This window comes from Pithys albifrons, chromosome 4 (assembly GCF_047495875.1).
Source record: "Pithys albifrons albifrons isolate INPA30051 chromosome 4, PitAlb_v1, whole genome shotgun sequence".
In the NCBI taxonomy this organism is placed as follows: Eukaryota; Metazoa; Chordata; class Aves; order Passeriformes; family Thamnophilidae; genus Pithys; species Pithys albifrons.
In genome coordinates this window covers 60,116,231-60,260,409 of record NC_092461.1, presented here as the reverse complement: position 1 = coordinate 60,260,409, position 144,179 = coordinate 60,116,231, and the positions used below count along the sequence as shown (strand labels likewise).

At 37.6% G+C, this 144,179-nt stretch overlaps 1 protein-coding gene across 2 annotated transcripts; it reads left to right on the top strand.

Moving 5' to 3' along the window:
• The first annotated feature begins 53,351 nt into the window (after positions 1-53,351).
• On the top strand, positions 53,352-116,439 carry HNF4G (hepatocyte nuclear factor 4 gamma). 2 transcript variants are annotated; one of them, XM_071554323.1, is made up of 10 exons: positions 53,352-53,565; positions 96,620-96,788; positions 99,119-99,213; positions 102,639-102,745; positions 106,967-107,122; positions 109,160-109,247; positions 111,296-111,448; positions 111,630-111,866; positions 112,339-112,461; positions 112,851-116,439. In XM_071554323.1, exons 2-10 carry the CDS (start codon positions 96,643-96,645, stop codon positions 112,967-112,969), a joined length of 1,224 nt encoding a protein of 407 aa, XP_071410424.1. In that variant the 5' UTR covers positions 53,352-53,565; positions 96,620-96,642; the 3' UTR covers positions 112,970-116,439. The 2 variants fall into 2 exon arrangements, with proteins under 2 accessions (XP_071410424.1, XP_071410423.1); XM_071554322.1 differs by lacking the exon at positions 53,352-53,565 and adding an exon at positions 93,533-93,703.
• Positions 116,440-144,179: the final 27,740 nt, after the last annotated feature.

The following is a 144,179-nucleotide window of genomic DNA, read 5'->3' as shown; positions in this document are numbered from 1 at the left end:
ATATGTATACATATAACTGTAAACAGACCAGAGCAAACTACTTCCCCAGCACCAAAGGTAAAACAAAACAAAAGGGAACAACCCACAAAAATGGTAGATTCCTCCTGGATCAGTTATATTTATGGTCAAGGTCAATGTCACACCTTGGCTGGCTGTGAAGTGAATTCTGTCTTTCCCCAGTGAGGCAGAGATAAAGGATGAAATCACCTGGACGCTCTCTCTTTCTCTCTCTTTGTCCTCTGTTCCAAACAAAGAAGAAAAGCTGGGGGTGGAGGAAAATGGTAATAATTCCCAGGAATCTTCTTGCAGTCCAAATCAGTTCCCAGGAAGAGAGGGGGAAAAGATCTGCAGTGTCCTGAAAGCAGCTGCGTCTCTCCCTTCTTATTTCTCTCTCTGAAGCTCAGGGTGCGCAGAGATGGAGAGGGAAAAGCAAAGAGCAGAACCAGCTAAAAAGAGCTCACTAGCAAGCAGTGGTTCTTTCTTTCTGCTGCTGCCCAAAGAAAATTCCCCCAAAAGTCAAACCAGCACACAGGAAACAAAGAAAAAAACAAAGTTCTCCCCACCCCCAGGTGTTGGGGTTCTGTTTTCTCACCCCACCTAAGGATTAAGCTTGAATCTAAAAGTCATCAGCTATCTTTTGTCTTCACTCCTGAGACTCCAAACCTAAGCCATTTGTGTTGGTATGGTGAGAAAAATTCTCTCAAGGGGCTCCTCCCAAACACCACCTTCCTGTGTTTGAAGCTTTAACAGTCTAAAGAAATTATGGGAAAACTGTTGACCTAAACAATATATATATCCCATTTAGCTTAAAATCCTCCTCAGATACTTGACTGTGGCTGATGCAAATAAATTATGACTCTTTGGTTTTACCAGGCTGCAGTACGTTTATACAGTGAAATGTATCTGTAGGTGTAAATCTGGGAGCTTTAGTGACAGGTGCATTACATTCAGGATTTCACTATATTGAAAAGTTTAATAGTACCAGCCTTTAATAAGTTTCAAATATTGAAAAAAAATTATTCTAACTACTCTAACCTGTTTTCTTCCCATTAAGTCTTGTCTAAGGAGTCAACTACTTGGCATTTTCTGACACAACTTACTGGTTGAATAGCATTTGGTGAAATTGATTAAGTATGGATTATGGATGAAATCATAAATACACCCAGTGAATTTTCAGGGTGTTTTGCCTTTGAGTTGAAGAGAATAGAACCCATAAGCTTTAATTTAGTTACCTGATGGAAGTAATTTAATGATGCTCTTAAAAATACAGAAGGGCTGATTCTGTTCTCAGTGATTATTACATATTCACTGAATCTCATGGAAGTACTGCATCATATAAGCTGGAAAAGGGGAGACCAGAACCAGCTCTACTTGATAAGAGCCACCAGAGTACAGATGACCTCTTTAGAAAATTAGGTTTGGAGAAAGTTGTTTACATATCATTATTGTTTGTAGATCTACATCTTTATGCAATGAACTCCACAATTCCAGTAGCATTCCCAATATGTTATTCAGAACACTATATAAGCTCATTAAGCAGCTCCTGTTCAGACAGGGCATTATTAAGCAGACCTTGCTGGCAGCGTACGTTGAGGCTGTGAAGCCTGTGGTACTACTGGGCATGCTGAGGAAGAAAAGGGGATTTATATGACCATTGTACCTCTGAATCAAATCTGTGTGGATATATGTCATAGCTTGTGAGGGCTTCTTAATACATTCAGTAATTTCAGCCAATTTTATAAAAGGACAGAATTGTCAAAACCACTAAATTCAAATAAGTCTTCTGAAAATTAAAAGATCTTAGGGCTTCCTCCTGCCTCTCCCCAAGGGAGATGATGGTATACTTCTGCCCTGCTGGAGCCTGCCTGGGAAATTAAACATGGCCAACACCACACAGGCTGGTCAGCAAAATGTTGCCAGGAGGCAAGCAGCTTGGTGAGGAGAGGTGGAGGCAGAGTGCAGAGTCTGAGGAACCTTTGGGAGTAGAGATGAAGCAGACTGAAGTTGGCTGCAGGGGAAAGATCCGTAGTGCTTTTTGCTTGTACCTACAGGTTTTATAAGGCCTGTTCATTTCTGGAGAAAGTCTTTCTGTTTGTAACTTCAGATATCAATCTTTTGCACCACACAAGGGAGAAAAAAATGAGTTTGATCCACGTTGTAAGGTTTGCACATTAAGAAATGCAAGTGGTGAAATTGTCAGGGCCTAGCACAGTCAATTGCTATTGGTTTAATGGAGAAATGACTACTGTAAAGATATAGGATTAGATGGGAAACTTGGGGAAGATACCTTGCTCCCACTCTAACTGGAAAATATCCATGGATTTAAATGTCTTAGATTTATGTCTTTCACAGAAAAGCTTCAGATGTTGAAATATTTACTATACTATATTAAGTTCAGTACTCAAACAGCTTATGTTAAATGATAAGAGTTTTACTGAGAAATGGATCATATCAGCATTTGCTAAGAAAAGGATCTCTGTAACAAGACAGTCTTTTAGGGTTGATCAAATGTACTGCATCCATGCTGGCTTAAGGTAATGAGATCAAGTACTTACAGAAGTGCTTTTCAAATACAAAATGCCATATAAAGTTTGGGGGTGATTTATTCTTTTAAAATGAAAATATACTTTTAGGAGAAAAATAACTACTAGCAGTAAAGGTGATAAAAATTATTTCTAACTTTTGGAAGGATATAAAAGAAATAACTTGGAGAATGTGTTTTTGAGCTAACAAAAAAGCCCCATTTTATAAGAAATAATGAGGAATAAAGTGAAAGATTTTGATACTAAATAAGAGCCCTTCCTAAGCTCTTTTCCATTCCACATTGTGATTGGGGCAGATTCACTAAAATTGTGGTAGGAAAAAACTGAAGAAAATATTTCTTTTTCAGTTTGTCAATGCTGAAAATGTTTACACTTACATTTTTAGCAGTTTGAACAATGTTAATAGCATCTGACTCTGAATGAATTTACAGATTTGTAGAACATATTTTTATAACCAAATGATCTGTTTGAATGACACCCAGTTTACAAATGCTACTCTCCTCTTCCATTTTTTTCCCATGGTAAATTTAGCATTCTAATGAAAAAGTTACAGCTGTCACTGAAGTGGAAAGGGACAATTAAAAATAAGTGTGTTGTTCTTTTGATGATTTCTCTTTTGTTATTGGTGTCTTTAGAAGTGCATGAGGTGACTCACCTTCTCCCGCCTTCTTTTGACTAACCTTTGTGATATCTTTTAAAACACCAAAGAAGCAAAGGTATTGCTTTGTTCATGTACAATACCAAGTTAGCACTCACTGAGATCAGCTGAAAAACTGAGTATTGTATCTACTGAGACAGACCATCTCGCAGATTTTTCTGTGAGGTACAGATATGTACAGAGATGATACAAAGATGTATCAAGGTCAATCCTGGAGTAGTAACTCAACATACTGTGCTGGGATATCTTACTACTGAAAGCACTTTTGGATTATACAAAAAATAGCAGTTCTGAAGGTCCTCATATCACTCCAAACACCCTAATACTTTTCTTCCTAGCTAAAATAATTTTTAAATCCATTATTACCCTCTACTAATGAATCTCCTGGTGCAAAGTGGAGGAAAACTGCTATAATTTGTTCAGACAAGCAGATTGAAGGCTAGATCCGGAAGCTGTTCTTCTACAGATAGGGAACAGCCCAGACTCTGTTCTAATTTCAACCAAATATACTGGGGGTCAGCAACTGTTGTTCTAAGGTTTTGTAATTGATGGAGATTTCTTGGAGGGGATGTCTGTGAATATTTTGCATATTAAATTTCCTTTTTGCTCTTTTTGAACCACTGACTTGGATCTTTGGCTGAAGGTATTGGAGTGAATACATAGACTAGCAATGATACTCAGTGATCTGTGAAAATAAAGATTTCTGATGGTATGGAGATTCTTTACTTTCTTTCTATTTTCTCTGTGCCACCTGATAAATCCTGTGAATATCTGTTTCAAGTTGCAATTAACCAATACTCAGTTGGAATCCTGCCGTGTTCTGTGCATTTTTCTCCCAGAAAAACACTCTGGCCATTGTGCAAAGGGCACTGCCATCCAAATATGTAATATCTCTGCAGACAGTCCATGACAAAATGAATTTAAGTTATACTTCAACTGAAGAATAAACAGTCTGGATTTTCTTTTAGCAACCTGTTTCCTAAAACTGAAAAGCACTTTCTGAAGCAGAATTTTTAATTTTTTCTTTTTTTTACAAAAGCTGTAGAAACAGTCCCTCATATGTTTCTACAAATATTTGAATCTTCAGGTTATTCTGTTTTGACTCCTTTTCTAACCTTATGGTGCTTGCTCCTCAGCAGTACCCAAATATGTGGGTTTGTTGGTAGTAATGCTGACCAAAACAGGTCACTGACAGTACACAGGCATGGGTACTGCTGAGTCTGATATATGGAGAGTGTGTTAAAAAAAATAATTCTGATGCGCTGACTTTCAAAACTAATTGGCTCACATGGTACAAATCAACTGCACACAAGTGCTTTGCTTCCACTGAGGCTCCCAACTGATATGCAGAAATGTTTAATAGATCTAATAGTTCTTGCTCCCAATTTTAGGTACAGAGAACATTTGAAATCTTGGTCACACTTTTTCATATTTATATTTAGCAATGAAAGTCACCTCTTTAAGAGTAGGTCAGTTATTTACATTCCTGAATAGTTATTTAGGTTCCTGACTTCCTTTAAATGTGACACCTTGCAGCCTTTTTACTTAGTCAGAATTTACCTGGCAAAATATAAAGCACTATTCAGGAATTTAGAGTAAAGACTACTCAGAATATTTGAGTGAGTGTTCTATGAGGGACAATAAAAAATTTAAAAATTAAAAAAAAAGAAAATTATTGTGCTAGGTCTATGAAAAAGTGACAATGCAGTTCTTAGGCAGTAATATAATGCTGTTTTTTGGCATCAGGCTTTTTCTACTGATATTTATATCAAATGGACATAAATCCCTGTGGTTCTGTAGCTCTAACAGCATTTTTACCCAGTCTCTTCAGGTTCACTCTGTCTCAGACACATGACTCATAACTTCTGGCATGTTGAAATCTACCCAAGTGCCTTCCAAGAGCTTTGGTCTCCTTCCATAGAGTGATTCCACAGGAATGGGTGTTCCTCTCCCCCATCCTTAACCACATTTGAAGACATCTTTACATAACTTTATTCAAAATCTGAAAAAGAAGCTCGGATTGTTCCTGGGCTACTTGTAGGAGCATATTTGATCTTTTCATCTCTATATTTAACTTAAATATTTGTACAGCAAAAAATAAATCCTGAGTATTTTTACTCTGTTTTCTGGAAATTTGGAATAGTACGTTTACATTTTCCTTGATTTTTCTTTGCTTTTTCTTATGACTTGAAGTGGCTGGGACTATTCCATCTGGCTCTACTGCTTGGTTGGAAACAACCAGCTAGTGGCTGGTCACAAGTGGTATTCCCTGGGGCTCAGTATTGGGGCCAGTCCTGTTTAACACCTTTATTAGTGATCTGGGCAAGGGGATCAAGGGCACCCTCAGTCAGTTCACAGATCACACTAGGTTGGGCAGGTGTGTTGATCTGCTGGTGGGCAGAAAGGCTCTAAAGAGGGATCTGCATGGGTTGGATCCATGGGCTGAGGTCATTTATGTGAGGTTCAACAAGGCCAAGTGCTGGGTCCTGCACTTGAGTCACAACATCCCCATGTACTGCCACAGGCTGGGGATGAGTGGCTGGGAAGCTGCCCCACAGAAAAGGATCTGGAGGAGTTGGTTGACAGGAGGCTGAACACGAGCCAGCAGTGTGCCCAGGTAGCCAACAAGGTGAATGACATCCTGGCTGGGATCAGGAATAGTGTGGCCAGCAGGACCAGGCCAGTGATCATCCTGGTGAGGCTGCACCTCAAATCCTGTGTTCAACTTTTGGCCCCTCACTACAAGAAAGACAGGGAGGCACTGGAGCATCTCTAGAGAGGTCAAGGGAGCTGGTGAGGGATCTGGAGCACAAGTTTTATAAAAAGCAGTTGAGGAAGCTTGGGTTGTTCAGCAGTCTGGAGAAAAAGAGGCTCAGGGAAGGTTTAGACTGGACATTAGGGAAAAGTTCTTCATGGAAACATTGGAACAGGCTCCCCAGGGAAGTGGTAGAGTCACCAAACCTGGATGTATTTAAAAGATGTGTAGATGTGGCACTTAGGGACATAGTTTAGTGTGGGTTAAGTGGTGCTGGTTTAACGGATGGACTTGATGATCTTGAAGGTCTTTTCCAATCTAACCATTTCCATGACTGTATGATTCTAAAATATTTTCAGAAAAATGTGAAATTGTGTTTTTGTAACAAGATTCAGGAAAAAAAATTAAGTCGGGGGGCTTTTTTGTACACTTCATGAAAACTTGCCAGTGTCAATTTTCCTGAAAGGATGCCTTCAGTGTAGCTTTAGAATATTTTAGAGATAATGTATTTCACTAAAGGGCTCCCCTTTTTCATTCTATTCCAGAACAAAATTTGAAAACTCAAAGACTGTGCAGAAAACTGAAAATCCAATTTTCACCTAACTCTGTAAGAGAGGAAACGCAAGAAGACTCCTCACATGCAGTTTTAATGCCTTTTCTTTTTCCATGTTTTTGGTTTTTAATGTAATTGATTAATGAAACCCAGAAATAATTTCTCTTATTTTCTGCATGGTAAAATCAAGAAACAGAAGAGTACAGAATTTGCATTAAGGAGCTCACCAGTGCAGGATAATTCATATTTGGGATGCTCTGTGTTCTCTTAAGATCTGTAGTTCTGAGGCCTTTTCAAAAGGCTGACCTGAATTACTAACTCCAACTTTAACAGCAAGGGAGAAATAGTGGGTCTTTTGAAGTTAATAGCCAAACTTTCAAGGTTTTCAAGGGAGCTAGCTTTTCATCACAAATCTATCCAATGTAATAAAATCTAGATCATTTAATCCCCAGTCCTGGAATTTAAGCACTGGACTTCCTTTTTACACTTACCACTGATAGTTCAGAATTGTAAAGAGAATATTTTCCCCCTATTGATGTAACATCTCAGGAACTGGCAAAACTAGGTGGTCCTACCACCCCTAAGAGAATTAAAAATTTTTAATGAAAATTGGAGCATAGATGAATGAGTTAACAGCAGGGTTCAATTTTAATGACAGCAACAAGGAATTCTGTAATTAAGCACATTAAGGCAGAACAACCTCTTTGAATTTCAGAACATCTCTAGTTCATGCTCTAACATCCGTTTTTCTTACACTGCTTTAATCTGTGTCCTCCCTTCAGGCATCTTACACTAAGGGCTTGACAGACTCCTAGCTCACAGTAGCTGGCATCCTTTTAATTGACAAGGGAGACCACTGTGGAAAGAGATTGGGAAAAGCATTCTCTCTTCCCTCAGGGTCTAAATGCTCTGCTTTTGCAGAACTCCTGCAGGACCTGCTAGCTACAAACTCGACCTGAAAAGATAGGTTTTGCAGAATACAAGGAAAGAGCCCACCTGAACTTCTCATATGCTCTAGACACTTTTACTTTGGACTTCTTCCCAGTGTCCCAAGGGGCAGAGGTTTGGTATTTTATTAATCATGTTTGTTATTTTAGCAGAAAGTAAAATAATTCTGTTTTCACAAAACAATTAAGCATAAGCTTATGCCCCACTGAAAGCACATTTAAATGAGAGTTTATCAAAAACTTCTTGTGCATATGGTTATGAGATGTAAGAACACATACATATTTTTAGCTGCATCAGGCCCATTGAATGTGCCTTTGAGAAACATAAACATCATATAGAAAAGTGTTTGTATTGCTCATAAGCAATAAGAAAATATTTCATGCCCCATTATATTAAATGTATTCACAAATTTGTCATGCAGTTGTGCTGGCTTTCTTTGACTAACTTCTACCTTATGCATAAAAACTGTTTAGGTTGTATGTTTCTGAGTTAGGAACTTTACCTTCTTGTTAGTATTTAATGCATCTGGTGCCGTGTAAGTAAGAGCAGTGATTTTAATCACTTGTTCTGACATTTGTAGGATCTCAGTTATTTGACTTGGTTTGCTGTCTATGATTTATCATTCTTGATTGTATTCAGCTTGTTGAATAGCCATTACCTCATGACCTGCTCAGATTAACAAAATGGATGTTTTCCAAAGCAGATCCTTTGACATCTGTTGTCAATGTGCTACATTTCTTGTGATCTGTTCTCATAACCGATATTCATGGTTAGGTGCCACTGATTGAAACATAATACATGGCATTCAAGAAACACTGAACTCCAACTTGTCAGGACTATTGTAATGATGGTAGAATGATTGTTATTAAAGCTAAAATTGTATTTCCACTTTTGCAGCCGGTGTCCCTGGTTTTATTATTTGAGTCTTCCACAGAACAAAAATGGATTATTGAGATGATTTTTTCCCCTCCTCCCCTCCTCCCCCCCCAAAAAAAAATCCCCAACAAACAAAACCAATGCTTTAGTTACATTAATTTATTCTTTCTTCACCAGCTTCTGCGGACAGAATTCTAGACCAACTAATGTGGTCAAAAAAGTGAACTGATAAAGATGTAAGATATATGTTGAGCCTTGTTATTAACAGACTTTTGAAAATAGAAGACTTACTGAGATTTTTAAAGCCATTAATGGCAATGATATTCCTCATTATTGGCTCAACTCTGTATCCTATTTGCTAATTATTTTAAATTCCAATACCTCTCTCAATCCAGCGTGGGCACTGAGCTCATTACAGATAAAAAATATAAACCAGATAAACTTCTGAAACAGCAGTAACTATTACTACTTACAATCATTGCCCTTGTTTATCTTCCTCACTGTACCTGTGGGTTTCGTTTGCTGAAAATAAAAAAGCAGATCATGTGTTCAAAAACTTTACCTTTTTATCAGGTACTATATTCAATTTGGAATTGAAAGCCTTAGGCTTAATATTGGAGAAAAATACACAGACTGTAGTGACAAAAAGAAATAAATATTGCAAATCACTTTCAAGATGAGATGCACCTACCAAAGAAGAACCTCCTCAAAGGGAAGTGATTTCCTCGGCAGCTTATTCCAGAACTCTTAACCCAGACCCTGCAGTGTACAGCACTCGCCTGACACACTGTCCCCAGCAGAGGACTCCCCAGCATCAAGAGAAGCTCGGCACTGCATCGCCCCCCACCCCTCCATCTGCCACCAGTACAATATTTGTTTCCTCAACCTGCAGGAAGCTGAATACATAGATAAACCACACTGTTTTGCACACCTCTATTTTGAAGGGCTGTCCAGGTAACGTTGCCTGGTGTTGTGAGAGTCCCTAATTATTTTTTTGCTCAGAAACCACATGCAAACTAGTTGGCCCTTGCTGTCTCTTGTCATCTGACGTTACAAAGCAATCTACACTGTCTGGGAGCTTCAGAACACATACTGACAAAAGAAGTAGTTTCCCTGGTAACAAGCACCATATGAAAGCTCTCAGAACATATCCTCCCCAGGAGTTAATTTGTTTCAGATGGGAAAGGTGATTACTTATAAGAAAAAAGGGGAAACAGCTGAGCTATTTAAAGATGAAATAGTAAAAAGTAAGCAGTGTTATTTGTTCCACTTCCACTGTTTTCATTTATATGCACATGACATATATGTTTATATATATGTATAGAAATATATACATTTCTATATGAACTATCATTACGTAAGTGCTAATACAAGTGTGTAATGGAATTGGCAGTAAAGAACTTCTCTGAGGTCTTCATTACAGCACAAAAAGTGAAAAATCATTTCTCAAATGTAAATTTGAATATTTCACAAAGATACAAAGGATCCAAAAAGATGAAAACACTACAGGACACATGAATACAGGCCTAGCCAAAAGATTAGTATATGCAATATAATGGGATTGTCAAAAGTAAAGAAATAAAAAGCAGAATAAATAGTGGCAAAAATCACAATAACATTCACAAAAACCGCTGCATATGCCAATATAAGGTTCACATGCAGACAACTCTTTTAGGAAAAGTAAACTCTTTACACTAACATAACTGGAAGTATTATTGATCTAATAGTCTTCCAAATGTGGAGAGTGGGTTACTAATGATTTATGACTCACTAGACTTTTCAAACAAATGCTATATGACTGTGATTGAAAGAGAAAAATGCCTGTGCATTCATGAGCTGGAGTGCAAATGGTGTCCACAACTGGGCACGGCAGAGGCAAGGAATGTTGGGCAAGTCATGTTGTTAAGTGTGATCAGTGCAATGAAGGCTTGGAGTGGTTGCTGATTCAAGAGTAGATATTAACTGCTTATTTATTTTATCCACAGAGATTGTTTGTCATAACATTCAGTGAATAAGGATTCCTCTATGTTTCCATTTCTTCGGAAAAAAAAATAATTAAATGAAAGGCCAAGACATTAGTGGGAAATTAATCAAATATCTTCAACATGGGAACTATGACTACCTAGATTATTGAAACCAAAAGGGTTTCTTTGTTGGAACTTCAGAGCTTTTCATCAGCTTTGGGTTTTATGCAGAATTTGTTCTTTTTGGTTGTTTTTGTAATTGTTCTTTTGAAGGTTTTTTTGGTTGTTTGTTCATTTGGCATTTTTTTTTGTTTCCAGGTTGGTTGACTTTTTGGTTTGTTTTTTACAGAATTGCCTTGGCCTTTACAGAACACTAAAACTGCTAAAGCTGAGGTAGGGAAAATTATGAAGGTCTTGATCTCTATATGTTTGTCAGAACTGCAGTTATTTATCTGCCTTTTTTCAAAGAGAATACAGCAGTAGCGATTCCTTCATAAATTTAAGTATTTTTCTTTTTGTTGTTAGTTCTTAACAGCTTTTAGTTCATTCAAGTTTTCATAGACAGTGTAATTTTTTATTATATTTATCTAATGTAGGTATGAATATTATTAATACCTGTCTGAGAAATGTTACAAATAAGTAGTTAATAATAATAATGGATATATTTCAAACCATTTTACTAGGAAAAAGAAAAGAAAAAGACATTAGAATGTCTTTTTAACTTCTCTGTTCCTGAAAGAAAATACATGAGTTAACTGCTCCTACAATTTAGCTATATATTTAAAATGTATGAAGGAATTCCTATAAATTGTACTTTCTGCAGTGTGCCACACCTCAAATTGTCTAGAAACCTGAGCTGAGCTCTGGCAGGAGTTTGTGGTTTTCTTGCTGGAAAGTTCTGCTTTTCAGTGAGTATGCGTATTCCAGAATTTCCTCTTGCTCTCGAAGTGTTTCTGGTTAGGAATCAAGATACTCCTTTAGTTTTTAAGAGATGTGACTGACTTGGAGCAAAACTTTGAGGAATGTCTAGAGTGCCTTCTCTCAATTTTTTAAAAGTGATTTAGGCACACCAGCTAGAGACAGAAAGATTCACTGAAAGATTTCAAAGTGTCTAAGAAGCTAAATCCTCTTATTTCATGGACTCATACTCAGGATGAACTGTTCTATAATCTCTCCTAGATCCCAAAGCGAGTGATCGGATGTCATGGTTTAGGAATGATATTCCTCAATTTAGTGCTTTTACTGAAACACTCCAAACCATGCACCACTCGCTCACTCTCTCCTCTTCCTCCTCCTCCCCCTAAAGTGGGATGGAGAGGAGAATTGGAGGCACAGAACACAAAGATCACAAGTTGAGATGAGAACAACTTACTGGAAACAGCAATGAAATAAGAAATGGACTGTAACAGCAACAATATTAATAACAGAGTCTATAAGAGAGATGAGCAATCCACATGCAAGTGTTGACCATACAGAGCTCAGCAATACCCGATGGCTCATGACACAACACCATCAGAAGGGACTCCTTTCTCCATCCCTCCTGCCCCCTGCCTGTAATAGGTGGTATAGAATAACCGACAGGTCCTATCTATGCCACTCCTGGCTACTGCAGAACTTAACGGTGTCCTGGCAGGAACCAGAACATGAGATGTCTTAACCATTCCCATCAGCTTTTCTGTAAAATTCTATCTGCTCACACACTGGTGATGTCTCAACTACTTGTGACTGGGTTTGCTTTTATAAGAACCACTGGAGATAACTGAAAGTTTAAAATATTTTTTTACTTTTTTGCTTTATCTTTTTTTGCCTTCTTTTTAAACCACACTGCCCATAACACTATAGTACAAGCATTTACAAAGCGTATTGACTAATAAACACAAAACAAGAAACTTGAATTTTGTCTCCTTCTCAGAGTCTTTCTTACTACTAAAAGTCCTTGGATTCTCTAGGGAAGATAAAATCTCCCACATGTTTATCTTGCCACTTCGAATCTTTGCCACTACTAAGAGTCTGAGGGCTGAGGAGCCCAATCTCCTTCAAGGAAGAAAAAATCACTTACACTGTCATTTTTACTGCTGTGCTTTCTGTTTCTGAAGGGCTGCCCTCTTATAGAAATGACCTCTCTCTCCTAAAATAATTTGCAACACATTTTTCATTTCTGTTCTTTGCCTGGCACTTTCCATTCCATAGCTACCTTCTCTCTCTCACTTATTACTTTGGGACAAAGGGTCATTAAAAGTCAATGATGCAATTAGTAGCAACCTCGTACCTCTGCCACTTAACACTGATGAACACTCTCCTGTCTTCTTTGAGCTTTTATTTTTTCTGCAAAGTGGAGGTTCTAAAATATAGATAACAGCATAAAGGGAGATGCCAAATTAAAAAAAGTAAAAATTAAAAATAAGTACTGACTCCCAATATTAGTACAGAAATACCTTTTGCTCTCACACTACATATTAATTATTATAATTGTTTTGAGGATTTATTCTGTCCTAAATAGGTATCTTTGGGGATTTTCATATCATCCAAAAAGAACTGATATATAATATGGAATGAAAAAGTTTATTCATACTTTGATATAAAGTAATGAAACCTCAGAGTGAAGAAAATCCTCTATGTTAATATCTAAGCATAACCTTTTTTGTTTCCCCAAAATCGATTCAAGATGCACTTTATCCTGTTTTTCCAAGGGGCAGAAAGAGAATATATGCCATTAGAATAGCTGTTGATACCATAAAGCCATTGAATAAAGAACATAATTTCAAACTAAACAGTGGAATCCTGTCACAAACTAAACACTCCATCTGGTGCCGTTTAACTGAAATAACTTCTTCAAGGCAACACTCCCATGAAACATACAAACTTCAAACAACGTTATTTTACTACAAATGTGGGCTATAAAACTTGATAGAAAAAAAGAAAACCATAAAGTCTTCAAGTTCCCTCTTAGCCTGAGCTAGAATCCAGATCTTCCTGAATTAAGTCACTTTCAACATGTTGCAACAGACGATTGAGGGTCCCAGTAGATCTAAGTTTTATTTTCATAATTTATTCTCAGCCTGGCCGGGAACAAAGTAGCCACCTCCACATTTTGGGAAAGAAAACTTTCTTTACTGGAATAAAGGTCTGCCTCTTCAATGGGATGTTTGGCGAGAGACCAGGAAAAAATAATATCTGATTTCCCTTACACTTGACTTCCTTTTCTATTTTTTTATTTTCAAGCTTTAGTAAGAACTCTCTTCCTCCTTCAAATCCTCTAGTGCAGCTATAATTGCTCTGTTAGCTCCTTTTTGATCCTCTCACATACCAAATATATATCTGCTTTACAAATATTGTATTTTTAATGACACCAAAACCTGTGAGTTTTGGAAGCAATTTTCTTTTTGCTTCAGCTTCCCAGTTTACTAGAATCGTAAATTCTTTTACTCCCAGGAAGATTATTATGCCAACATCATAAACATTAATTTTATTTTCCATCATAACAATGAGTTTTCTTTCACAAGACTTCAAACATTCATTAAAAGCCTCTCTTCAGTATATAACTGTTGTCCCTACAATATCTTTTCCTTGAGTATTTTTCTGTTCTAACTATGTATCAATGCAGTGGACCTTCTCTTCCCACTAACCAAATTTAACCTCACCACAGCCAGCATGATATTCCTTTCATAGTAGACTCCCACATATTCACTAGTATTACAAAGAAATGTCTTTCGATTGCCACAATTAACTCAGCCTTCATAAACTAAACATGAGTGCTGTTTCTAATCTAACCTGAAAGAAAGCGCTAGAGATTTTTGGTGCTAGTTCATAACTGTAAAAATTATGCTGTGCAAATTTGTTTTTACACTAGTCTGAGCAAAAATGAGAAATGCTTAACTACTCAGATATCAAAGTCACACCTTAAGAACAGGGGATCTCTGTAGACTTCAACAGAACACTACAACATACTGCTATCTACAATGAATTTCCCCTGACACAGATCATCTGCCTAATTTCCCTCTGAAATACGAACTACATAAAATACTAATGGAAATTCTCTGGCTTAGGAGACTAAACTAGGGAATTAATGGTCTGCTTGGAGCTTGAAGGAAGCCATGTTTTACCTGAAAGTGGACTGGGGAGAGTGGACTGAAGAGGAAGAATTTACGTACTGTGCTGGAAAACTCTATGCTTTGAACCTGAATGAGAACAAAAAGCTACAACCTTCACAGTGGTCTGTTATCCATGACATTAAAGTTAGGATGATCAACAGAAATGCATCTATTGAATACAGTACAGACCAGCACGAAAACTTAACCAACAACAGCAGCAAATTAAAAAAAAAAACTTTTGAGGAAGTTGCAACAAACTGAATCCCATATAACCTATAACAGAGAAGAGCAAATTTGTTATTAGGCAACTCCATGGTGCTACAGGGGAATTATATATAATAAAAAACTAATAGAAATTTTAGTAGTGGTGACGTACCAGAGACAATTTTAAAATGCTTATAACTGTATTTTAAATTCCATAGTACTTGTAGGGATATATCTAAGGTTTTAACAGAATGAGATGCTGACGGAAGCTCTCAAGGGTTCCTCGAAGCAACTTGTTAAAATTCTGTCACCAAATTGAAGGGAAATTGAGATTAATTTTACAGCCTCTAATGCAATTCCTACTTTCTCTGGACAGAAAAAAACATCCTCACTACAAATTATTGGTCCCCAGTAGTCATGAAAACAACTAACAAAGAGTAATTTATTTTGCTTTTGGAATGCACAGCACTAGTCCCAATTACATTATCTAAAATGTCTTGGGGATAATATAACCGAGGCACCTACAAGGTCTTCATGTATACCCTCATTCAATTACATGAACTGAAGCTTATGCCATTGTGTCACTAGAATGCATATGTTTTTCCTTCCTTGGTTGAAGGAAGGTTTGTGGGGTTTGTTTATTTGTTTATTTTTAAAAGGTAAACATATCGGTAGATTTTCTGGTCTAGCTTTCTTCTTGAAGTATGAGGACAATACTTTAACAGAACCTATATGAGAAAGTGTATGTTGGTGCCTGATGGCCATAGTTTGAAAAGAACTAATGCATTACTGCATTATCCCCTGGATGTATCTGAATATGAACTGTTTTGCAGACGATCCTATAGACTTTGTGATTCACTTTGAAACAACTTTAGGCTTTCATTCCATTTTACTCTGCATGCTATAGTCTTTTACCTATACAGAAGGAGCTCTTGTGTGAAAATCTAGACTCCATCCCTGTAAACACCCAGGCACTTAAGCAGTTGAATAGTCTCATTGCCTTCTGGTGGACCACATATATTTGAAGTGAAGCATTCTCATTTGCATTTGTAAGAAAGCAGTTTAATGAAAGTATTATGGATAATGTGGATTAGCATTATAAATTAATTTATGTTCCAGCATAAGAGGCAGGGGTATGAAATTAGAACTTAAAATTTGCTTGCTGTTTTTATTCAGTAGCCATATGGTCCTAGATATTGACAGACCTCATACGTGGTTCTAAACCTTAGAGACCACTGCATCTTTTGCAGGTTATGCCAATATGCAAACACTAGTAGATAAATCCTATTTTCCCAACACAAGTTTTCTGTATCTTTTGTTTTGAGCTAAGGCAAAGTGTGAACATTCAAAAAATGTTTAAAGCATAAGCAAGATAGAATAGCTTAGAGGAAAACACTAGTATGCCAAGATCAATGAAATAACTTTAATAGATGATATTCTAGTAACAAAATCATAGATCTTAAATATTTTCTCTTAGCATAAAACTTAAGAAGTGTACTATAAGTTACTCATCGCCCAATGTTTATATTTTTAAGTTGCCCTGCAACACTGTGAGAAATTTAACAGGACAGTATACCAGCTGAAAATAAATATTCACCTTGAAACTGTAGAAATCTATGTGTCCTTAGCCACTGAAGCTGTTTTGGTAAAATTAGGTAATCAAACCCCAAAATATTTATTCACCTAAGGCATGGCATTCCTGAGGTATTTCCTAATATAGTACTAGTTTTCCTTTTTTTTAACAGGCAAAGGACACAATTTATTTACAACAGAGGCAAGACAATGTGTTTGAGTAAATAATATTAAACTATGGTTTTTCTCTGTAAGAAATATACAGACATGTTTCACACAGAATTTCAACTGTGAATTATTCCAAAACTCACAGTTTTTGACAGGAGTCTGTAATTTGATTTGGTTATTTTTCACAAAGATCTAGTAAATATTCAGATTTCTCTGCTGTACCACCTTGAACATCAATAACAATCTGGCTTTTGGCTTTAATAGCAGCAAATCAATGACATGTTAGAGCTTATACAAATGAACATACGGTAGCTGAGAAAACAGGAGCTTAGTCTGAATACTCTGTCAGCCTGAATGCTGTCTTCTTACCTGTCTACTTTCTAACTAATAATAAAACCGACAGCACATTTTTGAAGAACTGTTACTTTTAGGTTGAGTAAAAACATGAATGATTTTACTTCAAAAGGCAAATGAATGAAAATAATAAAATATCTTAATCAGGGTTATTCCTTTGTTACTCCACCATAAAGACTGAGCACTTTAAACTGATAATATTGTGGTACTAGCACTGCCTGATACATATATAACATACAAGCATAGTAAAATTATTTCATTTTTCCAATTAAATGGAACAATTGTATGCAAAACAGGAGTTTCCAAAGCCTGAATCTGTTTATGCCCATTAAAATCAGTAAGAACTCTGTAATAGTTAGATTTAATTGCAAAAATGCTATACACTTTTGACTATTCCACTTTTAGTTCTGCAAATATTTCAATTGCACAGCTGGTGAATTGTATTAAATACTCTAGCCATGCTTCAAAGCATTGGCATCATTCTCTCCAAAATTAATCTATAGGAGGGAAAGAAAGTATTGGAACTTCTGTTCAATTACAGTTTCAACTGATAACGCTGTGGCATACATTGCCACAATATATCTCTGTTTCTCCTCATTTAAAGAAGGCAAAACTATGTGCAGAGTTCAGATGTTCACCATATGTAAAAAACCTTCAAGGTAAAGGATGTAGGGCAGTGGTCAGTCCTAAAGAGAGCACAGTGTGTAAATATCACTTGCACAGATCAAAAGTTTCAATTTTACAGATTAAAGTAGCTATGACAACAGAAACACAAGACTGGGTTTTGTCCCAATTTCCCATAAGCGTCAAAATCCTCATATGAAACACTATACTCGTGAAGCCATATTTCTGACAGTCAGAGAATCTTTGTAATTAGCTGTCATATTACAAGTCATAAATACAACTGATGCACATGATCTTTTCTTCCATAATTTTCAATTTTACCTTTCACCAACATCTTCGTATGCCTTCACATTTTCTTACATAAGAGGCAAAAAGCTTAATTCTTTTAAGAAAACTGCACATTTGCAAACAGTGAAATGTCAGACCTATATAGATGGTTTTAACAGCAGTTAATAAACATTATTATATATTTGGTACAAGCTACAGATAAGTGCAGTGTTCTAACAAGCATTTATGAGCTGGCATCTGTGGTCAAATCAAGAAGTGTTGTTTATGGCATGAGATGTATGGCTTAAGCATCCTGTCTCCAGACACAGAAGTAAACTCTTGGTGAACTGGTGCCTCAGAGCTAACAAATGACAAAATACCCATCTCAAACCCCAACTGACAATCAGAAAAATGAAAATCGACTAACCAAAGGAAGATTCTACAACTATTTTAGCATCCCGCAGTTTCAAACTCTTTGAAAGCATATGGACATTTTAAATACATGCATGTATGTATACACCTATGCAAAATATGGAAAGTCAGGCTGTGATGTTCATACAACAAATACAGCAAAGCTGTTATGACTCCTTTGATGTTGCTTAGCTCAGAAAACATGACTGTTTCATCCTAATATAACTGAGATAATTTCTTTATTGAGAATTTAAGCTGTCCTGCAGTGGAAGTTGTCCAAGAACTAGACAGTAGCCTCTAAAACTGGGCTTGCAATTCATAGCCTCTAAAACTGGAATTGCATGGATGAACTGTAGAATTTTAGCATTAATGCCACTCTCCATTACATTTGAAATTTATGTCTCCATTCAATAGAAATATATTCTTATAATTAGTCCTTGGACAAATCACAGTTCTGACAAAAGAATCAAGAGAGCAAAGGTGATCTGCTTTGGACATGAAATTTGGCAAAATGCTCTTAAGATCACCCCTAGGAAGATGTGTGGTGACATTATTCCATGCAGCCCCAAGCGACCACTGAGAAATTTGTTATTTTCACTTTAGGCTATCCTCTTTTTTTCTGGAGATTGAATTTTAAAGATGGAAACATTATACTTTAAGTTTAAGGACAAAGGTTCAACCTGAACATCCAGTTTCCCTGTGGGTTTCAGTGAAATAGTATTTGTGATCTTGTGCCTAAAAACTAATTGAATGCAACACAGCAGGCAGTGGGTAACACAATACTGACATTCAAAAACAATTAAAGTGGCCCCAGCTTTATTAATAACTAGGGAATATTCTGTTTTCTAAAACAGATGCTTTAGTTATACCACAGAAATTTACTATAAAGCCATTATTATAGAATCAAGGCCTATGGTTCATCATGGTGCAAATTATTGATCATTTCCTTAATTTAATTTACTTTATTTGACCATTCACCCCTAGTCTTTCAGAAGATATATTAATTATTTAAGCCTGAGATATATGATAATAGCTAATTACTCATTAATACAAGTCACTGAAATAGATTTTTTGATGGGAAGAGTAATTTTATCCCAAATACCAAGATGAGAAAAGAATTTATACTAAATAAAGTCATAGGTCTTTAAATATTTGGAGGCACATGATTCGACAGACCAGTGAAACTTTATGTAATGGAAATCCATAAGAATAAATAAACAAAGTAAGAAAAAATTTCCTTCCATTTTTTTAAATATTGCTTAAGCAAGGTTGTGGTTGGAAGCTGGAATTCCTGGCATGTTTCCCCAGATACATTCTGCAAAAATATATTCTTACTTCATTAAAAGAACATTTCACTCACTACCATATCCACAATTACATTCTATCCTGCTGTCATGCTTCTTTGGATAGTTGGTATTTTCAAGAAACAATCAAAATATTTTGGAAGGTTTGCTAGCACTTAATTTAAAATGTACCTCAGTCTGTGCAGACCTTTTATTTGCACAAAACCTATATTACTCTCCTCAGTGGTTCTCTTCCTTGTCTTTTTTGTCTTTCACATCAAGCATGAACTTCTGTCTTTGGCCTTAAACTGGTCCTTTGTCATCCCATTGTAGCCTTGTCTGAGCTTCTGGGCTACCTTTTCACAGTTTCTGTGTACCTGTTTGTCCTGGAATCAGTCCCACGTATTATTTATGTTAAAATAATTTTTAATTAACTTTTTCTGTCCACTAATGCTAACTAATTTCAACAAAGCCATTGTCTCCTCAAACAAAAACACAGCAACATTTTGGAGTGGTTTTGTCTGATCTCCATATTTAGACTGTAAAATCCTCATGGCAGGAGTTATGTCTCCATCTCTTCCTGATTCTGTAAAGCAGCACAATGTTGGCACCTAACAAATAATTTGTAAAAAGAATAATAAGCTGTGTTTTGCCAGGCATGATCTAATGGTGTCCTTTCTAAGATTATGGGGCAAGTATCAAGGACAAAAGGTACTTTTTTTCTTAAATGAGCATGGTTTCTCAGAAATATTCACACTTAGATGGTAAAAAAATGTCACCTTTTTATTTCTTCACTTAACCATACTTCTTTTTCAGACCAAAGCTGTTTAAACAATACAGCTGACCTGATTCTCACCTCAGATAACTGGCAAAAGAGGCACTTTCAAAGCTCGGACTTCAAAGTGTTCCAGAAAATTCTCACATGGATTGCTGCTCAACATTTATAGGTAAATTAGACCATTGAGAAGAACACAAATGAGCTCTAATCACAGGGAATTAATAACTTACAGTTAAAATAATGATAATTAAATAATTATAATAATAGTAAAAATTCTTCCTCCTTGATTCTTTAGGCTTTGCACCCTTGGATTGCCTGAGACCATTCAAGATAATAAAGTTAAGTACATTCATACGTATTTGGAAAACTTAGGACTAATTTTATGTTCTGTTTTACAGCACATGGTGGGTTTTTTTTCAGTGTTGAGATGTCTTTTTCCTTCACAGAACCCAAACTCTCTATGTTTACATAAATGTTAAAAAAGTATTTATTATTTTCTCTCAGTATTGATGTGTGATATAATGCAAACCTTTAAACGTCTGTCCTGAAAAATATTCCATGTATCAATGCTGGAATCACATAATACCTGAGAAAATGCTTATCAAGTGTTCTTCCTTTACTTTTGAGAGTGATGCTTTGCTGGTTTCCTCTGCCTCTCCACAGCACTCAGAAATCTGCCACACAAGCAAATATCACCCTGTCCTGCCAGCCAGAGAATCCACACCGTGGGGTATGTGCTGGGAACATTGTACGAGAACAGTTGATAGAAGTGGTTATACAGTGGACAGCAAAAGCAGAGAAAAACTCCAATGCCACTTTGGCCAAGGATTTTGTCAGCCTTCAAATCAGTTGAATCTTTTGTACTATTTCTAGGCAGCTAATGACAGCATTGATACATTGGTATGTTCATTAATACACAACAGCACATAAATCAGTATTAGGTAAATACTTTCAGAATAAAGACATGGGGACTGTCAAGATGAATAACAGTTTTACTCTTGCCTTTTAAAAATTGCTAGGTCAGTGAAATATCATGTTAAAAATCCCATTCTAAATATTTTATATTCTTGCTTCAGAAGATAGTAATAATAATCATAGAAAGCCTAGAGCTACCAACCACCAATATTATCTCAGCTATGCAGCTAGTTTCATAATGATGGATTTAATAAAACCAAGTCTGTCAGAAGAATTTATAAGGAAAGCATTGGCCAGACATATGTTTTCAGGTAACTCTTCTCATCCACATACAAACTGTTCCTTCATCATGAAAGGATATTTTATACAGCTAGCTATTTGTATATATTTTAGCTTGCATACATATGTATGTATGTGTATATATATTACAAATTTTAAACATAACCTGAGAAACACTTTTTCCAATTGAGGAAGGTACATATTTCATACCAGAAGCTGTAAAGTATTAAATAAAACACTCAAATAAGTGAGCCTTGGCTCACTTACAAATATGTGAAGGATGCGCTTGATCTTGGAACTTTTGAAAAGTTTACTGAAGGCAATAAAAAAATCTTCCATTCATTTTTCAGTGTGCTTTTTGCAAGGCTTTCTACCACTCAAGTATGTTGATCTTAGAATCATAATGAAATAATTATGGTGCTAAGCATAGTTTGGATTTTGTTCTGATTCAATCCCTGAGATGTGAAGAAATGAGGACAGACAATTATTTAGAATGGTTAATGAACATTGTTCAACTGTGATTTTTTTCTATTTATATCCAGAATTGTATATTTCTACTTATAAACTCTCACAATAAATTCCAGTGTCAGGATATGATCATTAATAATAAGTTCATCCAATGGATTTTGGATTGAGCCCAAAAGCCAAATCAGTAGCTGAAGCAGTCATACATACGCAACAGATCTTTTTTCTAGTTATCAGTGATCTCACACATCAGCTGAAATTCTTACTAATGCTAATTATACTAATATGCTGAATACCCATCTAGAAAGCACCCATGTTACAATGGCTTACTTGAATATTTACTTGGACCTTTACCTGTTTCAGAGATTACAGGGTTGCACATAAGCTTTCTTCTGACTGAGCTCTTCAAGGGCAAATGGAACAAAAGGAGCCAGCATTACAACTGGAAAGAACAGCAAGTGTTCATGGCTGGTATTTATAAAGAAAATAAGCAAGCAGACAAAACTGTAGGGTACTGCTCCCTGCTGCTCCTGGCCCTGGTCACTTGGGCTCCTATGTAGAAGGCTCTGAAGATCCCTTTATGCTGGACAGAAAAATAAATTATGCAAAAATTCCTGAGTGTCCTTTGTGAAGGTTGTGTTGGCTGGTTTCTCTGGTTCACCAAACTACCGATTAGCCTCTGACAACCAACTCAAGAAGCCAAAGCGGGGGTGAGGGGTAGAATTATTTGGGCTGTCATGCACAGACTGAATCAATCAGCCTTCTGACCTGTCTGTCCTCAAATCATATAAACATCTTTAAAACTGAAGGTATAGTGTCCTCTGCCTGAAGACTTTTAAAAGAAGTCAGGGTTTACAAAGAGTAACAGAGTGAGCTTCCAGATGGAAGTATTTAATTTTTGCAAGCATTGTTAATTTCAATGGGAATCTTATATAAGTGGAGCTAGATCAGGCCTTGAAGTATGCACAAATAACATAATAAGAAATGACAGCAGAAAATGAATGTAGACAGCAGAAAGAAAAGACTACAGAAAAAGAAAAGTGGAGAAAGCTATGGTAGGAAGAGCATAATTTGAGAAGCACAGTTTTTCAAAAACTTATATTCAATAAAAACAGATTAAAAATGGACAAAAGACTGTTAAACATGAGTTTTGATAGGTGATCTGATGTTGTGGGAGGTTGAGTGACTCCCAAAGGGAAAATGACCTCTCATTAGTAGGAGGCAACACAAGCTGAGGGAAAAGAATGAGAGGGCTAAGGGCTAGACAACAGAACACAAATCACACAAAAAAAAAAGAAAAAAAAAGAAAAAAAAGAAAAAAAAAGGGACTAACAGAAAGAAGGGATGAAAGCATGACTGTGATGGGTTGAACTCTGGGTACGACAGGCTGCTTCCCAAGGGGGGAAGCTTGGCATGCAATGCAGTGAAAATAAATTATAGGAAAGTGATTTGCATAAAAGGAACAGGCAAATACATACATGAAGATAAAAGGGAAATGTTAGAGAGACTTTATTTAGAAATCTAGTGATTCAATATGTATCTCAAAATTTTACACACAGTATGCATTTTTTTCTCAGGTATTTAGGAGGGCAGATGTTTCTACACAAACTGTTTGTCACAAAATTAGTTCCTGTCAAAATATTTTTCTCTGTGTTCTTTAAGTAGAGGGTTTATTCATGCTTTAAAATATGAAAATAAAAATGAAGGTAGTGTAAGCAAGAGGAATTTCAGGAATTACTAGATATCTCCAAAACTGAAAGATCTTATGAAGACTATAGTTTGAAAAGTAATAAATCCAGAAAGCAGCAACTATTTTGTAACCTTAAAAATGAATGAAAAATTCTCTAATTACGGTGAATTGTTTTTCTAAAGAAAGCCTTCCTTTAAAAGAACAAGCAAATCAAAAAATCAAGTCCCTCATTTGTGTCTTTATAAATGTAAGGAAAATATGAGTTCCTCATATGTTCCTCATGAGTTAGGCTTTAAGAATATTATATGCAATAATAATTCACCTTATTAATTTGAAATTACTTTTATAGTTCAGGTAAGTCCACTGTTTGTTTGCAATTTTAAAAATAGGAACATGCTTCATCATGATTGGAATATAACTTACAGTCACCTGTCTCAGTTTAAAAGAAAACCCAGATGTCTATCAAGGAAAGTGAGGAAACCTTCTGGACTAGGAAGTGGGGCACCTCTCCCCAAAAAACACCACAACATTTGAAATTTACTACAAATATATATATATACACATAACCAAAAGAAAAATAAAACCTAAAACAGACAGAAGAAACAACACCATAACCAAAACTTTCAAACAAATCAAGTCCTCTCTCTGCCCTTTCAGCGCAGTTGTAGTTACAGAGGGCAGGAGGCAATGCCACACCTCTGGGAGGCAGGGGCTGTGATGACCCATGGGCTCCGGTGAAGCAAATAGAGGGTAGAGAGAGGTGCTGGTTCTGAAAACTTACGTGGGAATGGCCAGTCACAGGGGATGGGCTGAAACCTTTCCCATGGGCAGCGTATAGAGATCCTCTCACTGTCATCTCTCTGAATGCATAGGGGGTGGTTAGCAACAGGTCTGCAGATAGTGTCAGCCCTCAAGGAGTCTGTAATGAAACCAGGCAGCAGCAACTGTCCTCTCTGAAGAACGACACAGGGTGTGTAGAGTGAGGGACCAAACCAGGGAAGCTCCCCCCAGGTGTTTTTACCAGCCCAGCAAACGCTGGCCGGCACAATATAGCAGCTGGAGGAGACAAGCATGGCAAAAACCTCTCCCCTCACCTACCCAGCCATCACATTGGAACGCAAAGCTATTAGCCATCCTCTTGTTTAGCCTTTGGCTCTGGGAGGAGGTAGTGGGGAGCTGGGCTTCAACAAGACATCTGTCCTGGTCTCCAACTCCCAAAACATGATGTTGGTAAGGGACAGAAAAAAACATTGCATGAAAGATTTTGAAACTCTAACATCATTGAGGCGAAAAGTTATCCTGCCATGGACTTTTCCCTTCTGTAAACTAAAGCTAGATTATTTTGGTGTCCTTCCATCTCTGCTACTCAATTTGCAAGTTCCTTGATGAAGGGAGTTTATCTTGTTATTTGTCTTTGCAGTGCCAAGCAGAATGAGAATTTAGCCTCACCTAGAGCTTCTAAAATAAAATAAAAATTATAGAATAGAAAAGTCATGAAGATGATATTCAAAGCTGTCCACAAATGCTGTATTCAATAGAGCTGTGAGTGGCAAATATTGACTTAGTGTATTCCAGATAAATCAGAATAAACCCATTGTGCTGTGCAACATTAGGATCAAAAAACCCAACAACAAACCCATAGTAAGACATAAGGATCCATTCTTTTCTTCACTGGCATAGTCTGGAATCATTCCTAATCCTAAATTGTAAGCTTATTATTGTCATATTTTAGATGTTAGCCACATCAGTGTATTTTCAATATAATTATGAATTGTGATACTGGTATTTTAACATGCAGTATATCTATATAATTGCATTCTATACCTCAGAGCTCACTTTTCAACTTCTAAGTTGAACTACAACCTCTATGGTATTGTTTATAAGAAAATTTCATATGTTTTGAGGACTTTTCACCTGGATTACTTAATGTTTTCCAAACAAGAATTTCCCAAATGTTACCAAGAGACTTCTTAGTGAAAAAACACAAGACATAAAGAAAATACATTTACCTGGTTATTTGGGAGTTTTGGTTGTTTGGTTGGGGGTTTTTGTTGTCGTTTTTTGGGGTTTGGGTTTTTTTAAAGATCTCATAATACAGAGAAAAATAATTTCTGACAAAATATTGCCACTGTACCACACAACCATCTGTGAGGTCATAGATGTCAGCATCCTTTTGTACTAAAAGTAACATTTGAACTCAAATAAACAACAACTTATTCTGAGGAACCTATTGATAAATCAACTGAGCTATACAAATAACTTTATATAGAGATGGCAGTAAAAAAGTGCAATGACAAAGAAATACCTAATAGTTTATAGAACTTGTCTTCTTCATCTTGCTACAGTCCTTGATATTATTTTCCTGTGAAGGACAAATACAAAGATAAAACCAGGGTCATAATATAAGAAATGTATATTAATTTATAATGTACTGCTTAATGGTTTCAGTTGATGGTAACAGCAGGGCTTAGAGACTTGGGAATTATTATCAAAAGGGGTTGGCTTTTTCACTGAATATATGCATGAATAAGCACTGGTACAAAGCTGAAGAAAAATCTGGAAGTGTCTGATCTCAGGTTACTAGAGTTCTTGTCTTTAAAGACTTACTTGACCTTATGACAGCATGTCAGCAAATTAGATTTAGGTAATGCTGTTCCCAAGAGCTCTAATTATGGTTCCTATGTATATTCTGCAATTCATTAAAAAAACATGTATTATAACAGCCTTAGAGTATACTAATTTGCATGCACATCAAAATATAATCTGTACAACCAGAATCTGCAGAATGGATTTAATTTTTCTGAAGCATTTAGATATTTCATAAATACAACTATTATTCATTGTTGACATGCATTTGTTGAGCTGTCTGAGCAAGGATAATTTACATTTGTTTTTCGAAGTGGCCAGCACAGATAACTGGTCTGCTCAAGAACATCTAGTAATATGAAATATAATTCTTTAAAGAAAATAACGGAATAGATTGCCCTGGGTGTGACATCTATGGAGGACAATGAGAATACAGTAATGAGAATGGCTTATGCTTGCTATTCCTCATTCACACTGAAAACTTGTCATAAAAATGGATTACCTGCAGTTCTGTACTGTTTGCAATTCCCGTCTTGTGGTAATAAGACATTAGAAGTTTAATGTTTGATATATCCTGTGAAATACAATAGCATACATGTACATATGTGAAGATATCAAAATATCTGTTATCTCAACTTCTTACCTTTTACTGTGTATATGCCAGGCTGACAAATCAGCATCACTTGTGATGCTGCCTACTGCTTTCAGGTTTCTGGGGATAACAATACATGCTTGCAAGGGCCACAGATATCTTTCTGGACAAATTACAAAATCCCCATTGAAGGGGATAAACATCTTGGTTGGCTGACAATCCCCAGACCTGGGATTACCTAGCTGATGGTGGTGGTGTGTTGTTGCATTAGTGGCCTAGGTGCACTTCACTTTCATTAACTCAGAGGACAACCTGCAAGCTTCTGAGCGTTTCTTGTAATGAGTAATGTAATGTAATGTAAGTTCCTGGAGTCCAGTGACACAAGCAAACCCACACCAACTTGTCAAAATGAACTTTGTATTCAGCTAACTTACTACTGAGAGTTCATTATTCAGGACTGAACCCAATCAAACCATGGAACTTGAGGTACGAACCAAACACATTCAAGAGAGATGCTGCATGATTACATCCCAGCTGCACATTATTACAACTTAACTTACACAGAATTAGACTTGATTGGTTATACCTTAAACAGATACTACAAAGCTGATGGAAAGGAATGAAGAATTGAGGAGCAAAGCCATCTCCATCTTTTTCTCTCTCTCAGTGTACATTACCAGGGTTTGCAAGTCAGGATGCTATGGCTTGTCTCACCATTAGTGTATTCCCTATGGATGCTCTAGTAAAGACACTTCTGTTCAGGGACAGACACTGCATTTACTTGAAAGGCTATTGAATTAACATTAGTAAGAGCAAGACAGCCCATAGCCATTACCACATATATCGTGTATTTTCAAAATGCCTTATAGTTACTGAGTTTCTGAGCTCCTCTGTTCAAATGTAACTTGCCTACACAACCTAAAACTTTAAAAGAAAGAAAAAAGTAAGAAAAAGTTACATTAGAGTAAGGCCAAAAGGAGTAAAACCAAAAGCAGCTTTTCTGTGGCAGTTAAACAAAAGCAGTGAGAATTTATGTTAACATTAGAAAAGGTGCCACAACATTATCCTATAGAACCACTGCCCTAATATAGGAGTGCGTGTAATCCTTCTAAAAATGTCATTAGAAGGGAATTTGTCACTCTAAACTGCAGTTACATTTACAGTAGAATATTTGTATAAGCTGTTTGCTGAAATACGTCTGATTCCTCAGTAGAGAGAGGAAAAGCAAGAAGCTCTAGCCTGTATATTTACCGTGGCACACACTCAAGATAAGCCTTAAAATTACTTCTTGGTGTCCAAACAGTGTGGTTTCCCCATCAAAAGGTTATTTGTTATAAAGGAGCTTTATTTGGCAAAACATTGAGAACATTCACTTTTTAATTAGAGCAGCAAACTTCTGAGGCCACAGTTATGGCATTTTAAAATGCTTCTTTTCCTGATTATAAAAGAAACAAGTGCGGCAGAACCTATTTCATCCCCTGGGAATTCCTTATAGGTCAGTTACACTTTGAAAAATAAACCAGAAACTGTAACACTGAGTACACTTTCCTAACATCTTGAGGACTTTTTTAAAATGTGTGGAGCTTAGCTTCTGATGGTATTTTCTTTGTTTCCTCTTATAGTGCTAGAAATCTTAAAAATGTGTTTCATTAATTTACTTCTCTATATATTCATACCCTTATTTTTACCTCTATTTTTTGTGTGTATTTGCATTTAATTATTAGTTCAGTGCAAGTGGGTCAAATGTTAGTTTAAGTGTCTTTTTTTCTCTATCTTTGAAGAAATGGGACCTTGGGTTTTACTGAATATTTTAATAATTCTTGCTGCTTCTAACAGGATATTCTGCTTAGTGATTGCAAGTCTTTAGGTAAAACTAGTTCAGATCTAGTTGATTGACCATGAAAATTGTATTCAAACCTGTTCAAAATAATGTGGGATCAAATGATATAGTCAACATTTTTTAAAAACTACCAGATTAAACTAGATTTGTTCTTTCTAAGAAAAAAAAATGAGGTGTGACAACCTTCAGTTTTTAGACACAACAAATTACATTCCACTTGTCATTTCACATGATAAGAGTAAGTCTGTTAATTAAAACAACCACAGAGAATCTGCAGCACTTTTGAAAGAGTGTAAGGTCAAAACTGTCTTTATGGATCAGTATTTTTGTGTGAAGGTCGAGGGACACATTACCCACCCCAGAGTCCCCTGTAGCTTGAGAGTTTGCTCTCTCAGAGGGGGATTAGATGCTGCGGTGGTTGTCCAGACGGAGTTTATTTTCAGATATCGAGGGTAATAGAAGTTTTGCTTTAAACATCCCTGTGATAGTGTAACACTTTGCAAGTCACGCAGGTGAGGATCCTTTGTAATGTTTCAATGTTTGATTGGCTTATCTATCTAAAACCTGCCATAGATCTCTGCAGGCTGGGAGGCTAGGGAGGATTTGTTTGCCTGGAAACAATGTGGCAAAGAGCTAGAGGGACTTCATATGAGACTAAAGAATCTTTTCTGGAATAAAATACAGTTAAACTACCAAAAGTCTGTTTTGTTTTGCAGTATGAAAAAAAAAGTGTATGAAGTTGCTTGAAATTAATTTTGGGTAGCACGAACGAAATGTAAAGACAAAATCCTATGAAAAACCTGCCACAATAATGTTCTAGACTAACTGAAGTAGAAATAAATTTTAAGGAGCTTTTTAAAAGGAATAGATTTATTGTTTCCTATGGAATTGTCCATCATGCCTAAGCAGTTTGAATTATCAAACTAAAAGTGAGATTTGAAAGACACATAAAAACATCTATTTGAGAAGAGAGAATAGAATTAATCATGGCAGTTTGCAAAGGAATAAATGCAAAAGACTAATGAAAGGGAAAAAGATATCTAAGCACTCTTCAGCTGATCAAAGTTTTAAGGTTCCTTTATCAAGAAAGATGTGTAATTGAGTTCTTCATCAAACATTAAAAATGGAAATACCACTTTTTAGGTCTGTATTGGAGTATGTTGAGTAGCATGTTCACTGTGAACATGTTCCAGCAGTACTACAAAAACTAGAAAAAAATAATCAGTACTATTGATCAGCTGAATGGAAATTATGTTAACTAGGACCCTTCAGCCAGAGAAAGACAGCTGAGGAAGGCTGTGATAGAGGTCCACAAAAATGAATGATGTCTAAATCTTTTACAGGCAAAAAGGAAGCAACATGCAAACAAATTATTTTGAAAACAAAAGAAAATGCCTGGATTAAAAACAACAACAACAAAACAACAAACCATGGAACAGAGTACCACAAATGCTATGGAGTCCAAAGTTTTAAAAGACTTCAAAGATGGACCAAATTATTTCTACAAAGGATATGTCCATTAGTAACTAGTAAGTGATAGTCTATGGCCAGCCCACCCTCTTTGACAGTGATATGACAACAGCGAAGCAAATTTTATAATAAAAAATGCAGAGATTATCCCCTCCAGTATCTTTCCCACTCCCTTTCTTCAAATCTATTATTATAAGGATTCTGACATTTTCAGAACTGTTCTAAACTGCCACGACTTTCTGTAAAGTCTTTCCTCTCCGCAACAGGACTTGCAGTCTCCACTTGAGGCAGTTAGTCCTTTTCCTTCTGGTGAGCTGACACACTGGCATATTATTCTTTCTCAATTCTCACTCCTGGTCAACAGAAAAATATTTCATTTGCCCTGTGACAGAGCTTTTTTGCCTATTAATTTGCTTTGACAACAACAGCATATGGCATGTTAGGGAAAGAATGACCTAGGGGAAGAGAATCTTGCTGTCAGATGGACCTAGTAGCATTCATTCAACAAGGACATTAACAGGAAGATGAAGCAAGGCCCCTGGCAACATTGCATGACTGGAGTATGACAAACAATGGGCACAAGCTGAATCCAGAAAGCCACAGACAAGGCAGAAGAGAAAAAAATCAACACCCTGTGGACAGTCAAGATATGAAGCAGAATGCCAAGTGAGGTTGTGCAGTCTCCATCTCTGGGTTTTTTCAAGACTCAAATGGTTAAAGCTCTGATCTGATGTCACAACTGATCCCACTTTGAGCTAGACTGGATTAGAGATCTCCTGAGTTTCCTTACAAACTGAATTTTCTAGGATCCTATATTTGGCACTATCATGAATTTGATCCACACATATAATCCATAACAATTAATGTAATCAAGACAGAAGCCACACAAGATTTAAAGCCAGCACACAATTTGAGTATGCGGAGTTTACTGCTTGTTGAGCATACTTCACAACAAGTAGGTGGCCCAGGGAAGTTTTCAGTTGTAGACGGTTTCCAAGATGGAAAAAATAAAGGATGGAAAAAATAAACAATTGGGGAAGAAATGGCAAAACTAGTAAGCAAGAGATAGTGTGATGCTACTGCAGTCTTTTTCCTCCAGTGCTCTTCTTACTCTGAAGGACGGCCTCACTGTGGCTTAGTTATGGATGTTTTAGCCTGTGAATGACTGATGAGGAAGTTCTGAAACCCTGGAGATCTCAAAGGAAGAATGCATATATCTGAAGATACAGGGGAAAAAATGTAGAATTTGTTTATTCTGGTATAAATAGTCTTTAATTTGGCATAATTCATAATTTATAAATATAAATTCAGTAAAAATAATTAATTCAGTTTCCTGCTGAATGTCATAGCAGAAAGGCCTAGGGGAGCATATTTCAAGAAGGAAGTGTTATGAAAAACTTACTTCCTAGAAAACATTATGGTGGGATTGAGTCAATAAAACAAGTGTATGATGCAGGGTCTCTTCAGTCCATCTGTCAGTAGGCCATGAGTTTCTCAGTCTTGGTCACAGCACCTTCTATGATACAAAAACTTTCTATGCAATCTTTTAAATCTCTTGGGGAATGTAAAGGGATTTTGTGTCAAACTTTTCTCAATAGGTAAGACAGTGGAAATTGTCACTTAAAACAGCTTGTATGTTCTATGAAGGTCCTGTTAGGACACTGACAACTCAGCGTTGTCTATGAGAGACAGCTCATCTGTGAAGGTAAAAGAGCTACTTTGACATAGCAAATTCCTTGTAAGCAATGGAAGAAAGTCTGCATCAGTGTTTTCTGTTACAGAGAGGATACATGATCATGATCTATGTACTGAGGATAGTGGTACTCATCACTCTTAGTAAAAACTGTTTTTCTTAAAGAGTATTATTTGTTCCCCAAGCAGCTTAATCTACAAAACTATGAATATTCTATAAGGCCCTTGAACCAAGTATGTTCAAACACTCCAGTGTGTGTTATTACAGGAAATGGATATTTTAAAAGCTCTCATCCCTAAACCCTTTGTCTCTGACTACTTTTTCCCACACTACATCTCAGTGTGTCATATCAGTTATGCTCACAGAATTGTTCATGAGGCTGCTTTGTGAAGTGGATCAAGAAAATTATTTAGATTAAAAATCATGCTCCAAAACCCAGGGTTATTTTAGTCTGACAGGAGGGAGATGGAAATTTTATTGCAAATGTTTGAATAACTGGTAAATTGCACACCAATATTCCTTTCCAGTGCTGCTTTGTTCCTTATTTTACATCTATATATTTCCTACTAGAAATGACTGGGTATGAGCTTACATTGATATATGGTTACAATCTGTTGGGCCTTAGTTTGCAACAGACACTGCTAAAAAAGTTGATATTTTGATCTTGGGAAAAGCTGGAATTTCTAGGTTTTAAATGCCTGTAGCTGACAAAATTCATAATCTCTAAAATGTATCAAGATAGACTTCTATATTTTTAAGCTGAATACCACAAACAGCAATAGACCATAAAATGATCAATTATAATATTAAATAATAAACAGAGGAATATAATCTGGATGTAGAGATTTTACATATTGACATGATAAAATATAACTCCCTACATAGAAGAAAAAAAGATTTTTTTTATTGTACATGGTATTTTACAGTCTTTCAATGTATGAAAGATGACAGCATATTGTCATTCAATGTTTATAGTAATTAGCTGGTAACATGCAAATCAAACCAAATAGTTGTCTGACCAGGTCTTCCAGGGTACTTCTCTGGGACAACAGTGCACACCATGGTGTACAGAATCAGATGACTCTGGACAGTGCAGCCAGAAAATCTTATTTACTTCTGAGATTTTAATGCCCACAGTTAGTAATCAATAAAGCAAAGCTAACAGTATAGTAAGGTCTCAGAGGTAGTTTGAGAGATAACTTGATAAAGCCTGAGTATTTAACTGGGAAAACCAACTCAAATTATATCTCAAACATTTCCAAATACCAAGAATTACATTAATTCATATGAGAGTTTGGACACACTTAAGAAAAAAGAAGTTTCCCAACATTTTTACTAATATGATAGTTATAGCTGGATCCTATCACGTTGTATAATCACATGAGTAAGGGTCTGCCACACTACTTTGTTCAAACCCGTCACCATCAGTTCAGGCAACACTAAGGCACGTGATTTTTCTTAATTAAGTAAAACTTGATTTCCTCAGAATTGTTTACCATTTAATATCATCTTTTTACAAAGTCCCACATACAAACACAAAAAGCAGTGGGAAAGTATACATATTTTCCCATATCAGCTTGCACTGGAAGAATATTTAAAAAAATGGGTTGGATTTCTTAAGTAAAAGACTTATTTGCCTTCACACAGCAGTGTGGAACTCTTACCTTTCTATTTTTTATATGGAAGGTGATGTTTGTTTAGTTATATCTCAGTTTTTAACTTATACCATCTTTGAATTTTCAATGGGCACCATCATTAATGAAGTAGTATGATGTTTATTAGCAGTACCTATAAAATTTTTTGTGCGTCCGATGATTTTCAGCTATATCTTTATGACATAGTTAATTAATAATAGTGGAACATTCTCAGAGTCTTTCAGCTAAGACAGGATGATAAATCTGCCACAATGCATTCTGAAGGGGAATTTGGAACATATGGTGAGATACTAAAAAAGTAAGTGAAAAAAGAGAAAGTTGTGAGATGTCAGTGACCACAAAAACGTTGATTTCAGAAAACTCAGCTGGGATAGAAGGCTTTCATTTCAGGATGAGTAATACTACCAGCAAGTGCTACATGCACTATAGAATAGTGAAACAATAAATTGCAAGCACAGGAAATCTGCCCAAGTAATCCATTTCATAGAATTAAATATGATAGTGCTTATAACCTGTGACCTCCATGAAGAGAGCACCTGCAAGACATTCCATGGGGAATCAATGGCTACAACACCGTGAGTTTATTAAACCACCCTACCACAATGTCAGTGACTTGAAAAGCCACCATTGTACAAAAAACATGGAGATATCACTCATGATGAAGAAAAAGTATATTCATGGGTCTCTCCAGAATAATAATACCTGGCTATTTTGATGCCAACCAAGGAACATTTTAGGTTAGCACCTGGAAATTTTGCTATAATTTTAGTTTATGTTGTGTGCTGCTCTACACACAATCTGTTTACTACAAGACTCTATTCAACAATTTACTACAAAGTCAGCACGAAAAGCTGGCATTTGTGTTGATTTACACAGTCTGATTACTAGTTAAGCAGAAAATGTATATTGAGAACATTTTAGAAATACCACCCAAACCCATTATTTTGACTCCTATTTCTCCTGAAGGCTTGTGTTAGGCTTTGGTTATTCCTGTGGATCACCAGAAAGAGGAATCTGATCCAAATAGGAACTTTCTGGTAAAGATGGTAGGAAGACATTGCAGAGATCACTGACTCTGCAAAGTCAGCATAACCGTCCACCTATTGATTCTGCAAATCAAGAAACTCACAAGCTACTGCAAGTAAGTCCAAATCCTATAAATATCAGGAACATGAAGGTTCTAATAAATAAATCCAGTCAAAATCAAGACTATAAACAACTTACTAATACATGTCAAACTGTCAAACACTCTTTGTATTTTCTGACCCAATTCCAGTATAGGAGATAAAACAAGGGCTTGCTGATATTACCCTACAGAAGTCTACTGGACATGCTGGTGCCTTTCCAAAGGTCCTTAAGAACTTTGGAACAAAAGGAAGGATCTGGCAAATTTCTTTACAAATACTTATCTCTCTGGCAAGCTATCCAAAAAATATATAGTTGGAAAATTTATGACACTGGAAGCAAGCAAGCAGTTAATTCTACCCTCTAGAAGTCACTATATTTGACTATATAGTGCCTGTCATAGCTTGTTAGAGGGCTTCCTCCTCAATCAACATAAACTGCTCTTGGAAACAGCTGTCCTAGTAGACCAATCAGAGATCAGATTTAGTAACAATAGGTCTGGTGAGGTTCTAGCCTAGTCCACTTTTACTGAATATAGCTACTGAAATAAATTTAAGCACAGTTGCCTCAGTTACGTTCAATTGTCAAGTTTTGCAGAGAGGAATGTCTGGCAGTTAAGCTTATTTCTGTGTTATCAAACATCCTTAACTTCTCCACAACTCTTAGACTGTTGGATACTATGCTCAGTCATAGAAAATCTGCATGCTTAATCAAATTTCTGAATGAAGGATTTCCCCAAAAGCCACTGCCTTTTAATCCTCAACACTCAACCTACAGGATCCTACAAGGTTAGGTCTGCTAATGACTTTGCACTTGGAATCAAGTTTGGTGTCTGCTCTGAGATTAGAACACATTTCACTATGATCCTCAGAGCATGAGAATGTATCTATCCTAACAGACAAATTAAACCAGAGACAGATCAGCCCTGAAAAGAAATAACATTGATCAGTTCACATTTCCATGAAAAATTCTCTTCCCCTCCAGGAATAGGGTGGATGCATTTACTCTACCTTTTGGGAATGGCTTATGTCCCAGTACCCACCTGGCAAGAATATTCAGGTATTTTTCTGTTAGCTGACAGTCAAAGCCCTAGCTGGGAAAGGCTAAAGTGTACCAATGAGTTTGCTAAAAATTAAACAGCAAGGACAGCTGTGATCCAGTGCTGAACTCCATTCTTCAGTCCTGTTTCATTCCATGGCATAAATGTAGGCTTAAAGACCAACTTCATAGTTTGGCAAACATAATTTCAGCTTTCTCCCAGACAGGCAGAAAATCATAGACAGTTAAAAAAGGTAGAAATTGGTAGGCAGTCATAAAACCCCTCAAAATGCCTTTCAGGAAAACAAATTAAATTCCTGAATCAGAGAATAATTCATCTTGGAAGGGACTTCAGGAGACCATGTAGGCTAGCCTCCTGATGTAAGCAGGGTCAACATGGAACAGGGACCAGGTTAAGGTTGCCTGCTGAAGTGTGCTGGAATCTGACTGAAAGCTGCTCACAGCTGCCAAATGCATTTTGAGAACAAGCAAAATACAAGAGCCCAGACCTACCTATGAGAAAGTAATGGGAACTACCTGGGGTAGCACTGTAGATGCCCTGAAGATTTTAAAACAGGATTTGTCCTGTCTACAACAGAGAACTGCTCATCTGTTTGATATAAGAGCCCTCATACATAGTTGATCCCCCCTGAAATAAATAGCTCTTTGAGAGTAATAAGCAGTGCATTAAACTCAAATCCAATTCCTTGGCTTTCAATACTATTGAGCGTTCTGCCATCCAAATATTAAACATGAAGCAGCTGCACTATAAGACTGCCAGAAATTTCTGGTCCATAAAGATCTGCCATTCCAGGCTAACATAAATGAGCAACAAGTGATCTGCCTAAAATCCAGAAAATTGTTTTAAATATGTATCTCAAATCTTTGGGTGGAACCTAAAGATCTCACATATAGGTATCCAGTAGTATCCTAAGTAAGAAATTCAATGCCAGAAATTACCTTACTTCCCAATAAAAATCTATCTAAACTAATTTGCAGCCAAAGAAGCCACAAAATGTGCATGCATCTTCTGCATAAGCAACGATATTCTTTTGAAGACAATTTCAGAGAATTTAACAATTGTCATTTTTAAACAGTTCTGGATTGTGCAGAGATGTAGGGAATATCAAAGAAATTCAATAGGTTCCAGAATCTACTGTAGGTTTTCAATGAATAAATAGTGCTGTTGTTTTTCTTAATGCCCACTGTAAGAGAGAAAGGGGATGTCAATACATAATTCTATAGATAACATTTTATAACTTATCGTGTATTTCCAAATTATATACAATGCTTTTCTACTAATTTCTGCATTTAATTTCAGTGGACAATGGCTCTACTGTTTTCATAAAGGTTCTCCCTTAATCTGAAATGAACAAAAAACATATGATGGAAAATTTCTATAATTTCTATCAGAGATAATGAAAGCATGGATTGAATAAAAAATGATGTGTAAGAACTTTATTAAACCTGTGGAAGTCAAAGGCCCTGTCAAAAAACTAAAAACAGAAGGGCTAGTGTTCTAGTGTTTTTACTACGAATCCAGGAACCCCATTGTCTTTTTGATGAAAGAATACTGTAATATTTCTACAGAAATGTGAGAAGGATGATGATTTCCATCAAATCCTTTGCAATGATTCAAGCATTACAAACAAACTGAAGAATTTATGGTTGGTGGAAAAAAGACATGCATTGTAAAAAGGATAAAGCAAACCTCGTTACAGAGTTATGTGTGAGGATGCTGAACTCTTTTGTTTAATGTAATGTTTTTCCTCGAAGATGCCTATGCTTTGGGAAAGCAAATTTTCCACAGTATTCAGATCTTCTTATAGACTCATGGCTATATAATGCCTCTTAATTTAGGGATTAGGGCTTGTGAACATTCACCCATACCATGCAGCAATCTTCCTTCATGAAAATAAGCTATGTTACAAAACTGGAATGTACACTGAAATGTTACTTTGGAATTGTTATCAGAGAGTATTTTTTTCTTCATAAAAAGGTATTTTTAAAAATTACTCCATCTCATATAGAACACAGTGTGTAGTTACCAGGTACACTACACAGTTGCGTATTTCTGACCTTGATGCAATCAGTTTAACATGGGCTAAATTTTCCTCAGTAATTTCCTTATGCGATATTATTTACAGTCATCAAGAACACCACAGGGGCTTTTTTGTAACTGTTTAACATGGCAAGAAGAAAAAGGCCAGATGGCCATCTAGTGCTCACTGTGAGAAAGGCAAGTGATCAAAACACTTTGACAGTGATTTGGCATATCTTTTTTTAACAGTGGAAACATTTTCAGTCAGGGCACACACTATTTCTGCAAAACTGAAACCTAAAATTCTGCCTGCAACATTGAAACTATAGTAAACAGGCTCGTTTTCCTGCTTTGACTATATCCTTGTGCCTAGACTTTCACAGCATGCTCAGCAGTATTGAGCTGCTAGAATTTTCAGACGCTCTCAGGTTCTGCATGAATGCATTCATTTTGGTAGCTGTCACGTGTCTAAGTCCATTTGGTTATGTAAATAATAATACCAGTTGATATTCTGATACCCCAAATTACTATTCACAGAATCTTGGAATGATTTGGGTTAGAAGGGACTTTAAAGACCATGTAGTTCTGATCCCAATACCAAGGGCAGGGATGCCTTCTGCTAGACTAGCTTCCCTAGGAATCCTCTTCCTCACCACCCTTACTACAGTAAAGAATTTATTTCTCATATCTAATGTAAACCTACTGTTCCTTTCAGCTTAAAGCCATTCTCCCTTGTCCTAACACTGCATGTACCTGTAAAAAGTCCCTCTTCATCTTTCTTGTAGGCTCCCTCTGGGTATTGGAAAAGGCAAATAAAGATTTCTTGCCTTCTCAGGTGCACAGGCTCTCTGAAGCCTGTGACTACATCCAGGTTGCTTTGGGGGGGTGGGGATGGGATGCCAAGCAGCCATGCAGATCTCTGGCATGCAAATGCAACAGACGCACCCCGGAATGTGGGGTCCAAGAACGTGCTGCAAATCTCAGGTTTAGTCTTGCTCTGAGAACAGATTCATAGCCACAGCACAAAAAGATAAAGATGTAATAGGATTCCTCAGCTGCAATGTGACCTGGTGCTGAACCAGAGCAAGTATTTACAGAAGATCTGTAAGTCAAAGCATGCATTATATCTGTTAGTACGTGTCAGGGTGGAGTTATGACAAACAATTGTTACAATTATATGGTAATGTTTGCCTGTACATTCTATAATGTATTCAGTGCAAAAAATTCACATTACATCACAAACAGTAAGTTTGTTTCCCTTGAAGGCAAGAGGAATCTTACTATTGACTTTAGCAACATTAAATTTGTTATTAACTCATTTGTGCTCATACATATTTATCATACTAGTTGTCCTTCACAGAAATGCAGAAATTATCATAGGTTCATAGAATCTGTTAAGTAGGAAGAGAACTCTGGAGGTCATCTCTTTCCACTCCCATGACCAGCTGAAAAGAAAAGTTGTTCTGACACCAGAGTACTGACAACGTAACTCAGAAACTCAGGGTGAATGTCTTTTGCAAAATGACAATATTTTTAATACACTTTCTACTTTAGCATGCTCTGCCTGCTAGGATGAAAACAATGGTACTGTACTGACCAAAATCCTTCAGGAAAATTGACAACCCTTCCTGGGAATAGAAATTTTTCATGAAAACTATTTCTACTGAATCTGAAGATACAACAGACACTGCTAAACATCTCATCAGTACATGTTCATTAGGAATGACCCTTTTGTACATAGTGAATTTTAATTAACACTACCTTTGTCCCTGCAGGGGGTACTGCCAGTGACAGCTGAGTTCACTAGCTTGCTGCCACTGGGTAAACACCATGGTGTCTGCCAATGAGATGAATCTCTTCTGCACTCACACATGTGGGTTCTTGTCCTACCTCTGCCTCATTTGCTAATTATGGCAACCAAGAATTATGTCATAAAGCTTTATTTGAAGATACTTCCAGCATAAAGGAAGAAATTAAGTGACATTATAGCTAATGAGGGACCACCTGAGCCCTATAGCAATTTCTACAGGCATTTGGGATCTGGTGGGTTATTCAAGAATGTAGAAGAAATATCTGAGGTGATTTAATTCATTAAATAATTCCCTAGGTTCTCACTAAGTACTACACAAGCACAGGTCAAAGTGTTCCTTTTTCCAGTGTACAATTAATGAGATGGCACACTGAGGAGTGGTTGGATTTAAATGCCAGAAGAGAAGCCACATATACAAATGTCCTGAGGGAAGCCCAGATGGGCATTCCATGGGAAAAACATCAGTGCAACCTGGCACTACAGCACTTTCCAATCTAGATAACTGCATGTAGCCCAGATGACTATGACAAAAGGCAAATCTTTTAAAAACTATCACTATCTCAGGAGTTCATCAAAACACATCCTTCAACACATTTAGTGAGAGATACATCTAAGTCCCTGCAACATTTAAAAAAATTCCATCCTACTATCCTCCAAATCTTTACTCCTGTCACATTTCAAAAGACCCAATTCAGTCCAAAGACAGATGAAAAGAACAGTTCACTGTAAAGAAAATAGTGGATTTTAGTATGATAGGAATACTACAAGGACTTATGACTATGTATAGTATATTCAATATACTCTCTAGCTTTTGTCACTTCAATGTCTAGATAAGGGATTTTGCAGAAAGCATAGATAGCACTGTACTTCATTCCAGAGCAACCTCTCAGGTTTCCTTCCAATAAAGCCATAGGAAAAGAGGTAGGGCTGTTGACACTTGTCTTACTCAGACCCCTTAGTATAAACATAGTCCAAGGGCCTAAACCTGCTCCTGCTAAATACTGCATGAGTTGCACCTATTTTTTCAGAACAGATTGAAATGAGAGACAAAAAACTCCTTGCTTTCCCCATAAAAAATAGAGGACAGTGTTCATGGTAAAACTCTTTGCTTGGGGCAGAAAGCAGAAGACAAACTTTGCTGGTTGCAACTACATCCCAGACTAATGGAGGACAAAAGGTGAATTTGTTTTGTGCAGTCCTCTGTGGTCCTATGACCGTATGGCCACATCTCATATGTATTGTCAGTCAAGCTCATGCCAGCTGCCAATCCTATGTGTGTCCATATTCCTAAAGTTAAAAGGCAACACAATGAAGACATCTCTGTACCAACACCCTAAAGTGCCTTGCTGCTGCTGCTATCTTTTTACCTGCACATGTCAAGGGCAAACTCCTGGTGTTCCTCATGGTCACACTGCAAGTGGCGCACAGAGAATGATGACAAGAGAAGAAAGCTGTTTTGTATTTTTCCTCACTGCACTAGAGTGTGCATATATGAAACCAAGTACAGAAGAAGGTAAGTTCTCATTCAGACAAGAACCCCTCCAATACACGAGATAGCTATGGTAGATGCAGCTCTGGTTCTCATATTTTCCTCCTTTGCACTTTGATGATAATAGTTCCATGTGAATGTAGAAATACGGGAGTACACCTTTAAAGACATCCACCAGAGACAGGGGCCATTTTAGTTGCTCTTCAAGATGTTCCACTGAAGCTACATTCAAGGAATGCAAAACCCTTCAATTATTAAAGGGTGAATCCTGGCATGGTCTTCAGCTTCATATCTGACTCCCTGCCCTACTCCTAGTGTATCAGAACAATTCATAACCTCTGTATGCTTGTTTGTACTCTACACACTGCTCTGAGATAGAAAATCATTTGCATATTTTCTTAGAATGGTTTGGGTTGGAAGTTGCCTTAAAGATCATGGATAGGTTCCATTAGACCAGGCTGCTGAAAGCCACATCCAATGCTGGCCTGGAACACTTTCAGGGCATTTTCCTGTAGACAGGAGAGAGAGAGAGGCACAGAGACACTTCTCTCTTTGGTCAAGACCCATGGCAGAGGGGACAAATGAAAATCTTTGCAGTCATGAGGCCCAGAGTACCAATCAATATCTTTCAGTCCTCTGGCAAATACACATAGACTTTTTTAGTACTATAGTATGGTGTGAAATCAATGTATGAAAATATGCTTGTGAGAGTAAGGATATTATCTTCTACGTGTCTGTTTGATTATTATTCTTCATTTTCCCCAGTAAGCATAAAGCTTTCAAAATCTTACTACAAGCTTGACAGAAGATTATGACATTGCATTTAACTTCGTAGTTGTTTCAAAGATTCCTTGATGCATTTTGAACTGTTATTAGATGCCATTTTTCAAATGAAGCAGCTTAGGGAATACAGGACCAACACTTCCGTGTCTGTGGTGGCCACCTACATTTGTAAGTGGCCACCTACATTCTATATGTGGTTGCTCGTTGAAAATGAATGGGAACTCCAACCCTCCTTGTTAACTGACAGCAACTGCATCAGAAACTACCCTTACAAACTGACATCTAACTTGTGATGCTTCAATGAAATGAGTGAAAGAATAAGTACCAGACTCCATCTTTATCCTTCTGGGACAGAGTTGTATCGCTAGATAATTTGTGGACTTACATACTACCCATAGTCAATGACCAAATAAGGAACTTCACTTTACAGGATTGTCAATCTATTACCTTTCAGGAGCACTAAATTCACTTAAAAATTAACTTTAGCAGAAAAGGATGCTATTCCTTTTACTGAGGTCACTGAAAGGGTAAGATCATTCTCAGTGATGCTAATGTGAAGGTACAGGAGTGACATGAGTTAATTGCACAGTTACTACTCTATTATTGATTTATACTCTCCTGACATTTACAGAGGAATAAAACAGTTTACATTTTACACAGTCTTACAAAATACAAACCACATAAACTAATGTAGAGAGCTGGAATTTAAATTGTTAAAATTATTACATGCATAGCAATGAAACTGACAAAAGGTGTAATTTCTCTCTCTTTCCTTCCATTAAAACTGTATTTAGGGATTTTGAATTAAAGCAGGGAAAAGGAATTCATCTAATGAAAGAGTCTACACTCCTAATAGCTATGTGCATAAACAAATATTCTGCCTCTGTGACTAGCACAACTGTTGTAAGTAAGGCCCACAAGAGGGTTGCATAAATGTATTTCAGCTATATATTTTACATATATCCAAGTGTCAAAAATAAGATGGAACATGAATAAAACTGAAATGGTGCAAATTTACCTGTTTGAACCCTGGCAGTAACTCTAATGCTTATAAATCTTTCTTTTCCCTTGAAAGAGCTTCTTTTGCCAGCTTATTCTGTCTGGTAATTCAGACTGGTAACTCAGTCCAGTCACTTTTGTCCATTTACAAGTCAGGATAAGAGACTTTTTGAAAGCAATTCTTTTTAAGAAGCTTCATTGAGTATTTTTTTCAGTCACAGAATCACAGAATATGCCAAGTTAGAAGTGTGAGATATTGGGTGTAGCAATGCATTCACAATCACCATATCATTGCAGAATTTGTTCAGCACACAGCATCACGAGGCTACAAGAAACCCACACTCGCAAATGGGTTCAAATGTCACTGGATTATTTTATTACTGAATCAGAATCAACCGGCTTGTGCGTGTGCTGAGGGAGGGGTCACGTCTGAGCCCACATAGCTAAGCTTACAGCCTCCTGACAGCCTACTGGGGCCTCATGGAAGCCTTGGAAAGGCTGTCAATCAAAAGGGCAACCTGGTATCCCACCCACACCACACCCCCTGGAGCCCCTGATTGGCTGCACCGCCCCTCACTCTGGCCGCGAGGGTGCTGAGCGATCATTCTAATCTCTTTCATTACTCTTTTCCTCTCTTAATCTCTTTCTTTATTCTTTCCTTTATTCTGCCCTTAATCTCTTTTAGGTAAATTAAAACCAATGGCTTGTGTTTTACTGAGTTGTGAGTTAGCATGTGCTGGGTACTTTAGTGAAATATTTTGCCTTGGTTGTATGTTACCCCTTTTAACTTTTGCCAAAATGTAAATTAAAAGAAATCTATTGGGAAACATGTGTAGCATATTGTCTTTATGTGACCTCAAGGTGTTGTAGTTTGGGATTATTATGTAAATTCTCTCCCCTGCCACTAACTGCCCATGCCAGCAGTTAACAAAAGAAGCAGTTAACTACTGATCACTTGGATGGGGACAGGTTTGTCTCTTGTTTTTTGGGGACATCTTTTTTTCTTAGCTCCGTGGAAGGCAGGAGCGGTGGCTGCCGAGGAGAGAAGTGGCTCTGCTGGCACTGCTGGGGCTTCTGGCTGAGCTGCTGCTTTTTTCTCCTCGCCATGACTGTTTCTCCCGGTTCCTGCATCTGGGATCCCGGCCTCTGTTGCAGTCTGACCACCGCCTGCACTGACCACCGCCTGCACCGTCACAGCCTGCCCGCCCCGGCTGGGGCAGTGACCCGGGAGAGAGAGGTTTGCAGCTGCTTTTGCAGGACACGTGGTGGTTCCCCACTTTCAGCTTGGTTTTTCCTTCATCTGGGACAAGAGACACAGAGTTCATCTGAGAGCTCACCACTCGTCTGTCTCGCTGGAGGGGGACTGGGAACTACTGGGAACTCACTCCGCAGCCAGCTGGACTGTGACATTTGACACTGCTTAAGTATAACTTTTCCTCCTGGAGGAAAACCTGCTGGGTTTTGTTGTTGTTTCTTTTTTTCTTTCTCTTGTGGTGTTGGGGAAGTGGTTTGCACTAGTCTGTTTATATATAGCAGTTAAGAACAGTTATCCTTCTTCTATTAAAATTCCTTTTTTTCTTAAATTTGATAAAGAGTGACGTGATTATTGTGGAGAAGGCCCCCTCCCCCGCTTGTGGGTAAACATTTTGGTTTCTTTCCCCTCAAACCAAGACACAAGGTATTAAGAACCGAAGGCTTTGCAAAAATTGTATTTTAGAGCTTTAAATATAAATAAAATGCTTGGGTGCCATGTGGTTTGATCCGGGGTCTCGCCAGAAGAGACCCATAAGGATCATTGAATTCAAATCCTGGCACTGCACAGGACCATCCAGTCATAAGGATCATCTCAGTTCCAGGTTTCTGAATAGCCTTCCCTGTTTATACAAGACTGTATGATGAATGGTTATCAGGAAGAGATGTTTCCATATAGAAGAAAGTCTGTAATTCGCTTCACAGTACACATTTCCAGCTCCAACACTATAACAGAAGATGAATCTGGTGCACACCAATAGTTCAGATGCAACACAGGCTCTAGTTCCAGTGCACAGAGTTCATATCAAGCACCTGAAAAATATGTCTTAGGTCTACTTACATACATGCTCTGTATTCTGAATTCCTGTGCTAGACCTGTGGAGCATGCTGCTTCAGTTTAGGGAGTCTGAGGCCTCTTTCCTGTATTATGTGAGTCTGGCCTTTTCCCCAGAACTTCTATTTGTCCCAGCACGAGGAATATTTATTCCACCAGGTACATGAATAAGTAAATGGAACGCAGAGCCTAGAAATTTGGCAAAATATCACACTGAGAAAGCAGAGGAAGTAGTCCATCCAAACAAGTGCATGAATATACATAGATCATCCCTCAAAGACAAATCAGCTCTTCCATGATGAAAGCAGCTGTTTCCCAAGGACTTCTTCCTCGGAGAATCCAACGTATTCCACCCTGGGGAGAGAATTTCCTTTCCATGTACTCTTTCCCAGCATGCTTATTTTGGTTTACATCTTTTATATTAAAGAGGCAAACCAATAATTCTTAAAACAGCTTTTTTGTAATGAGTTTGATGCATTTAATTTCTTCTAACCAATACGTCATCTCAACTTAAATGACCTTTTTGGTTCCTTTCTCATGGAAAGATGGATACTCTCAAATTCACTCATGTTAGCATGCTATCAAACTACACATATAAAGTTTCTAGAAAAAGAAATCTGAGTATTTCACTGAAACATCCTACTGTCAGGCAGGCAAAAACATGCACTGATCTTTCCCATTCCTTGAATGAAAAGGCCTGGTTGTACAAATCGGTATAAGAAAATACACTGTAAGTTAACAGTATTAATTTATATAGTGTGATACAATTTATGGACTGTGGGTTTTTTTATGGTGACCCCAACATAATTCCTGGGACTTGTGATTAAATTTTACAAATTATTTAATAAATATATTGTCTCTTAGCAACCTTAAGTGATGTTTGGTTTTACACTTTCTTTACTGAGCTTTTAGTTTTATGCAAAATGTTTAAATAGTGACAACCTGAAGTTCATCATCTAGAATGTAAGAATGGTCATTCTGCAATTAAGCTTTAGGTTAGACTTAAGGAAGGCTACATTGTGTCACACAAGTCACTCTGAAAATGTAAATGTGGAGGTTTAGATCTATAGCTATGGTAAATAGCAACGCTAGAACAAACAATAAAATGCCATTCTCCATTTTTATTTCCTTAGAAATAAAAATTGACTTATTAACATAAATATGAACATGTGTGCTGAATGTTTCTGAGCTCTGTACAGAATATGAGGAATATGCACAAATCACATCTCTACCTGGGCTCCTCATAGCTTTGGTAGTTATACAAGAATATAAAAGGCAGAGGTACTTATGAAAGGGCCTGCTCCTTCTGCATCTAGTAACTTCAGAACTTGAAGATAGACAGAGGTTCTCCCTTTCAGGGATGACTAAAATTATAGAATGGTTTGGGTTGGAATGAACCCTTAAGATCTTCTAGTTCTTAATACCTTAAACGTCTTCAACACTGTAGTTAACCCAGAATACAGCCACTCACCTTCTACTGCAAGCTGCCAGCCCTCCTTTAATTGGTATTTTGAGCAATATATCTCCCCTCAGATCTCCTATCACAACTGCATGTCCAGTACTGTTAGAATGATCTAACAGGAAACAAGTTGACATAATTTTTAAGTTTAAGCTGGATCATTTTGACATGGTTGGTAGAAGAACTGAGGAACTAGCAGCTTTCAGCTAGAGGGTAGACAACCTAGGAAGAAGTGCTCAGAGCAAGGGTGGGACTGGCTGGGCCCTCCAGCACTCAGCTGGTTCAGGCCCTTCAGCCTCAGCTTCTGGGCCTTTCATCTGCCCTAGAGACCTGAGCCATGTGTTTCTGAGACAATTGTGTTGAATTGGTTGAAGTGTAACCAGTTCAATGAAATGAACAGGGAGGAGCTGGCTGGCTCTTCCTAAAGCAGTGGTTTTCTGCTGGTAATCTGTGAATCATAGAATCATAGAATCGATTGGGTTGGAAAAGACCTCCAAGATCATCGAGTCCAACCCTTGGTCGAACTCCAGTCCATTTACTAGATCATGTCACTCAGTGCCATGTCCAATCCCAGTTTAAAAACCTCCAGGGATGGTGAATCCACCACGTCTCTGGGCAGCCCATTCCAATGCCTGATTACTCTCTCTGGAAAGAATTTTTTTCTGATCTCCAACTTAAATTTCCCCTGGCAGAGCTTGAGCCTGTGCCCCATTGTTCTATTGCTGAGTGCCTGGAGAAGAGACCAATCCCCACTTGGCTATACCTTCAGGTAGTTCTAGACAGTGATGAGGTCACCTCTAAGCCTTCTCTTCTCCAGACTAAACAACCCCAACTCCCTCAGCCTCTCCCCATAGCACTTATGCTCCAGTCCCTTCACCAGCCTTGTTGCTCTTCTCTGGACCTGCTCCAGCACCTCAATATCTTTCCTGAACAGAGGGGCCCAGAACTGACCACAGTACTCAAGGTGTGTCCTCACCAATGCAGAGTACAGGGGAAGGATCACTTCCCTGGTCCTGCTGGCCATGCTATTTTTGATACAGGACAGGATCCCATTGGCCTTCTTGGCCACCTGGGCACACTGTTGGCTCACGCTGAGCTTGCTGTCAATTAGTACCCCCAGATCCCTTTCTGCCTGGCTGCTCTCCAACCACTCTGTTCCCAGCCTGTAGTGCTGCATGGGGTTGTTGTGGCCAAAGTACAGGACCCGGCACTTGGCCTTATTGAACTTCATCCCATTGGAATCAGCCCATCTTTCAAGTCTATCCCTCCACAGAGCCCTCCTGCCTTCCAGCAGGTTGACACTCCAACATGGTGTCATCAGCAAATTTGCTGATGATGGTCTCAATCCCCTCATCTAAATCATCAATAAAGATGTTAAACAGGACTGGACCCAACACTGACCCCTGGGGTACACCACTAGTGACCAGCCGCCAGCTGGATGCAGCCCCATTCACCAGGACTCTCTGGGCCCAGCCTTCCAGCCAGCTCATTGTAGTTTGTGTGGATTGAAGAGAACACGAAGGCTGACTAAGAAAACAAAATTACAAGTATTGCCATAAGTCTGTAACTCCACTGAAGAATAAAGGCGGTGATCTGTAAAGAAGATAAGTTTAAAAAAAATTTAAACAATTTAACACCCAAAGTGAGTTCCAAAGCTATTCTGTAATTATTTAAATTCAGTGCCAACCACAATCCATTCTGGAATGCTATAAAATTATCTTGTAAACTAACATTAAGGCAAAGTTGAACTGTCTCACCTTTCTGCATCTATGTAAGCATAAAAATAGCCCAGACAGACCACTTTGTTCTAATCATCAAATAATGACAGACAATGAAACAAATCCTTAGAAAGTTGATCTGCTATGACCAGTGCATTTAGATATGGTATGCCGAAGGACTTAAAGTAACTATGAAATATTTTTCCTCTCATCTTTTGTTTGTGTGTGCATCTCTTTGCTGTATTTTGGGAAGAAAAGAAGCTAATCACCATTTGCACAGAACACATCATGAATATAACCTGGGTTAAGCAACAAGATCAAAACTGTATCTCCAAATATGCAGTTACTGTCTTCATTTGGAGAATCATTTTCATTTTATTTGGTCTCATTACATCAGTGTAGCATTTGTGCTTCCAAGCCTTTATTCTTGCTTTAGCCTGGCAGGACTTTAAAATCACAAAAACAAACCTGGTGAACATGATTTGTGCTTGCACATACTCACTATAGTTGTGTCAAGGAAAATGTCCTAGACGATGATGGGCTCTCCACCCTCTGTTAGCAGGACCAGAGGATGTGCTTTATTCCGCGGAAGGAATTGCTAGAATCACTGACATGAATCAGGTGGAACAAACAGGACGGAGCCCCTGGCTCTTATACCCTTATTTAGCAATCTATTTGTGGGGTGAAAGGGTCAAGAGGAGGGGGAGGAGGTGGGAAACGTGGAGGTGAACGAAGCATTGAGGCAGAGGGAAAGCTTTCGGCTGCCGATCGTTTCCCTTGCCCCTGTGGTACGTGGGTCGCCTCGCGTGTGACACTCGCGACACGCCGGCAGGATTTCGCTTATTTTCTCACTTAAAGGCAGCCGCTGCCGGCGGGGCCCGGGGTCGTAGCTCCTCCCTTGCTCCCGCTGCGGGCCCCCTGCGGCTGTGCTGCGGCGCGGGCTGCCCGTGGCCGGCGGGGGCGCCGCTAGGTGGCACGGCTGGGTCTCGCACGGCGCCCGCCGCCCGTTCCACCTGCGGCGCTGCTGGCCCGGCCCGGCCCGACGCACCCCGTCGCCCTCGCACCGCCGCAGCACCCCCGCCCCATCAGGCAGAGGCGAGCGGCGGGAACCCCCCTCGCCTCCCTCCTCTCCTCGCTGCTAATGAGGGGAACGGCCCGGGGAGGGGGGACGCAAATCATCTTAAAAGAGAGGCAGAAAATGACCGCGAGCACCCGCCACGAGGCAGGTTTTGTTTGGCCGCTCTGGCAGTAAACTCATGTAATCTGCAGCCATTAGCATAATCTTCAAAGATCTTTAGGGGGATAATCTTTAAAGTGCCTGGGGTGCTCGCTCGTGAGACTCTTAAATAGGATATCGTCGGAGGCCCGGCGATACCCTTTGAGGTGTCTTTCATGGGATTCGAGGGGTTCCGCACCGCGTTCTGCTGCGGCGGACAATAACGCGATCTCCGCCTGGACGGGGTCAGGAGAGCACTGCGGTGCTGAACGCTCAAACCTGCTCTCTGGTGGGCTTTGAATTTACGAGCGAGAAAGGCATATATTTTCTCTCGAAGTTTACTTTGCGTCAAGGGTAATTATCTCACTTATATTTGAACTCTTCGGGGGACTCGAATGAGTTTCCAAGCATTCGATTCCCCTGCCTTAAATCTATAGCTCTTTTGTGTGAACCTCCAGTGCTCTGGAAATGAACAACCCAACCCGCGGTTTGCAGAAATGTTCATTGCAGTGAAGGGCGTGTTCGGAGAACACAAACAGCACCCACAGATAGTTGCCAAGGGCACCTAATACATCTTTGCATTACACCTTGAACCAGCCTACCCATATCTCCGAGTTTTTATTGCACGGATCATAAATGATTGTAAAGTCTGCAAATCTTTTATGAAACCCTGGCAATTAATAGTTTAGCCAGGGAAGCTCTAAAGGAAACAGTATCTAATGCAGCCCTTGAAATCTGTTCATAACCGCGTGGTGCCGGCGTAATCTGACGATTCAGAGTTTTTAAGAGGTTTACAGATTTTCTTTTTCTTAACAATGCACTTTCATTCTGGTTTTCGACGCAACAGAACGCAGAAACCTTAGTCAGTACCAGAATTTCTGGTGGCCTCTGATTACGGGGAGGGGGAAATGGCTTTGTAGAAGTCGGCTTAAACGTCCGATGCCAGAACCTGTAAAATTAGGCTGCGTTTCCCATTTATAGTTTCAGGTAACCACATAAAACTATCTGTTTCTTTAAACCGGTTTCGTCCTGATCGTTTCCTGTATTGCGCTTTTAAAGGCAGGAGCACCCAGTGACCCTAAGTGACTATAGTTGCTGGCAGCCGTTTAGATGGTTTTTGAAGGCATGTTGGGGTCCTTTATCAATTATTCGTGATAACAAAGGACGGGTGCTTGCCTTTAGATGGGAAAGTTTTTCAAGGGAAGCTCCTGCTAGGAGAGAAGTGCCCAGTTCCCCCATAAATGATTTACGAAGGATGGATCAGTAACAGGGAAAAAGCACCCAGGGGAGGGAGAGAGGGCACACAAACAGTTGCTTCACCCGCAGGTTAATGATACTGGAATGAAGCGACCGGAGTCCGGGCGAATTGCCGAGATGGGCGGCCGCCCGCTTCCGATCCCAGCCCCTGCCCCGCACAGGCAGCTCCTCCAGCTCCCCTTGTTTTCTCCCCAAATAAACTGCCTGACGAGGGGTTGACAAACACTGTTGGGAGTAGATCGGGAAGGGCAGACCCTGGCAGATGTTGCCCTGCGGGAGCGTGCCGCGCTGCCCCGCCCGGGGCGCGCGTCGCTGGCCCCGCTGGGACGAGGGGGCTGAGCCGGCGGCCGCACTCGGAGGGCAGCAGCCCAGCAGGTGTCTGCGACCACAGCCAGAGGCAGCCAAGTGATTAGAGGGGCTTCTCCAAATTGGCATAGAGACTATACTGTCTGGGACTTTCCCCTTGAGGTCAACGCCTGGAAATATTCGTTATCTCCGCTGTAAAAGGCGACGTAGGTTCCTCCCTCTCTGCCCTCGGCACTGTCTCCCGACCCTGCTGCACGGAGTGTAGTCAGGGAGAGATGTGGCGAGCAAAAGGGGCATCTCCTGCCTCTGATGGCCCAGCTGGGGCTTTCAGAGATCCCAGGCAGAGAGTCCCGACACTGATCTACTTGTCTTAGTGCTCCAACCTCAACAGAATGGGGGAGAATGGGAGGTGGCGGGAGCTCCCCCATCCTTGAGGGAAGTGAGAAGGGCTCCCGGCCACGGGCAGCGGGGCAGCTTACAGCTACTGCGGCTCTTTAGGCGGTCTCATGATTTCATCGTGGAGGTGACATGTGAAAATGCTGCTTCAGAGGTAGCACTGGCGACGAGGTGACCGTCAAGGGACTCTGTGCTGTCCCCCACTCTTCCTCAAAAACGTTGATAATTAAAAGAGGCAACCACTTCATAAAAAAAAAAAACCAACAAAAAACCCCACATTTAAGGAGATGAAGTCGAAATGAAACCCACTAGTTACATTAAGGTTAAATCAAACGTGGCCTTATATGATGAGAATACGCGCGAATATTCCCCTCACAGGAAAAAAAAATCCATTTACTCTTCTGCAAGCTATTTACTTTCGGCACGAAGCAGTCCTTTTCCCGCAGAAAGAATAATAATAACGTTTGTATACGCTGAAGGTATTGGTCCTGACGCCCTCTCCATCAAAACTACCGGCATCCAGATGCAAGTGTAGAAATACAGTTGCTACAGATGACCACATGGCTTTAAGGTGTTAACCTCATTCTAATTAAAACAGCGAAGAAACTCCGACAGATCCTCGTTATTCGTCCAAGAACACTGGTTATTACCACACGGCATATGGCCGAGAGATTCATAGAAGAGAGGTAAAAAACAACTCTCACCATAAGTGACAGTCACTTTTTAAGCCGGCTATTTGTGCCTGCGGATTGCTCCGAGGCGCGCTGGAGCCAGCAGCAGTAACGTTTATTTCATTGTCAGTGCTGCCCTTGCCTGCAGTATTTTATCTGCGGCAGGAGCTGGCCAAGAACACCTCAGGAACGTCTTCCTCGGCCACTTTTATTGGCCTTTTAAAAACCGCCTTTAAAATTACACCGGAGGGCTTTGGATGTATTTACACGTTCCTTGTGGCTATCTGGGCAATTATTTCCAGTTATTATTAATGTTTTGTAATATGGGGGGAAGGGGGGGGGATTGTCAAGCCAAATTCTCTTTGTTCCCTCCAAGGGAAAATAGCCCTTAGAAACTGGATCCAGAGTTTTCACGGGCAAACTCTGGAAATGAGGAATTGGCCATCTTAACGAGATCCAACAGCATGGCAAGGTACTACCGGTAAGAAAGTGGAGGAAACCCGCTGATCTCCTCGCTGGGGAAACCAATCAATCACCGGCCGTTTCAGAGACTGAAGGAAGAGAACATTTTTCATATTTTTTTCAATCTCCTTCCTGTGTAGACCCCGCGCAGTCCCTCTTCTGTGAAAGCGTCGTTAAATCACTGACACGGGAGTGCGAGTACGGGAGTTAGGCGCGTTCACTCACCCACGGCGAGATAGTCCCTTCTTACGGGGACTTTGGGCACTGTTATATGGGAACTTCTGCCAAATATCCTGCCTTCGTGCTGCTGAGGAGGACCTGACCACCCCACCCCCCCGATAATATTTTTAGTGACAAGACACAGGCTTCAGTGCCTTGAATTATTTCCTTTCTTGCTGATGCCTCCGTGGATGGGAGCTTGGGGTGATATTATAGGCAAGGTGTTAATTATTGTTTCGAGTCTGTGAATGATCTATGCCTGAAAACAATGGAAATTATTATTTTATAAACACTTCCTTGTGTCACAACCTTCCTGGCGCTAAGAGGCCGGCGAAGTGTCTAGAGTAGCGAACGCAGAGTTTGCAGTGGATCCCCATGCTCGGCCCCGTTTTTTTCCATGGTTAGGCACCGAACTGACAAGGGAGGGGGGGGGCTTCTTTTCCCCCGTCACAGTTTCAGTGGAGCAAAGAGAGAGACACCGGCAGGGGAACACCTGAGGCTTGGGCGCCCGCAAATTTGTGACTACCGAGCACGGCGGGGAGCTGAGGAGGGCGGGCGGGGGGTGCAGGGCCAGCCCTGCGGACAGGGCGGGCTCGCCGTTCGCTGGAACCCGGCGGGGCGCCTGGGCTCGCCTCCCGGGACAGAGCAGGGCGGTCCGGGGGTACATTCCCGCCCTTGGCACAGAGGCAGCCGCAGTCCGGCGGGCACAGCCGGCGGAGCGGGGCACCGGCTGCTCCCCGTTCCGGCGGCGCTGCCGCGGAGGCAGCCGGGGGCCCCAGGCCCGGGGGCCAAGCCCGGCCGCAGCGCCACACCTCCCGCCGGCCGCTCCTGGCAGGGCCGGGCCGGGCCGGGCCGGGCCGTGCGGGGAGCGCCGGGCCCTCCCGCCGGCGGGGCGCGGGCTGCGCAGGGCCAGTGGCTGGCGGCGGCGGCGGCTTTCAGTTTTCATTGAGAGGTTGGTTACTGTTTAACGTCCACACCCACGGTTCAGTTTGTTTAGTAAATCGATCTGATGGTGAGGCTGCTGCCTGTCGCCATTGAGCAAAGTTAATTCCCCCACACACATACTCTCTCTCCTCCTCCTTTCCCGCTTCAGCATATGGTGAGGACGGTGTCACCGCACCAAACAAGTCGCGCAGCCCAGCGCCGGGACGCCCGCGGGGACCGGGGGGTGCGGGGGAGGCCGGAGGCGCGGGGGATGCCCCCGCCCTGAGCCGCGACCGCGCCGCCGGAGGCCAAGGGACGGGGTGGCCCCGCCGGTAAGTGCCCGGGGGCCGCGGCCGCCCAGTGACAGCCCCCGCTCCCGCCGCGCCGAGGGGCCGACGTGCCCGGCGGGCAGAGCTGTCAGCCAGGCGGACAGCAAGCAGTTTGGGGGGATTTTATTTTGTAACTTCCTTTTTATTATTATTTTTTAAAATTCGCCTGGTCACGTGTCCCTGTTGTCAGCGCCCGGGGCGTTGCGGGGAAAGGTACCGCACTGGGCGCAGCCCGGGCCCTGGGGCGGGGTATGCGTGCGTGTCCGTGTGTCCGTGTGTGCGTGTCCGTGTGTCCGTGTCCGTGTCCCGGCTCAGCCCAGCGCCATCCCCGTTCCCTTGCCCCGCCACCGGCCGCGTGGCTGCCTGGCGCTGTGCTGGCATTTGTGATCAGCAGCAGCCGAAGTGACGGCTTTGCACCAGGTTTAGGAACATTTTCGAAAGACTTTTTCGGTTTTGCCTCTCTTACTCTCCGCCCCTGCCCTTATGGTCACCTGTGCAGCAGATGGGCTTGTTTTTGTAGGGCTGTGCTTGTAGCTACACTTGGCCAGTGCTGGACAGCTTGGTAAAGAATCTCAAAAATACTTAAAGGAAAAATAATTAAAAGAGAAAAATTCAAACATGAAACAAACAAAGCAATCCAAAGGTGAGTTTTGAAGGCGGATCCAGCTTTTACACTGCTGCAGGTGCATTGTTTACAGCGTGCTTACAGGGTACCTGTGATGAAAGCCAGCTTTCAGCTGTCGCACCTGTGAGTTGAACATCTGTTCCTGTACACTGAAATGGGAGATAGAGTCAAACGTTTTGAAAAGTAGACAGTAGGCTGCAATGATACCAATATTTTAAAGCAGGTTTTCACATTTTCATCAGTGAATCCTATTCCATAGTAAATTATGTCTACATTCAGTTGGACCTTCCTTTGTGTAGACTTTTTCTTGTACAATGCTCCACATGCTTTGATTTACTGTGATTTCTCATCCATATTACAAAGACAGTGGAGTAATTTACAGTAGCATCTTTTAGTTGGTGTTGACTTCATTAAAACTGAGTTAGAGTAACACTATGCTACACAGCTTTCAAAAACCTTGAGTATGGTGTGCTGAAGAAGACTATAAAGTGCTATGTCATTTCCCATATTCCTTAAGAAGTCCTTACATCTTATATAGGAGACATATTAAACATTTTTATATATCTGCTGGTGGTTTACAGATATGAACACTATTTTGGCAATTGCATTGTTTCCCTCTTTCCTTGTTATAAGGAGAAAAGAGACAAAATGATGAGTGGTACCATAATTCATACTTACCATTATCTTTCTGCCTCTCTTACTGAAGGTCACCAAGCTGTCTCATTTCATACATATATTTTAAAAATAATTAAAATCAGAGTCAGGATACTGTTATCTTGTTCATTGAATTACCTTTGATTTTAGCAGCTAACACTTTTGGACTAATTTTACCAAATACAAAACTTTGTGTTTCCTTAACACAAAGCATAACTGTCTCTGCAATTTATCTCAGATAACAAGAGGAATAGCTCTACTGCAAAAATCTTGTATTTAGTAGTAGTAGTGTAAAACTAGAGCAATGCAGAAGTCCAGTGTGCATTGGAAAAAGCTTTGGGTTGCTTGGAGCTAGCACTGCCCTCTATCCTGCCTCCTCCCACCATGGAAGGATCCATGAGGTACAGTGAGAACAAAGGGTTTCCTATGGCCCAACTATAATGGCCACTTCCTTGGATGGCCAATTCCTTGGATGGCCAAGGGATGTTTGCTGCTAATTTGTGCATATAATGAAGCAATCTCTGGGCCAATTCTCTAACAGAAGTGTTGTATCAAGATATGGCCTAGTAATGCTTGCCCAAGTTTGAATACCTGAATCAAATCCTGTTTGCTTCTGCTGAGTTTACCAAAAAACCTACAGTAGTGCGTGAATAGAACTCAGTCTTGTGCTTGACATGGTTCCTGTTTCAAACTTTGCAGCCAAATTCGTATCGTGTGTATGGACTCAATACTACAAGAGTTGGCCTGTCTGTTAAGCCTTTGGCGGAAAAACGGAGTCTAGCACACCATCGGTGTTATCTGCAAATCTGCATCATGTACATCAGTTTCCACTGGCTACAAAAAACAAAATTACTTTAAACAATATATATTCTTCTTAGTAAGTCATTAGTGAAAAGAGACTTCCTGAAAAAATTCAAAACTAATAGTAAAGTGTTAACCCATGTGATAGAAAAAAACATGAGTTTTGTTTTTGCTTTATATGGGAATTAAGTTGATTATAACAAACAAATTTATCACTAGTTTAAGACAACATCATTGGTATAGGGGGGTTCTGAGCTGAACAGACTGTGCTTTTGCATCTCTTAAGTAGCAGGGACAATGTACTCCATGTATTAATTGATAAGCGGACTCTTTCAATGCAGTAATCTCTCTACCTGACTTCTCAGTGATTTCAAAGAGCCATCTCTTGCTTGTGAGCTTTGAAATATTTTCTGATTTATTTGTTTTAGTGTTTTTTCACTTAATGTAAGTTTTTTTGCTCTTCAGAAGTCTTCCATTTCTGTGTTTGAAAATTAATATTAAGCCTGAAAAGTAGTTTGATTTACCTATGCTGTGTCAGGTAGATAGGAGGTATGTCATATTAGGTAGCTGCATTATTCTCCTAATGTACATTGGTCACGTAGACTACTTTAGAATATAAACAAACCTTTTATTTCTGTGGTAAAGAGTTACCTTTTGTATGTGGTAATATATTCTGTAATAAAATTTAATTTCTCAATGAAAGTATCGCTGCAACATAAAAGAACGTAAGGTTGAGGGAAGGCAGGACTCAGGTTTTAATGTATCTTAATGAATGATGCATTATATATCATGATGAGAAAATACGAAAAATACATTTCTAACAGATTAAGACGTTTGAAGGTCTTGCAACAGCTTTGATTGAATCAAATATTTTTCATTTCAAAGTCTCAATTTTAAAACAGCACACCCTAAAAATCAGGTGAATGCTTCGTGTAATGTCAGAACTGAGATCTATCAAACTGAAAGACTCCAACAACATTTTCAAACCTTTCTCAATTGTCAATTTAAGTTAATTGAAAATGAAAGGTCTTGCTATCAGGATTGCACCATTTAAATAGAAGCCTGCTGCTTTCATTTTGTAGAAGGGCAATCTCCTTCCACATACGTGTTTTTAAAAGGTTCATTCATAATTCCCCCTTCACACTTCTATTGGAAATGACAGAATTCATTATTTTGAGTTCTTGAACTATTTTTCTGCAACTTGGGTGATGAATTGTATGAGATCTAGTTCATAACGTGGCACAGCAACCCACAAGATTTAAAATTCTCAAGGCTCGATTTGTCTCTTTCTGGCACTTGGCTGGCCCAGGCGAGGGAAGCTTCCATGTACATCTTCTGCCTCTTATAGAGCAGGAGGTTGGGATTTTTTTATTTAATACTGATCAAGAAAAAAAACTCACACCCTTGCTCAGTAATTCACTAGAGGTATCCAGGCAACAAGGACATACATTACAGTCAGCAGTATACAAGGTGCTGTGAGAATTTTCCTTGCCTCCAGTTTATCTGGGAATCCAACCACAACAAACCTATACAAACAGCACTGTATCCACTGTCTATTCCTAACATATAGTTTGCCTATAGACTTCTGGGGTTTTTGTTTATATTTAGGTCTCTGATGGAAAAGGATTTCTTGATGTGTATCTGTTCTTGCCCAAATACAGGAATTTGGCTCAGGTGGGAGAGCAGGACAGAGCCTCCATGAAATGACAAATACGACTCATCTTGCAATTGATGGTGCATCTGTGGCCATGCTGCAGTGACAATCCCCTTTTTGAGAGCCATTTTTGTATGAGGTTGCTAGGCTACACCAGCCTAGGTTGTACTTGCCTGAGAGAGTAGCGATGTCCACCAGCTATTTGCTGACCGAAATAGACCTCACTGGCACAAAGTTAGTGATTAAATTCCCCTTTTTCTTTGTTAAATAAAACATTTTTTCATTAACTGCTGACATGTATCCCACACTGGGCACTGAGTGGGACCAGTTCACACTCTCAGAGCTGGTCCAGATGCTTGAAGATTTCTCACTGTAGTGACCATTTTGCATTATGTATCCTGGGCACTTGTTTTGCCTCCCACAGCTATATTCTTTCTTCTTTTCTTTTCTTTTCTTTTCTTTTCTTTTCTTTTCTTTTCTTTTCTTTTCTTTTCTTTTCTTTTCTTTTCTTTTCTTTTCTTTTCTTTTCTTTTCTTTTCTTTTCTCTTTTTTCTTTTCTTTTTTCTTTTCTTTTTCCTTTTCTTTTTTCTTTCCTTTTTCTTTTCTTTTTTCTTTTTTCTTCCTTCTTTCTCTTTTTTCTTTTTTCCTTCTTCCTTCTCTCCTTCCTTCCTTCCGCACTTCCTTCCTTCCTTCCTTTCCTTCCTTCCTTCCTTCCTTCCTTCCTTCCTTTCTTTCTTTCTTTCTTTCTTTCTTTCTTTCTTTCTTTCTTTCTTTCTTTCTTTCTTTCTTTCTTTCTTTCTTTCTTTCTTTCTTTCTTTCTTTCTTTCTTTCTTTCTCTCTTTCTTTCTTTCTCTCTTTCTTTCTTTCTCTCTTTCTCTCTTTCTCTCTTTCTCTCTTTCTCTCTTTCTCTCTTTCTTTCTTTCTCTCTTGCCTTCCTTCCTTCCTTCCTTCCTTCCTTCCTTCCTTCCTTCCTTCCTTCCTTCCTTCCTTCCTTCCTTCCTTCCTTCCTTCCTTCCTTCCTTCCTTCCTTCCTTCCTTCCTTCCTTCCTTCCTTCCGCACTTCCTTCCTTCCGCACTTCCTTCCTTCCTTCCTTCCTTCCGCACTTCCTTCCTTCCTTCCTTCCGCACTTCCTTCCTTCCGCACTTCCTTCCTTCCGCACTTCCTTCCTTCCTTCCTTCCGCACTTCCTTCCGCACTTCCTTCCTTCCTTCCGCACTTCCTTCCTTCCTTCCGCACTTCCTTCCTTCCTTCCGCACTTCCTTCCGCACTTCCTTCCGCACTTCCTTCCGCACTTCCTTCCTTCCGCACTTCCTTTTTTCCTTCCGCACTTCCTTCCTTCCGCACTTCCTTCCGCACTTCCACACTTCCTTCCTTCCTTCCTTCCTTCCTTCCTTCCTTCCTTCCTTCCTTCCTTCCTTCCTTCCTTCCTTCCTTCCTTCCTTCCTTCCTTCCTTCCTTCCTTCCTTCCTTCCTTCCTTCCTTCCTTCCTTCCTTCCTTCCTTCCTTCCTTCCTTCCTTCCTTCCTTCCTTCCTTCCTTCCTTCTCTTTTCTTATTGATATCATTATTTCAGAATCACATCCCAAAGTGTCTTGCAGACAGTGTGTTTTATGCCCTTCAGGGTAATAATATTTATTCCTTTTGCAAGGAAATGCCAGACTGACATTACATTAGCTGACGAAATTGCCTCAGTAAAGGTCTGGGCACTACTCAGAGAAGTGAGATGGTGACCATGCTGTGATTGCACATTGATACGCGCTCCCTATTCTTTCTTGACTCCTAACAGCTGTAGTCAGGTGTTAGCTTGTACCTCCTATTGTACTTCCAAGGGTAAGATTATGATTTTGAAAATAGAGAGGATCGTTTTCACCAAATTTCCAAATACTTCACATGATTATTACTGCCTATTCCCAAATACTAAATAAGTTGAAAACAGTCTTTTCCACTGGACTGTTTGGTAGCTGCACAGTGACCCTATTAGGTGGGATAGACATCCTGTACATTGGCTGCATAGGGAGTTTCTTGTGGTTTCTGGCCCTTTGATGATGAAGGAGAAAGCAATGTACAGCTTTTAGTGCTGGTTCTGGTTTCGGTGGTAGACACTATCTACATAAGAGGTACGTATTATCCTTATTTATTGTTATTCTTGCCTTTTGTGAGACCAGTGATATTCCTGATTCTAGTGTACAAATTGAAAGCATTTCCAAAAGACTTATGTTTTTAAAGAAGCTGTGATGTCCTCCGAGCCTCTTGTGTTTATTCATGTTTTACAGTGCGTTACCCTGTATTATTGCTTTTAACTTTCTTTTTTGTCTTTTTATCTATCTGAGCTTCAGTGACTCATTTCGTATTAACATTGAACATGCAATTTTAACAAGGGATTTAGAGAGACTTAGAGATAATGCTTTTTGATTTACTTCAGTTTTGAAGGGCCAGAACTTGTCCCAATGAAGTTTAAGGTAGGACTTTAGATTTGATCATAGTAATATGAGTAACTTTGGTGATGATTGTAAGAGGGAAAAAGTGCAATGAAAATCACTCAGTTTTTATACAAGATTTATCTTGCTATGATTAATTTCAAAACCTTCTAGATAAATTATGGGAATACAAACTAGTCCCTTTAAGAGTTTGGTGATGACACTCAAGCTTGCGTAGTTCATTATATCAAAGACAAAACACTATCTGCAAAAATAAAAATAAATAAAAGGAAGTTTCCACTGGAAATTCCCTAAAGAGCAAAAAAGTAGCCTCAGGATTAGCGGAAAGAATTTTTAGTTGTAAAAATTCAAAATTCCAAAATTCATTAACCTCATTGCAGGTGTATTAGACTTAGGCTGTGAGTAGGTTTTGTTTCTTTGTTGGTTATGGCTTTTTTAAGATAAAGTGAGGCAAGATGAAAAGAACTTACCTCGAATAAAACGTTCTTTACAGTGTCTGTATGTCCTTAGCTGCTGTTGCATAGTATGAAGAGTAAGACGTAAGTAAATTAACCGAAACCCCTGTGCCCAGGAATTTACAATCTGTACTACATTTAAAAATGTGGATGCGTTCTGTACTGCAGGGAACACAAATCTGGTTTGAGCTTTTGGATTAATTTAAGGTCCATCCAAGTGACATTTTTCAGGCTTCATTCAGATGCCCTTGTTTGCATGAAAGTAAGAGCTGAGAAGAAACAAATTCCTTGATGCAGGCTGATGCATTTTGCTTCTTTTTTTAAGACTCGGCTGAAACAACCAAGGCAATGTAAGGCATTAGCATTGCTTGCTTCTCCACTTAGGCTCCCAGCTGTCCTAAAGGTCATTGTCCCCATAACAAAGATGCCAGAATTAATACATATGCTTGGCTTCAGTTTAGATGATTGCGTAAATGGTCAAATACAGGGATGGAGGTATTGACCAAGTGGATGTTGAACTTCGTGACTGAGACCTCTGCTGTCCCTGTTGAATAGTCAGTCAACAAAGTCAGTAATTTCTTTTGCTAAAAAGAGTAAGCTGACTAGTAAGTATATAATGGTAGAAGTATTTGCCTACTTAAAAATTTGTGGAGGGCAACTCGTTTCTTGCATTTAAATCTTGTTGATTAGAGGTAAATAGAAGAACAAGCAACTCCACTAATGTAATCTTTCCAGTAGCAAGTCTACAAAGATATTTTTAATAATGGAGCAAAACTTGGAAACTTTCAATTAATAGGCATACATTTCAAGGGCAAGGAAATGATAAGCAGTTTGCAGGCTCTGGAGGAGAGAGGGATTCAAATCTTTACAAAAATTTTTCCGTGAGGTTTGTTAGAACTTAATAGTGGAGTTTTTTGTCTTATTTTAATTCAATAGGTCAGATAATTTATTTCCCAAGATGAATTTGAAACTGAAAGAGGGTAGAAAATGAAAGACATTTTCAATGGTATTTTTCAAAACTCTGTGGTATCAGAGAGCGTAAAGGACTATTCTGAAATTAAGATACATGTATGAACTGCAAAACCTTCACTGTCCGAAAATGAGCACAGCTTTGAATGGCCTGAAGAAAATATCCGTGAGATTGCAGCAAACTTTGTAACCCTTTATGGTCGGTCTTCTTAGGCATCTAGTAGCTTTGACTTTGTGAGTTAGATCTCTTGCTTTCTATAAAAGGACGAAAAGCAGCATTGTGAGCAGTTCAAGCAAACAAAGTGCTTGTTAAGCCTCAGCCATATAGTGAAGGTCATGAAGGAAAAACTCTCTTGGTACGTAAGTATTTTATTAGCTGGACAAAGTAACATAGTTAAAAAGTTGTAGGGAAGCTGCTGTTTGGAATTTAACTGCTTATCAAACACAGAAAGACAGCATGCTCTCAAGAAGTTCCTATGAAAGCAGCTTCTTTGCATTTTCAGGTAATTTTTCGTGGTCAAGGTAATAGATTATTTTTTCAGTTTAAGTGCTCTGCTCTACCCCAGACCAGTACAACTGGAAGCAGAAACTTTGAGGAACCCTGGCATCAACCCACAAATAGTTTAGAAATCTGAAGCATGTATGGTGTGGTCCACTTTTTCCCAAAGGAGACATCTGCCCATCACAAGTGCAGCTTGTAATCCTGGAAAATCAAAGACACACACTTGCTCTTAGCTAGGTAGAATTCAATATATCCTGTAATCCTTGATAAGTCAAGGTTTTTTTCAGCTATGAAGGAAAATCTGTGGCTTGCTAGGGGCTCCTGTTTGCAGGAATCCCTTTATTTTAGCTGCTATGCTTTCCATATACAGTTTGGAACCGGTCTGCCAAAGAAGATGAACATCCTCATCTTTCCTTATTTCTCTGTTTCCTGATACTAATGCCACTGAATTCAGACTTCTACATCATTTTTAGTTGGGCCCAATGTTGGCTTTTGAGGTGACCCTGACCCTAGAGTTGGTGTGGTTGTAGTACAACTATAAGAGGAGCTTGTGTATGTGCAAGGTTATCTTACTGGGAATGCTGGGAGCTGCTTACAGTATATCTCTTTAAATTTTTAGATACCGTATTTGGAGATACATAGATTTGGTGTATCTGCAAATCATACAAGTCTGCAAGTTGCTTGCCTTCTTGCCCTGAAACAAAACATGTAGTGCTCTTATTAGTATGTGACATAGTTATGTTCCTGTTGAAAATCAATAACCTTCCCATAAAGCAAGTCTTACATCCTTTCTTAAATTCATTTAAAATCATTTTGTATGCCTCATTAGCCTTGTAATTTAAGAAAGAATAAAAGAAAAAGAAAACAAACCAGCCACCTAATATTAAACAGTGTATGTAATTTAATTTTTCCTACCAAAGGGGATGTTTATAACACTAAATATATCTTCTAGTCTATAAATACCTGTGTATATAGTTGAGCAGAGCAGTGGTTCTCAAACTGTGCTCCATCAGACGTTTAATGATAATACACAGTGTGCCGTAGGTAGTATTAAGCCGCTGTTACTTTTCTTCGTACTTTCATCTGCTAGGTTGCTTTCATAGAAACTAAATGTACCAGATTAAATTAATTATTAAAATCTGTGTAACCACCCATTAGAAAGTGGATGGTAATGTTGTGGATGAATACAGAAATTGTTTTAAAGACAGCCTCTACACTTGTGCACAGTTGATATTTACAGCAAAAGGTATTAAGTTTCTGAAAGACACTGTATGATATAGAAGAATATTGTTGACTTCTATATAAAACTTCCAGTAAGTGTGTTCAAAGTTCTTTGAGCAGATTATGATGCAAGAAAGACTCAGTAGCTTTTTTGCATAGTTGGCAACCTTTAATAATACTGAATCTTTGAAATTCCTTGTAGTAACCCCTTCAAAATGCACCAAATGAAATCAATGGGATGTGGTTGATGATGACCTACAGAAAAAACCACCAAAGATAGGCATTGTTTGAGTAAAAAAAAATATGGAATGTCATTTGTAATGAATGTGTGAAAAAAGATTCACTGTTTGTAAGTAGAGTGAGGCCTACTTTATTGAGTGGTATTATGTGCAGCAATACCAAACTAGATGCAGCTGTAATAGACATAGTTGTAAAAAGAAAATGCAAAACATTTAACAGCTGCTTTATTAAACAATTCTTACTTTTTATAAAATAGATATAATTTATATATTTATATTTAAGGCAGTTAAATGCCTCCCTGACATCTGATCCCGTCAGATCTCGGAAGCTAAGCAGGGTCAGCCCCGGATTAGTGCTTGGATGGGAGACCTCCTGGGAAATGCCGGATGCTGTAGGTTCTAGTCCTGAGGACTTCACTGGCACTGTCCAAGCTTGCTCGGCCGTGGCAGATGAACCTCAGGACTGAAACGGTGGGGCCAGTTCTGCGCACGCTGAGCCTCACCTAAAATCCACTGCACAGGCTAGAAGGGCACACCCACGTGGGGACAGCCCTTCCAAAATCTTCATTCGCGAAGCTGAGCCACACACACACATATATTTATATTTATTTCCAACATGCAGTCAGTGTTTAGGAATTTTGAATTAAGTAAAGTCTTTGCATATTTAAATTTATCTTTTAAGAATGTAGCTTATTGGTGGACAGTCACAGCATAAGAAAATGTGGCATACCATGTTCCTCTTGAATTACTATAGACCCTTACAAGCAAATTCTTCGGAGAGAGAGGTGGTTAATCTTGAAGGAAATTTATTTTTATTGTTCTGATTCTTGGATGAGGAGAAGAAACATCATTCTCTGTGTCAAGGGCATGGATTACAGGCTGTACATCTGTAGTACTGGAGAGCTTGGCTTTAGGGCAGAAAGAGGTGTAGCTGAATTGAAAACAGATGAAAGTCAAGACAAGGAATTCAGTAAAGATATGTACAGGATGTATTTCCAAAGGCTCTGTTCTCCCATCTCTGGTGTGGAAGGAATTAAGTCAAGTGACCGGCCTCCAGCACCTGGAGTTGCTGTGGCCAGGAAGATCACAGTTTGGACATCAGTCATAGCAACAGCTGAAGATGGTTGGACTTGTAGGTGGAAATAACTGAAAAGGGACAAGATCTGCAAAACTTTCCATTGCTAGGTCTGGCATTCTATACTATATGCACTCTTAAAAAATCACATCAGAGTAAACCTGTTAAGAAAGAGGTACTACCCTGAAAAGTCACAGAGAAATGCAGCCTAACTTTTGAAAAGCTCAAGCTGAAGAAGTGAAAAATAGCTTAATTAGTAACGTTTTCTATTTGCAGCTGAATAAAGAATTCTAAATACAACCTTTCAGTGAAATTAGTAACGTTTTTAATTTGCAATTGAATAAAGAATTCTGAATCTAACCTTTCAATGAAATAAAACTATTTTGGTAGTCACAGAGATTTTAGGAACATCGGCATCAATATGCTGAATATTAGTATGTTACCGCTATTGTGTGGCATGTATGAGTACTTGCATCAGTTTTGCTCACTCTATTGTGAACTTCTGTGCTGACCAGACTTCAGTTAACTGAGTTACACCGATTTAAAAATCACTGTGATAGAAAGTAGAATGAATTCCATCATTTTCATTAGACATACTTTCATTCTGTGAAATTAGTTTTTTAATTCAGTGCTAACTCCCTTTTCCTGTTGTTCCATTAAGGCAATTTTACGGGCTTGTCTAGCTTATACCTCAGCAATGGAACAGTATGGATACAGACCATTGCTTGTTTTTTATTGCAAAAATTACTTATATCCACCATTATATGACAAAGTATTTTCTAACTGTAGAGAACGTTAATTGATTCTTTGCTCAGTCCTGTTAACTTTTAACTTACAGGTTCACATACAGCAGCTTAATTTCACCATGTATAAATATCTGCTACATAAGTGCTTTATTTTTGGTATTTTCCAGATATTTGTTCAAAGGAAAAGCTTCATAATCCAGTCCTATGAGTTACAGCTTACTTGGGGAAGCTTTAGCAGGTGGTACTCGATACAAAGCTATTAAAAGTCATATCATCAGAAGATAAAAAATGCATAGAGAGCTGGAGACAGAAATGGCAAAGCTTTGAACAGGCAGTATAAAAAATGTAATGTGTCCTAAATTTTGAAACAAAAATAAATTTGTTCTTCTGTAAGAGTTCTTTCAGCTGTGAGATTCTATGCAGAGATATAGACGGTTTCAGTATAGACGACGTAAACATAAAGTCTTTTCTTGCTTTTCTGGTCACTTGAGCTGATAAATGGCTGAGAGAAAACTCAGATGAGCACAAAGGATTTCTAGGTGTTGCTATTACAGAAAATAATTACTATTTACAGTAATCATAGTTTAGCAATAGTAATTCCACTAGATTTGTGACAGTCTGTGTCCCCACTTATTTGAACGGTAAAATTTCAGCTGTTTGTATTTCATTGGAAATCTCTTAAGGTCACGAGGTGTTTTTCAGCCAAATCAATGATTAGCATTGACACTCCAAGGTGCCTGAAAGGAGGTCTTGTTTCTATTAACATTTTCTCATTTGGTAATAAAAGAGGTGATAGCACCTTCCCGTAGTTCGGGTTTACTTGATGAAGCAAAATAACTTGCAGACCTTGTGAGAAGGAGACCTGTTTGATTGGTTGAGGTCCACTTTCTCATTTGTGATTTTCTCTTTTTCATTTTGTTTGAGATTGAATTTGAGAGAGAGCTTTGTTCCGGACGGTAGTTTATGGCAGTGGGCTGAAAAGATGAGATTTCACTGAATCATAGAACGAATACACAAAGAGAAAATATGTGAAAATTGAAATGGCAAGGTAGAGTAGTTTGGTTGTTGAGGTAGATAAAAATAACTGGGTTCTCAGGGAAATGAGGTGGGAATTTTTTTCTGAACTAGATTTAGTTTGAACAAGAACAGTTGAGATGGAAAATCTAGACACTATAAAAACTTCATAGGAAAAAAAAATCATCCTACTTTTCTTGTAACTTTGTCTTGAAGTATCTGTTGTGGTGTGGTCCCAAAGAAAGCAAACCACAGTCTATGTTTTGTCAATATAATGTTAAAAGACTAATAAATAGATTTGATTAGTGTGGATTTATTTTTGCTTTATTTACTATAATCAGGAATATCTGTGTGTTCTGCCAGTTGTGGGTTTTTTTGGTTTTGTTTTTTTTAAATCTATAATAATAGTGTATTTACTTCCTTTAGAATCACTGGGGCAAGTTGTGACTGATCTAAGATGTGAAATACACCTTTATGAACAGAAGAATAAAGCCAGCTTGATGCAATCATGCTGCAGCATGACAGAGATGTGCTGCTTTCAGCTGAAAAAACCAAAAGTGCTAGCAGGGCTCTTCAGTTTCCAAAAAACTACCCCTCCTGTCTCATGTGGCTGGAAGAGAGATAATTATTTTTGCCTTTGATTAATAAGAAGTTAATTTCAGTAAAGCTTTCTTTAACTGTTTTACAAAGACTCAGGGAGAAAGCAGCCAACAATAGCCTTGGTGTCACACAGGGGAGTTTGCTGCACCCTTAGGGAATGCAGCGCTTTGTAGTGAGTGGAACAAGCCAGGGCTAAGGCCCCAAGGAGGACAATGTTTCCAACTTTTTTCTGTTGTCACTTTTAGTACCTGAATAAAAAATCCATTACAGTCAAATCTCATTAACTTTGAACTTGCAAGGACTGTAATCAGTTTGTCAGGTTTTGCCAGTTTGCTTCGGTTTTCTGCAGAAATGTGGGTTTTCATACTTGTTTGTTTGCTTTTCGATTTCTGTTTAACTTCCACTAGATCCCCATGCAGTATTGCTGACACCCACCCTGGGAAATTTTTTTTCACTCTACCAGAATTCTTTTTCTGGTACAAAATAGCCACATTATCATCCTAGCGCTTTAAGCTACCAATTACTTCACCAGTGAGGAATGCTTAACGTAATGTGACTGCACCGAGCACCTTCTTCTCCTGCATGAGCAAATGGTGATGCTTTACACTATAGTTTCACTTGTCTGTTTTGCTGCTTCATAAAGTCTCATGCTGTGTGCTGCCTTAATTTAGAAGTATCTATGGAGCTATGCAAAAATGTATGATGGGAAAGTTTAAAACCCGGTAATTTTATTTGCTGACTTCTAATTTACCCTACATCTGAGGTTCAGAGCAGACCCCAGACTGATGTGCACCACTGCTATGTTTTTCATATATTACTGACCTCACAAGACTGAATGCCATTTGCTACCATAATAAAAAGGTAGCCTTTGATCTGAGATCTCTAGTGCTTGCTAAAGTATTATCAGGAAAGTTAATATTTCTACTGCAGACGTAGCTTACACAGCCTCTTCCCTTCTTTATTTTCCAAAATAAATCAAATTGGACTCATTTTCCACAGTTGGAATTTTCTGGCAAAACTGTGTTAGATTTTGAAAAACAGTTGACTTGATCCACTTTCTTGCCAGGGTGACAATTTGCAAAGGAGGGAAAACTTGTAACTTTTTGAAATTATTTTAATTTGTAGTTTTTGGAAATATTTGGCACTGCTTTTTTTATTTGTGTAACATTTATTAGCTTTGAATCTTTTGAAAGTGCCAGTGCCTCTCTTTTGGGAAAGTTTATAGCTGGATGTTTGTGTGTTAAGTAAATGTATAAGAGGAGGCTAATGCATACATTTGGCAGACAGTAAAGTGTAAGCAAGACCAACAATGTCTGATGTCTCTATAATAAATAGACCAAACATGGAAAAATAATGCAAACCCAGTTTTTTTTATTTGCTGATGACATTTTACCAATCTTGGCCTCCTACACTTCTTGCTCGCACCCGCTGAGGTGGTTTTTATTTGATGTTTATACCTGGCCCAAAGGAACTTAGCTGGAAGTGACACTGAGTTCTCTGTGGATAGCTGGTTATTTGTTAAACAACCAAGTGGGACTGCCAAGTTCTCTCCCTAAAAAATATGAAGTTAATTAGTCTCCACAGTTACAACAACAGGGTGATTAGGCATACTTGATATGAGTGAGAAGAGTGATTGTCATAAGAGATAGATAGGTTGACTAGGGTAATACTTTCCTTAAATTCACATACTCATTGCTGAGCAGTATAAACACCATAATTACAAACAGCTCTAATACCTTCCCTAAGTCTTCTGCCCTTGGGAGAACACTACTGCAGTTCAGGTTGCACTGAGAAGCCTGAACGTAACTGCCATGGTACTTTCAAAGACAGCAGATGGGATCATTGGGAGGTTCTGGTGAAGAACCATGACATTCATGGTAAAGCTACTCTTGGTTTCATCCCAGATAGTAGGGATATATTTCAGTAGGATTTTCACATTTTAGTAGGGTTGAAAATGTGGTGATCATTGTCCAATAATGGAGGAGGATGCAGCCCTTGCCCACAAAAAATTTCATGAATGTTTTCAACTGACTTAAGAAATTGTTTTCTACGGTTAGCTGGTCTTCATTCTTATCAAAACTGTGGGGCTTTCCAATGTCAGGACACTTGGTGGGTGGGTATTTCTCAGAAGAATAGAGGACTTATCAGTGTTTGCTTAGGATCTATTACATTCTCAGCCATAAAAGTAGCTATGCTGTCTATAGCACTCATAAATCTTCAGCTAGTCAAGGCTACTGTCTTTCGTAATGCCAGTTTTTGTTTTAAAAAATGAACATAAACAATTTTCATTTAAAATGAGCATGAAGTAACTATAATCTCTAAACACCTGACTTCTTCATCGGTTTTTTTGAAAAGTGGTACAATTTTGCAAAATTGTCCAAATTGTATATCAGCCCTGCCACTAAAATCTCTTCAGTCTTACAAGTCAAAGCGTATTCTCAGGCACATTCTCACCAGAGGGCACTGTTACACATGCTCTTAGAGATCATTTTCTCCTGGTGAAAATTATGACTGGTCTTGGAAAAATCGGTGTGTTGGTGTTAGATTTTGATGCACACTTTTCATAGGGGATCTGTTGCTAATAAGGTAGTTTGAACTGTTTTAATCGCTTTATCTAGTTAAGCTACATTTTTTTCTGTTGAGAAGTGGCCATTTCTACCAAAGATGACATTTCTGTAGAGGGCCCATCTTTATGTGTGTGAATTACTCCTTCTAATTTATTAAAAACTGATTCTAAACAGCCCTGAATCTTTAGATTTCCACTGAAGCAGGAGCAGAAGGGCAAAGACATTTATCTTGTTCTTGTGGGTTTTTGTTTACTAGATTGGACAGCTAATATGAAGTAAAACCAGTAATTTAGCTTCAGATAATGATTATATCTTTTATTAATTAAAAGCATATAGTCAGGCAATATGATTACATAAATAATCTCTGCATCTCCACAGCTACATAAATTTGTGTTTTCTATTAGGTGAATAAAGACAGTTGAGAAAATAATGGTAAAGTTTATGCTTCAGACTATGTTTTACTGTGGAAATAGGCTTGTTTTGCCAGTTCTCTTAAAAGAATCTTATTCCAATGTCTTTTCTTCCTGATTATGTTAATGTCAATTCTTATTTATATTTTTAATAGTAAAAAGTGTTTCAAGTTCCCTACTATCTGTTTGGGTCTTTACATGAGTATTTTTACTTCACTTTCTATTAGTATTTTCCAAACTGTCCCTAAACACCAAAAGTTAATAATATCCATGTATACAAACGGACCTTTCACAGCAAATGGGTACTATGGATTGTGCATCTATTATTTGTGAACTTCCGTGGCTGTTTGATCACAGAGTGGATTTTTTTATTTTAATTGAGTCCATTATCACTGGTCTGTTCGGCAGTGGCTGCAGAGATCATTGGCTGGGGGGGCATTCAGGGCGACCAGCAGTAAAGGTTTCCTGTGGTGGCATTGCAACCATCTGCACCATGGGAGGAGATGGGGAACCAGGATGCTTTTTGCTCTTCTTTAAACATTTTTTGTCTCAGCTGTTCAACTTTTCCCCAGTAAGTTCTTGCAGTTAGTTCTGGTAAATTTGGTATTACTTTCACACTGTTCACAAGTAGGAAGGTATTTGAAGGTAGTATTATTTCAACTGTCTTGTTACGATTCATATTTATTGCTGATCTGTGTCACTAGTTGGTGTGTGTCACCCTGCAGCAAGAGTGCAAACTGCATAAGCTTGCAGCTCTTCAAGGAATCACTAGGTTACAGGGATAATAATATGTTATTTACAGAGGTGTGCCTCACTGGATGTCCTTGTGGTGTGTGCTCCTTGTGTCCTGGTCTCTGGTTGTCTTGTCTTGAGAGAGCAAGCAAATACCACAGCTCGTCTCCTGCCAGCAGGGTTAATGAGGAGGAATCAAGGGTGCTGGTGCCCCTTCAGACCTTGTCCCAATGCACTATGTAGCAAAGCTTTGGTATGTCACATTCAGGACCTTTCAGTGCCTTCTGGTTGGGATTTTAGACATTGTCACAGTATAGTTATGTTCCAAGAAGCCTTTGGCAAATTTCTTCAAAAAGGCATGTGTTCTTCAAAAAGCTGTCATGGGTTAATATGGAAGATTTTTCCTGGATTAATGATTGTTTAATAGAAAACAAAGGGCAGGGCTAGATTACTTTTAAGGTTAGCTTCATAATGAAAGAAAATTGATAGCAAAGTCACACATAGACTTGTTCAGAAAAACAGATATTCAAGGGACTTGTGTTATTCAATATATCCATCAGGACTTACTGAAAGGTGTTGATTCATGAGGTTGCAGAGTTTGTAGTTAGTGCAGACCTACTGCCATGGGGTACATCTAATACGTGTCTACATCTTAAGTATTGCATGTGGACTTGGTAACCCACTTAAAAAATTGAAAGAGAGCAGCTTGCAAAGGTACCCAATACACCTAATTTTAGTGTTGATCAAGAGGGCAACCATCCTAATGATACTGGACAGGTTTTTTTAACTGTTTCACTAGCTTTGGGTAAGGAGCAGGATACTAACAAGCACCAACACTTGAGTTCTTTTCTCCACAAACTCCGCACTGGAAATCCTAATAAATCAAATGCGTTAAAACGGTCTAACAACACTGAGTTTACTGGAGTTCTAAGCATGCCTCTTTCTCTTCTATTAAGTGTTTTGTAATTTCTGCTGATTTTTCTGCAAGCCCTTTTGATTATACTTGGTGCAGCCTTGATGCAGCACACTTAAATTGCTGTATCAGTGAGATTTGCTAAAATAAGTCACACATGAATTGTAAGCCATTATCTATCATTAACTCATCTAGAATTTCATGGCGAAGTGAGTGCAATGTATAATGTGCTTTCTCAATTGCTCCTGTCTGTGTTGTCTTAGTATATCAGAATATGGCTGATAGTAGAGTCACGTGCCGTTTAGATACACGGAAAGCAGTTTGTGGGGAAAAATGGTTTTAATTAGTAGTTGCTAATATTTTAAATTGTTTCAGTTATTTCAATTAATTTAGATGTATTTAGATTAAGATTTATAATGCGTTTATTTTAGACTTGTTAGCTGCATATGGTGCCCATGAAATTCATATCCATGGAGCAGAAACAAAAAAACAGAAAAACAAACTTGGCGTCTTTTTTTTTTTCAGGATATGTCTATTACAAAAAAGCCTTTTCAGGTTATTTAGTTGATGGTTTACTTTCCAGAACTTTGTTTTGTAAAAGATATTTCATTTTCACCTGAAATTCAGCCCTAAGAATTGCCTGCTGGCATTCATTATTACCTTAATCATTTGCAGTTAATTGCCAACTGATGAGCTGAAGACAAAACCCCCTCAATTCTAGCAAATACAGACTCTTCTCATTGTCATACTCTAGGGAACACTTAGATGTGGGGTCAGATTTTCATGCATCAAAAGGTGGAATTAGATGTCTAGTGAAGTACATTCTACTGATCTCAAGTGGTGCCTGCCATGTCATCTTGTCTACCAGCAAAAAGGAAGTGTGATCAAAACCATCATAAATACTTGTGGTTGCTAGTTCTCTTTCCTTTTGAGCATGGTGATACAGTGAATACTGTTGCTGTTTGTGTGTGCAAGAAGAAATCATCTTTGGTTTGGAGAAGTCACTATACAGAATAACTGGTCTTATTCAGCGTCTTCTAAATACCAGTGATCCTGTTCTTTCTTGGCTCTTTTTCAGTTGAGAATATTTTTCAGAATGCTAGTTCCCAAGAGGGCCAGCCATTATCAAGAGCCATGGGTTCTCTAACAGTGCATGTTTTCATTTTAAGGTATATGAATACTTCTGAAAAATCTCTGCATCTCTTTTCTGTGGGGATGATTGATCTTCTGCTGATTTTTGTTTTCTTGATACTTCTCATTTCAGTTTGTTCACTGGTATTTTGTCAAGAAGATGAGCTGTAAGCACGTTTATGATCTCTTTGCTCACCACTTTCAGTGTTTAGAACTGGTGGGAATAGAATATTCTCTGTGAAAAGAACATTGGCAGAATTGTATATCTTCTGTTTGCTTCATCTCCTTTCCTGGAGACTAGACACCGCTTTGCTCAATGTTTTCTATGCCATGTCTTCCAATAATTAATAAATTGTTTCCACTAAAAAAATGGAGGCCTATGAATATTTTTGTGACATAAAACAATTTCATAGTTTCCCTTTAATGGCATAAAACAACTGAAAAATACTTTCCCGGTCAACTAAAATTTGATTCTTTTTTATCAGACTTGCAATCCATCCATCATCTGAAGATCATCCTCAGACTCATGTGAGCCTCTATTTCTGGATTTATGTTTATTTTCAGGTTCAAATGTGTCTTTTCTAGTTCTACTTCTAACTACAAGTTCTAGATAGCTTTATTTATTGGCTTGTTTGAAAGAAGTATCCTAAACGATACACACTTCTTAAGACTAAAAGGAATAGTTTCCTTTATCCTTTAGTTCTACCTGGGAGGTAGTGCATGTGGCTATTTGAGATGCACTGCTGCTTTGTAATATTTTGCATGCTTTGTATGTGGATTTGGTTACTGAGTGGTATACTTTATGACTACATTCGGTTAAATATTGGAAGTTTATTGTGTGATCATATTTGTTTAGCTTAAATGTAGGTATGTTGGAAAATCAGGAACAATGGCTTGGAAAAGCACCGGCCTACTGACATTTCTCATAGATTTAATACCACTTGCTTTTACATACTTCTGATGAGCTATGGTTTCAACAATGAACTTGTCAGAGTGAGGGGTAAAAGTCTGTGCTCATTAACTCAGGAAAATAAAGACCTAATAAGATTGAAAGGGGTAAGGAGGACTGACATGAAAGGGTAACAAAATGAAAAATTTCAGGGACTTGAGTGACTTGTAGGTGAGACATGATTAACCTTATCCAGAAGTTGTAAAAATGTTGGTTGATTGATCATTCTGCTTCTCACTGGTCACAAGTTCTTGAAGAGAAAAGAGATGAGTCTTGCCGGCTGGCTGAGCAAGTGGAAGGCACTGTTATGCAACTCTGGACCTAAAATTCTCTTCAGTAGAGAAGAAGTAAAGAATTGGCAGAAATGGATGTAAATATGAAGCTGGGTACAGTGTTGCATCTTACTATTGTTAAAGATAGAAAAAAAATTAATTTGCCAAAGCTTTAATGGACTTTTAATAATTAAAATTAACAATTTTTCATATTGCATAAGCTAATATTTTCTTCGTCTTGAGAAGTAGCTTGTTCCCTCTTTTTTTTTTTTCATTTTTCTATGTCATTGTTTTTAGATACTTTTTCAGAAAGTTTCTATACATTAAGCAAATTTTTTACTTAGTCTAGTAGTTATCTTCTTGTCAGGTTTCTCTGTTGATGTTACTCTAATGACTAAAGAATTAGTATGGTGAATGTTTACAAAATTCTGTTAAGTTTTCTTAGAAATTTTATACTTAAGCCTGCTATATTCATATAAATGCATATGTTTTAACTTCTTAAATTACCAGCATATTTCCCTAAAGAGAATGGGATTACATTTAAACAGAACTCTATTGTAAGATTATCCCTAAGCCAATCTGCCTAACCTCTTTCTAGCTCTCTATATATACAAAACCAAACTATATATACTTGTAGAAATAGAATTGCAATATAAATCTGAAGACATTAATTTTTCTATATCTTTTGTTAATTAATCCTTTAATCCAGATAATTTGATATTTATTTTCATTCTGGAAACTAAAATTGTAACTATTAATGTGACTATATTTGCTTATCGAAGACCTCAGTGCCAACTTTTGCTATTAAGATTAGGTAAAGTACATGTTGGCTACATTTTAACTATGAGTTCTTACAATAGTTCAAACTTGTAAGTAAACAAGCCATAGTATATATAGGCAGTGTAATTTTTTTTAAAAGGTCATCAGTGTAAGTCAGCTACAAATCACTTTTTTTTGTTGCCAGTCATCTTGTTGCTACTATTATTTATGTTATGAAAGTTCTATTTAAATACATTAAAAATACTTTCATTTTTTATTGTTTGATAATTCAGACCCCGTTATTGACACTGTTTTCTGATTTATTTTTAGCTTTTTTATTCAGAAATGTCTTCTAAATTTAGGGAGGCATTAAGTTGACAAAAAGCTGCATATGTTTTTTCAACCCTCTTCCAATAGCCTGACACTTTGTCAAGAGTGTAAAATTATGTATCAGAGAGTAAAATATGGATTAAACAAGACTCAATCATCCTGAAAGGGACACTGCTTTGTTTTGTTTTTTTCCTTATTATTTTCTTTTTTTTTCCTGCCATGTGTCCATGTTTTGTTTTCCCTTGCTTTTAAGCAAAATGATGTGATTTATCAAAGTGTTTTACTTTGGATCCTAGCTCACTGAAATTATTTGACACATAGCTCTTTTTTATTGTGGTTTTATTTCAGCAAGTCATTTTTCTGCATAGTAACGTACTGTTTGGAGACTTGAAAATTCAAATGAAAAGGGGAATTTTAACCCCAGAGTACTTTTTGACCAACTTTTCTATGTAGAGCGGGCTATTTGTAGAACATTGCCGAGCTATATACATTTTCTTTATATTCTATGCACTTGTGCAAACACAACCTGTTGTGTGTTTTACTTACAATATTACGTGTTATGTGGGTCTAATCACTTACCTGTTCTGAGTAGTTGTTTAGGACTGGGCTTCCACATTTGTGCAGCTTGTTCCAATTTGAAAGGTGACAGATTTCCAAAGCTCATAGTAGAGAAACAAACCACTGCTGAAATCTGTAGTAAAAACAATGTGTCTGATAAAAGGCTAACCAAAAGAATCAATACCTCTAGAAATGTCTGGAGAAGATGGAGAGAGCAAGAGAGGAACACACAATGCAACAGACGTATCAGACTGCAGGGAAATGTGATTTAACACCACCACTCCCCACCCCACAATTACTTCTAAGAAAAATCCAAGCCTTGTTTTTAGCTAAAAGAAAGAGATTCGAAGACCAGTCCTGTTCAAATTGTCACAAGAAATAAATAACTGCACTCAAAGGCATTTTTAAAATATCTGTTATGAAAGTTTTAAAGAACAAAAAATAAAATATGCTGGCATTTTAGTTCAATGTAACAAGAAGTCCAACAGTGACCTCTTTTAAGTTCAGAAGTAGTATTATTTTTGAACTTGAGAGATTATGCTCTGAAAGAATTTATCCAATTTCTACAGTAGTCTAAAGATATGTTGGCTTCATGATATATATATGTTATGCTCAAGTGTTTTTATATGTAGAGAATTAATTGAACAAAATTATGAAATCAAAGAGAAGGGATTGACTGAAAAGGAGCATTGGGAAGGAAAAACTGCAACTCTTATGTGGTACAGGCTTGAGGTGGAAGTAAAGTGAGTCTGCAGACATTTTACATGACATAAAGAGGCAACCCTAAAAAAAAGTAAAATGTATTAGTTTTCACAAATAGGAAAAAAGACCCCAAACAATCAATCAGGCATGGTCAAAAGGGGAAACTAGAAATATCCAAAGTGGAAGTAAGTTTCTGTCTTTTGGCTGTGACTGTAATTGGGACTGTGACCAATCGGTAGATTGTCACTGGGCCCCAGATTTTTTTAGTAGGTTGTTATAGGCCATTTTTAGATCAGAATGGGGTCTTCTGAAGGATAACCACATGTCCTTCATCCCTTTTGGAATAATTAGGCAAAATTTTACTTTTCTGTTTTATTCACAAGTTAGTGTAGATTTTTTGAGTGCCCCCTTATGGGAATGATGTTTCTTAAAGCTTATTAGAAAATAATCTAAATAGTTAAGACAGGGGAAACTCTAACTATGACTCTTTAAAATGAAAATATGTAGCATTTTAAAGGAATTGATTTTAAGTCAACATAGAAATTATTATAAAACTAGTCACAGTGTGCTGTAGTTAGTACCACTTTAATTTGACTGATTGTTAAGCAGTTTGAGGAAAGTCCAATTTGCTGTCAGATTCACAAGTATATAGTTAGATTTTATACCTTTCTTACCTCTAGCACATGTCTACAGTCTAATAACAAGAGTCACCAAACACAATTTGATGTTTGCAGCTATTTTGGACAGGGTACTCAGTCTAAGGCACATATTAGCGTGTTTTAACACAACCTCAGTGCAGCTATGCAGATTTTTCATTGCATCTAACTCACATCCAAGTAGATTTGGGCCGAATTTTCAAGGCTTACTGTTTTTGTTTTGGTTTGGTTTATTTTTTTTCCATAAGACTGATTTGTCTTACTGAAAGGTTTGTTGTTTTTTTTTCTGGCACATTTTGTGTGAAGCGGGCTTTAAAACATTGGGCATAAGTCTGAGAGTAATGATAGCTATGGATTTGATGCAGAGGAGAATTAGTAGTAGCTCCCAGTATCAGTGGGTGCGAAGGTCTCTGTTATTAAGGACCTCAACTAAATAAACATGCTGGGACATGATTGCTTTATTGCTTTTTACTCATTATATGTAATTTTATTGCCATACTAATGACTTTAGAATTAGGTGTGTAAGGGAGTTCTGAAAACATAGGTCTAAAAGAGGAATATAGAAAACTGTGTGCTTCCCATAAAGATTGCAACTTCTCCTCATCATGGATGATGAAGAGACTAATTTACTTTGCATAGGTAAGTGAGAGTAGGGAGAAAGGACTTACAGAACACATCCATTTCTAGGCTTCATCCTCACTTTAGTACCCCTGATAATATCTTTGTGCCTTTACAGTGGCTCCAGTGGGAGAGGCTGTGTCATTTCAAGTAGTGTTTTTTCCTCTACTCTTAGCCAAATGATGGTATGTTTCTAATCCAGCACCAATACATGAAAATATGCAGATGAGAATTAATTTTATATAGGTTTAACTATTGAATAAAATACTCTAGTTTCTGGTATTTCCGGAATCAGTGTGGCATACAGGTGTAACAGTATCACTTCTGAGGACAGAAAGTACTGATGGGCTAATAATTTTACTGCTTCCTATTTTGCATGCACTGCAGTTCACAAGATCAATAAAGAATATAGTACCTCAGCAGACTTACAGTTTAGACTGTAAGAATCTCTGCTCTTGAATAAAGTCCTGTTGTATCTAAATAAAGGGAGCTAGTTTCATGCCTGGTTTAGAAGTGTTTTTTTGTGTTCTCAGTTTCTTTCAAGGGAAAGAACAATGTATGATCCACAAGGTATCTGGTAATGTAAAAAGCAAAGCAAAGAATGCTGTCTTGGCTGAAGCAGGTCGATATTTTTGAAATAAAACCCCTAAAAATTACATGCTTTTATTTGGATCTTAATAGCATGAAGTTATATTTGGAATGCAGAAAATAAATTCTTTCTAAACTTTATGAATGACCCATGTGTGTTTTATTTGTATTTAAGAGTTGCTCTTAAATGTACAGTCTACAAATATATAAGAATATATAGTATTAATAGGTAATGCTGAAATAAATACATATAAACCAATAAATAGATAGTGACTGCCTTGATAAAGTTTATCGTTTTGAAGTGCATTTCACTCAAGACAAGTCAGTGAAACTGCAAGTGTTGTAAAGTTCTCACGGTTACTACAAAATGTCCCTTTGTTTCTTTCATGCTTTCATCCTTTTTGAAACTCTCTACACATAGTCAATTTAAAATTGTTTTTCTTTCAGGATTTTCTACTACAAATCCCATTTTACTATGTAGTTTACTCAGTACCTAAACATTAGTCATCCAAAGAGCAGGGGATTTTTTATTCATATGCTTCTATGTCAACAGAACTGCAGTTTTAAAAACTATTTTGTCTCCTATATGTATTCCTACTAGATAGTATTTCAAGACATTGCGTAAATTGTATGCTTTTTTAACCTACAAGTGAAAGAAAGTCTGGTATCAACGTTGTCTGATGACTTAAGCATTTTCTTTAATCTTCAGAAATACCTTTTTACTTTGAGTGAAAACTCTGTATTCTCAACCTTTAAAATCCAAATAAGAATTATGTTTAGGAGCACAGTTGGTTTGCACTGCAGGTAGCTTAGCATTTACTTTACTAGCTGCAGGTATTACCTAGAGATGAGGATGGAAACACAGCTTAGGAAATCAGCCTTTCCTCGTCTGTGTATGGAGAACTGAAGATTCTGTGTTCCTGTTGTTTTCTGAGTATAGTTAAAGTTTTGCTGCATGCTTCACTAATCTCCTTGCTTGCTAAAGACTGTATCATTGGCTGTTCTATTTCAACATGCCAGTCACTCAGAAATTGATGACTGTTTGAAGATGCATCAGTTGTAAAGATCATGTGCTTCTGAAAGCTGCATAAATATCTGTGCAATCGGAGAAGGTGCTGATAGGTAGGTGGAAAGTATACACACACCAAAAGTTTTTGCTAGATGAAATTATTTTCTCCACCCAAGGCTGTGTGTGCTCCTCATGAGGCAGTTGTTCCCTGATCATATCTTATTACCAGTTCAGATTTTCCAATATCTTTCAGGGAAAAGTTGAGCAGAAGACCTGTGAACCACTAGTTGCTTCTTTCCTTTTATAATTGGTATGCTTTAATCAGCTAATAAAGGACTTTGCAACTCCTGCATCTTGAAGACCGTGTTCTTGAAAGGTGATGTTTTTTTTCAACTGCTTTCACTAGACTTTGAATAGTCAGATATTCTTCAGTTCTGGACCTTAAATATACATGACTTCAAAAATTATTTTCCCCTTTCCATTTTTAAGTGTAAACTACCTTGAGCATTTTCCTCTGTCCCCCAGCGAACTCCATGGTTCTTGTTCTTTCCTACACAGCAGCAACTCAAATGTTTTGAATTCAGTCCCACACAGTTCATCACAATGATCTTTTGCACATTTTTCATGTTTAATAACACTACTTTTGCTCAATTTGTGCAAACATCCTTTGGACTTGTTACAATTTGATTTTCTGTCAAGAATAGGTCCAAAGAAAAGAAAATGATGGGCAGAGGAAATGATGCTGGTGTATATCTTATTTGCAATTCTAATAACAGCTTTGTGAATTTGAACACATTAGTAAAGAGCACTTCACTCAAGTGCACATTACTGCAGAACTTGATAAACATGCCTAAGAATAATGCTGTTCCAATCTGGGCAAATTAGATGGATAACATAATTTGCACTAGTTGTTGATTATGCATCAGCTGCAATCAGCATAATTCTGTTAATTGCTTATCACACTGAGGTTAACTTTCTCTCATTTAGATTTATTTAATTTGTAATTAGAATAATACACTTGATATTATCCACTGACCACTTTAAAAAATAGTCATGAGGCAAATGTTCAGCAGCATAAGACAAGAGGAGATCTCCTGGGCCACCAACTTGGCTGACATCACTGACCCATATAGTACTGTTTCATAAATTTCTCTCCATGTCTTAAAACCAGTTAGGTTCCTTGCCTCTGCTACCCAAATGGAGGAGGCTTGTTTCAGTGCCATAACCCTGACATATTTAGAAGCTTTCCACTTGCCAGCCTCAAATTTATACCTTTGTTCTTACAGTAGCGTTGTTTTATTTTCTAAATTATTGTCCCCCCATGTAGCTTACAGTGCATGGTTTATTTGTAGACTAAACTCCCTCTCTCTCTTCCTTGAGATGGGTAAACCAACTTCTTTCAGTCTCCTTCAGAAAGATCTACATTCTCGTGCCCTGAACATGGCTGGCAGGCTATTAGTGCTCCTAATTCCAGCTGTAATGGCAACTTTTAACTCCCCTCCTTGTGCAGATGGAAGCAGAAATGCCATTCACTGTCAGATGAATGACAGATAGGAAGTGTAGATGAGTTCTACTGGCTCTAGGAAATGTGTCCAGAAGTACTGATGGAAGTGACTGGCTGGCTTCATATTCTGGCTAAATTAACAGATATGTCAGTGTTTTAATTAAAACTGAGACAGCTAAGTCAATCTTTTCAAACCAAGACCATCATGGTAATTTAATTTATATATCTACACCTAAAAATAGGCAATGCTGTACTAATGTAGCCTGGGCAGGCTAGAAAGGTGTTATGATTCTTAGAAAAAAAATTGAGTTGAGAATTGTGACCCTGGGGGAGAGCTGGAGAACAACCCTGTACTGGGGAGGGAATTAGAGCACTGACTGGGGAAAAGCTCTGCTACAAAGAACCAAAGGGTTATGGTAGACAGCAGGCAGAGCATGAGCCAGCAATGAATCCCAGAAGCAGAGAGCTAACAGCATCCTGGCCTGTATTAGTAGGACTGAGGGAAATTATTATTTCATTTTACTCAGCATTTGTTAGATGGCATCTAAAATGTTGCATCCAGTTTTGTCCTCTCCCTGTTCATCCACACCCTTCTTTCTTTGAGGAAATAAATGAATCAAATGTAGAACGTTCACTGGAGGGCTACCAGAATGGTCAGGACCTGGAGTCCTGCTCAGTTGAGGAGAAGCTAATGGACCAGAGTTGTTTCAGCCTGGAGATGGCTTTGGTGGAGGAACCCCCACAACAAGCTGTGGTACCTCAAGGCTACTTGTGAAAGTATGGGCTATCACTGTGGTACATGTAAGAGTACAGGAGACTATGAATGTAAGTTAAAACAAAAGAATTTCAGACTGGATGAAGAGAAAAATTCCTACTCTGAGGACCAGGGTAGACCAGGTCCAGTGGAGGAACAGAGTCCCTAGAGAGGTTAGACAGTCTCTGTGCTTCAAAATATTTCAAGATATGACTGGTTAAAGCCCTTAGCAACCCAGTGTGACCTGCATTGAGGACAAAGTGAAACTTAATGATCTCCGTAGATCCCTGAATAAAGAATTAAGAGTGTATTCAGGGTTCCTCATGCCCATAGTGGTATTTCAGTTACTCCTTTTAAACTAATTACGGGATGTTACACAAATGCCCTGTCTTACAGTTTACTCCTGTTTCTCTCTTTTCTTGACTGAGTTTTGTATTCAAATCCCCTTCAGAAAATGACATCAGGAGTAATATTTTGTATTTATGTTTTCTTTTCCTTTTTCCTTTTTATTTCTTTTTCCGTTTTTTTCCTTCTTCTTTCCAAAATAATATAGCACAGCAATCTGCTAAAATATTATATTAGTCATTTTAGTACTCTTTGGTCTTGGAAATTAGCAAAGAACCCAGTGTCCCTTTTCACCTTTGAGTCTTCTCTTTGTTTTTATCTTCTAAATAAAGAAAAGTGACTTAACTTGTATAAAATAAAACTGCTTGCAGCAAAGACTGCATGTCTTTTTAGTATTCAATGATTCTGAACACTTTTGGGGTCCAAAGTAATTATTTCTGCCACACTGCCTAGGAGTGGTTGGATTTCAGATTTTTTTTTAACTGTTGCTTCCAAGATAAGTAGACAACAATGCTGTAGTATTGCTTCTTTTTTTTTATTATTCCAAGAACACTCTGCAGATCAAATGAAACAAGTCACATCAGTCTTCAATTGGAAAAGATTTGTCATGTTTCCTATCCCTAACATTTATTATATTAAAAAAAAGGTGTAACAAAGAAGATTCAGTGTTCAAGTTGTACTTGCAGGCAAACACACGTTTTAGTAAGAACTCACATCTTTATTAGACCTTTACTTCAAACAGACAACACTGATACTCAGTTTGGTTCAGCTGTTGTGTTGATCCTCAGTATAGCAGTCAGTCACTACAACTAATTGACTCTACACCTTACATCATCTTGAAAAGAAAATCAAGTTACCCCCATTTTTCCACTCATCTGCATATTCTGAAAGTTTTCAGTGGCTTATTTGTTGTATGTGTAATAAAACTAACATAAATGTTTAGAATACACCCAACAGTGACCTTTCTATCACCTCAGTGAAGTCATCTCTGTTTCCTTGCACACCATTACCTCTGACTCATCCTTCCTCATTCCTAAACAAATTGTTCTTTTTGATTAGGATATTCTTTTCTACTGCTTTTTTACAGTTGAAAGACTTAAATTTTCACAGAAAGTTACTTCTACCATTATCACAAATCATATAGAGGCATTTAAATACTGATGTGTTTTAAATGCTGATGTATTTACAGAACTCACTCATCAAAAGTGGACTGTCACCTTAGATATTTTCTCACCTGTTTAATTAAAGCAATGTTATCTGAAAGATTTAATAATTTTAGGTGCTGTCAGGGCATCTAATCAGTAGCGAATACAGTTCATAGCTGCTTTCTCTCCTTAATCTGATGTCAAGATGTGTATCTTTATTGCATTGTTTTAAAAAAACCACCAAAACTTTGGAGTGCAACAACTTTTATGTGTCTTCCGGCATAAATTTAACGGATCTGTTGTAATTTCTTTTTATCGACATGGAATGCAGCTTTGATAAGACAGCTTAGCTGTAAGTGTAAAGCTGTTCCTGTGTCTGTGTCTATGCTGTGTGGTAAGTGCATCACAGTTCTGGCCCAGAAGATGCACCTGAATAGTGACCCAGCAAGGTGGGGAAGTGACCTGTGGCTTACACATACCCTGTATTTCTGGTTGTGCAGGCCAGAGGAGGTGGTATCAGCTAGGAAATGAGCCTGTGTGCTTGATGCACCTTCTAAAGGAAATTATTCTAGAGTCCTGTCCTCTGGTCACAGGGATCTTGGGTGTATTTTCACAAACCAGGGCAGCAGGCAAGACCATGCAGGACAACTGTGCCACACTTAGATATGGTAACTTTGTCATTTTCTAGTATGAAGAATATTCTTCATGTAGTTTATTTTTGATTTATATTACATATATCTCCATTTTTTTACAAATGCAGTGATACCTGAATCTGATTCTGTTAATCTTCACTTGGTATAGAGTGTCTGTTCATGATTTCACATGTGGCCATTTTGGTTAATGTGGCTGACTCTCTTGAAGCTCACGTCCTCTGAAATGTATTTTAAGTTGCTAAAAATGTTCATTATTGAACTAGAGGATAAAAATATTTTGAATTTTTTTTAATGAGATAAAGAATACGGGTTTTTGCATTCGTAAGCTGTGGCAGTTTTGCTATATGATATATTTTCAGTTTTGCAAAAGTGCTCCAGTGGAGAGTGCAGGAGGTAGGTCTCTATCCAGGATCAACACCTTCAGCACTCTTCTCAGATCTTGGGGAGTCATTTGTGTAGATTCCCCTCACCTAGGTGTCTGTTGCATTTGTTTGAGCACTTTGGATAGACACCCAGTGGGAAGAAATGGGTGTTTTGAGTGGTGATTCAGTTCAACCTACTGTTAAAGATAGGTTGGAGGAATCCATTTAAATGTGCCTGTTCTGATAATTGTATGCAAAGGCAGTTAAACATTTAGCTTGTATGCAGGTGACTGTATGTAGACACATGGACTCAAGTGTCATAAACACTATCTTTAGTTGTCCTTTGCCTCATTTCTCTGTTCATTAAAAGGGGAAGATAGTTTGTCCCCCTCTCATAGATAGGGAAATAATGTTACTGACTGTAAAGTCCTCAGATAAAATGATGGAGCCTACAATGAATATGGCCACTTGAATGTTGTTGATGTCCAGAAATCCAATCCAGACCTAGCTGTTACTCATAATGTTGAAGGTAGATTGATCAAGTAACCTACATTATTGCAGCTGCACATAATTTTTCAAATTGTATCTTGATGATTTGCATTATGTTTTTACCTGTAACTGCACCTATGACGGTTTCTCAAAGTTCCCTCTTACCTGCTCTAAAGACAGAAACTAATTAAAACCTTGCATGACCACTTCTGTCATATTTTCCCTCTCAGTGAATTTTTTCTTGCTCAACTTGATCAGTGTTCTGATCAGTGTACTTAGAGAAATGCAGCCCACCTTCTTTTTCCAATATTTTTCATCAGCTTCTAAAAGGGAATTACACTGATTTTGAGCTTGATAAATCACTGTTTAAAATCTGCTCCAAGCAGATATATCTGTATTTCTTTGAAGCCATAGTATTTAGTGTTTGTTCCTACCTAGGAACAGGTAGGAACAAAACATCTTTACCACACACGTAGCATGTGGTAAAATTAAAGAGATTACCACTGGCCAATTGAAGAGCAAATCTGCATAAGTACAACAAAGCATAGACTTAAGCTCCTTCTCTAGAGGATTCTGCTTTGTGCTCGCTGGGACCTGAATTTACTGTGCTTAGTATGTAGATGCCTCTGTGCATAAAGATATCAAGTGTCTGAGACCACCTTGATTCTTAACGACAGTCTTGTTGTTTGTATTTTCAAGGATATACTGTTGTGAGTTTATGTCTGCAGAAGCCAAGAATGACTTTGTTCTCTTAAGAAACATAATGTAGTAATTTTAAGAAGAGGCTTCAAGGAGACCAGTACTTAAAGGGGGCCTACAAGTGAGCTGGAAAGGGATGTTTTTAAGGTCATGGAGTGATAAGACAAAGAGGGATGGCTTTAAGCTGGAAGACAGTGGGTTTAGATTGTATGTTAGGAAGAAATTCTTTACTATGAGGGTGACAAGGCAGAGGAACAGGTTGCTGAGAGATGTTATGGATGCCCCATCCCTGGAAGTGTTCGAGGCCAGTCTAGATGGGACTTTGAGCAACCTGGTCTAGTGGAAGGTATGCCTCCTGCCCATGGCTGAGGAGTTGAAACTAGGTGATACTTAAGGTCTTTTCCAACACAAATCATTCTATGGTTTTATGAAAATCAGGGTATTTTACCTGCATGCCTTCTCAGGCTGCGTGCATTGTTATGAAAACTTCATATTTATTTGATGCATAAAATTGAGTTACTTTGAGACTTTAAGGAGCTGATCCAAAATATGGATGAAACAGAATATATACCTTTATGCTTTTATATTATTCCTTTGTTCAGGTAGTATTTTAGATTTTCTGTTCCTTTGCCGTACTTTCAATTTGAACTAATAGCGTTTAATACGCTCTGAATGTCTCATGAACTGATTTTGATAACACTAAAAATGAGAGAAGTTGTTAAGCTAAGCAGAAAAATGGTAGTGTCTTGCAAGAGTTAAGTCAAGTGTGTTGACACAACGTTCTTTCCGTGGGAATGTGATGAGTCAGTTTATGCTCTAGTTAAGTTTTTTAATTTTAGACAGAGTAACTGAAAATAATGACACTTGTCTGACTATTCAGTTATTTAATTAGCCTTTTATGTTGGACCAAGAGTTACACAGTCACTAGCATGGGCAGAAGCATACTGAGTTTGTTTTAAAATATTATGTAGAATACGTAACTCATTCAGCAGGGGATAAAATATAGAAATTAGAAGACTTGATCACACAGAAAAGAAAAATTCTAGGCAAGCTGAAAAAAAAGAATCCCAAAGAAACCTTGCCTTGATAATGGTTAACCTTTTTTTGAACTCTTTTATTATGTATGACAAAGGCAAGGGTTTTTATCTGTGGAAAAAAAAATCTGGTTATATGGTATTTCTCAAGATAACTGTGGATAAATTGTAAGTCAAATTTATCTAACTGGCTATATAAAACATTGTTTATGAGCAAGTTTGCATAAAACCTGCCAAGAAGGCTTATTAAGAAATTACTAATCACCCGGGGATGACTGAACAGGAGTGCTTAGTCTTGCTTATCAATATCGTGATGGTTTGGTTTTATCTTGTGCCTCAACTCTTTCCTCTTTTTTTCTCATTTAGTTCTCCTCTCCAGGACAACTCTCTGATTAATTTTCCTGTGTGTAGCAGAAAATAATAAGTTACCTGATTTAAGCAAATAATTAACAAGAGTCTCCAGTCATTTAACTGTAACCCAGGAAATCTCACCACAAAATTCCATACTGCAAAAATTCCTTTAAACCCTCTAAACTTGTCAACCCTTTATGGCTATTGTGAGTTTTCAAGAATAAAATGGACTAAAGAATATTAAGTTGAAGCAAAAATATTAAATACTAAAGTCTACTTAATAGTAATTTACATGCCTAGCAGCAAACCCAATGTGTTGTTATTTAAAAAGCAAAAGTATCCTGTTTTTATCCTTCCTCTCGATAAATATGCAGAATTTTCTAATAGTGCCAGCTAAGCTCAGATAGGGTTAGCAAATTTACTGTTAATCTGGACACAAAGCAAGCATAGGAATGGATTAAACTGGTTAAATACAGATTTACTGTTAGCTCATGGAGGGAATCTGGACATGGACAATACGATGCCAAGAATTACTAAGACCCAGTATGTAGGAGGGAGAGTTTCCTCCTGTCCAATTCAGTTTTGTAGATAAATTCAATGATAATTCAAGAGGCAAATCCAGCTGTCACAAAACCACTGAAAATAAATTCCTGTGTGTACATACTTAAATACATACATATGTATACATAAGATTTTAAATCTGCATAACATTTGATATCTACATGTGTTGCAGTCTACTGTGGACATCCTCCTGGAATAACTAGATAAAGAAATATAACAACTCTGTGTCCTCAGTATTTACTGCCTAACCTGGCATACTGGATTCTGATTGAATAGAAAATATTAGAATACACTAGACTAGACTAGATTAGAATAGAATAGACTATTTCAGTTGAAAGGGACTTTCAATGACCATCTAGTCCAACTGCCTGACCAATTCGTGGCTGATCAAATTAAAGCCTTAATGGACATTGTCCAGATGCCTCTTTAACACGGGCAGGCTTGGGACAATTACCCAGGAAACCTGTTTCAGTGTTTTGCCACCCTTTTGGTAAAGAAATGCTTCCTAATGTCCAGTCTAAGCCTTCCCTGACACAGCTCCCAACCGTTCCCACTCAGCCTCATCACTGGGTAAAAGGGAAAAGAGATCTGCACCTCTCTCCCACTCCCCATCCACAGAAAGCTGTAGACAGCAATGAGGTCACCCCTCAGCCTCCTTTTTGAATGACTGTCATCAAGCTTCCAGTTCACCGTTAGTCATCCCTGTAAGTCTTCCCTTAGAAATGTGCTTATTCAACAGGCATCATCATGGCCGTGACTCTTCGACACTCAGACACAATGTTCTCCATCAGGGCAGTTGTACAGGTAGTTGTTGACATTTAGTGATGGCCCATATGCAATGGTCCATGTTTGACCTCGTGGCTATTACATGGCTTTTCTTTACTTCCTATTCTTCAGCAGTGGTATTGGCTGTGCTAAGTTGAAGGCTGAGAAATCTCAGAAGAAAGTTATTAGCTGCTGATATGCAGTTATTATAGGTGTAATCCAGCTCACTTTAGTTGAAGAAATTCACTGCAACATGAGAGTAATAAGGAAGAGAGATAATAGCAACAGCATAAATTTTCTTGAATCTGGTAGGTAATAAAGGTTTGGAGAATGCAGCTGCAGAACATCCACACACAGATCAACGATGGGTTTCACTAAACCACTGACAAACAGTAGCTCAGGGCAGCTGCAAACTGAAAAAGATATGTGCAGATTGTGCATAGATACAGTTTGAGAATCATGCTCAAACCACCTTTCTGTTAAGTAGAGAGCACAGCTAAGGGTTTGCAAACTGGAATGTATCTTGTACTTTGTGAGATGCAACCCAGGTCACTCACTGATGTATGTATGCATATGTAAGTGATAAATAAAATCAGACAAACCAGATAGCTTTGTTTACCTTGACCTTAAGTAGTGGATGTAACATCATCTCTTTGCATGTGACACCATTATATTACTGTTGCTGTCCTAGTAACATATCCCCTCAATGACATTGTGGTATATAAAGTGAATAAATAAATCATTTACCCTTTTTGAATAAGATGGAGACAATTATATTTGGCATAGGGAGGGAGAATCTGAAAGTGGGCTATATCCTCAGCAAATCTAAATTATCTTCAGGATTATCCTGCAGCAACAATTCTTCGGGCTCAAAATATTTTGGAGCTTTCATGTTCCTTTGATATTTCCCCTCAGCTACTGACAGGGCAAAGACCGAGGAGGATGCAAGATTAAAATTGTAAATTGCACTTCATAGAATTTGGAGTATCAGATCTCTTACTCAGCTTTGGAACTCTGATGTAGACTACTTATTGACATCTTCATAACTATGTGGGATTACTTCAAGCATGAAAAATGTGCTGTAGCCTGGGTCCATAGTGTTTGACAAGTCAAAAGCCATGGTTGTTCTTTGTTTTCTGTGTTTATTCACATTCATGACTGTTGAAGTTGTAGCCAGTTATTATGAAAGACGAATAATTTTTGAAGCCAAAACCATAAAGACATTTCAGACCTCACAATAATTGTCTATTTCCTCTTACACCAAAAAGAAAAAAAGTGAAACCAACCCTCATCATAACTTCTTAAAGCTATGCACGCTGTATGATAGAGTGAAGCTCAGCATAATGAATGACCAATTTAAATGAAAAAAGAAGCAAATTCAATACGTGCAAGAATCTCCATTTTATAGAAAGCCTGGGGTGGTCTAAGGTGTCTAAAAATATGTGTAATGAAAACAGACTTAACCTAGATTTCCCACAAAGATCTGTACTTAGGTTTCCCCTAGCATGATTTGTTGCAGTTAATCTTATCCCCTTGCCTGGTTAAGTGTACTGTGAAAACCTGTTATTCAATTCTGGTGCTGGCTTTGGTTTTCTAGTGTTTTATTTAACCACTATATTTTTGGGGACAAAGTCAAACAAAAGATGGAAGATGCAAAGGCACAGAAGCACGTAAATGCCATAAAGTTGCTTGTTAAAGCTGATAGTTGGTGGTAGGTTTGAGAAGTGAGGATGAGATGATTCCTTTGGTTGCCTGAGTGAGAACAGTCGTCATGCTTTGCATTTACTCTCATAATTCACAAATTGTTCTGAAAAATCCTTTAAAATTGTACCAGCTCAAAGCAACTTTGTCCTTGTTTGGCTCTGGGCTTTCTGGGGGGCAGGGGAAGGGGTGTGTGACAACATTAGAAGAGTTGCCGTCATATTTTAGAGTTGTAGAGGAGTGTGGCTGTGTTTTCATCATGTTACTTAGGTCTTAAGCACAAAAGGCTATTTCTTCTTCAAGAAGCTTGGTAATACACATTTATACTTTAATACACATTTTTACTTTATCGCTGGTTTTTAGATCCGATCCAACTCTGACATTTTATCTATTTAAAAACCAAAAATCCAGCAATCCGTATCAAACAAAGTAATATCTCAGTGTTACAAATCTTTCCATGACAAACACATCATAATTTTATATGGTTTAGAATATAAGCAAGCATTTCCCAGTCATTACTCATCGACCATTTGTGAAATACTTGGGAGTGGGTGTTGGCAGAGCTGATGTGATGGTGACTGGCAGTGTTCTCTCTGGCACTGAGGGTGTGTTACAGGAGAGGGAAGCTCAGTCTCTGGTATTATGTGGGCAAGTATCTTTGTAAGCCAAAGATGAGAGTGTCAACAGGTGTGGAGAAATTTGCACACTACTTCTTAGGTAGCAAGTTTTTAACAAATAAACTAACTTGGAGATCTTTGATTTTACTGTAATAAGGAGACATTCCGGCTCAACTCATATGGTTTTGTCACAGTTGGTTAGTACAGACTTCATGGATAATACCCTGTCCCACATGTGTGCCAGCAAATGAGAGGGTAAACAGATCAAAATACATGTTTAATCAACATATTAGATAAATATACCAGGTTATTGACAAAAATAGAATATCTTCCAAGTATATGCAATACAACTCACTGTACTTGCAAACCAGGAAATACTGTATAGGTGTGTTTCTTACTCAGAATATATGGGGAAAACCCCCCCCACAACCCTTTAAATTAAGGCTTTATTCTGGGGACTGACATTTCTTACTAAGCTGAAAACATAAAAGGTCATAATGTTACTTATTAAAAACCAAAACAAAACCAAAACCAAAACCAAAACAAAAAAAAAACAAAACAAAACAAAAACAAGCCAAAAAAACCCAAAGAAAAAAACAAACAAAAAAAATCACTCAAAACTGTTTCAATTGTGATAGTTTGAGATTTGTTTTTATTTTCAGAAAGACTTTTATGAAAATAACCTTGATTTTATTAGCTTGCGATCTATTTTGTACTACAATCAGAAAGAATGATTGCATTTAATATAGAGAGCTGAACAATTAACAGAGTTAATAGTCTTAAAGATAAGATAGGAATGCTTTCTGTATGTGGTTGTGAAGTCATCAGCTTTAAAGAAAAAAAAGCAACAAACCCGCATGAGCAGAACAATTATTGTGTAGCTTTCTCTTCACAATTACTGCAACATTTATTTTGAGAAATCATTTTTTACTCAAATTTACATTATCTCAAAGAAGTGCTTCTCAGTTTGACTAATTACATTGTTTTACAACTTTTGCTTACCTTCGGCTGGTATTTCTTCGCTGGCAGTAGTAGATGACTTAGAACATCTTATGCTACAAACTGCAGTATTGTTCAAAATTTGAAAAACAGCTCAGGTGTCCAATATGAAAACAAATGCGCTGAGTGGGGATTTGAATACTGGTAAACATTTTAAAACTTGTAGTGACATAGGACCAAAACCTGTTCGTCATTAGCTTCTTTCATCAACTGCTCTAATTCCAGGACTGCATTCTAATCCACCCAAGACTGAAAGAAAATATATTAATATTTTACTGTACTGATTTAGTATGCATTGTTCATGATGTACTTCATGATGCCTGAAATTCCCCAGAAAGCAGATTTTTACAAGTGCAAGATTTGACTGTAAGAAGTTTCCTTAGCAAAACATGAAAAAAATAGTATAAAGAATGTCTTTCCTGTTGTGTACATTTTTCCATATTAAAAAATCAATTGAAATGAGTTTTTATATGACAGAAGTATGAAGGGTCAATTCATTCCCTCTCTTTAGCAGTCACTAAGGGACCTGTTTTGGCAGCACTGAAGAAGTTCTACTAACAGTGGAGGGAATAGCAGGATTTAATCTCATACGTGGTATCTTCCAGCTTTCATTCATTCCCTTATTTTAAATTTACTTATATGCCAGAATGTTTTCAGGACTGGAGTTTTGAAGTAAAAATATGTGTTAGATAGGTTTTTAAGTATACAATTTTGGAGATTATTTATAGAAAAAGTTATCAAAAACTTTGCACTAAGGAAGTAAAGATAATTCTAGTTAACATTTAACCCTTTTAATATTTTGTTAAGTAGCATATTAATGATTGAATAATTTGTTACATAACTAATGATGAGTTTTGTAGCAAATATTATACAAATACAGCAAATTGTAGCAAATACAACAAATTCTGCTACAGAAGAAACTTTTCAAACTGAACCATCATGTAATATAAAGCTATTCCATCTCATGAAGAAACTACAGGAATTTCCTAAACAAATATTGGCTGTTAAGAAATAGCTTTTTATCAATCCTTATTTAATATGCTTCATTAAGAAAAAGAAAAACGTATTAGCTATGGTTAAAACAGTGAAACCTTGTACCTTCCTGTACTGTGAAGTGATACTTTCTGAGTAAGAGTAGGCATGAAATATTCTAAAATTTCAGTCATATCCTTGAATATTTTAAAAAATTCCCATTTTTTGTATTATTTGTCTTCTGTCATGCATGGAAAGTATTTGTAGTCATATTGGTTGCTAATAAACATGCTATTTGTATGAAGGCAGAATATTATAGGTTTGCCCTTTTTAAGCAGTAACCTTTGCAAGATTTTTGATATATCATTAAATAAATAATGGATGAATGGTTTAAAGGAAAAGGAACAGCAGCAGGTTGAGAAGGACAGCCCCTTGGAGGTCCTCCAAAATCTGCAGAGAATTTGTGCAAGCAGTAACACAATTGTAGATCTGCATTGGTTTAGGGATAGCTCTGTGATTTATACAAGAATCCTGTTGCCATAATTATGTCAATGGACACTCCTGGAGTCAGAATAGGAACTGGCCTGAGGCTGCATCTGTGTGTCCACAAGGAGAAAGGATGATTTTTGCCTCTCAGGTAACCCTGGGCACATGGAAATTAGAAGGGTGAGATTTGAAAGGTTTGTGTCTAGGTATTTTCCTTTAAATTTTTCTTTTTTGTTAGTAGCTTGCTGGACATAAATTGCCCATTTATAGCTATTTTTACTGAACAGCAACTGCAGACCCTCTTTTTCACTGAAATAAGCATTTCAATGCTGTATATACAGTTCCTGGTTCTTAATTAGATGTAACGTGGGCAGTTTTCCTGTATATGTAATCTTTGATGTAACTGGTTTTCAACAGTGTAAAGGGTAGTTTTCTGTAAAAAATTTATTGAAAAGTAATAACATTTGAAATTCTGCTATCCAGCATTTAAAAGCACCAAATGAGCAAGTGAAATTCAGCTGTTCAGCTATATATATGGCACAGATTCAAGCAGCTTTACAGGAGGGTTTTTAACTAGGTTTGCACATGCCATGTCTACCAATTGATGAACTGTGGACCTAGTCAGAGATTCTTCTTTACAGAGAAGGTGAATAATATTTCTTTTTCCCTTGTGCATCTGAATGGTATTTGAGAACGCTATGCTGCCATCAGATCTTCTATGCAAAAGGGTTAGACCACTGTCTGAGAGTGTGCAGGGTCCAGTGCCTAGAGCCATCGCAGCAGCACAGTGTGTGACTGAAGGGATTTATGGGCTGGCCATGCTGCAGACCTGTGTGGCTTGAGACCTTTCTTAAGGGTGCCTACACAACCAGCTTATAGCTGCTGTGAAAGAACAGCTATAAAAGTGGGAGGTTTTACAGCTGTCTTAAAATATGAAGATGGATGATTTAGGTATAGTTTTCAGATATTCCGTAATTATATCACATTTCCTTATTGTTTTGAAGAGAACAAAATGGAGTATGAACCTACAGTCTCTATACAGAACAACGAGAGTGGTTTATTTAGAACTGTTTGTTCTCCACACTGACAACAAAATGTATAGCAGGGCATAAGAGACAGGAAGCTTCCTGCACGTCCTTGGGTTCACGCAAGAACTGGAACCAATGCAATTCCTGATAAGGTTATTTCTTAAAGCATTCCGTGATTATCAGAAGGGTTGCACTGTATCATAAAAGAAAAAAAAATATCCAGGTAAAATACAGCATGCAGAAGCAGTTTTACAGCTCCTCCCATTGCTGCACGTAGGTGACACAGTTATAGTTAACTTTGGATTATCAATCACTGTGAAACAGAATGGGAAGGTTGTACATCTGAGCAGCTTTTTCGCTGGTTTTGCATTCAATGATGAGGCTCTCAGAACCAATACTAGACATGGAAGTGGCAAACTACAGTGAAGTTTTAGATCCGACATATACAGCACTGGAGTTCGAAACTATGCAGATTCTGTATAATGGCAGTGGTGAGTTCTGCTCTGTGAGGCAAAATCAAGCCAGTTAACAGAAAAAGTGAAGTTTAGTAATGCTATAAGGTGTTAGTTAAATGTTTTATTAATGGAGCATTTGGGGGGAGGGTTTCAAACTACAAATCTGCTCTTTTACACTTCATCGCTAACTTAAAGTTAGTGAAATTACAGTTCTTTAAGGAAAATAAAAGAGTGGTTATATGCAATAAAGTAGATGAATTGTGCTGTCACCAGTCAGTTAATCAAAGGAAGAAAACGGTGTATTCAGCAGTTGTTTTATTTACTGTAAGACAAATTAATAACTAGTATTGACAGTTTGGACATGGAATTATATTTCTTATATAATTTCAGAAGGAAAGGACAAAATTATCCAAAGGTTTGTGAAAAAAATCAGCTACTGTTTCTAATTGTAAGACTAATATTTTATTTACTTAAATGTTAATCTAGCCTTTGGAGGTAGGTCTATATATCAACTAGAGCAATTTAAAAAAAGAATCACATAGGCTTTATAGAGGCTCGTGTTTAGCTGAGAAAAACCATTTGCATTTTCCGACTTTTTAAGTAGAATTGTTAATTGCAATTTTTGATAAGTTATATCAATAATTTATGCTTGAAATAGGAAGAACACCATTTCATTCTGTCACCACTGAGTACTGACCAAAAAAAAGGAAATGTCAGTCAATTAAAGTGAAGAAAAGTAACAGTCAAACTACTCAAAATTGGCCATCCAAATATTCAAATTTGCTAAATATGTTGGGCCATTGTATCATAAAGTATAATTCATAGATCTTGAGGTTTATGTATTTTTTAAAGGCAGAACTGATATCTAGTTATTTGCAGGAAAAATATCTAGCATCTACATTTCCATATATTCCAGCCATATAGAACCTAATTAAGTTTTTATTGTTGAGCTTGAAGTTTTATCAGAATTTCTGGTGTTACATTACAGCAAACTTCATAAACAGAAAGGTAGACTTGGTTATTGATTTAGAAAGAAAAAATAGACCTTTCTGCCCTAAGTGCTTTTGAAGCTGTCAAAAGTGATTGTATAACTTTTCGATGATTTCTCTGCTTTTTGTTCTAATATGGGTGATTTTGTTGGCCCTTTGTTATTTTGCTGAATAGCACCCTTTTGGATCTGTTAATGTTAAATAAAATGGGAAAGCAGATTAGGGAGGTTATGCTTGGTTGCATTATGTGTTGGTGATAGAGCTGGTTAAATTATTCACTGTAAGTGATTAGCTTGATAGTTATTAGTTATTCAGTGTAGCCTTTTTCTGTTAGAGTTTGTTTTGAGTGTAGCTTAAGTATTTTCTTACAGAATTTATAAAAACATTGTCTTGCATTTAAGTGCTAGCTTGAAACTGAAAGCTGCCTCTTATGAACCTTCCTATGTGTCTTTTCTAGCTGTCTAAATTAATTAGGAACATTCAGATAATTTTAACAAGCCACATTCAAGGGAGATTATATAGTTCTGTTGAAATAAAACAACTTTTCTACATCAGGTGATTTTCCCAGACATTTTGTTTCAGAGTAATACCGAGGAATATTAGTATATTCTTACATATATATATATATGTATATACGTGTGTGTGTGTGTGTGTGTGTGTATATATGTATGTATGTGTGTATGTATACACACACAACTTATATTTCTGTGAAATATTTCATCGTGACATTTAAGTATTCTATTTTTAATTATTTCACTGTATGACACAAAATTACAGAACTCTGAAAGAAAGGTTCAATATTTTTCTAAAGTAATTCTGTAACCCATTTTTGAAAATAATTTTCCACTCATGACAAACCTAATTTAAAAATAAAATTGTTACAGGACGGAATTCTTACTTTTAAGATGTAATTTTATTTAATAGATTTTTAATATAATTCCTATCAATTACAGCTCTGTGAAGCAAATCAATACAAAAAGGCTGCTTCTCAGTTTGTTTAAAGAACTTTGTTTAACTTGTAAACTCTGCAGGACACAATGAAAATTTTATATTTATGTTACATATTTCAGTTGGATCTATACAATATGAATAATACAGTATCAATATGAACAATTTTACTGTTCATTAGCTCATGTACTCAACTTTTGAATACATGTTTGAGTAACTAATTTATGTGTCACTGTTTCCTCTCCTGGACAAAACAGCTGCAAATGCTTAGGTATATTGCAAACAGTTTTCCTTTCATTTAAACCAGAAGCTAAACAGAAAACACTATTTTGCAACTGTTTCTTTGAACATGTCTGTTAAACATTGTGACTCAAAGAATAAATATGTCTGTTTTTATTTCAGGTGAATTTCTTCAGTAGTGTTTACCATATTCAGTGACTAATTGTTAATCACACAGCTAATATTGTCCGTTCAAGTAAAGTCTGCAGCAGTGTTCCTGTTGAACATATTTTCAAGGAAATAACACTTAGTCCTCATAGCATGTGTTTTCTGGTTTTTGTTTTTTTTTAATGAAGTATTGTGCAAAACCTCTCTTTTTTGTTTGTTTGTTTAATGTCACAAATCTTTGTATGTGTTTCCCGTTATTGCCAGCTCATAGAAGAACTGATACATGAGAGTTAACACTGTTTTGTGCCAAAGTTCTTCCTAAGTTAGTAGGAACATATATGTAGTATGCATGCAGTATTACACTTTGGTTTCTAATCCTTCAGTTGGAAAGAGTTTACAATTATTTGTTGTTGTGAACTTCATTCATTCTGTTAACATCTCTATCACTTTGAAAGTGTTCATATGAGTAAAAGTCAGATGTAATCATATAGGTCATGCTATGTAAATCTTAAGTGGCAATTAAAAGAAAAAAGGCCAGGAAAAACCTCCATTTAGATACAACTTGTTCATGTGCTGATTGTTGGAAGTCTTGTCCGTAACTATGTATATTGTTCTTCCCTCTTGTCAGACAGTTCAGGAGAAGCTGCCAACATGAATGCTGCTGACAATGGGGTCAGCAGTCTCTGTGCAATATGTGGAGACCGTGCGACCGGAAAGCATTATGGTGCTTCTAGCTGTGATGGATGCAAGGGATTTTTTAGACGCAGCATAAGGAAAAACCACGTCTATTCATGCAGGTATTTCAAAAGTTCATCTGGACAAACTAAATTAATAAATTTGAGCAAAAACTATATTCAGACATTTTAAGAACTTTGTCAGGGTATTTCCAGCTTATTCTTAAAGAATGGTATTTGATACTACACATTCCAGATACTGTATTCCAGATGTCTGTTGAAATTATTGATATAATTACATCACTCAGAAGCTGTTTCACTCTTTTATTTTTGATCTACTGGGAAAAAAAATTTAAAAATGCTCATATTTTCACTGCAATGTGAAAATTGTAATTCATAACTGTTTTCTAAAATTTTTTTTCCTAGGTAGTTACTTTCTGAATAGAAAGTCTAAGATTTATGAGTCTTATTTTAAGGGCTTTGCAAAAACATCTGCACATATTCCCAGTTTGTGTGACACACTGCTCTTTTGATCGACCATTTCCCTTTTGTCAGTATGAGTGACAATCTGCTAATTTCCAAATGGTGCCCTAATTATCACACCGTAGGTCTGTGCAACGTGTTTGACAAGTTGTTCTTCTGCATGCACAAGAACATAATCAGTTTTAAGCTGTGCATAGAATACACAGAAAACTCTGTGAATTTAGGCAAATCACTGTCGGTATGTATTGGGTTTTCATGGCACGGTTTTGGTAGTGAGGAGAGTACAAGGGTGGATACTGTGAGAAGCTCTCAGAAGCATCCCCTGTGTCTGGTGAAGCCAATACCAGCCCAAGTTGAGACCATCAGCAATGGTGGTAGTGCCTCTGGGATAACATATGTAAGAAGGAAAAATAATTATTGTGCAGAAGCAAGTGGCTGCCAGAGAAGAGCAAAGTGAGAATATGTGGTAGGAAAAACTCAGCAAACAGCAAGGTCCATGCAGAAGGAGGGGTGGGAGGTCCTCCAGACACCTGCGCAGAGATTCCCTTGCAGCCTGTGGTGAAGACCATATTGAGACAGCTGTACCCCTGCAGCCCAGGAAAATCCATTAGGGAGCAGATATCCCCCTGCAGCCTTGGAGGACTCCCTGCTGGAGACTATTGGTGCGCAAAAAGAAACCTATGTCCTGCTGGGAAGATCACACTAGACCAGGCTCCTGTCAGGACCTGTGGCTCCATGGAAAGGGGAACCTACACTGGAACTGGTTTGCTGGCAGGACTTGTGACCCTGTGGGGGGACCTATGCTGGAGCAGCCTGTTCCCAAAGGACTGAACTCTGTGGAAAAGAAAGCAAGTTTCCTGCACCGAGGAAACATGCTGGAGCAGTTCATGAAGAGCTGCAGCCCATGGCAAACACACATGTTGGAGAAGTTCATGGAGAACTGTCTCTTGTTGGAGAAGAGGAAGACTGTGAGGAGTCCTCCCCTTGAGCAGGAAGCAACAGCAGAGACAACATGTGATGAACTGACCACAACTCCCATTCCCTCTCCCCTTGTGCCACTTCATGGGGTGAGGAGAAAACTTTTTGTAAAAACAGCTTGTTAGTGGAAACGGGTGCTACATTCTTTGGTTGCCCAATACTGTTACAAGCAATTCTCTCCCTTACAGACATACCACAGTGATACAGCATAGACATACCCCTAAAGTGGTCTGGCAAGGGCTGACATAAGTGATTTCTGGAAGAACTCTGCAAAAGATAGGTCTGTTTATTTAACAAACACATACAGATCAAAAAAGAGGCAGACCTAAACAGGGAGAGGGGAAGATGGCTCATATATGTTCCCTTTAGGGACACCTGTAGATGTGCATGAGAGCCTGGGTAAGCCTTCCTGTGGTGTCATGCTCTGTCTGTTTCCTCATGTCTTTGTTTCATGGTATTGGTAGAACGTGTTCCTCTCCCTTCCTCTTTAGGTTGCCACCTGTAATGATACAACATGTAGCTTGTTCATTGGTATCTCCATAAAGAGTAAACGTTGCCAGCTGAGGGTAATGGTTTTACAGCCAAGGGGCTGCTCCATGCCAGCAATACTTGCCATTTTCCTTGATTGTCCTTTCCATTTACTATTTTTAGCTTTTCTTCTTTTTATTTCCCACTGCCATTTGATGCAGCCTGTTACTGACGTATACCTCACGAATCAGTTGAGGTGTAAATGATGCACCTAAGCCCAAAATTTTCCACATCTGCCAGTTCCAATGCATATATGTGTTTATACACACACATATATTCCTGGAAACAGAGCAGGCAGGAAACACTTCTCAAAACTGATTAGTAAGGAAAAATAAGCAAAACAACTGAAGAAGAAAGTCTGTTTATCGACATTATTCTGATAGGCTAGATAAGTTGATTTCCTCATCATCAAAGTGCTGCTTTATTAATGCTTTTATATATTTCCCTTTTCTTGTATCTGATAGATTCAACCGACAATGTGTTGTTGACAAGGACAAAAGGAATCAATGCAGATATTGTCGCTTAAAAAAGTGTTTTCGAGCAGGAATGAAAAAAGAAGGTAATGGAGTCATTTACTATTTGATACACAAAGAGACAAAAATCTGAATTAGCTTTAAAATATAATAAAAATTCTAAAAAACTCCAACACAATAATTCAATGGAAAGTCTGCTCTAATGACTTCATGATGGAGAAATGCTTTTGTATTGAGGGGAAATATGCATCTTCTAATTGTCAGGTGGGTAAGCAGTTCTAACACCTTGAACATTAGCAAGTCCATGGATTTAAAGTGAATTTGCTACTGTTTAATCCATGAATCCTGATACCAAAATTCATTGAGTCCTACATTCTGGCTTTTTTTTTTACTTTTTTTACCCTAAGTAATGACAGTGCTAATTTACTGGTTCTTCTGTTTAATTTAAGTGTATGAAGCATTTAAGCCAAAGGAACGACTGTGAAGTTGAGGAAAAAAGTAGTGGTGAGAACAGTAGTGGTAGCTGTCACTGAAATGTCTACATTAATTAAAAAAAAATCTAATTTCCTTAGGGCTTAATATGGGAAAGTTGTTACTTATGCATTTCACTGACAGATATGAGACACTTGTGTGTCACAGAGATCCTCCTATCAAAGTGAAAGGGCCAGATGACCTCATAAGCAGAGCAATAGGGAAGGAAAGGTGGTGGGAATATCAGAAGGATATTGTTATTGGGACTGTTGCTTCACTGACAGTTATGATATAGAAGCAGAAGATGTCCTGATCTATTTCAAATGCACACTCAAAAGTGGTTCATCATAAACTTTGCTACCTTTTTTGTTTGGAGCATGGTGTATCTGCTTGAAGGCCAGACTGAAACGTGAGTGCTTAGCTCTCCTTTAGAGTAACCAGGCTATCATCTTTTTAGTCTTTACATAACTTTCCTAAGATAAAGCTGTTTCATTATGCTCTTAAGTATCTATACTGTAGTACTGCTTTGCTAGTGATCAAGTTATCGGTATGTGATAAAATGGAGTTTTCTTCTTGATATTCTAAACAGCGTTACACAGTGTATGTATGAAATAGGTTTGCTAGCTCTTATGGATCTTCTTTAATAAACTTTAGCCTTTTGGAATTTGAGTCAGTAAAATCAGTAACATATTGTATATATATTATCAATCTAATGTGAAGAAAGGAAAAGACCTGTGTGTCCACAGCAGCCCTAAAAGTTTTGCAAAAAGCAGAGCTTTACAGACTTTCAAACGCTGAAATTAAAGAATCGTTTATTGCAGAAGGGACATCTGGAATTCATCTAGTTCAGATTCCCATTTAAAGCAAGGCAAATGTCTATGTTCTGTCAGGTGGCTTGGGACCCTGTCCAGACAGATTTACACAGTCCCTGAGAGGGGAGTTTTGATAATCTCTCATCAAGTTCTTTCAGTCCTTGACCAGCCTCATTTGGAAGAGCTTTTTCCTTATAACTAATCAGAATGTTTTACTGCAATTAGGGTAGTGCCTACTGTCTCCTATCCTTTTGCTATGCATTTGAAAAGAATCTGGCTCCATTTTCTGTACTCTGCAGAAATGAAGACCCTCACCTCCATGTTCGTCCTGTCTTTCCCACATAAGCAAAGATGCCTCTTTCCACTTCACCTTGTGCACTTTGTGGATTACATCTCCATAGACCTCCGCTGGACACTACCTAGTTTACCAGAATCTTTCATGTGTTGGGGAGCCAAAAACAGAGAAATAGCCATTTCTTTTAAGATGCTAATGCAGCCCAGTGCATGGCACAAAACTTTAAACCTAATTGCTCTGCACTATTCTTGTCCCACTACCTCTAAAACTTTCATGTTTTCTTTGCATCCAAGCCATGTTTATTCAGGTCTTCCAAGTGCTAAAATAATTGAAAACACTGAACTGCTTGTGTTTTGTTACATACCTTTTTACATGGTCAGGGCATGTTTCATAGTATAAATGTAGCATTGTCTCTATGATCGTTTCTCACCTTATTTCTAGAAAATCTCTTTCTTTTCTGTAGGACAAATGGAAGAAAGGCTTCAGTTGGTAAAAGCTGTACAAGCCCTCTTTATTCCACCTTCCTCATGGAGTCTGTTTAAGGCAATTTTAGCTTGAATTGGCAAAAAGCCTTTAGCCAGCCAGTCTAGTCTAATAATCCAAAATTATGTATAAGTAGGAGAAAATTGAAGCATCCACCTATGGTTCTCAGTGTGCTCCACCAATGACTTTCAATGCTGATTTTCAGAATTCCTTACTATTTTTTGTGATACTAATCAGTGCTGGCATTATTTTAATTGCCTATGTAGCACTTAAGCTGCTGAGATTCAGTGGATATTTCAGCACTTTTGTACAAAAGGTTATGTTTTTTGTTTCCTGTCTACATGAACATATAGTGCTTTGTGTTTATCACCACACAAAATTTCTTACTGTGACCTCAATAAAAGGCCTATCAGTGAGTGTCCTTGCAAAAAGTTAGTACACCTCTGGAATAAACTATGTGCATTATTCGGATAAACCCTGAACCTATTCAGTACATAGAATTATTTTTTTTAAGCCTCTCTTACTACTCCGAAATTGGTTTCCTACAAAATAGCAAACATATATTTGTAAACAAAGCTGATACTTTTAAAAGATTATGAGAATCCTTGTGCAAAAAAAGATTTTGATCAGCATAATTCTTTTTTTGTCCCTTTTTCTTTTCTCCTTGACCCAGCCTTGGACATGATTTAGGTTTTAGAAATATCTGACTGATAGTTTTATTTTTTCTTTTTCCTTCAGTTCAAAAGTTGCCTTTTTGCTTCATAAACCCTATGTGTGCTGAGTAAGGATTCCTTATCCAAAGCCCTTTCAAATGCCTTTTTCTGGACCCTGTGTGACAAAACTTCCTGTCCTGAAACTTTTTAACTTAGTTAATGTTCCATAAACTAGCTAGGAATTCTATATCACTGAGGAGAAGCATGAGATTTAAATTTCAAAATTATGTTGATATCGGATTAAGTTCATGATTTATTCTTGTTTCAGGATTTCCCCCAGCAGAGCAGGAGTAGGGCTTTCATACTTCCTTTGACTGAGATATTTTTTCAGTGCTGTACCTCTTGACTTGCTCGGCAGTCTGAGGATGTCCATTTCTGCCATTATCATAAAATCTACTTTACTTATTAAGTTGGTTGAAATAACAAGCTGAGAACATGTTTTCGAGTTCAAAGGAAGAAAGAGGTTTTAGTGTAATAAAGCCAGTGACAAAAGTGCTGATAATTCAGTATCTGTCAATAATTAGTTATACACAATTTTTGCAGGCCAGTAGTATACTGTTAGAGTCCATAAATATGTATTGTCATAATTCCTCATTACTCAGAGCTAAAAGCAGATCATCCTCTTTGAATTTCGTTTTCAGTTCTTTTAGTTGTCTTCTGAAATATAGTAAACTTCTGAAATTATACTGTATGTCAGTGTTTACAAGTCAATAAATGAGATGATTATTCTTTTCCAGCTGTACAAAATGAACGGGACAGGATAAGTACGAGAAGAAACACTTTTGATGGCTGCAACATTCCTTCTATTAGCACATTGTCACAAGCTGAGACACTCTCCCGTCAGGTACTGAGATCTACCACAAAATTATTTAGTAACTTTTTTAAGACCACTTTTACTAAAATTAAATACTTTTCAGTTTTTTATTGTACTGAATATAATTATTGAGATTACTTTTTTTCTACTTCCAAAATGCACACAGCTTCCTGTTCCGTATGAAAGAATCAGTAATAGAATACATTCTTGAAACAAAGTCAATAAAAAAAAATTCTACTTTGTCCAGGACAATATGTCTTAGGCACCTTTCTTAATAAAGCTTTATGGTTCTTACTGCTTTTAAATCATTTGCTGTCTTAGGCAGCTGGTGGCATCTATCTATCCTTGAAGCTGGCTTTCCCATGAAACATTAGGGAAAAAATTGTCCAAAACCATTACATTCATAGGGTGTGGACAATCATTTCCTTACATTCTTTTGAAAATCTCATTTTTAATATCCTTAGACATTACAAGTAAGGCAAACAGAAGTGTTCCAACTGCAGTCTATTCACATTTCGCTTCTAAATTTTTTTTGTCTCATCTGAACTTCATTTTCTCTTTTTCTTTTTTTTTCCCTATCCAATCAATTGCTGAATGAAACAGTCTCCAGTCCTTTTCTGCACCTCAGATAAATCATAGTCATTGATTCTGCATTCTTGCACCTCTTACTAGCTTGCTTAGAATTTAACTGCCACCTTTATGATTTCATGCTGACTGATTTATACATCTGCAAATGTTTTGTAATCTCATCCTTTATCAACATCTTTCTTAGGTTGGAACTGTCTGTAAAGAATTGATGCAGGAATTACTATGTGATGGTCTTTGGCACATATTGCATGTCTGGGCAGACTAGATGGACATAATGGACCTTCCTACCTTTCCTACCTATACACTATGAAAAATATAGCAATTTTTACCTCCATAGTAATTTCTTGAACTTGCTTATTGTGCTTTTTTGTATCACTCTCTTAATCATTTCCGACTGGTATATGCAATCTAGGAATTAGAACTGAAACAGAATCCCATCCTCAGCTGTTTATGACACAAAGTTATTTTCAAACATTAGATTCCTGGCCTAAAACTTCACCTTGTGTACACATGCATGTTTATTCTACCTACTGTTTGGTAGGATAGAACTGATTCCACTATGTCAAGCATGTATGAAGATACAATCTTGGTCTCAAAGTCCAAGAGACTATGTTACCATGATGGAAAGTCTTAGTAGTACTTGTTTTTCTCTCAATCAAATAGGCCTGCAAGATGAGTTCAGTCCTGAGAAGGGACTTTGAGGAGGAGGTAGTGTCCCAAATCATTATCCAAGTTCTTCAGCTGTGAAATGAGGAAGAGAGTGGTGTCCATCCCTTTTAAAATTTTCATATTAAATAGGGAAAATTAGTTATTTTGTTCTTGAAGATCTGTTACAGGTGGGAATTTTCCAAGTACAGTTTTTCTCCTACAGACCCAGGAGAGTCTTCCAGAATTATGTAGATATGAAAGGGACATTATGGACTCTCATAGGAGTAAAGGCATCTATCCCTGCAGGTTTTCAGGGCAATTGGGTATAGTGTTATATTGTCACATTCATCAAGTCATTAACAGGTACAGGTTGCACTGGGAAAGGTTTCATCTTGATATAGGAAATAAATTTTTTACAGTGAGAACAAGCAATTACTGGAGCAACCTTTCCAGGGGTGTTGTGGTGTCCTCATCACTGCTGATTTTCAAGATGCAATTGGACAGGTTGCTAGATCTCATCTAGGTTTACTTTCCCACAAAAGGTTTGATGACGTGATCTTTCAACCTCCTTCCTAACTGGAGCTAGTCTATGATTCTATGATGTCTATGATTCCTGTGTTGCACCCTAAAAATGAGAGGCAGCTTAAAGCAATAGAGAAAAAGAAATATGGAAGTTCTTAGCTTCATATCCCTATGAAGAGATGCAATCTTCATAATGAACTCTATGGGAGTCATCCCATGAGTCCCCAGCAAAAGTTCACCAAGTAATTTCAGCATGGAGTCTGTAGTCTGTAATATAAATTGTAATTTGTAATGAAACACAGATTTGATTAAAAGATGTTAAAGCAATGACAATGTATTAACTTCCCGAGTAAGTATGTCTAACAGTCAAACAATCTGCCTCTTCTTTACCTTCTTGTATTATCTTCTAGTTGGTTCATGGTGGTATCTTTCTAAGGTAGATCAGAGAGTGACCTGCTTTCAGAAGTCTCTTCTTTGTACTTTTGAATCATGATCAAAATCCCTTTTCTCTCCTGGAAAAAAAAATTAAATGTGTTGAATTTCTTTACTCTCTTTTTGTAGTGAAGGTTTTCTAGATTGAATCACTCTAGTAGCTCTCACCTGAATGATATTCAGTATTTTCAATTTTGTTTTTGTAGAAACAAAAATCCAGGAATGGATTCATGATTATAGCATGGATTTCTCAAATGGTCTGTCTGCATAGAAACAGTACCTCTAACCTTTTTCTTACATTTTAGCCTTTCAACTATATGTCTGAGCAAGTTTTCACCTGCCTAGCTGCTGTATTTCCCTGGGAACTAATGTTCAGCTGGTTAACTAACATTAATATCTAAGCTGTTTTCAGTGTTTTACACTACTGAATTATGTAGGAAGCACTGAGCTTTAGTTCTGAAGTGCAACTCCTTTTGAATACCCAAGGATAATGGGATTTCACTACAGATCCCACTGTGGGGTTTAACATGGATATATGACATCTGATTCTGTCAGATCTCGGAAGCTAAGGAGGGTCAGCCCCAGTTAGTACTTGGATGGGAGACCTCCTGGGAATACCGAGGGCTGAAGGTTCTAGTGATGAGAACTTCACTGTCACCGTCCAAGCTCACTTGGCCTTGGCAGATGAACCTGATGAGTTAAAGGGTGGGGTCAATTCTGCGCACGCTGTGCCTCACCTAAAAAATCCACTGCACAGTCTCGAAGGACACACCCACAGGGTTAGAGCCCTTCCCAAACCTACATTTGTGAAGCCTAGCCATACATACATGAATGAAGGGGAACCGATAGGAGTCAATGTAAATGGATGGCTTCCACCATCCTCAAACGTGTAGAGGCTGCTATTGGAAGATGAAACAATTAATTTTATTTTCCTGAGGAAGATAATCGTACTACATCAATTGCTGAGTATGCTTTTAGTAATGAAACAAAAAGGGAAAGTCACTATCATAGGTCTTGTACAGTGGTGGGATTTTGGTTTTGTAGTGTTGGGATCTTTTCATCTTTTCCTTTTCTTTTCCTTTTCCCTTTCCTTTTCGTTTCACATTTTTATTTTTCTTTTTCTTTCATATTTTTCTTTTTCTTTAATATTTTTCTCTTTCATTTTCTTTCATATTTTTTTCTTTCATTTTCTTTTTCATTGACTTTTTAATTTTCTTTTTTGTTTTGTTTTCTTTTTAGTTTTTTGTTTCCCTTTTTTCCCCCCCTTCTTTTTTCTTTTTTTTTCCCTCCCCTGGTATGATAGCATCTATAAACTGACCTTGGCTTCTCATGCTTGGCTTTATCTTAAGTTGTCTTTCCTGCCTGCCTTAGAAACAAGCCTAGTTTTGTTCCTTTCCTTGAAAAGTCATTAAGAATTTCAGGATTTGGCTCAGTGATTATGTAAAAGTGTCCCAGCTTCAGGCCCAGAGAGATATTGCTTTCTTCCTATTTCACAGAACACTGTTCACTGCAGGTGGTCTAATGCACACTCATATCCTTTACATTTCCTCTGAAACATCTCAGGCTTCTGCCTATACCGCTGCTTCATCATTACAACCCATTCTCCTCCAGGCACTAAAACCCCCCCGTTTTACGTTCTAAAGTTAATGATACTTATCTGCACTAGGAGAATATGCTACCCCTTTATCACTCTCTCTGCCCTTAATATTACTGCATGCCCCATGAGCTCTTCTTTTTTCTGAAATGAAGTAAATGTCAACCCTTTTAAAGGAAAAAAAAAAAGGAAACCACCTATCATACAAATGATAAGGGCTCTGGTGTATTCAAAAACAGCATTTTGGAATAAGAAGATATTGTATCATGACATGAATAATTAAAATTTAGTGTACTGCAATGCACACTGATAATAGAAATAAAAATTTGTAATTTACATGCAGAGTAATGGTCCATGTGGTCAAGGAATTTCTCAAGAGTATCAGTAATTACTGCTGTGATTTTTTCTTAAATATGCTGTTAACTAGTGGAAATCTAACACTTAATTTTTTCTCTCATTATGTCCAGATCTCAATGCCCAGTCCCAGTTCTAGCACTGATATAAATGTTAAGAAAATTGCTGGTGTTAGTGATGTCTGTGAATCTATGAAGCAACAACTTTTGGTTCTGGTGGAATGGGCTAAATATATTCCAGGCTTCTGTGAATTACCACTGGATGACCAGGTATAAGAGGACACTAACCAGAAAATTTTATTTATTGTTCTGTTACTCCTTTGATATTTAAATGTCATCATTAAACACTCATCTCTTTTTGTCTGATTAAATAGATTTGTATGCTAGACCATCTTATTTTAAGTTTTGAAATAACACCATGACAAAAAAGATACTAAGAAAAAGAAGCAACAAATCAGCTTGTCATTAATTGTTTTGTTCTTTCTTCAGTCTTTTGAAAGCAGAATATTTTTCTGACCTTGAAAAGTATTTATTTCATTTTCACCTTTCATTATAATCTGGCAGCAAGTTACTTAATTTGAAGCAGGTCTTCTCTACTTGCAAAAAATAAAAGCCATTAGAACCCAGAACAAATTCCAAACATGCTGATACTAATCTATAGCAAATAATCTTTCATATAATACATTGTAGTAAAATGATATTGTATATGATGAATGTAGTGGAAAAAAGCTTCAACCCTTGAAAATTCGTAAGGGTTTTTATGATAGAAGTCTGATCTATCATCACATCTGTAATATATCCTAATATATCATTGGCTTTCAGAGTCAATTGTGCTGTCACACCTAGAACCAGTATCTCCACATTGTTGTGAACAGTTCTCTCACTAGCAGCCTGGGTAGGAGGTTAATTGGTTGCTTTAGATCTCTAAACTCCAGTCCACCAAAATCTGATATATCTTGAAAATCACTCTTTAACTGAAATTGTGTAAATCCTCCTTTTCATCTCTTATTGTCTCAATTTTTAACAAAATCCTGCAAGAAGTGTTAGATCGTCCTTGGTTTTGAGACTCAAACTGAGTCATTCCCTCTTACATTCTTCCTCAGGAGTATGGACATGTTTCAGGCCACAGGAAATCCCCCAAAATAGGAGTTTAATGTTTTTGTAGACCCAAAGAGTATGATAATGTGTGCACAAGCTCAATACTGGAATAATTTAAAACTCTTATTTATGTAAAAAAGAAGTATGTTAAGTGCATTGGTTGCACAAAGACAAAAAAAGAAAGCAAAAAAGTATTGCTGCTTTCATTGTTAAGATGGCATGAAAGAAAAAAAAGAAAGTATCAAAAGTCATTAAAAAGTTCCTGCCTGCATTTAAAAAAATAAAATGTCTTCTTAGAAAGACAGGCAGAAAACACACTTGCAGTGCTTGAAGAGTACATGTTGGGAAAAACTCTGGAACTTTAAGTAGATTTGAAAAGTAGGGGCAAAGATATTGAGAGATTAAAACATATACAACTTTTTCATTTGTGATAGCCAATTTTTTAGTAATAAAATAATTTTAGTAATAAAATTTTGAACAAATTATTCCTGATCTAAGAGTCAGCCTGATTTACAGACCATAGAGGAGGCCAGAGCAGCTAAGTTAACTGTAGTGAGAACCTAAAAAGCTTAGCAGGTACTGTATACCTTTGCTTTACTCATAAAGTATTGGCCTGAATTAGAATTACTTGCCAAGAGGGGAGATCCTTGAGGAAATAGAGGCTATCGCTACAGTTTCAAGCAGACATTAAAACCAAAGGAAAATAAATAGATGACAAAGAGTGCCTTCTGAGTATGAACCAGGATTCTTCTTTGTTGACAGTATTGGCTATTTTAGCATTTCTGGCTTTGCTGTGAATAAAGGTCTTTTAAGGACGACATAAATTTTTGGTTCAAAATGAGAAAAATGAAACACTGATAGTGCTAAATTTACTGTAGCAGCTCATTCCAGCCCACTGCAGTCTTTTGTATCAACTTAAAATGACAGAGAAACCTTTGCAAGGGAATACACACTAGGAAATAAATGCAGGTCGTGTATTTATTGAGAAGTACTTTGCAGAGCCTAATGTTTAAAATCTAGACCAAATACTAGAAGTGACAGAGGATGACAATTTAATTATAGAGTGCTGTTTTTATGGTCTTAAGATTTTTATGTTAGAATCTTAGCAGTCTTAAACATGTAGCTAACACACAGTAATAGGCATCCTCTTTTTCTCTTACTGGAACTTAATGCTTTGTCATCTAATGAGTCTACTGTTCTTTTTGTGAGGTTGCCCTGCTAAGAGCACATGCTGGGGAACACCTGTTGCTTGGAGCAGCAAAACGGTCCATGGCATATAAGGACATTTTACTTTTAGGTAAATATTGGTTTTGTTTTACTTATTAATGATGATGTTATAGTACATTAGCAACCATGCAATCACTTAAGTGGGACAACTGCTCTGGCACAATCAGAGCAATGCATTCTGTGAATGCTAAGTAACTATTAATGACATAATGTCATGTGCCTGTTCCAGCAAAAGCAGGTGGATGAGTGAGCTAATACAGCTGAAGGTTTTTTGAATACCAAAACCCACAACTTAAGGGAGTTCCTGGCAATTGTTTCCTTATATTAGCATCCTTTCTTCACCTTTGTCCCATTAAAAAACCAGAATAAAACAGCAACAACAAAAAGAAAACATTATAAAACCCCAATTGCTTAAGAGAGTGGTAGCCAACCTGTTGTACATGTACTGATTAAGTTGTCATGAAACCATTTATCTAGTGCTTTCTCAAGAGTCCTTCAGACAGAGTCAGAGAAGACCCTACTTGCTAGAATACTGGATAGCCTGTTCCTTGCAACTCACATTCCCAAGAATTCTCTCACTGCTGCCTTGACAGTCGCCGCATGGCCATCATGTAGACAGTGTACTTGCTGTCCCCTGCCATGTGGCAGATGGGTGCACTATTGGCACGGTGAGGAGTCATTCCTGCAGAAGCATATTCTGGGTCACTTGAAATGGCTCCTACATTGGATTATATGAAGAAAACATAGGTGTTAGGGAAGATGTTGTGTGGTGGAAGCTTGTCTTCTCTTAGTTCATTTGACAGAGGGTCTCAGTTATGAGATCAGATGTGTGCCTAATCAGATGTGTAAATAGTGGTGTGATGAGGCATTTGTTAGCATTATTTGAGACAGTGCTCTGCCACTTTGAAGTGTACTCTGCAAAAAAGAGTCTCATTAAACATGTGCAGCATCTGGGCTATTTTGGACAGAATTTTTGATGTGAGGCAAGACTATATAGATCGTTGACTGAAACCATCTCTTCATTGGCGATGTGGTACAGGGATATTTTTTACTCCTTGTTCTCCTTCCTCTTTGGGCCTGCCTTTTCACAACTCTAAATCAGCTTGAATTTACTTTTACACATAACATTAAAAGGAAAAGAACGCCTTGATTTGGAGGTATTTCACCAGCAATCCTTTCAAGATAAAAGCTATACAAATGGCTTTCTTAAAGTAGTTCTTTCTTTAGATACACAGTTTTACTGACAAAATTAACAGAAATAAAGAAATATTTGCAGTTTTATTGATATTAGTATGTAACAAGGAAAATATTTAAAAGATAATAAGCAGAAAATTATATTCAGTGTCATGAACATCAGCATATATAAAAAAAGAAACAATTTTAGGCTTCAAGGCTTATTTCTGGTACTTGGAGACAGGTATCTGTAATGTTTTTGAGTCATTTTGCCATGGATCTCTTGTGATATAATCATCAGCTTTTCTTTCAAAAACTGCTTTGATGGCTTCTGAAAGCTCTGTGACTTTCCCATTGTTTTCCAGGAGGTGAATTAAGATACCATGGTGGAGACTTCTCCAAAACAGAAATTTAAAATTAAAGAAAGAGGGAAAATTACTTCTTTACTGAAAAATTTATGGTGCTGCTAAATTGTATTAGGAGTAACAGAGGAATCCATTAGAAGAAGCATTCCTGGTGTCTCCTCTTGTACATTGACAAATCCTTGTCATTCAGCTTGGAATATATTATTTTAATTGGGGAAGAAGACATTTTAAGATCAATTCACTATCATTTATCTGTTATGTAAAGATGAAGTCTACTTGCTCCATACTTGTGCATTCAAACAGGAACCTCAGTCCTGTGGACTAGTCAGTAACATGTGTGTTGTGTGTACACGTTGGCATATTTACATGTACAGATTATTTACCAGGTGACAACTATAATTTGCACATATACTCTCTTCGCAAAGAATGGTTTTGTATGATGCAAAGGAGAGTTATTACTTAAAAAATGTTTGGACTTGATTAAGCAGAGTGAAATGTGCTTTTGAAAAAGGGCTTCATCTAGTACATTACATCAAAATGTTTATATTAATCCATAATGTTGGTATTCTTTCTCTCTAAGGCAACAACTACATAATCCATCGCAACAGTACTGAAGTAGAGATCTGCCGAGTGGCAAATCGGATTCTGGATGAATTAGTTCGACCCTTCCAAGAAATTCAAATAGATGATAATGAGTACGCTTGCTTGAAAGCAATTGTGTTTTTTGATCCAGGTATTTTTACAAAAATATCTCTCAGAAATTTTTACACGTGATTGTACTGAGAGTAATTTTTGTTAATGTAGAATTTGTTCATAATATGTAGTTGGATGTAAAAGAATCAAACAAAAAGAAAGTAAGATACTCCTCCCAAATAATAATCTACCCTGACTTTAAGTTTTTGTCATTTTTTAAGATGCAAAAGGCCTGAGCAATCCAATGAAGATTAAAAATATGCGGTACCAAGTCCAAATCAGTTTAGAGGATTATATTAATGACCGTCAGTACGACTCCAGAGGAAGATTTGGAGAACTTCTTCTTCTACTGCCTACGCTCCAGAGCATCACCTGGCAAATGATTGAGCAAATACAATTGGTTAAACTATTTGGAATTGTTAAAATTGACAGTTTGCTTCAGGAGATGTTACTGGGAGGTAAGCTAACAATTTGCTAAATTTACTATGTTGTATTATGTTGAATTTAGCGTGCGGAAATGTTGAGGGAATCACGATGTAACCAACCTCTGACTCACTGTCTGAGCTTTGGGTTGTGTAATTGTTCACTAAACACTTCTTGTCTCAGCAGTTCATCTTGTTAACTTAGTCCTACAGTGACAGATTGTGCCATGCCCAGTCACTGCTGGGTTGTACTACAATTCCCTAGGCAGATAAAAGAATCCTTACAAATATTTCATGAAATCCACTGTTATTGCAGTTAAAACAGTGAAAATAAACACAGTGCTTAATATGGTTGAAGTCTGGTTAGATTGTTTAATGAATACCCAGAGGAAATTATTCAAATTGCCAATCAAAATATTTGCTCTGTGGAAATGTAATTACTCAAGTACAAGTTGCTGGCAAGAACATGCTGTTTTGAATTGATATATGCACATGTTATTTTTTGTAGGTACTTCTAATGATGCCAGTCATCTGCATCATCCAATGCATCCTCACTTTACCCAAGATCCATTAACTGGCCAAACTGTCCTCATAAGTTCAATGTCTGCTCCTGTACATACAGAACAGATTTGTAAGTAATTGCAAGTTAGTCTTCTGTCATAACATGCCACTGTTTCATTTAAAAATATTTATTAGAGTGGTGGCCTGTCAGTTTTCATAGAGTTATTTCATCATCAATCTTAAATTAAAATAATTGTGCATTAAAAATGTATGTATATAAGTGGTGTTAAGTAAGACATTTTAACCTGAATTTCATGTAACTTTAAAAATTCAGCACCATTCTCATACATAATTGTTTTTACATGCAAAATTTTTAATAAACTAAAAAGTCTAATAATTAAAATATCCTATTTCTGTAGCATGTCAAATGTAACAGAACTCCCTTTCAGTGCAGTGGTATGCATATGCAGAGTAGGCCAGACTATAAAAATATGTAATTCTTTCTATGTTCTTTTTCAGCAACTCCAGAAACTCCATTACCTTCCCCTCCCCAAGGCTCTGGGCAAGAATACAAAATGTCCGCAAATCAGGCTTCAGTCATTGCACAACAATCTATTTTAAAACAAAAAACATTGTGATAATGTTTCTGTCTTTGTCTTTTCCTTCCTTCCTTCCTTCCTTCCTTCCTTCCTTCCTTCCTTCCTTCCTTCCTTCCTTCCTTCCTTCCTTCCTTCCTTCCGCACTTCCTTCCTTCCGCACTTCCTTCCGCACTTCCTTCCGCACTTCCTTCCTTCATTTCCTTCCGCACTTCCTTCCTTCCGCACTTCCGCACTTCCTTCCTTCCGCACTTCCTTCCGCACTTCCTTCCTTCCGCACTTCCTTCCGCACTTACTTCCTTCCGCACTTCCTTCCTTCCGCACTTCCTTCTGCACTTACTTCCTTCCGCACTTCCTTCTGCACTTCCTTCCGCACTTCCGCACTTCCTTCCTTCCGCACTTCCTTCCGCACTTCCTTCCGCACTTTCTTCCGCACTTCCTTCCTTCTGCACTTCCTTCTGCACTTCTGCACTTCCTTCCGCACTTCCTTCCACACTTCCTTCCTTCCTTCGTCACTCCCCTTCTTCCTTCCCACCTCCTCTCCTTCCTTTATATGCACTAGATAAATTGGTAGGACACTTGCACATTTAAAATCTCAGGTTGATAAATGAAATTATTTCCTCAGCAGCCACTGCTATCGGTGTTCCTAAAAACACCTCATGATTTGGAAATTTATGTTGTTCTGACTGCTGCAAACAACTGTAACTGTGGATACTGCAGTCTGACAAATGTGTATAGAGGTTGATATTATTTTTAGATCTTATAACTGCACAGATTCATGTTTTTATTTCCTGTTTTAGTTGTTGTCTTAATATTATTGGTTTAGATGTGTATATATTTTTTCATTGTGACGGAACTCGTTAGTGCTTGTTTAGCTGTGAATTGTAGACAGGAAAAGTGGGTTAATCATGCAAAAGCCAAGATTCCACTAATAGTAAAACAGTAGGCTACCAAAACACATGAATTAAACAAAAAGGAAAATATGCTGAACGAACAGAAGTACATACTTATTAAAAAAAAACCAAACTGATTTGAAAGAATTGTGTCTTTCAAGTAAAATTTCAACAGAAGTGTTGAATCCTTCCTGCTCAATTGTTTGTGTTAATCAGAGGCCCTGCCATGGGTGAGTAGGCTTGAAGATTTTTTAAAATCAGTATGCACAATAATGTCTATATCAGTCAATTGGACAGTGCCAAAGCATTTATATTTAGCCATATAAATAGTTAAAACAAGGACTGGTATGCTTTTTGGTTAGGACTAACTAGTATTCTCCCAAGAAATTTATGGGCACCCTTTGGGAATTAGGCCAGTCTATGGAAAATTTTCACCAGCTACTTTGGATACAGCCCCCCAACCCCTTTAGGGGCACAGAGAGGAATATGGGCAGACTATGTCATTTGACCTCAGTACTGGTGTATAGAATGTGTACTGTTTGATTTACTACTGTGTGTCCACTGGGTTTATTTACCTAACTGGCTGGTGAATACATGTTTCAGCAATCACTGAACTTCACCTATAGAGAAGCTGTATTTAATGTAGTAGCTCTGTGTCTGGAGAAATATGGTTTACTAATTGAAGTGGCAAATGTGCCTGAGTTCAGCTCCACATGTTTCTGGTTTGAGTAGTGGTATTTCAAGCCAGAACACAGCCAGCACATCAGGTATTCATCCTCTCAATTTTAAGAATTTTCAGAAGCTTGGGATGAATCGGTTTTTTGTGATGAACCCTTTTCTTCTCCTCTTCCTCCCATTGCAGTCTGGGGGGATCCAACATTGACTAAATTTTGTGTCCGGAGTCTGTAACAACCCATCCGGATTTGGACTCTATGTGGATTTGCACAAAGTGGACCTTGTGACACATGCTCACTTGGGCACATATATTCACTCAGTTGTATATGTGGCTAGGCTTCGTGAATGAAGATTTGGGCAGGGCTCTACCTACGTAGGTGTGTTCCTCGAGCCTGCACAGTGGATTTTTTAGGTGAGGCACAGCTTGTGCGAAAATGGCCCCACCCTTTGCTTGTAAGGTTCATCTTGCCATGGAGGTCTCCCATCCAAGTACTAACTGGGCCTGACCCTGCTTAGCTTCAGAGATCTAATGGGATTTGGCTTCAGGGTGGCATTTAACTGCCCACTCAGTTTCAATTTGTGAAAATAATCTAATATGATATATTAAGTGATGTGTTGTTCATACAATACTGACATCAAAAGAAAATCACCAATTTGCACATTTTATTTATTCCAGACAGCAATGATCTATTGTTAGTACTTTAAAGTAGACTTTCTCTCCAGAAAATATGTAAGAAAGAAACAGACAAAAAAGAGATAATAAAATATTGCAGTTTGTTAAACTATTGCAAAAACAAAGCATAGTGGAGTCAGAGATACTTCAAGGTGAGATGAGATGTTGATCATCCTGAAAAGATACTTTCATTAATCACAGCATCCAAAGATAGTGTAGTTACACCTCTAGATTGTAAAAGTTACTCAAAAAAGTCTGCAATGGTTTTTCAAATACATTTTTGTAGGTAGGAAATGCAACACAGTAAATGCTGAGCTGACCTGAACGTTCAAGAGGCTTTAATGTGAATACACGTACCAAAAGTAGATGCTGTGTTTTCTTTCTTATTTCAAAGTAGTTGCTTTTGTGAAGTCCATACAGTATCTCTTAATGTTTGCCTTTTACTTTTTAGATTATTCTTCTTTTTGCCATTTACTGTTTGTTTTTTACAAGTTGCTTTTAGCATGAGTTTTTATGACAGAATAAGGCACTGAAGTTTTGCCAATAACTTTAGGTGTATCCAGAAAATGCTATTTTTACAAGTTGGCCACCAACGCTTTATGGTGAAACACAAAGGTAAAACATGTGTGAGGGATACTGAGCAGCCCAAAATTTTACTGATTGGGCTCACTTTTGTGTACTTGTCATAGAAAAAGTGTTGGACTCAAGGTGGATCTGAGTGAATTTAATGGGTCAGATCAATTAACTTAGTGGCATAAACATGGCAGTAGTGATCTGTCTGAAAACATTTAACTGGAAATAAAAAGTAGTCCCCAAGTTGGCCACCCTTGCCTTATATAAGAGATGTGCATAATAGCTTGATGAGTTTATTTTTCACGCTGTACTTTAGATATCAAGTGTACAATAACATGTTTTCGCACACTGCCAAAAGGTACTGGACGAAAAATATACTTTAGGTTTTTTCTGACAAAAAGTTGTTATCTATTTTGTATGATATAATACATTTTTGAATAAGAACACACTGTAATTTATTGGGAAAAACTGATTTATTTTATAAATGTAACATTATTTTTGTAAACTTAATTATGAAAAATCAGAAATGATTAGCTTTGTTAAATATTAAATTATAATGTGATGTAACTTTATATGTTTGAACTCTGATACCAAGTTTTTGTGTTGAGCATTTGGAATTGAGATGGTTGTTGGAAATATTTCAAATGGACTGGTTTTCATCAAAGCTTAATAAACAAAAATGAATGATCCAAATGACACATTTGCCTTTTGGTATTTTTTTTTTACTATTTACATAAACAATGAGAATGCTTTATATTGCTTACATTATGAGTAAGTATATAAATAGCATACTCTTATCTCTACAGTATTCACTGCATCACAGAATGGCACAGGTTGGAAGGGACTTCTGGAGGTCATCTAATCCAACCCCCCCTCCCAGCTTAAGCAGGATATTGAAATCATATGAAAGAATATGATGGCAAAATTTGAGTTGATTCTGCTGTAACATGGCAAAGTATTACATAGCTATGGTTTTCAGTTTTTAATTCTGACTCAGAAAAGAACTGAAGCACATGTTTAATTCCATCTGTATTTAAACTGAACCATAAGTTCAACAGATATTTTTTCCAGACAGGGGTAACTTACAAATCAATGCCTTTCATTGCTCTAGTGCTTCTTTATTTAGGCAAATTTAGGTTTAACTAAGCAGTTATTTATTTTGTATTTAAAGACTTTGAAAACTTTAGAAACACTCTTTACAATCTATTTTTTAGATAACCAGTATCTCCTCAGACTTGGAAATTATGTTTACTTGTATGTCTCTACTTTGAATAGAGTTGGGGTTGGTAGTTTGGGGTTTTTTTTTTTGGTTTTTTGATTGGGTGATGGTAATAACACAGTGTTTTGGGCTGCTTGCTTTTGCTCACATCGGCTCTACTCTGCAGTGTAATGCTGCCAGGCAAAGCTGCTGTGGGAAAAAGAGGAGACTCCATTTCAGAATGCTGAAGATCTTCAGGTCTCTCTGAGGAACTTGCATCAGTGATGGATTCCTATAGATGAAGGAAACCTTTATCATGAATTATAGACAGATGAAGTAGCTTTTAGTTCTAATCACTGTCCAGAATTTCTCCCAGCTAAAGAATTCTGAAAGTGAGCTCCAGGAATCTTCTGCGAAAGAAAATTTAGCATTCTCAATGTAAGAATGTTATAGCTCTTGGTTATATTTGTATACTTGGCAGGTCTGTTTTTACCTCAAGGATGTCTGTCAGTCTGTAGCAGACTAACATCTTACATGTCTTTCCATGGACTATTTCTAGTTGTGTGTCTCCAACATTTGTGTTAAAGTATATAAGTAAGCAAATATTTAAATCCACATTTTATATAAGTCTTTCAAAAATACTCTGTGTTGGTTTGCAATTCATTTGTACATTTTTCATACTGGCCCTGATACAGAGCCATTAGCTTTATTCTTTCCATTTATTGTCCCTAGGAAAAAACAAGAAATGGAAAAAATTATTTATCCCCAAATTTAAAGTCATGATGTTAACAATGCAATTGCACTTCTCTGTCTTTTGTTACTTTTGCAATATAAAAAAATAGAGAACATAAGTTGTCATCAAGGCTGGCGTCAATCACTGCTTCCTTCTGGTTCCTTATTGTCTTGTGGCAAATCCAAATATTTCCATGAACTGGAAAGTCTACATGTAAATAAAAAGGCCCCTATGAAGTCAAAAGCTAAATTTAATTACAGAGAGGATTAAAGCTGCTGAACTGTAGGAGTATGTTTTCAAAATTTATTTCATAAAGATTAAAATGAATGCCCGATTTAAAAAAAATATTCGTATTAAAGCATAAGAAACTTTAAGACACAAATAAAAGATTTTTATATAAAGACAGTGAAAAGGGAACTTTCATCTTATAACATGAGATTTAATTATTTCCTTTTGAATACCAGCATATCTAAGTAGTTTTGAAAAAAGGTGTGTAAAATATCATCGAGATAGGGGGGCAAGCATGTTATGCTTAAAAATAATCTTGTGACAATAATCTCTATTTCTTAATGTTGTGGTTGCTACTGACATTATTTGGTAGTTGATATGAATCAAGTGTCCGTCAAAGATGCTGCATCGACTCTAGATTTACTGGTGGTGCTGAGACAGTTGTCACCTCCTCACTAACAGTGACAGCTGCTCCAAGTAAAGTCATGATAGTACACCCTTGCATCAGCACAGAGCTATTAATTACACAGTGATTTTGGGTGTGAGACCACTTTTTTCTTTTGCAAGGCAGAATGTCACTGATAGCTAACCTGATGAGGTGAACAGCAGCAAGTGTTGAAAATTTTCCTTTAGCAAGTCTGACTAAGGAGTAGTTTCATCTAAAGTTTAGCACTGTTCTCAGAGATTAAAGAAGGAAGCTTAGAAATCCACAGTTTCAAAATATCTTTGGCTTTGATCTGAATAGCATTGGCTGGTCTTTTTGAGTCTTTTTGTAGCAAAAGCTGGATAGTTGAGAACCTCCTGTGTCTTATTCGGCTCAGTGGCATTATGGGATTTGGCCTCCCATATAACCTCCTTTGCTAGTTTGTTAGTGGGTTGACCAAACAGACCACAGTTGCTGTTTCAGTTGTAGAATACTGAATGTCTTCAAGGAAACATAAAGATTGCATGGAGAGATGTGTCTCTGAGAGTGAAATTATCTTAAGAAGTTAGAGGAGATAGTGATTTGTTAGAGAAAAATATTTTTATAGAGTACATAATAAGGTAAACTTCAGTCTTTCAAGGGAATTCAAAAAAAGGGGGAAGGAAATAAAACATGCCAAAATCAGCTAAGGCTGTTGATTCCATGAAGAGATTATGAAAACCACTAATTTGAAGGTGTAAGATTAGACAGCTTTGCTCAATATAGTTTGATTGTGATTCAGTTAATGACCTGTAGATTGCAAACTTCATACTCAGAATAGCTGATTCATTTACAATTTTTACTAAGCAATCAACGAAACCTGTCCCAGTGATTTAACATGCTCTCATGTGTCCCCTGACAGCTTGTTGGTTCTTCACAGAGCTGCTGTACAGGGAGACCAGGGCACATTCTGCATCACTGCTCTGAGACCCTTCCTCTAAGTGTTATTTAAACACTTCCTTAATTAAGGGGCAACAATGCCATGGGAGTGAAACAGTGTCCCTATGTAGACCATGGCAGTGCTTACTGTTAGCAATCCCCTTTTTAACTGAACCTGCCAGTTGCATTACTTGCACTACATGTGCAGCTGTCCTGCCCACTTGTCTTGGGGCAGCTCTGCAAGTTCCCCCACTCAGGGGGGAAGACATTGAGCACCCAGATGATGCTTTGATGCCAGCAGTCACCTTGCAAAAGTGGCCAAGGTAGCAGCTGACCCATTTTGCTGTGTCGTGGTCTGTTTCATGCTTGCAGGCCAAATGAGCCAAAACCTTGGTCAAGGTTTTAGTTGAGTGCAGAGTGAACATTTCACTTTGATACAACTTTGGATAAAAAAAGTGTGGGACCTGGTATGTTCTCATTTGTCACCTTCACAACAGCCACTTGATAATGCAGAGTGCTCGTTTCAGTGATTAAAATGGCACCTATTTCCTGTCTTCTTCAATTGAAACAAGTAAAACATTGGGTTACAACTGCTCTCTAGCTAAAAGTATGACAAATTCATAGGAACACAGTTTTGAGGTTATATAGAACTTTCTTTTTTAGTCTATGCATTTTGGTGCTTAAATTAAATGATGCAGCTTATATTATGTTTGATCAGCAAGCAGGTTTTTTTCTCCCCTGTTTTTTTGACCCTCACAATTGAATGAATTTTCATGAGTATGACTGCCCAACAAAGAATCCCATTTTTCAGATGCCTGCCTTTTGTAATTTAAATAATGTAAAAGTATGAACATAGAGATTTTAAATTAAGAGGCAAAGGAAATCTCACCAGAAGAGTTTATTCAATATATTTCCAACATCATCTATTTCAAGATATAATTAAGATTATCATGGCCCAAGTCTAATTTCCAAAAAGTGGAGCAGATAGCAGTTGTAATAGAGGACAAGAATTTTCCATACAAAGTTTTTCATTGTCACATTAGGTTTTTTAATGAGCATTAGTCTTGATCAGAAATGTAATGAAATCGAACAATACTGTAAAATATGCAGACAGATGTATTATATAATAACAAACTTTATATATTTCATTTATGTACTGTGGAGTACACTTTGCTTTTGCAACATGCACATTAATATCCATTTTTTATCTCAACTCCAAAATCACTATGTAATTGTAGCATGATATGTCCTCTATTTTCATGTGGGCTTTTTTGCACATTGATTAAAATTGCATTGTATGATTAAATACATAGAGTCGATATTCCATCCCTGTGACACTGTGCCTCTTCAGAGATTGACAGCTTGAGGTGCTGCTCATTAACCAACAAATAATTTGAAAATGAAAAGAAGAATGGAGTCCTTCTGGAGGGCAGGAGAGGAGTACACATCTACCTGATCATGAGGAAGGCACTGTTGGAGCTTTCATCTTTTGACTTACAGAAGAAGACATGTGGTTAAGGAGAAGTTTACACTTTGAAGATAGGGGTAATAGTGAGAAAAAACTCCCTTAAAAATACAGTGCTGTTAGTCTCAAGGATACCCAGTTAGAGGGGATATATTCAGGAAGGCTTGATGAGCTCAGATGGGCATTCAGCCAAGGAACTAACACAGCACTGTTGCCTTTTTTAATGCTTCAGCTTCTGGAGGTATATCAATATGTGAAAGTGGATCTTTCTTTTGTCATGGTCAGGGCAAGCTTCAAGGCATCATAGTTAACAGAGAACCTCCTGAAACAATGAAACTTACAAGCAGAAAAATAAGTTGGAATGATATTTTGATTTGAAAATAATTTAGCTTATTGATTTTTTATACAAGTAAATCTTTCTGGTATTTTGAGTGATCTTTTCAGATTTTAAATGCTTGGAATTGACCATGCTATGTCAGATGTCATCCTTGTGTTCTGCTTGGTGGGGGGTAGTGGTTGCAGGGAATGAAGATATTAAAAGGTCAATAAAAAATCAAAGCAGTGAGAAGTCTCAGATCCAAAGAATAAACCTTCACAGCACATTAAATAGATTGATGTGTCCTACTCCAACTAAAACAAATTACTGTCTTCAACCCTAATAATATTGTTTGCTGGTGATACAGTTTCTTTAGCATAATAATTATAAATTGCATTGCTCTGTCCTCTCTCTCACTTGAATTTTATCTTTCCCAAAATAAAAGTCCTTATTTATTTCCACCTTAATTTATATTGAATCCCATGCCTGAGAATGCTTCAACCCATCAAGCTTACATCACTTGTGTTGTCACACTGCCAGTCCCATATCACGTGAACTCAGGCTAAATTTCCTGGAGCAACCCTGCCACTCACTACTAGAATATCTAGAAAGGGAAAAGAGAAACACACACACACAAAAGAAAAACAAAACAAAACAAAACAAAACCCAGCAGCAAATTTAGAAGGATGCAGAGCATCCTGTAATTTCTGTTACTTGCTGCTGCTGAATTGACTACCTATTGTATATGACCTCTGAACATGTTAGTGGCTGCACAGTAGTTTCTCATGTCACAGAGAGACATACAGTGACACGGAGATATATGTGCTGCCGCTCAGTTTCTCTGTGAAAGCTATGACTGGATTGTTATGGGGAGTGTTTGGAAGGATGCAAATAGCACAGGTACTTCATCCCATTCTTTTGTTTGGAAAATACAAATGTATCAGTCATCCTTTGGCTCCTTGACCTTTTTTTCATTCATAAATACTGATGTTGATGTATTAGTAAAAATTGAACATTTTGACCAGATCTTACCTGATGCATTTCACTTTCTCTATCACACATCTGATTAAAATAATTTTTCAGTTATGTTTATCTTGTAATGCTACTCAGTTTTATTGCAAGGTAGTTTAAGATTTTAATTAAATTTATCATGACTGTGGAAGAGGAATGAGAGAGATATACTAATATTTCTCTAAATGAAGCATCATTGCAGTCAGTGTGTGCTACAATGGTTCAAAGCAGTTTGAAGTTCTGTAATGTGGGTGCAGGGTGTATTGCAGGTTAATCCCCAGTATACACAAGCCAATTCACCAGTTTAAACCTTATTATTTCCTGTCACTTTGTTTTAAACTACTACCAGTGCAGGGCCAAAGCTATGCCCACTGCCCACTGTCATTTGCTTTATATATGGAGACACTGAGAGTTATTTGTTGACCTTTGAAGTAGAATGTCAAGCTCCTTTAATACTCTTTCATTTCACATGATAAGGAATACAACTGAGAGTCCTTGGTCAGTCCCACGTGACTCCTGACCTCCATGGAAATAAGGCTAAGTGGCACAGGTGACCCCTAATGTAAGAGAGCAGCTGTGTGCCTGCTCTGGCATGTCTGTAGAGCTACATCACCCTGTAAGTGGAAGGGAGTTACTTTCTGCATATTTTTCTGTGGAATAAAGGTAGCTCAACCTCCACTAAAGCTGCTGCTACATTGGAATGATTTTTACATATGCATTGGACATTTTGCTTCTTTATATGAAAAATATTGCAGTGTAATATTATGACACAATATAGTGTCATTACAGTATGATTGGAAGGAAAATTTTACTAAAGGCCATAACAAACCTACCTTAGAGTTTGATCACACTCTGTTATGTGAGTAAGCAAACCTGACCAAAGATAGTAAGGGTCCTATTACCTCTGTTCCTACAGAAATTGGGAGTATCTGTGTATCAGGCACTAATATAACCTGGTGTATAAAAGTAAGCACCTGCCTTCAGAACATAAGGTAGAGCTCTTTTTAGATTGAGATACGATCTAAAAGACCACTTAGCACTCTGACCCAATCCAACAGATCACTTAGGGAATGCTTAACTTCAGAGTCCACAGCTGACCTCACCGGAGCTGCTTATAGGTTTAAAGGCTAGCTCATTCTGGCATGCTGTGCTGTGTGGAGACATGCAGTGTGCCACTGTGTGCCACCCTGCGGAATGCACAATATCACAGTGCTGCAGCCCATCATACAAATTATTGCTATTTCATCCACAGTGTTTTAAAAAATCCCCCCACTTTCCAGCAGAATGGATGTTCTCTCCTACCCACAGGAACCAACATAAGAAGACAAGTGTAGACTGAGCTAGGTGTCCTCTATGAATTACAATCCAATGTCCTGAATCTGTTTTGAGTACAAAATTAATCACAGACGGAAGGTTCTGATTTTTATCCCTGCACATTGGCTTTGAAAGGAGTATGCAACTCTTTCCATTCACACCTATCGGTGCCGGTCAACTGAACATGAGTGACAGTGTGCTCAGGTGGCCAAGAATCCTGGCTTGTATCAGAAGCAGTGTGGCCAACAGAACCAGGGCAGTGATTGTCCCAATGCACTTGGCACTAGTGAGGCTTCACCTTGAGTACTGTGTTCAGCTTTGGGCCCCTCATTACAAGAAAGAAGCACTGGAATGTGTTCAGAGAAGGCAATGAAGCTGGTGAAGAGCCTGGAACATAAGTCTTATGAGGACTGGCTGAAGGAGTTGGGGTTGTTAAGCCTGGAGAAAAGACAGCAGAGGGAACACCTTATCCTTCTCTACAACTATCTGAAAGGAGGTTGCGGTGATGTAGTGGTTGGCCTCTTCACCAGGCAACTGGTGATAGTACAAGTGGAATGGCCTCAAATTGATCAAGGTGAATTTTAGGTTGAATATTAGGAAAAATTTCTTGACTGAAAGAGAGGTTAGCCTTGGAACAGACTCTCCAGGGAAGTGTTAGAGTCACCATTCCTGGAAGTTCAAAACATGAGTAGCTGTGGCACTTTTCTATATAGTTCAGTGGGCATGGTGGTGTTCAGTCAAAGGTTGGACTTGGTGATCTTGAAGGTCTTTTCCCACTGTAATGAGTCTATGATTCTATGATCTACCATGAGCAGGGTAGAAACTTTTGTCCAGTCACAAACCCATGCTCACAAGCAGAGTTACACTCGCATCCTTGCAGCAAAATTGGAGACTGAATGGACTATGAGAGCCTGCCCTATGTTGTAACACCTTTTGGCACAACCCCCTTCAAAATGGATCTAGTGATGGGAACTTTGTGCTATAACTAATGCATGAATCTAAACTTTGGCACCAATCTTCAAAGATATTTTGTCACCTAACTACTACAGAAATCAAGGGAAACTGGCTACCTAAATAGTAATTAAGTGTGCATGCATATCTGAGGATCTGTGCCTTTGATCCCAAAATCTGTCAGTCTAGCTCATTACAAGCTGTACATTACTTTAAAAATATGTGAGTTATGAATTAAGGAGAAGATTAATTAATAGTGGCATTAACTGTAGCAAAGCAGAGACAGATAGCCCTGACCAAGAAACTAGAAAGGATAATGGATTTAATGACATGTGTTCTAATGGAAAAAAATAACCTATTGCATGAGCCTGTCATATCTGAAAAAAATGTGGCCACCATTTCCAGTTCATATAGGGACAAAAAGGTTTATATACTAGCAGTATATAAATCATTGAAAAGAGTAAGTTGAGATCTTTATAGTAGCAGTGATATATTTTCCCTTGTGGAAACCCTAGCCCAATTTTGTATCTACAGAATCTCTCTCTGGCATAAGGGGCTGACTTATCTCAAACACCCAATGCTGGGGAAGAATGCATCCTGCATGGAGACACTCAGTTTCTCTGAGCAAACACCGACTGAGGAGCAAGCATAGAATCAGTTGGGTTGGAAGAGACCTCTGAGATCATCATGAAACCTCTCTTTATTTACTACTGCATAACACAGGGATCTCATAATTTAGCCTACTAGGCTGCCATAGTTATCATTTAAAGTATATCTCGAAGCATGGGAAGGACAGGGAAGCTAAATAAAAAATGAGAATTTGACTGGTGGTCAGTGAGCTGGAAAGTTACATGTTGCTAGTGCAGATATCTTTCGTGTGGTAGTTCACAGGTGTGCTAACCAGTGAGCTGGCAACTGAAAAGCAGAACAGGATGTTGCCTTCTTCTTTGTCCCTTGAGCAGGCTGTGGATCTCCATGAGGAAAATTGATTGAATTTTAATGTCATTGAGGCTAAGAAGCATAGAAGCAAAAATTTAGGAGATTTTTCATAGGACCATGGTGTTAGGCACAAAAGAAATTTGAGAATGGCTGCTGGCACCTCGACTCCTTTTTGGTCATAGAATCATATAATGGTTTGCGTTGGAAGCAGCCTTTGATAGTCTCTAGTCTCTAGTCCAATAGTAAGTAGGGACAGCTTCCATTAGATCAGGTTGCCCAGAGTCCCATCCAACTTGACCTTGAATGTTTCCAGGGATGAGGCATCTACAGCTTCTCTGGGGAGCCTTTTCCAGTGCCTCACTGCTGTCATCATAAAAAATTTCTTCATTGTGTCTAGTCTGATGTTGGAGTAAAGCTAAAAAGAAAAGACTATAAAAATCCCACTCTAAAACTTGAAGATAATGAACAATCACTGCCCTGCAATTGCTACATGATGCAGGATGATACCATGGCCTTTGAACCACCTCTGGGCTCTCACTATCTTGCCAGCTGTCATACTGCAACTATTGTAACTGTGTCAGTGCAAAATAATCTCAAAGATATAATGCACTGATATAGCTAAACTCCTTTCAGACCCATGCTTGATTTTCAGGATATATATGTGTTAACTTCACCTATGCTGCATTGTGTTGCACACCTTTTTAGACCTAATTTTCAGTGCTATCTTAGAAGGATTCTTTGCCACTTCTCTAATTTCCTAATTTATCCTATGAATGCAGACATGGTGGAAGAAACATAAATTTTAAATATAAATATAATTGAATATGATGTAACTGCTATACGAATCTAGAGTCAAGCTGATACAGAATGAAATACATGATGACAGCAATAATTTTACCAGGAAATGGTGTGGTGAAATCTATGAGACTTAAGGATGGATAGGATTTTGTCATGCTTGGAAGCAGGAAGTACAAGCCTAAGTCTGCTGGCTCTAAAAGATCACATCTTGCTGTTACTTTCCCAATTGCACTTGTTCTGCCAGTTCAAAAGTTGTGAGGGGAATAAAAGAGAAAATAAAAGTAAGGGTTTGCAATTACAGTAAAATGAATGGTCTTGGTTTCATGTTCCCATGGCTTTTGATTTAAGGCTTTGTATAGTGATGAGGTGGCTAAGGAGAAAAGTGCTGATACATGAGCCAGGTCTACAGATACGAAGGCTAAGTGCACAGTCCAGTTTGGGGATGAAGAAAAGGAATGCACAGAAGAGAAACTCTTACCTAAGCCCTACCCATATTCTGGGCTGCTGGGTGCAGGTCCAGCCCTCAGGCAAAGGTTAGAACAGCCCTTACACTACCTTGCTAAGTAGAAAGATCCCTCTGCAAGTGCAAGATTGCTCCCAAAACAATGTTATTGACTGCTGCTTTCAATTTGATTTTAAATGATTCATGTACTAATTGAGCTTCTACTACTTTTCAGCTGAAATATCATTTGACCTACATGTTTGCGAAGTCAGCCTTGTTCCAAAAACCCAACAAGTGGCTGCAGAACAAATTCTGCTGATTGAATTTGCTGAGTGAGAGTGATTTGATAAATACGGTGCTGCAGCTTACTTTTTTCAAGCAACAAAACTACAAAATGCTTCAAGGCATCAATGCAAATGGACAGAGAAATCAGAACCTAGCACAAACCAGGAACAATATTCCCCAGTGATGGACTTGTTCAAATGCCCTGGTTCATACTAGTAATAGAAAAAATGACAGTATATGATCTTCTTCAAAACAATTGCCTAAACCTCAGGATACTTGAAAGATGAGATAACAAAGGCACAGGAAAGTGATTTAAAGGGTGCCTACAAGAAACATTCAACAATTATTCAGTTGACTGCTGGGGTTGTGTTTCCAGTAAGATATATACCGACTGACAGAATATCTTTGTTCCATTGTTTTTGTTTGGTGTTTTGTTGTTGTTGTTTTTTAATATTTAATGCATCCTAAAGCACTTCATTAAATTTAGGCACTGCATCTTTACAAGCACTCATCTGTGCCACAAAGTGTTTGCCACAGATACTTTGTTTTCCAATATTTATATATCTTTGTCCAGGATGTAGGTTTGTACTGGTGTCCCAAATGGTGATAAAGTGTCTGCACTAACTAAACTAACCTTTAAAACCTCAGAGTGCAGTTAGATGGCCCCAGTGTCATCTAGCAATTTTCCAGAAGAACTAAGGGGGCACTTGTTGAAGTAACTAGATAGAAGGCCTCAAAGGACTAGGAAAGCATTTTCATAATGTCCTGACATCTTCCCATATTCTTTCTTCAGAAAGGAAGGTAAGGTCTAGATTTGTCCAATACTGTATTTGGCCTTATGCATTCTGCCAGCTTCAATGTGAACTTCAGTGTGAGCCTGTGCATTTCAGTAGGAGACTGAGCTCAAGACCTTGGCTTCTCCCTCACCCATAGGAAAAGCTCATCTGACCCTCCATGGTTTATGGGAGCTAGACACACCTTGGGACGCAGCACAGGCCACAGACTGTTTATTCCTCCTCTAGAAAATGAAGGTCAAGAAATTATCTGGCCACAACTGCTAAATGACTGCACAACCCTAGTTTGCATGTGTTGCTCAGAGAGGTGATCAAAGCAAAATAAAGATTACATTAACTGAAAGATAGACACATTGAGTTCAAGCAGTTTAATGCACTGACATTAAGATACTTGAACAAGGAGAATCTGTTGTTCTTTTTATTATGTCTTACACAACTGACCAAGAGACACTGTATGTCTTGCTTCCAAATAAACTATATAAAATTATATTGAGTTTTACAGATATATTAATCTTAGTAGGCACAGCAATGAAAAAAAAACCAGCACAGAAATGAAGTGAACAATTTTGAACCAGTTCAATGGTCCCTTCCTTTTATTATAACACACATCACTTTTGTAAAAGAAAGTAACATCTTGAAGAACTGACTCAGTAGAACACCAACCTAATGGTGTGCTTCAAAAAGATTTAAACCTGGGATTAAGTAATCTGATGAACTGGAGCTTTATATACTGGAGTGCTCCTGAGCATGTTTGCAAAACACTGGAAAAGGAAAGTAAAAGTATATTGGTCTTCCAAAAAACCCTTTTTTAGTCTATTAAGTAAGTCAAAACTTATAAGGCCGAAGGTAAGAAACAGGTTTGTTTGTTCTTTTTTTCCCTTCTCTCAGTAAAAGGCAAAAAAAAAAAAAAGAAACAGGAATAAACAAGAGAATTGCAGTATGATTGAAAGGACAAGTAAGAAAACACTGCTTATGTTTCTTGGTGATATAAAAAGGGAAGCAGAGGAGAGGAAGAAAACTCCAATTATTATCTTTGGAACCTATGGTAATAAAACTAAAAGAGTTTACCCTGGGGAAAAAGAGGAAATGCTCATGAGAGCAGGATATTTTTTCTATAAATTTATGTCTCCCATGACACCTCCATGTGATGGCCGCTTTTCATCTCTGAGACTTAGCATGTTCATTAGATGCCTGAGGAGGGCTGTGGCAGTGCAGTAGTAATGAAGTGTTGGACCATGTTGCAGCCCAGCACCCAGTGGAGCCCTTGTGTAAGGCACAGGCTTTCCTACTTCAAACTTTGTTTAATATATGCCTAAAAGTTGTATGCAATTGTAACAATTAGGGAAGTCCAGGACCTGAAGGATGCATACAACCCCTGCCTCCAGTTTTACAGTATTTTTCTCTGACTTCACTTATTAACTCAATGCCACCTTTAACAGTCCCTATTTTTCATATCTTTCCAATAGAAGATAAAATGGAGATTTTTAAATTTGCTGCTTTTGATCTTAGACTTATTCATGTTAAGATGTCAGATGGATATTAATAATCTAATATTTTGAGGTTACAACCCAAATGTTTCATAAGAACTCCATAGGCCAGAGATTTGTAGAGGACATGAATAAGAAATTGAGACATTGTATTTCTAACACATAACCCTCATACACATCAGCACACAAAATAACCCACAGCTCCAATTCATTTTAGTGGGACAAAAGCAATCTAAAAGAGAAGTAAAAACTTCAACTTACTATAAAGAATTGAGATGTGATGGATATTGATGTTCAGACTCTTCAGAATTATATTTTTTGATAGGATAGGTTCTGCTGCCAAGTTTTTAGACATTTATTTATTTTAAGTGTGTATATTTCTGAGATTATTTAAATAAAGTGTGTGGTTATCTTGCTTAAACATATGAGTTATATTCGTATGTATTTCTATATTACATCAATCAACTGCCATATGCACATAAAGATATGCACAATGTTTTAGGAATTCTTAGCAGATTCAACTTCTTGGTTCTCTGTCAATTATATGATAAATATTGAATTATTCCAGATGTTCCATTAGCCTTAAGAAGAAACTGCCTCTTGCAGTATTATTTTACATCTTATATATATCCAAACTTAGATATCCAAAAGAAGATAAATGAGTCTTACTTCTTCCACGGAAACTTCAGCTCAATATGTCATGTGAAGACACTGTTTTTTCCTCTTCATAATCATATAAGTTTGGCACACTGTAGACTATCACCTTGGTTTACAAACTGAACTAAACTCAAATTTGTGAGGACCATCTGAAAGGAACTCAAACACAGAAAGCTCTTTCTCAACTTGTTATTTTGTAATATGAGATTTTTCATTCCTATAACACTGTTGTAGACAAAGAAAACAATACTCTTGGCATTCAGGAGGGTATATAAAAATTCAAAAAATCCTCTGTTGTTTATTAGATCTTGCACACTACAAATACAGTAGTCACTATATCTGTGAAGATCTAAGTGACCATATTACACTTGACTTGTCATCACCACGGCTAGGCTTTGCAGATGAAGATTTGGGAAGGGCTCACCCACGTGGGTGTGTCCTTCGAGCCTGTGGAGTGGATTTTTTAGGTGAGGCACAGTGTGCACAGAACTGGCCCCACTCTTTAACCCCTAAGGTTCATCTGGCATGGCCGAGCGAGCTTGGACGGTGACAGTGAAGTCCTGAGGACTAGAACCTACAGCCCCTGCTATTCCCAGCAGGTCTCCCATTCAAGTACTAACCAGACCCAACACTGCTTAGCTTCCAAGATCTGATGGGATTGGGTGTCAGTTTACTGAATAAAAAATAGATATGAACAATTTTTTTTAAATTGTAGCCAAAAAGTTCAACAAAAATTGCTTTATTGTATCATTGAGCTTTATGATCAATTTCCACAACTTAGACTTTGAGATCAAATCTGAATATTTAATACACAAAGAGAAAGGGACAGACTTGACATCTCACAGAATCAAAAACTGATATAGCAATAAAGTACAAATATAGAGATTCAAAAAATACCTTCAAAAATGTCACAAAATAAACTTATAGATTATTAAAATGTAAAATCCCAGCAAAAGCACCAGTTTCTTTAGATTTCTCTAGGAACTGAATTCCTATAGGTATTCTTAGAGTTGGGTTTTATTTTGTTTCCTTGGATTTTTTCCCTTAACTTATGAGGTTCTGAGAAACCGGTACCTCCATTCCTGCCCAGCCCATGAGACAACAGGTGCTCAGAAAGTCTGAAAAACAAAAGTCACCTGATTTCAAAAGGCAAACATACATATTGAAGCAAGTAGAATAGACTAGGTCAGGAATTCGCTGATTTTGTAATAAAATAGTAATAGAATTCCATAACATCACATTAAGCCACTGAAATAAATGATGACTTAACAGTAAATTTAGGAAAAATTCTAATTTCAGAAATGAATCTCAGTTCTGTGATAGGCCACTATTATAATAGATGTGGCACAGGTTTATATAATAACACACATACTCTTGATATAAAACCAATCCAAGAGGCTTCACAGGATATTCATTTTCTTTGCTGCTATTGTAGACTGCATTGTTCCCACAATCTTTGATATGCATTCAGTACCACCAAGGGAGCCAAATATTATTTTCTTAAACTACCAGAATTCAATCCAAATGAAGAAGGTTTTAATACCTTGTTTCCTCTTCCTGTGTTGGAAATAAGTTCATGAAATACTTTGAACTCACTGTGTTGCATCAATTATTTGAAAAATGGAATCATTTTTCTGTGAAAGCAGAACATTTGCACAAAATCACAATGTCCTAGATATAAGCTACAGGAGATCTCTTTAGGCTGTTTTCTCCCTTCTCGAAACATGAATGTAACACTGCAAGAATAGTATGTGAAGCAGCCGTGCAGGTGACCAATGCTACTTCTAGACTAACAGCAAGTGATGAGATTTTATTTCAATTATACTTTAAGGACTGGTCAGACTACAACAAAGGAGTGTCATGTCTATGAAGAGAGCAGCCTGTTGCAGTGAGTCAACCTGTCAAGAAATATTTTATCTGATTATTACATGCCCATATCATATTCTGTTACTTTCCCCAATGTCAACATCATGAGGAGAAAAAACTATTCAGGAATGGGTAAGAAAGTATGGAACCGGACTCCATTGTTTGTTGTCAAATGTTATTACCTCAGGTTGCTGCTTTTAGTTTGTACTATATGTTCATACCTGTGCAGTTCTTCTTCCAAAACTTGTGTTCCTACCAACTGAAATAATTTACCCAGCTTATAAAACTCAGGACTTGCTTTTGGTAATCACGTTAGAAAGCGACTGATATGTGACCAGCTTTAATTGGAATGGTTTGGGACAGGTTCAGTAAAAGGTAAAAACTGAAAGCTTGTGTTAAGCCTACTTCCAAAGACAGAGTCACACAGATAGGGCCACTGTGTTGTCAAACTTTTGAGCTCTACTTCTGTACCTTAAAGAGACTTCCTAGAAATCTTTGGTGCCTTTCATGAAGGTTAGTGGCTGTATTGTTTTTATTTGTTTATTTATTATTTTTAAAAAGTAGCATCAGAAGACATTTTTTCTGCAGTCCAAATTCTGGAGAATTTTCTTATAGTTAGTATAAATATACTCACATTGGAGTGTGATTAATATTAGTCTATGAATTAAGTCTTTTACTTGGGGTCTGCTGTCTGTAAAATATGATTACTTTAAATTAAAGTATGACCCAAACAGCTCTTGAGATGAAACTGAAATGTTTTATAAAATATGTATATTGATTTTAATAAAATGCAATATTTTTAGCTAAAAAGACTCTTTGATCCATATTCAGTGCTCCAAAACCTACCTTTCCTGACTTTGATTGTATAAAGACATAGAGAAGAACTTGCCAGACATGAAAGAAGAGAGGAAAAATGAATTAAGTGACATAATACTGGTTGAACTTTGTTGTTCTTCCTGTACTATACAAGAACAATCACTTCTTGCTAATACAGTGGAACAGCTCAACAATTTTCAGGCATGAAGACTACTTGAGGGAAAATTCAATAAGTAAGTTAAGAATACCAAACTGTAATCAGACCTTGGGGAAGAAGCAGTATTGAAACACAACTTTTTTTTTTTTAATTTTGAGTGTAGCTCTAGTGGTCTGTTTCAAAAATTGTCAAAACAATGATAAGTGGTCTTGGGAGTCCAGTTTTGAGTCTTACTCCAAAAAATCTGGCTGCCTTCTTGGTATTAGTGCCATTAGCAATTTAAGAAGTCTGCTTTTTGAAGGAGAAAATATACTAAAATGTAAATATGACTATGCTGAATGTACAGTAACTACTTTTCAGACATCCTTATTTAATTCAATAGGATTGACTAATTAAGATATCTAAGCTGAAATCTATAGGAGCTGACAGCTAACACCTCCCTGTATCAATAAGGCAGCATCAACAATTTTGCATCTATATTGATGTGAAAATTAGCCAATCCTATTTTGATTGGGTTTCAGTACTTATTGTTTTCCTGAAAAACAAAGCCATTCCATATCTAGTGCACTCCTCACATTCCAAAATAAAAGCTGATTAGACTGATATACTTTCTGCCTTTCAGTGCACATTTGCAGCTTGTTACAAAAGAGCCTTGATAGACCTGATGTTTGGGTTCTCATTCCTAAAATGCCTATGGACCACAACAGGCAATTAAAATACATGTCATGTCCAGGAGCACCAAATACAGAGCCAGCAACCCAGAATGGGAAAATTCTTTCATCATTGAGACTTTAATGGGAAAGTTTTGGGTTGCTGATGTCCTGCCAGTTCTTCCTCTGAGGATTTGCTTTGCCTTCTCTTGAGTTTTCAGTTTTCCCTCAGGGTTTCTGATGACTGAGGCAAAGTCTGTGCGACATTACTCCTGAAACTATCCTCGCTGCACTGTAGAACTGTTCATGAGAATCATGGTACCTTGAAACTTTCTGGAGTTGGAAAGGAGAGAGAGACAATGAAAGAATAAAAATAAACTGTGTGCTATCCAATAGACATGCAGCCTAAGGTTTGTTTTTTCTGATGGTTAAATTTTGAGTCCTGTTGAAGTTTTTGTTCCTTTTGAATTTCTAGGCAGAAGTGATGGTCAATAATGTTTTCCTTCTTTAGTTTGCGGTTTGAGGCTGTGACTGTTCTCCAAACCATGATGATGAGCATGATAGCCTTCATTAAAACATGCATAACTCATTTGACATTATACTTAAATGACCTTGAAGACAGATCAAGAAATTCAAGGAGAGCAGAACACATAAGAAATGTCTTCTGAATTATCTTATTGACTCTAGACTTCATTTAATATCTGTTCATTTCCTGATACTTTTCCTTCCAGTTGTTGATGAGTCTTGGCAGAGTTTATTTTTCTATTTAATTCATGGCCAGATGAATATTGTTGGTCTTAATGTAGTTGTGCATAGCAGAGTAGGACCATGTCTTCCAAAAACTATAAAGGTCAATGTAAGCAGCCATTTGGAGACATGTTAGTAGCTCACTGTGCAGCATGTGTGTGTTTCACTTTCCCTCAACTATAAGCACATTTATTTGGAGGTTGAGTACCAATTTAAGCATCCCTTCATTTTGCCTATGTACTTCAAATCATGAATTTTCAAGGTAAATCTCAGAAATATTTAAGAACCCAAAGTAACAGCATCCTGTCCCAATTATAAAACAAAAACCAATCTAAAATATATTGTAAGTTGCAAACTTTCATATCAAATTCTCCCTTCATACTTTCTGATTCAGAGTGCTTCCAAATTTATTTCCCTTCAAAGGATTTTGCAGATGCCTAGACAGCTATAAAAAAGGGGGGTTATGTAACTCATGTTGGAAAAGAACTGAAGTCCACATGCCCTAAGCAAGCAGTAAATCTTAATATTGGATACATTAAAAATTTGCTGTAGACACAACTTTCCTTCCAAGTAATTTTATAGTATCTGCATGCAATATTTAATTTGAGAAGAATTAAGCAGTTTAAATTTGAGATGTGTTGAATGTTATATCCTGAACTGGACCATCAAGAACATCCTTGACAGTGGCTGTTTTTCTTATTCATGTAATTTCTGCCTCAGCTTTATTCAAGTCAATAGAATTTTTCTATTGGATCAGGGCCCAGAAAATTTAATCACCTCTGCTGATCTCACGTGTAGCAACATGGCTTAGAAGGAGAAGATGGCATTCAAGTTGAAAGTTCCATCCCACATAGGAAGCCACACTAAATGTGATTCAATGTCCTCTGAAATTTTATTCTCTGCATGTACCACCACAAAACAAACAAAGACTCTCAAGTGTTCTTCAGCAAACTGCAGAATTTTCTTCAAAGCTATCGCTACAAAGGAAACAAGAAGGAGGCAAATGTTGATGCTAATGGGGTTTTTGATTTTTTAATTTTTTCATTTTTATAGATTTTAGAAGTACTTGTAACTGTAGTAAAATGTAGATTTAGTGTGCTAGTATTTCTAAAAGCTTAAGTTCAATGTTTATACATGCCAACCTCTGCCACTTATCTGTAGCTCAAGTTCATTCAGTCATTTAGTCTTGTTTCCAAGGTAAAGAGCTGAAGAATACCAGAAGGCCTGCAGAACGAGATATAAACACGGGCCAGAGTGAGCCAGAAGTCAGAACATTGGAAGAACTCCAAAAGCCTGAGGAAGAAGAGAACTGATGAAGAAAAGGTCTCATCAACCCCAGCCTCAATTCCTGGGGGTGGAACAGGGGTGGGACTGGAGCTGGACCGAGAGATGGGACTGAGAGATAGATCATATTATACAAGTCATGGAAACTAGAGCTTAGGAGGTGCACGTGCATGTCATCATGTATTCCTCTAGGCTCTAGGCCTGATATTAAAGGACTTTCGCTTTTTATCTTATCCCATAGTAACTTGGCTCAGAGTCCTGCTTTGTTGGGGTCTCTCACGGCATCATGTGAAAAGATTTTAGAGTACAAAAATTTTGAAGGTGTCAGGAGCCAAAATGCATTGTGGCTAATGAAAAGAAAAGCTATAACATGCTGTCTCTGTTAGCAAGAGAGAGTCTCATACATAGGCTATGGACTTGAAAGGAATTTTTTCCAACGTGTGTCTTTGGCAAATGTCTTGGCCCTGGTAGGTCCTGTGTTCCTCAAATTAGGCTTTAAATAGTTCTTAGGTAATATCCTCAATATCCATATTGAAGGCCATGTAGGAAGATATGGACTGAGATGCGTAATAGCTAACACTTCCCCAGAATAGACACATTGCTTAAAATTGGAGCTAATGAAGCACACATTTGAAAAACAGGTTTCTTAAGCAATTTTTTTTTTACTTGTGTATCCAACACAAGAGAGAGTAAGTGCTAAGGTCACTTTCCTTGGGTTGGGAAAAACTGTATTGAGAGCCCCGTTCTGCTTTTTTCATGGCAGTGATCCCAGCTGAAAATTCTTGGTCTAGCTTCAGCAGCAGCAGCAGATCTTCAATCCAGAGCAGAGTTTAGTTTACTCTATGCTTATTTTCTTTGCAAAAGGGTGAACCAAGTTAAGGTTCACCAGTTGCACAGAGGGTTAATGACTGGGGATTCATTTATATGATTCCTTAAATGTTGCAATACCTCATGCTGTTATTTTTAAGGGGCCAAACATTTAGGCTTCTGTCTTTCTCTTTTCCCTTGCCCATGAAGAATGGGATATTGCTGCTCCTCATGTCCTATAGAATGGGACCATGTAAAGTCTGTGCATGGAAATCTAATAGCACATAAAGATAGTGAATCCGTGACTCACAAAGGCTGAAATGAGAAATTAATTCAGAAAAACACCTCTGGATTACAGACTCCATGAGGCACTTCTTTTCTAGAAGTTCTAGATATTCAGTGTACTACAGAGGTACTACAGATAAGTAATTTCTGTTTCAGGAATGGGAAAGGATTTCTATAACAATTAAGCCCATAGCATGAGAGCTTTGTAATGATAAGGATATTGTTAATCTCATCTTCCACCTCTGTAATATCAAGGAAGGAGCTTCATATTTTGAATACAGTATAAATATCATAAATAAGGTAAAAAAAAATTACATCTGCATCCCATAAAGCATTTTCATCAATTCAGTCAAATAAGTGTTTATAATTAAAGCATTATGTAGATTAAATAACATGATTCAGATGCCCTGGTTTAAGCCTGCAGAGCTCTGTGATACTGCTAAGGAGAATAACTTCCATTTAAATGTATTATATTCATTATTCCTTTCCTCCTCCTCCTTTCTTCTTTCATTTTAATTCATTTTGTGGCTTTCTCTTCATCACATGGGCTCTTATTTTCAAAATAAGCCATTTGTGCAATATCTTTTCAAATGTCTTTGGAAAATTTAAATGCAGCTACATTCCCTTTATCTGTCATGCTAGCACTATCTTCAAAAAGTCTACTGTATCAGTAAAGCACGTGCAGCTCTCCTAGAATTCTTACAGCATCTTGTTAGCTAATCCCCTTGTCATTACCTTGCTTTCACTTTCTTCTGTCACAAATGAATCCACCAACAATCATGTAATTCGAATGATCTGGTTTCCTTCTTTTTCCATGGAGTGACATTAACTAGCATTTGGGTTGTAAGAAGGGTGAGGTTTTCACTGAACAAAATATAATCAAATCTTCACTACTTTTAAATGCTACTTGAGGGCTTTGCTAGCTACTATGCATTGCTGTCAAGGATATTTAAGAACCTAGACAGAGGTAAAAGGCAGATTGGTTAACATGTGAGATCCAGACCCTGATGGAGCTAGTGTAAAATTTCCCACTGACTTTGCTGCCATGACACTGACACATCCTCCTGTGGTGGGTCCAAGCCACTTCATTTTCCAGTATTCTGGGGATGTGAAAGTAGAGCTCCTTGACTGACATGTTAAACTGAGAGGGGAGAAGCAAGACTGATATTATCCCATTAAAAACCAACCAAACCACCAGAACGAAAGCCTCCCCAACACAACGGAACTGAGCAGGTGTTGGTGTTGAAAATAATACATGAAGGAGTCAGGAGTAATCTGTAATTAGGCTTTTAGATTTTCTGGGCTGCTACAATGTGGAATATGCTACTAACAGGCAGAAACAATGCAAGCACTAACTAAAGCCATAGGCAAATACTACAGACTTGTTTCAAATAGGAAACAAAGTACTGTGGAAGCAATTATGAAAAAAAAGAGGGTAGTTTTAACAGAAAATCTATTTTTCCAGATGGCTAGAATCACTTTACTTTTGTCCCGGCTTTTTATATTGTTCCCTAAATAAACAAAGGTTTCATGCAACACACACCTTGATGAGGGCTCTTATGGATACAGATAGGAGATTTTTTCCTGTAATATTGAACTTCATTTAGTTCAACAGTGCAAAATAGTCATAAATATTTTCCAACTCAACTTGATGGCACTTTATATGCCTCTTGCTTTTTAAGAAGAAGCACATCTGACAATAAGATGTAAAAGACAACTGAGAATTTTCCCAAAATACCAGTTTAATAACTTTTCCCCAAGTGACCTACCCAAAAACTCCAAATGATATTTAACACCTTTAATTTCTTTAACCTCTTTCATTGCTTCAAGATTTTTGAAGTTAGGAACTTCAAATAGCTTCCCATAAAAATTACATATTAAAACTGTGTGGAAGACTTTAGCTACATCCTTTGGAAAAGATAAGATTTATAGTAAGGAAGAAATTACCATTGCAATCTCACATAACATTGGTGAATCTCATTCAGTATAGAATCCTGTATAAACCTTTATAAGTAACATGGAACATTCATTACTCTGAAAATTTTATGCATTATAGGCTTTTTTAATATATGCACTGCCCTGCTCCACAGATACGAACAAATTTAAAAGTTAAAAAAGCTAACAAATATGCCTTCCCTCTCCTCTCCTCTCCTCACCTTACCTAGCTTTGCCTTGCCTTGCCTTCCCTTGCGTTGTCTTCCTTTTGCCTTGCCTTGCCTTCACTTGCCTGTTTTCTTTTCTTTTCTTTTTACTCTTTTCTTCTCTTTCCTTTCTTTCACTTTTCTTTCCCTTTTATTTTTTTCTTTTACTTTCTTTTCCTTTCCTCCTTTTAATGTGAAGTTTGTGGACTAATTTATGCACTGTTCCTCACTTTAGGCCAAAATACAGCTCTTATGAAGACTACTTGTTTCTCAATCTCTTTAACATTTAAATTTACTGGACAGGACTTCATTTTATTCCTGTTTCTGTGTCTTTCTGCTAACACTTGGAAATAGCTGGAAAATTTTACAGCCTAAATAGTTTCATTTTAGGAAGAACCAACACTTAGGTAAATTCAGACTGCAAAATAGGCATGTCAGGGAGATAAAGGTCTGATTTTGCTATGATGAACATGAAAAGGGTTGCTATTGATGTTGTATTGTAATGGAGTCTGTACCAACAGTCTCCCATGCTGAGAAGGAAGACTCATGTTTTATACATCTGATTCATATGATGGCAAGAAAGACACACTCTTGAAGAAACAGATGTTTTACAGTCATGCAGTTGAGTGTGGTGGATGCATAGAAATTTCTCTGAGAGAAAAGAACACTGGCTGGAGTTTGGGAGTTAAAAGATATAGACCTAAGTCATATTTCTAGCTAGAGCTCTCAGGTAGAGACCATGCTATGTGAGGGACTTTGTTAAAGGTCACAGCTAACAGTGGGGTTCAATGGGGAAGTCAAACAGTGGGGTCACCCAGGGAAGGGTGAGGACACTGAGCCATAGACAACCATCGTGCAAAATCACACAGCTTGCAGTGGCAGCCCTTCACGCCCCCCAGAACCAAGAGGCACTGTGCCTCCTTGCCTGGAAAGCACTGTTGTGAGCTGTTTTCTATCTTACAGCAGAAAAGCCCTTATACAATCTTGACATCTGGGGAAAGGGACTTGGCTTTTCTTGAGAGAGGGTGTGATTATAGCCCACAGTTAAGGAGGCTTACACAGCAGCCCTTCCTCCCTGCTCCTGAGCCCCATGGGACCATACACAAGTTTTGCCTTCTGTATGCCTCAGTTTCCCCATTGGCAAACAGAGAACTTTTAGTCCATGCCATTTCCACAGCCCTTGAAGACATCTGAAAATAAGCAATAGTGCAGTGCAGGTGTTTACTAAATATTAGTGCTGCTAGAAGCAGATTATAAAAACTGCATGGGCCAGCTTCCAGAAATGTGCTTTGGCAGGGACAGGGGTTTGCAGATGCAGAATGGGCACACAGAGAGAAGTTGCACACAGTGGAACCTAACTGTTCATTAGTACTTTTCATGTTATTTTTCTGTTTGTATAGCTTTAGTTTTTTATTTCAAGCACTAGCCATCAAATGTAAAGGCAATTATAGTCCCTACATGAAAGTTATGCTTCTTCATTTACATCTCTTTTATTATGGCAATTGAATTCTCATCACTGACCTATATTTAATCTTATCCCTATAGGATACAGAATTTTTCAGTTCTTTTCTCCACTGCCATACTGTATTGATCAAGCAATTTGCAACCTGTCCTTCCTTTAATGTAATTTCCAAACTTCCATCTGTCTAGCCTGCTATCTCTACCAGGCAAATATTTGGTAGATGCAATCTTCTCCAATACAGCATGGCATTACTTCTGTATTTAAATGCCACATTATATAGATAAACGGATGCATGGTATGCAGAAATTCATGAAGAATCTCCCTATAGGTGTTAAACAAATCCTATTGTTATTATAAAGCCAAGTTAGACAGAAGGATGGCTTAAAATAGACAAATAAACAAATAAAAATGATAAACAGAAATTTATAGAAACTGTACTAATAATTGCCTCCTTCAGCATGCAGAACAATAACAAAAAAGTCCAAGGAAAGAGAATAATCTGCCCCTCTGTAGGAGAACACACACTGATTCCATTTCTCCTGAAAAAAATTTAAATGGTCAAATTTGGATCACTTTTGTATTAATATAACACTAGCAATTTCAGAATAATGATTTTCAGCCTGTAGAAGTTATGAAACCAGATCTGTAAAGCAACACAGTTACATTCACTTTCATTTTAGCATAACTTTTCTCTTAAGAAATTTTCTGCACCATATACAAGGGGGATCCTAAGATCAAAACTTTCTGATAAGGGTCTGCTGTTATGGAGAAAGAATTCTTGTGTCACAGGAAGACAATTTTCAACCACTTTGCAAAGTAAAAAGTTTAGTTTGCAATGTAGAGTACATCAGTCTCTTGAAGAAAAATGACTCCTTAGTCCTCTAAAAGGGATACAGAATTTTGAGAAAATCTGTCTTCAGAACAGAAATATATGAAGGCTTGTAATAGCTTTTCCAATGTTCAATTTACTAGAATATATATGCATACTTACATATATGTGTACTTATATATACAATTACATATGCATTTATAAATATTTACTATTTTGTTGTTATTATTTTATGCAGACTTCCTGCTTTACCAAATCAGCATCTGAGCTGTTCTTGCTCTGTTGTTCAACTTTTCATGGCACTCTGCATTCCTAAATTTGGGATGTACTACAAAGGGGTGCTCACAGAGGCTCAGCTGCAGGATTGGGACCTTGATGTATAGTACGTGTGAGCTTGCAGAACTCCAGTGTATTTCCTAGCACTGAATTCAAGATTCTGCATGAAGCATTGAAATAACATTTTGTTACTAGCCTTTGATAACAAGCCTTTTCACACAAATTTACACTGGATACTCTCGAAGTTTGCACAGGAGTCAGAGCGCTGAAAATAGATGAGTAGTTATGTGCTCCCACCTGATGTTGGTTCAGATCACTGGAACAGTGTTCTTATAAACAAAGAGCTTCAGGCCATGTCAGAGCTCCTTTCCTCCACCTAATCCACAGAAAGAAATAACATGTTTTTCTTCATTCAGGACATCTTTTATCTTTTCTCCTTCTCATGCGTCTGTGGAGGTTTTTTTTTTTTATTTCTCCTCTTTGCTATCACACTGCTACAGAATGTTGATGAGAGTACTTAGGCCAGTCCTAGAGTGATTTTGTGTTATTGTGTTGTTTTTTTTTTTCCTTCAGGTCTGGCAATAACTGATCCCTGCATTTTAGAATACTGCTTGGCTTAGATTGTCTGAATACTGGATATTGTCTTTATAATGACACCTTTCCACACCTCTCTTGAGGAAGGGAGATGCTTTAGAAGACAAGGCAGAATGTTTCTCTCAGTGAATCTTGCAAAAGAACAAAAAGTACTCTGTCTGCCGTTTGAGCAAAAATCACAGGATGGAGTCGAATTTGAGAGGAGAGAAAACACAAGTTCAACACTGGTGTTCTGGGTCAGTAGGTTCCAAGTGTACACTTACTTTTACATCTGTTGCACTGATTTATATACAAGGTGGAGGTTAACTGTTTTCTGTTTTCCTTTAACTACAACTTCTTCTGGGCTCAGAGAATGTTCTTTCTTGATAGTATTTAAAAAGAACCTTTGGGTTAGGGTTTTTTTTGGGTGAGGGAAATTTGACTAGACGTAGTGAGTAGCTCCATTTTAAAATTGTACCTTCTATGCTTGTTAAAAATGCACAGAAATAATTTCCACTTTTGCTCTGTTTTATAGGATCTAGCTATATTTTTACCAGCAGTGCTTAATAGAAAAATGCCCCAAACACTTGTTCCCACTGTAGTTGTGACTGCTGGGGCTGCTTGACAGTTGATGCTTTTCTGTGCTGGTTTGGGCTAGAGAGGTAAAAATATTAAAGCCAGGTCTGTATAATGAGAGAAAATGAGGCATAGCTTTACCAAAAATTTCCAAGAGAAAATTTACTTAAATCAAGGGATCTACAGGGAGTCTCATACCAGGTAGGGTGAGATTTAGCTAACATAGCTGCATGTACAAGCCCCTGATTCTTTCTTGCATTGATGGACTTCTGCCACAGGTAGGGAAGACATAGGAAAAATAGTTGCCTTTTTTGTAGCATCTGAACAGTTCTTGTAAGCTTACACCAAAGAGAAACCTTTTCATAATTCTGTCAATGCCAATGGCATATGGGAGTGCAACTTTCCCAAAGCTGCAAGGAGGTTTGCTGGTACCAGTCAGCAGGGCAAAATGTTTGCCCAAGGGTTTTGTAGTAGGGCAGATACCCTGATGTAGCTTTATTAGCAGAACAAAAAGTCTGTTGTGGACTACTTATGTGCACCCTTAATCTAAGGTATGCAAATCCACTGGGCTTAATGGCACTATTCATGTATGCAAAGTTGGACACGTGCTTTAGGCCTCCCAGCCATTTTTTTGTTGGTTCAACAAAAAAGCAAAGCATTTCTCCCAGTTTTTACTTTGGTTAAATTTGAGAAAGTACTGGTATTTGCAATAAAAAAATATATTGAAAATTTATAATGAAAAAGATTCCCCCTTTGTCATCAAAAGTTTTCGTAGAAAACAATAATTTCCCATGGAATTTATTTTTGGTAACTTTTTAAGAAGTCTAAACTTAAAAAACCTGCAGTAACTGTGAACAGCCAATGCTTGCTGCAATTCCAGATTTACAGGGTCTTTGAAAAACTTGCCAAACTCAAAATCAGGGGACCACTTACAGGTTGCAAAGACTTTCGATTAAGTTCAGTCCTTTGAGGTAACAAAAACCAGGCTTTGTCTGAGCAAAGGTAGCTTGGAAAATATGGTTCATACGAAGTAAAATATTGGAATCATCTATATTATGAAGTAGCCAGTAACAAACATTTCTCAGTAGAAGTGTGCAAAAATGCAGTTTTGTAATGGATATCTGTGTATAATGGTAATTCTAACATCTTGCAATTACATGCCTAAAGACATTAATAGCAAAAAGCATATTTTAAAAGTAATTGGTAAACCTATTAATTTCTAGATCTGCAAGTATTAGTCATTCACCATGAAATACTTAAATGTCTTTTGCATTGTTTCAAAAAATGTGTCCATATTTAAATAAAAACCTGCTTTCACTGCCTATGCTGCATGTTTCATTTTATCTGTATGAGAAATGTGAAACTAGGGAATTAATAATTATTTCCCTTGGAAAGGGGTATGAAGCAAATTCCATTGCCTTTGTCTGATTAGAATCTTCCCTGCTGGTTTAATTAAAAACGACCATGTGACAAGCAAAGAAAGCATCTTTCCTTTGGTGTGGAGGGAGGTGGAGGGAATGGTATTGTATTTTCCAGTAAACAGTATTTTGAATGGTATTGTATTTTCCTGAAACTCCAGAGTTGTAAAATTTAAATGCTTAATGCAAATGAAAAATGCAGACTCAGGTCAGCTATAGACAAATGTCACTAGACTGGATGCAAAATGCACTGCAGGCAGAAAAGATGACATTTATCAGTCATCCATACATCAGTAACTAAAACAATTTTAGGGTTGTCTAGACAGGCATCTATTATTCCTTAAATTTAAAAGCTTTAGTAGAAAGACAACATCAAATGCTCTATTTATATTTAGGGCTTTTTTTTTTTATAGACAAGACAATATAAGAAAAGGAAAAATGATAGTTTTCAAAATGAAAAGTACAAATTTGCTTTTCTTACTCTCTGACTTTTTTAAAAATATCTTTCTTTGCTGTTTGGGTAAAGGAGGTTTTCTTGTCATGTTCAGAAGGCAATTTAAGCAAATTATCAAAGTATGTGTGCAATGCTGG

Excerpts from the sequence above, each read along its gene's own strand:
- HNF4G (XM_071554322.1), top strand. The coding sequence starts at position 93,586 with ATGATGAGGCTCTCAGAACCAATACTAGACATGGAAGTGGCAAACTAC. Across the intron at positions 102,746-106,966 it reads CTGAGACACTCTCCCGTCAG|ATCTCAATGCCCAGTCCCAG; the intron begins GTACTGAGATCT and ends CATTATGTCCAG. Across the intron at positions 111,867-112,338 it reads TCAGGAGATGTTACTGGGAG|GTACTTCTAATGATGCCAGT; the intron begins GTAAGCTAACAA and ends TATTTTTTGTAG.